This window comes from Xiphophorus hellerii, unplaced genomic scaffold (genome assembly GCF_003331165.1).
Source record: "Xiphophorus hellerii strain 12219 unplaced genomic scaffold, Xiphophorus_hellerii-4.1 PGA_scaffold_62__1_contigs__length_179941, whole genome shotgun sequence".
Classification (NCBI taxonomy): Eukaryota; Metazoa; Chordata; class Actinopteri; order Cyprinodontiformes; family Poeciliidae; genus Xiphophorus; species Xiphophorus hellerii.
This window is the reverse complement of record NW_022587637.1, coordinates 1-144,179: the sequence shown is the minus strand read 5'-3', so window position 1 is coordinate 144,179 and position 144,179 is coordinate 1. Positions and strand designations below refer to the sequence as shown.

General features: G+C 37.6%; 3 protein-coding genes and 5 long non-coding RNA genes across 9 annotated transcripts; 3 read left to right on the top strand and 5 right to left on the bottom strand.

Moving 5' to 3' along the window:
* Nucleotides 1-43,263: 43,263 nt before the first annotated feature.
* Nucleotides 43,264-51,412, top strand: LOC116716519 (CMP-N-acetylneuraminate-beta-galactosamide-alpha-2,3-sialyltransferase 1-like). Its single transcript, XM_032557338.1, is given in 8 exon segments — nt 43,264-43,464; nt 43,466-43,504; nt 43,716-43,953; nt 44,030-44,226; nt 44,313-44,492; nt 47,407-47,452; nt 47,530-47,649; nt 50,677-51,412. Coding segments are annotated over 8 exon segments (1,149 nt in total). The 5' UTR covers nt 43,264-43,303; the 3' UTR covers nt 50,845-51,412.
* Nucleotides 51,413-70,295: 18,883 nt separating this feature from the next.
* On the top strand, nt 70,296-72,192 carry LOC116716521 (uncharacterized). Its single transcript, XR_004338530.1, has 4 exons — nt 70,296-70,333; nt 70,471-70,577; nt 70,679-70,841; nt 71,124-72,192. It is a non-coding gene; the product is annotated as an uncharacterized LOC116716521 (long non-coding RNA).
* Nucleotides 72,193-88,501: 16,309 nt separating this feature from the next.
* On the bottom strand, nt 88,502-98,720 carry LOC116716518 (CMP-N-acetylneuraminate-beta-galactosamide-alpha-2,3-sialyltransferase 1-like). Of its 2 annotated transcripts, none has more exons than XM_032557335.1 (7): nt 98,152-98,720; nt 97,432-97,855; nt 97,139-97,335; nt 96,866-97,045; nt 94,592-94,637; nt 94,389-94,508; nt 88,502-89,402 (listed from the first exon to the last, which is right to left on the bottom strand). In XM_032557335.1, exons 2-7 carry the CDS (start codon nt 97,816-97,818, stop codon nt 89,235-89,237), a joined length of 1,098 nt encoding a protein of 365 aa, XP_032413226.1. In that variant the 5' UTR covers nt 97,819-97,855; nt 98,152-98,720; the 3' UTR covers nt 88,502-89,234. The 2 variants fall into 2 exon arrangements, with proteins under 2 accessions (XP_032413226.1, XP_032413228.1); XM_032557337.1 differs by having other exon boundaries at nt 97,432-97,468; nt 98,152-98,704.
* A 7,332-nt stretch (nt 98,721-106,052) lies between these two features.
* On the top strand, nt 106,053-107,339 carry LOC116716515 (uncharacterized). Its single transcript, XR_004338526.1, has 3 exons — nt 106,053-106,102; nt 106,518-106,644; nt 106,853-107,339. It is a non-coding gene; the product is annotated as an uncharacterized LOC116716515 (long non-coding RNA).
* Nucleotides 107,340-108,375: 1,036 nt separating this feature from the next.
* Nucleotides 108,376-109,707, bottom strand: LOC116716517 (uncharacterized). Its single transcript, XR_004338528.1, has 2 exons — nt 108,816-109,707; nt 108,376-108,719 (listed from the first exon to the last, which is right to left on the bottom strand). It is a non-coding gene; the product is annotated as an uncharacterized LOC116716517 (long non-coding RNA).
* A 477-nt stretch (nt 109,708-110,184) lies between these two features.
* On the bottom strand, nt 110,185-111,464 carry LOC116716516 (uncharacterized). Its single transcript, XR_004338527.1, has 3 exons — nt 111,415-111,464; nt 110,880-111,006; nt 110,185-110,671 (listed from the first exon to the last, which is right to left on the bottom strand). It is a non-coding gene; the product is annotated as an uncharacterized LOC116716516 (long non-coding RNA).
* An 11,329-nt stretch (nt 111,465-122,793) lies between these two features.
* LOC116716522 (CMP-N-acetylneuraminate-beta-galactosamide-alpha-2,3-sialyltransferase 1-like) lies at nt 122,794-128,407 on the bottom strand. Its single transcript, XM_032557339.1, has 8 exons — nt 128,392-128,407; nt 127,679-127,886; nt 127,280-127,505; nt 126,957-127,153; nt 126,681-126,860; nt 125,298-125,343; nt 125,011-125,130; nt 122,794-123,214 (listed from the first exon to the last, which is right to left on the bottom strand). Exons 1-8 carry the CDS (start codon nt 128,405-128,407, stop codon nt 123,047-123,049), a joined length of 1,161 nt encoding a protein of 386 aa, XP_032413230.1. The 3' UTR covers nt 122,794-123,046.
* A 13,713-nt stretch (nt 128,408-142,120) lies between these two features.
* LOC116716523 (uncharacterized) lies at nt 142,121-143,806 on the bottom strand. The gene is made up of 3 exons (XR_004338531.1): nt 143,557-143,806; nt 143,356-143,475; nt 142,121-142,418 (listed from the first exon to the last, which is right to left on the bottom strand). It is a non-coding gene; the product is annotated as an uncharacterized LOC116716523 (long non-coding RNA).
* Nucleotides 143,807-144,179: the final 373 nt, after the last annotated feature.

The following is a 144,179-nucleotide window of genomic DNA, read 5'->3' as shown; positions in this document are numbered from 1 at the left end:
AAAGAAACGGCCGTAAAACAAATGCAAGCGGCTCTAAGGACTGCAAAAACGGTCTTTCCATATGCAGAATTGTGGATCCCTCTGATAAACTTTTCTCCTGAACTTCCGACTAAGCAGCAGGGTACTCTGCAAATTTTGAATGCCCACATCTTAAAAAACATGCCCTTTATCCCACTGCTTGAAAGATCAAAGTTCAGGACTGAAAACGATCACATACACTGGACAAAAGAGACAGCTAAAGAAATGTTACAACATTGGGGAAAGGTGTTAAACTGCATTACCCTGTGAACCTGAATAAGGAGGGGGATGGGGGCATTAAACCCCTTTCTTTCAAGAATGTAATGATCCTGACAAAAAATTTCAGGCCGACTATTTCTCAAATGCGAGTTTTAAATTATGGATTGACTTTTATTCCCACCATGATAAAGGACAAGGAATTCAAAACTAAATTTGAATTAGACATACAAAATTACCATCGAAAAATACAATTAGCTTTTTACTTCAAAAATTCAGATTTTCAGGAAAGAAAACCATTTATAGGTCCCTCAAACTGGTGTCCACCACTAGATAAATTACCAGCTATAGTAAGTGAACTAATTAAAAAGGATAATGAAGAAATTAAAAAACATTTAAAACCATATAAAGAAAAACTTAACTTACCAAAGGAAGAATTAAAAGCAATTGGAGAACTAATTAGAAATAAACACATTATAATAAAACCAGCAGATAAAGGAAGTATGGTTGTAATTTTAAGTAGAGAACAGTATATTAAGGAAGTTTTAAGACAGTTAAATGATAAAACTTATTACAAAAAACTAGAAAAACCCATATATTTAGAAACAGTATCTTTAATTAATGAAATCTTGGAAAAATTACATAAAAACAAGTTCATTACTGCTAAACAAAAAACTACATTAAAAGGGGAAACTACACCAAGACCCAGACGTTTCTATATCCTGCCAAAAATTCATAAAGATCCACAGAAATGGACTATTCCAAATGAATTACCACCAGGACGTCCAATTGTGTCAGACTGTGGGAGTGAATCGTATAAAACAGCAGAATTAATTGATTATTATTTAAATCCTTTATCTATAAAACACCCCTCGTATATAAAAGATACATATCATTTCATTAATTTAATTAAAAACATAAAAATCCCCAAAAATTCATTTTATTTACCATGGACATTGAAAGTCTGTACACGAACATAGATATTGAAGCTGGAATTGATTGTATAAAAGATATTTTTAAAAAATACCCCGACGATAGCAGACCAGATAATGAAATTATAGAATTACTAGAAATAAATCTAAAACGTAATGACTTTGAATTTAATGGAGAATTTTATTTACAAATTAAGGGGACCGCGATGGGTAAAAAGTTCGCTCCGGCATATGCTAACATCTTTATGGCAAATTGGGAAAATGAGGTACTTAAAAAATGTGAGAAAAAACCGTTCTATTATTTAAGATATTTGGATGATATAATAGGAATCTGGACCTTTGATTTGATGGAATTCGAAAACTTCTTAAATATTTTAAACAACCATGATTCTTCAATAAAATTAAAACATGAAATTAATGAAACATCAATTAATTTTTTAGATACGACAATTTATAAAGGGGAGAATTTCATGATAACAAATAAATTAGATATAAAAGTATTTTTTAAAGAGACAGATACTCATGCATTGTTATATAAAACAAGCTTTCATCCACGGCACACTTTTAAAGGACTAGTAAAATCACAATTAATTAGATTTAAAAGGATATGTACTAAAAATGAAGATTTTATGGTGGCAGTAAAAACACTCTTTAATTCATTAAAAACCAGGGGATATTCAAGAACATTTTTAAGAAATTGTCTAAAAACATTTAATGACAAACAAAATGAAATAGAAAAACAAATTATACCAATTATAACAAAATATTCTACAATTGCTATAAAAATAAATAATGTGTTGAAGAATAATTATAAAAACTTGATTGAAGAGAGGGAATTGTTGAAAGACTTCAAAGTAATTTCCGCATATAGAAGAAATAAAACTTTAAAAGATATTTTGGTAAGAGCAAAACTTGGAAAAATACAGGAAAGAACAAAAGATAAGGTATTAAAAAACATCTTTAAAAACATAAGCTTTGCTAAAAATCAGAAAACTGGCAAAATATTTTTAATAAATCAAAGATTTAACGGAAATTCAAAAAATTGTGTATATATTATTACTTGTTCTAAATGTGGGAAACAATATGTGGGTGAAACTAGGAATTCATTGGCAACAAGAATATGGCAGCATAAATATAATATTATAAATAAAAAAGAAACGGAAACAGAATTGGTGAAACATTTCATAGATCACAATTGGAACTCATTAAAAATTTCGGGTCTTCAAAGCAATATTTTATGGAATGATAACGAGAGAAAAAAGTGGGAAAGACGCTGGATCTTTTGGCTAGATACAAAAACTCCACATGGTTTAAACCAAAAATGAGAGATGAAACAGCAAAATAATGAAACAAAAATGTAAAACTAAATGAAAGAATAAAATTCTAATTAAAAAGATTTTTTATCCGTCTTTTGGAATTTGAACATTTTTATTCTTCTTTTCTATCCCTAACCTTGCCTACCCTTAACTTTTCCCCTCTTATTTAATCCTGACCTTTGAACCTTACCCTACCTTAACCTCCTGCTAGCCTTGCCCTTCCTTCCTACATTTAACCCTTACCTAAACCTTAACGTACCCTAACCTGACCCCTAACCTTTCCCTAACCCTAACCTTCCCTACCTTAACCTAACCCTAACCTGACCTTTAACCTTTCCCTAACCCTAACCTTTAACCTTCACCTTTCCTAACCCTAACCTGACCCTTAACCTTTCCCTAACCCTAACCCTCCCTAACCTTTAACCTTACCCTTCACCTTTCCTAACCCTAACCTAACCCTTACCTTTATTTCCTCCCCCCTTCCTTCCTTAATCCTGACCTTTGCCCTTTCCCTAATCCTAACCTTTCCCTTTCTTTCCTTACCCTTACTTTGAACTTCTTCCTGATCCTAACCTTTCCTCTATTTCCCTACCCTTAACTTTTGGCTATTTTTTAATTTTTTAATTTTTATTTTTATTTTTTATTTTTATTTTTATTATCATCTTATTTTTTCTTTCTTTTTCTATTTAAAAGTGATAAACACAGAGAAAACAACAAAGAAAAAAAGAAAAAAAGAAGAGAGTACAAAGAAGAGAAAGAGAACGAAGCTGAACGAAGAGGGAGGAGCCTCGGAAGGAGGAGGTGATAAATAGGAGGGAGCTCTCCTCCTCCTCATTCAGTTGTTGGAGAGCGGAGAGTTGAACACAACACAGAGAGAGAAAAGAGAGAAAAACAAAAGTGCCTGAAGAAGACGAAAAAAAGTCGAAACGTCGCACATTTCATATAATTTCATTAGCTTAAAAATAAAAACAATCTTTTGATTCGGACTTTTTTATTTTTTTATTTTTTGAATTAATTTTTTGGATTTATTTTCATTTATTTTTAAAAAAATATTTCATTTGGCTTTCCATAAAAAATAAAAAATACAAAAACATAATAAAATAAATAAAAAAACAAAAAAATTAAAAAACATACAAAAAAGTACAAAAAATTATAAACATATCTAACTAACATAAATAAATTAAATATAAACACCTATAACTACTAATAACCTAAACTAAATATATGATTATTGTTTAAGAAATAAAGCTGCCTGAGTAAAGAAAATTAAAAAATAATAATAAAAGACAAAAACTGAAACAACCAGATATAACACACAGGGATGTGGCCAGAAGAGGAGTGGAAGGTGGTCCGCTATGGAAGGAGACGGCGAGAGCATCCCCCTGGTCCATCCAACAGATGGGAGGAAGGAACGTGGAGGAGGAAGGAGAGAGCACCTCCTGCTGCCTATAGGGGGCAGGCAAGAGCATTTGGCTCCAACTTACCTCTTCCTAACCAGCCTGTGCCTCCTTCTTCACGTTCCGACTACTTTAAAAGACAACACCAGACAAGGACATATGCGTCAGTGGTTCGGGGGAACTACAATATGAGACCTTCAAGATTCTCTTTGAGAACAGATGGCGTGAGACAACGTCAAACTTACCAGAAACCTGATCAACGATTTGGAAGGACAATCCGTAAATTACATGCCCTGATAAAAACGGTACACCACCTGCAAAGTGTGGCTCCGAGACCAGAAAAAGAGGAACCAGTAATGATCTCCAAGATGGTAGACACGCTGTCCTCCATGATCAGACCAGCTTTCCCGATGGCGGAAACTAGGGAAATGATAACTGGCAATGCAAAAAATTGGGGTTATACAACCTTGATGATTTTGGAAGCACATTATGAAAGAGTCTTGGAAGACATTCTGATGGATTTAAAGGAGGATCTCCCGGAGGATTGGGAAGCAGCATTTGTGGTGGCAACTAGATGGGCAAAGAAAAACCTGACCCGGCTTCACCAAGATACCATTGACTACGCACAAGCGTTGATAACGGCAGGAGATCTCCCAAAGAGACAAACAACTAGTGGGGAAAACATGGAAATCCGAGAAACACGAGACACACAACAGAGGGGAAAGGGAATTAGAGATATTGAGCAAACATCAGGACCACGACGAGGAAATAATGAACGAACTGAGAAGGAAGCACAAACAGAAAACATGAGAGAAATGACAACTAAACAAACACAGATGGGGAAAGAGAAGACCCACAGGGTTTTGGTTGAAAGTACCCCAAACAGGACTGATCAGAGAGTGTCGGTAGGGACGATGACGGAGGGAAGAATAGAGAGAACTGCGTTTTCAGAAATAGAGGGAAGAGATGAGATTGAACACGATGTGACTGTAGAACAATCTCCTAAGGAACAAAGACAGAGCTCTCGGAGAAGGCTCAACAACCCATGTGCGATACAGGAAGATGACCCTCTTCTAAACATTGAAGAAGTTCAAGTATCTCAACAAACGATCGAGAGACTACACCTTCCTCCGATAACCTTTGACTTGGAAATGTCAGAGATGGAGTTTAATGAAACCGAAACACAGGTTGAAAGAACAGTCTCCTCAAGAAGGGAGAGTTCAGAAATGGAATTTTCAACAGAAACAAATGAGGATGGTGAGGAAGGAGATAACGAAAAACAACCTACTTCACAATCAGAAAAGACATTTAGGGTGAACAGAAACAAACACACAGACAGAAAAATGATGGAGTGGGAATTGGAAGTAAAAGAGAAGTGGTTAATTATAGGGGATTCGAATATTGGGAGGATTCCTGACCATTCTGTACAGAACTTACAGATAGAAAGCTATCCAGGAGCAAACTTTAGACATGCACAAGCAATTTTGGAAAAAACTAAAATAAATAACACTGTGGTGGAGAAAGTAGTGCTATCTTTCGGGATTAATAGCAGAGAACAGAGGGCAAAAGAAACGGCCGTAAAACAAATGCAAGCGGCTCTAAGGACTGCAAAAACGGTCTTTCCATATGCAGAATTGTGGATCCCTCTGATAAACTTTTCTCCTGAACTTCCGACTAAGCAGCAGGGTACTCTGCAAATTTTGAATGCCCACATCTTAAAAAACATGCCCTTTATCCCACTGCTTGAAAGATCAAAGTTCAGGACTGAAAACGATCACATACACTGGACAAAAGAGACAGCTAAAGAAATGTTACAACATTGGGGAAAGGTGTTAAACTGCATTACCCTGTGAACCTGAATAAGGAGGGGGATGGGGGCATTAAACCCCTTTCTTTCAAGAATGTAATGATCCTGACAAAAAATTTCAGGCCGACTATTTCTCAAATGCGAGTTTTAAATTATGGATTGACTTTTATTCCCACCATGATAAAGGACAAGGAATTCAAAACTAAATTTGAATTAGACATACAAAATTACCATCGAAAAATACAATTAGCTTTTTACTTCAAAAATTCAGATTTTCAGGAAAGAAAACCATTTATAGGTCCCTCAAACTGGTGTCCACCACTAGATAAATTACCAGCTATAGTAAGTGAACTAATTAAAAAGGATAATGAAGAAATTAAAAAACATTTAAAACCATATAAAGAAAAACTTAACTTACCAAAGGAAGAATTAAAAGCAATTGGAGAACTAATTAGAAATAAACACATTATAATAAAACCAGCAGATAAAGGAAGTATGGTTGTAATTTTAAGTAGAGAACAGTATATTAAGGAAGTTTTAAGACAGTTAAATGATAAAACTTATTACAAAAAACTAGAAAAACCCATATATTTAGAAACAGTATCTTTAATTAATGAAATCTTGGAAAAATTACATAAAAACAAGTTCATTACTGCTAAACAAAAAACTACATTAAAAGGGGAAACTACACCAAGACCCAGACGTTTCTATATCCTGCCAAAAATTCATAAAGATCCACAGAAATGGACTATTCCAAATGAATTACCACCAGGACGTCCAATTGTGTCAGACTGTGGGAGTGAATCGTATAAAACAGCAGAATTAATTGATTATTATTTAAATCCTTTATCTATAAAACACCCCTCGTATATAAAAGATACATATCATTTCATTAATTTAATTAAAAACATAAAATCCCCAAAAATTCATTTTTATTTACCATGGACATTGAAAGTCTGTACACGAACATAGATATTGAAGCTGGAATTGATTGTATAAAAGATATTTTTAAAAAATACCCCGACGATAGCAGACCAGATAATGAAATTATAGAATTACTAGAAATAAATCTAAAACGTAATGACTTTGAATTTAATGGAGAATTTTATTTACAAATTAAGGGGACCGCGATGGGTAAAAAGTTCGCTCCGGCATATGCTAACATCTTTATGGCAAATTGGGAAAATGAGGTACTTAAAAAATGTGAGAAAAAACCGTTCTATTATTTAAGATATTTGGATGATATAATAGGAATCTGGACCTTTGATTTGATGGAATTCGAAAACTTCTTAAATATTTTAAACAACCATGATTCTTCAATAAAATTAAAACATGAAATTAATGAAACATCAATTAATTTTTTAGATACGACAATTTATAAAGGGGAGAATTTCATGATAACAAATAAATTAGATATAAAAGTATTTTTTAAAGAGACAGATACTCATGCATTGTTATATAAAACAAGCTTTCATCCACGGCACACTTTTAAAGGACTAGTAAAATCACAATTAATTAGATTTAAAAGGATATGTACTAAAAATGAAGATTTTATGGTGGCAGTAAAACACTCTTTAATTCATTAAAAACCAGGGGATATTCAAGAACATTTTTAAGAAATTGTCTAAAAACATTTAATGACAAACAAAATGAAATAGAAAAACAAATTATACCAATTATAACAAAATATTCTACAATTGCTATAAAAATAAATAATGTGTTGAAGAATAATTATAAAAACTTGATTGAAGAGAGGGAATTGTTGAAAGACTTCAAAGTAATTTCCGCATATAGAAGAAATAAAACTTTAAAAGATATTTTGGTAAGAGCAAAACTTGGAAAAATACAGGAAAGAACAAAAGATAAGGTATTAAAAAACATCTTTAAAAACATAAGCTTTGCTAAAAATCAGAAAACTGGCAAAATATTTTTAATAAATCAAAGATTTAACGGAAATTCAAAAAATTGTGTATATATTATTACTTGTTCTAAATGTGGGAAACAATATGTGGGTGAAACTAGGAATTCATTGGCAACAAGAATATGGCAGCATAAATATAATATTATAAATAAAAAAGAAACGGAAACAGAATTGGTGAAACATTTCATAGATCACAATTGGAACTCATTAAAAATTTCGGGTCTTCAAAGCAATATTTTATGGAATGATAACGAGAGAAAAAAGTGGGAAAGACGCTGGATCTTTTGGCTAGATACAAAAACTCCACATGGTTTAAACCAAAAATGAGAGATGAAACAGCAAAATAATGAAACAAAAATGTAAAACTAAATGAAAGAATAAAATTCTAATTAAAAAGATTTTTTATCCGTCTTTTGGAATTTGAACATTTTTATTCTTCTTTTCTATCCCTAACCTTGCCTACCCTTAACTTTTCCCCTCTTATTTAATCCTGACCTTTGAACCTTACCCTACCTTAACCTCCTGCTAGCCTTGCCCTTCCTTCCTACATTTAACCCTTACCTAAACCTTAACGTACCCTAACCTGACCCCTAACCTTTCCCTAACCCTAACCTTCCCTACCTTAACCTAACCCTAACCTGACCTTTAACCTTTCCCTAACCCTAACCTTTAACCTTCACCTTTCCTAACCCTAACCTGACCCTTAACCTTTCCCTAACCCTAACCCTCCCTAACCTTTAACCTTACCCTTCACCTTTCCTAACCCTAACCTAACCCTTACCTTTATTTCCTCCCCCCTTCCTTCCTTAATCCTGACCTTTGCCCTTTCCCTAATCCTAACCTTTCCCTTTCTTTCCTTACCCTTACTTTGAACTTCTTCCTGATCCTAACCTTTCCTCTATTTCCCTACCCTTAACTTTTGGCTATTTTTTAATTTTTTAATTTTTATTTTTATTTTTTATTTTTATTTTTATTATCATCTTATTTTTTCTTTCTTTTTCTATTTAAAAGTGATAAACACAGAGAAAACAACAAAGAAAAAAAGAAAAAAAGAAGAGAGTACAAAGAAGAGAAAGAGAACGAAGCTGAACGAAGAGGGAGGAGCCTCGGAAGGAGGAGGTGATAAATAGGAGGGAGCTCTCCTCCTCCTCATTCAGTTGTTGGAGAGCGGAGAGTTGAACACAACACAGAGAGAGAAAAGAGAGAAAAACAAAAGTGCCTGAAGAAGACGAAAAAAAGTCGAAACGTCGCACATTTCATATAATTTCATTAGCTTAAAAATAAAAACAATCTTTTGATTCGGACTTTTTTATTTTTTTATTTTTTGAATTAATTTTTTGGATTTATTTTCATTTATTTTTAAAAAAATATTTCATTTGGCTTTCCATAAAAAATAAAAAATACAAAAACATAATAAAATAAATAAAAAAACAAAAAAATTAAAAAACATACAAAAAAGTACAAAAAATTATAAACATATCTAACTAACATAAATAAATTAAATATAAACACCTATAACTACTAATAACCTAAACTAAATATATGATTATTGTTTAAGAAATAAAGCTGCCTGAGTAAAGAAAATTAAAAAATAATAATAAAAGACAAAAACTGAAACAACCAGATATAACACACAGGGATGTGGCCAGAAGAGGAGTGGAAGGTGGTCCGCTATGGAAGGAGACGGCGAGAGCATCCCCCTGGTCCATCCAACAGATGGGAGGAAGGAACGTGGAGGAGGAAGGAGAGAGCACCTCCTGCTGCCTATAGGGGGCAGGCAAGAGCATTTGGCTCCAACTTACCTCTTCCTAACCAGCCTGTGCCTCCTTCTTCACGTTCCGACTACTTTAAAAGACAACACCAGACAAGGACATATGCGTCAGTGGTTCGGGGGAACTACAATATGAGACCTTCAAGATTCTCTTTGAGAACAGATGGCGTGAGACAACGTCAAACTTACCAGAAACCTGATCAACGATTTGGAAGGACAATCCGTAAATTACATGCCCTGATAAAAACGGTACACCACCTGCAAAGTGTGGCTCCGAGACCAGAAAAAGAGGAACCAGTAATGATCTCCAAGATGGTAGACACGCTGTCCTCCATGATCAGACCAGCTTTCCCGATGGCGGAAACTAGGGAAATGATAACTGGCAATGCAAAAAATTGGGGTTATACAACCTTGATGATTTTGGAAGCACATTATGAAAGAGTCTTGGAAGACATTCTGATGGATTTAAAGGAGGATCTCCCGGAGGATTGGGAAGCAGCATTTGTGGTGGCAACTAGATGGGCAAAGAAAAACCTGACCCGGCTTCACCAAGATACCATTGACTACGCACAAGCGTTGATAACGGCAGGAGATCTCCCAAAGAGACAAACAACTAGTGGGGAAAACATGGAAATCCGAGAAACACGAGACACACAACAGAGGGGAAAGGGAATTAGAGATATTGAGCAAACATCAGGACCACGACGAGGAAATAATGAACGAACTGAGAAGGAAGCACAAACAGAAAACATGAGAGAAATGACAACTAAACAAACACAGATGGGGAAAGAGAAGACCCACAGGGTTTTGGTTGAAAGTACCCCAAACAGGACTGATCAGAGAGTGTCGGTAGGGACGATGACGGAGGGAAGAATAGAGAGAACTGCGTTTTCAGAAATAGAGGGAAGAGATGAGATTGAACACGATGTGACTGTAGAACAATCTCCTAAGGAACAAAGACAGAGCTCTCGGAGAAGGCTCAACAACCCATGTGCGATACAGGAAGATGACCCTCTTCTAAACATTGAAGAAGTTCAAGTATCTCAACAAACGATCGAGAGACTACACCTTCCTCCGATAACCTTTGACTTGGAAATGTCAGAGATGGAGTTTAATGAAACCGAAACACAGGTTGAAAGAACAGTCTCCTCAAGAAGGGAGAGTTCAGAAATGGAATTTTCAACAGAAACAAATGAGGATGGTGAGGAAGGAGATAACGAAAAACAACCTACTTCACAATCAGAAAAGACATTTAGGGTGAACAGAAACAAACACACAGACAGAAAAATGATGGAGTGGGAATTGGAAGTAAAAGAGAAGTGGTTAATTATAGGGGATTCGAATATTGGGAGGATTCCTGACCATTCTGTACAGAACTTACAGATAGAAAGCTATCCAGGAGCAAACTTTAGACATGCACAAGCAATTTTGGAAAAAACTAAAATAAATAACACTGTGGTGGAGAAAGTAGTGCTATCTTTCGGGATTAATAGCAGAGAACAGAGGGCAAAAGAAACGGCCGTAAAACAAATGCAAGCGGCTCTAAGGACTGCAAAAACGGTCTTTCCATATGCAGAATTGTGGATCCCTCTGATAAACTTTTCTCCTGAACTTCCGACTAAGCAGCAGGGTACTCTGCAAATTTTGAATGCCCACATCTTAAAAAACATGCCCTTTATCCCACTGCTTGAAAGATCAAAGTTCAGGACTGAAAACGATCACATACACTGGACAAAAGAGACAGCTAAAGAAATGTTACAACATTGGGGAAAGGTGTTAAACTGCATTACCCTGTGAACCTGAATAAGGAGGGGGATGGGGGCATTAAACCCCTTTCTTTCAAGAATGTAATGATCCTGACAAAAAATTTCAGGCCGACTATTTCTCAAATGCGAGTTTTAAATTATGGATTGACTTTTATTCCCACCATGATAAAGGACAAGGAATTCAAAACTAAATTTGAATTAGACATACAAAATTACCATCGAAAAATACAATTAGCTTTTTACTTCAAAAATTCAGATTTTCAGGAAAGAAAACCATTTATAGGTCCCTCAAACTGGTGTCCACCACTAGATAAATTACCAGCTATAGTAAGTGAACTAATTAAAAAGGATAATGAAGAAATTAAAAAACATTTAAAACCATATAAAGAAAAACTTAACTTACCAAAGGAAGAATTAAAAGCAATTGGAGAACTAATTAGAAATAAACACATTATAATAAAACCAGCAGATAAAGGAAGTATGGTTGTAATTTTAAGTAGAGAACAGTATATTAAGGAAGTTTTAAGACAGTTAAATGATAAAACTTATTACAAAAAACTAGAAAAACCCATATATTTAGAAACAGTATCTTTAATTAATGAAATCTTGGAAAAATTACATAAAAACAAGTTCATTACTGCTAAACAAAAAACTACATTAAAAGGGGAAACTACACCAAGACCCAGACGTTTCTATATCCTGCCAAAAATTCATAAAGATCCACAGAAATGGACTATTCCAAATGAATTACCACCAGGACGTCCAATTGTGTCAGACTGTGGGAGTGAATCGTATAAAACAGCAGAATTAATTGATTATTATTTAAATCCTTTATCTATAAAACACCCCTCGTATATAAAAGATACATATCATTTCATTAATTTAATTAAAAACATAAAAATCCCCAAAAATTCATTTTTATTTACCATGGACATTGAAAGTCTGTACACGAACATAGATATTGAAGCTGGAATTGATTGTATAAAAGATATTTTTAAAAAATACCCCGACGATAGCAGACCAGATAATGAAATTATAGAATTACTAGAAATAAATCTAAAACGTAATGACTTTGAATTTAATGGAGAATTTTATTTACAAATTAAGGGGACCGCGATGGGTAAAAAGTTCGCTCCGGCATATGCTAACATCTTTATGGCAAATTGGGAAAATGAGGTACTTAAAAAATGTGAGAAAAAACCGTTCTATTATTTAAGATATTTGGATGATATAATAGGAATCTGGACCTTTGATTTGATGGAATTCGAAAACTTCTTAAATATTTTAAACAACCATGATTCTTCAATAAAATTAAAACATGAAATTAATGAAACATCAATTAATTTTTTAGATACGACAATTTATAAAGGGGAGAATTTCATGATAACAAATAAATTAGATATAAAAGTATTTTTTAAAGAGACAGATACTCATGCATTGTTATATAAACAAGCTTTCATCCACGGCACACTTTTAAAGGACTAGTAAAATCACAATTAATTAGATTTAAAAGGATATGTACTAAAAATGAAGATTTTATGGTGGCAGTAAAAACACTCTTTAATTCATTAAAAACCAGGGGATATTCAAGAACATTTTTAAGAAAATTGTCTAAAAACATTTAATGACAAACAAAATGAAATAGAAAAACAAATTATACCAATTATAACAAAATATTCTACAATTGCTATAAAAATAAATAATGTGTTGAAGAATAATTATAAAAACTTGATTGAAGAGAGGGAATTGTTGAAAGACTTCAAAGTAATTTCCGCATATAGAAGAAATAAAACTTTAAAAGATATTTTGGTAAGAGCAAAACTTGGAAAAATACAGGAAAGAACAAAAGATAAGGTATTAAAAAACATCTTTAAAAACATAAGCTTTGCTAAAAATCAGAAAACTGGCAAAATATTTTTAATAAATCAAAGATTTAACGGAAATTCAAAAAATTGTGTATATATTATTACTTGTTCTAAATGTGGGAAACAATATGTGGGTGAAACTAGGAATTCATTGGCAACAAGAATATGGCAGCATAAATATAATATTATAAATAAAAAAGAAACGGAAACAGAATTGGTGAAACATTTCATAGATCACAATTGGAACTCATTAAAAATTTCGGGTCTTCAAAGCAATATTTTATGGAATGATAACGAGAGAAAAAAGTGGGAAAGACGCTGGATCTTTTGGCTAGATACAAAAACTCCACATGGTTTAAACCAAAAATGAGAGATGAAACAGCAAAATAATGAAACAAAATGTAAAACTAAATGAAAGAATAAAATTCTAATTAAAAAGATTTTTTATCCGTCTTTTGGAATTTGAACATTTTTATTCTTCTTTTCTATCCCTAACCTTGCCTACCCTTAACTTTTCCCCTCTTATTTAATCCTGACCTTTGAACCTTACCCTACCTTAACCTCCTGCTAGCCTTGCCCTTCCTTCCTACATTTAACCCTTACCTAAACCTTAACGTACCCTAACCTGACCCCTAACCTTTCCCTAACCCTAACCTTCCCTACCTTAACCTAACCCTAACCTGACCTTTAACCTTTCCCTAACCCTAACCTTTAACCTTCACCTTTCCTAACCCTAACCTGACCCTTAACCTTTCCCTAACCCTAACCCTCCCTAACCTTTAACCTTACCCTTCACCTTTCCTAACCCTAACCTAACCCTTACCTTTATTTCCTCCCCCCTTCCTTCCTTAATCCTGACCTTTGCCCTTTCCCTAATCCTAACCTTTCCCTTTCTTTCCTTACCCTTACTTTGAACTTCTTCCTGATCCTAACCTTTCCTCTATTTCCCTACCCTTAACTTTTGGCTATTTTTTAATTTTTTAATTTTTATTTTTATTTTTTATTTTTATTTTTATTATCATCTTATTTTTCTTTCTTTTTCTATTTAAAAGTGATAAACACAGAGAAAACAACAAAGAAAAAAGAAAAAAGAAGAGAGTACAAAGAAGAGAAAGAGAACGAAGCTGAACGAAGAGGGAGGAGCCTCGGAAGGAGGAGGTGATAAATAGGAGGGAGCTCTCCTCCTCCTCATTCAGTTGTTGGAGAGCGGAGAGTTGAACACAACACAGAGAGAGAAAGAGAGAAAAACAAAAGTGCCTGAAGAAGACGAAAAAAAAGTCGAAACGTCGCACATTTCATATAATTTCATTAGCTTAAAAATAAAAACAATCTTTTGATTCGGACTTTTTATTTTTTATTTTTTTATTTTTTGAATTAATTTTTTGGATTTATTTTCATTTTTTTAAAAAAATATTTCATTTGGCTTTCCATAAAAAATACAAAAAAATAATAAAATAAATAAAAAAACACAAAAAAATTAAAAAACATACAAAAAGTACAAAAAATTATAAACATATCTAACTAACATAAATAAATTAAATATAAACACCTATAACTACTAATAACCTAAACTAAATATATGATTATTGTTTAAGAAATAAAGCTGCCTGAGTAAAGAAAATTAAAAATAATAATAAAAGACAAAAACTGAAACAACCAGATATAACACACAGGGATGTGGCCAGAAGAGGAGTGGAAGGTGGTCCGCTATGGAAGGAGACGGCGAGAGCATCCCCCTGGTCCATCCAACAGATGGGAGGAAGGAACGTGGAGGAGGAAGGAGAGAGCACCTCCTGCTGCCTATAGGGGGCAGGCAAGAGCATTTGGCTCCAACTTACCTCTTCCTAACCAGCCTGTGCCTCCTTCTTCACGTTCCGACTACTTTAAAAGACAACACCAGACAAGGACATATGCGTCAGTGGTTCGGGGGAACTACAATATGAGACCTTCAAGATTCTCTTTGAGAACAGATGGCGTGAGACAACGTCAAACTTACCAGAAACCTGATCAACGATTTGGAAGGACAATCCGTAAATTACATGCCCTGATAAAAACGGTACACCACCTGCAAAGTGTGGCTCCGAGACCAGAAAAAGAGGAACCAGTAATGATCTCCAAGATGGTAGACACGCTGTCCTCCATGATCAGACCAGCTTTCCCGATGGCGGAAACTAGGGAAATGATAACTGGCAATGCAAAAATTGGGGTTATACAACCTTGATGATTTTGGAAGCACATTATGAAAGAGTCTTGGAAGACATTCTGATGGATTTAAAGGAGGATCTCCCGGAGGATTGGGAAGCAGCATTTGTGGTGGCAACTAGATGGGCAAAGAAAAACCTGACCCGGCTTCACCAAGATACCATTGACTACGCACAAGCGTTGATAACGGCAGGAGATCTCCCAAAGAGACAAACAACTAGTGGGGAAAACATGGAAATCCGAGAAACACGAGACACACAACAGAGGGGAAAGGGAATTAGAGATATTGAGCAAACATCAGGACCACGACGAGGAAATAATGAACGAACTGAGAAGGAAGCACAAACAGAAAACATGAGAGAAATGACAACTAAACAAACACAGATGGGGAAAGAGAAGACCCACAGGGTTTTGGTTGAAAGTACCCCAAACAGGACTGATCAGAGAGTGTCGGTAGGGACGATGACGGAGGGAAGAATAGAGAGAACTGCGTTTTCAGAAATAGAGGGAAGAGATGAGATTGAACACGATGTGACTGTAGAACAATCTCCTAAGGAACAAAGACAGAGCTCTCGGAGAAGGCTCAACAACCCATGTGCGATACAGGAAGATGACCCTCTTCTAAACATTGAAGAAGTTCAAGTATCTCAACAAACGATCGAGAGACTACACCTTCCTCCGATAACCTTTGACTTGGAAATGTCAGAGATGGAGTTTAATGAAACCGAAACACAGGTTGAAAGAACAGTCTCCTCAAGAAGGGAGAGTTCAGAAATGGAATTTTCAACAGAAACAAATGAGGATGGTGAGGAAGGAGATAACGAAAAACAACCTACTTCACAATCAGAAAAGACATTTAGGGTGAACAGAAACAAACACACAGACAGAAAAATGATGGAGTGGGAATTGGAAGTAAAAGAGAAGTGGTTAATTATAGGGGATTCGAATATTGGGAGGATTCCTGACCATTCTGTACAGAACTTACAGATAGAAAGCTATCCAGGAGCAAACTTTAGACATGCACAAGCAATTTTGGAAAAAACTAAAATAAATAACACTGTGGTGGAGAAAGTAGTGCTATCTTTCGGGATTAATAGCAGAGAACAGAGGGCAAAAGAAACGGCCGTAAAACAAATGCAAGCGGCTCTAAGGACTGCAAAAACGGTCTTTCCATATGCAGAATTGTGGATCCCTCTGATAAACTTTTCTCCTGAACTTCCGACTAAGCAGCAGGGTACTCTGCAAATTTTGAATGCCCACATCTTAAAAAACATGCCCTTTATCCCACTGCTTGAAAGATCAAAGTTCAGGACTGAAAACGATCACATACACTGGACAAAAGAGACAGCTAAAGAAATGTTACAACATTGGGGAAAGGTGTTAAACTGCATTACCCTGTGAACCTGAATAAGGAGGGGGATGGGGGCATTAAACCCCTTTCTTTCAAGAATGTAATGATCCTGACAAAAAATTTCAGGCCGACTATTTCTCAAATGCGAGTTTTAAATTATGGATTGACTTTTATTCCCACCATGATAAAGGACAAGGAATTCAAAACTAAATTTGAATTAGACATACAAAATTACCATCGAAAAATACAATTAGCTTTTTACTTCAAAAATTCAGATTTTCAGGAAAGAAAACCATTTATAGGTCCCTCAAACTGGTGTCCACCACTAGATAAATTACCAGCTATAGTAAGTGAACTAATTAAAAAGGATAATGAAGAAATTAAAAAACATTTAAAACCATATAAAGAAAAACTTAACTTACCAAAGGAAGAATTAAAAGCAATTGGAGAACTAATTAGAAATAAACACATTATAATAAAACCAGCAGATAAAGGAAGTATGGTTGTAATTTTAAGTAGAGAACAGTATATTAAGGAAGTTTTAAGACAGTTAAATGATAAAACTTATTACAAAAAACTAGAAAAACCCATATATTTAGAAACAGTATCTTTAATTAATGAAATCTTGGAAAAATTACATAAAAACAAGTTCATTACTGCTAAACAAAAAACTACATTAAAAGGGGAAACTACACCAAGACCCAGACGTTTCTATATCCTGCCAAAAATTCATAAAGATCCACAGAAATGGACTATTCCAAATGAATTACCACCAGGACGTCCAATTGTGTCAGACTGTGGGAGTGAATCGTATAAAACAGCAGAATTAATTGATTATTATTTAAATCCTTTATCTATAAAACACCCCTCGTATATAAAAGATACATATCATTTCATTAATTTAATTAAAAACATAAAAATCCCCAAAAATTCATTTTTATTTACCATGGACATTGAAAGTCTGTACACGAACATAGATATTGAAGCTGGAATTGATTGTATAAAAGATATTTTTAAAAAATACCCCGACGATAGCAGACCAGATAATGAAATTATAGAATTACTAGAAATAAATCTAAAACGTAATGACTTTGAATTTAATGGAGAATTTTATTTACAAATTAAGGGGACCGCGATGGGTAAAAAGTTCGCTCCGGCATATGCTAACATCTTTATGGCAAATTGGGAAAATGAGGTACTTAAAAAATGTGAGAAAAAACCGTTCTATTATTTAAGATATTTGGATGATATAATAGGAATCTGGACCTTTGATTTGATGGAATTCGAAAACTTCTTAAATATTTTAAACAACCATGATTCTTCAATAAAATTAAAACATGAAATTAATGAAACATCAATTAATTTTTTAGATACGACAATTTATAAAGGGGAGAATTTCATGATAACAAATAAATTAGATATAAAAGTATTTTTTAAAGAGACAGATACTCATGCATTGTTATATAAAACAAGCTTTCATCCACGGCACACTTTTAAAGGACTAGTAAAATCACAATTAATTAGATTTAAAAGGATATGTACTAAAAATGAAGATTTTATGGTGGCAGTAAAAACACTCTTTAATTCATTAAAAACCAGGGGATATTCAAGAACATTTTTAAGAAATTGTCTAAAAACATTTAATGACAAACAAAATGAAATAGAAAAACAAATTATACCAATTATAACAAAATATTCTACAATTGCTATAAAAATAAATAATGTGTTGAAGAATAATTATAAAAACTTGATTGAAGAGAGGGAATTGTTGAAAGACTTCAAAGTAATTTCCGCATATAGAAGAAATAAAACTTTAAAAGATATTTTGGTAAGAGCAAAACTTGGAAAAATACAGGAAAGAACAAAAGATAAGGTATTAAAAAACATCTTTAAAAACATAAGCTTTGCTAAAAATCAGAAAACTGGCAAAATATTTTAATAAATCAAAGATTTAACGGAAATTCAAAAAATTGTGTATATATTATTACTTGTTCTAAATGTGGGAAACAATATGTGGGTGAAACTAGGAATTCATTGGCAACAAGAATATGGCAGCATAAATATAATATTATAAATAAAAAAGAAACGGAAACAGAATTGGTGAAACATTTCATAGATCACAATTGGAACTCATTAAAAATTTCGGGTCTTCAAAGCAATATTTTATGGAATGATAACGAGAGAAAAAAGTGGGAAAGACGCTGGATCTTTTGGCTAGATACAAAAACTCCACATGGTTTAAACCAAAAATGAGAGATGAAACAGCAAAATAATGAAACAAAAATGTAAAACTAAATGAAAGAATAAAATTCTAATTAAAAAGATTTTTTATCCGTCTTTTGGAATTTGAACATTTTTATTCTTCTTTTCTATCCCTAACCTTGCCTACCCTTAACTTTTCCCCTCTTATTTAATCCTGACCTTTGAACCTTACCCTACCTTAACCTCCTGCTAGCCTTGCCCTTCCTTCCTACATTTAACCCTTACCTAAACCTTAACGTACCCTAACCTGACCCCTAACCTTTCCCTAACCCTAACCTTCCCTACCTTAACCTAACCCTAACCTGACCTTTAACCTTTCCCTAACCCTAACCTTTAACCTTCACCTTTCCTAACCCTAACCTGACCCTTAACCTTTCCCTAACCCTAACCCTCCCTAACCTTTAACCTTACCCTTCACCTTTCCTAACCCTAACCTAACCCTTACCTTTATTTCCTCCCCCCTTCCTTCCTTAATCCTGACCTTTGCCCTTTCCCCTAATCCTAACCTTTCCCTTTCTTTCCTTACCCTTACTTTGAACTTCTTCCTGATCCTAACCTTTCCTCTATTTCCCTACCCTTAACTTTTGGCTATTTTTTAATTTTTATTTTTATTATCATCTTATTTTTTCTTTCTTTTTCTATTTAAAAGTGATAAACACAGAGAAAACAACAAAGAAAAAAAGAAAAAAAGAAGAGAGTACAAAGAAGAGAAAGAGAACGAAGCTGAACGAAGAGGGAGGAGCCTCGGAAGGAGGAGGTGATAAATAGGAGGGAGCTCTCCTCCTCCTCATTCAGTTGTTGGAGAGCGGAGAGTTGAACACAACACAGAGAGAGAAAAGAGAGAAAAACAAAAGTGCCTGAAGAAGACGAAAAAAAGTCGAAACGTCGCACATTTCATATAATTTCATTAGCTTAAAAATAAAAACAATCTTTTGATTCGGACTTTTTTATTTTTTATTTTTTTATTTTTTGAATTAATTTTTTGGATTTATTTTCATTTTTTTAAAAAAATATTTCATTTGGCTTTCCATAAAAAATACAAAAAAATAATAAAATAAATAAAAAAACACAAAAAAAATTAAAAAACATACAAAAAAGTACAAAAAATTATAAACATATCTAACTAACATAAATAAATTAAATATAAACACCTATAACTACTAATAACCTAAACTAAATATATGATTATTGTTTAAGAAATAAAGCTGCCTGAGTAAAGAAAATTAAAAAATAATAATAAAAGACAAAAACTGAAACAACCAGATATAACACACAGGGATGTGGCCAGAAGAGGAGTGGAAGGTGGTCCGCTATGGAAGGAGACGGCGAGAGCATCCCCCTGGTCCATCCAACAGATGGGAGGAAGGAACGTGGAGGAGGAAGGAGAGAGCACCTCCTGCTGCCTATAGGGGGCAGGCAAGAGCATTTGGCTCCAACTTACCTCTTCCTAACCAGCCTGTGCCTCCTTCTTCACGTTCCGACTACTTTAAAAGACAACACCAGACAAGGACATATGCGTCAGTGGTTCGGGGGAACTACAATATGAGACCTTCAAGATTCTCTTTGAGAACAGATGGCGTGAGACAACGTCAAACTTACCAGAAACCTGATCAACGATTTGGAAGGACAATCCGTAAATTACATGCCCTGATAAAAACGGTACACCACCTGCAAAGTGTGGCTCCGAGACCAGAAAAAGAGGAACCAGTAATGATCTCCAAGATGGTAGACACGCTGTCCTCCATGATCAGACCAGCTTTCCCGATGGCGGAAACTAGGGAAATGATAACTGGCAATGCAAAAAATTGGGGTTATACAACCTTGATGATTTTGGAAGCACATTATGAAAGAGTCTTGGAAGACATTCTGATGGATTTAAAGGAGGATCTCCCGGAGGATTGGGAAGCAGCATTTGTGGTGGCAACTAGATGGGCAAAGAAAAACCTGACCCGGCTTCACCAAGATACCATTGACTACGCACAAGCGTTGATAACGGCAGGAGATCTCCCAAAGAGACAAACAACTAGTGGGGAAAACATGGAAATCCGAGAAACACGAGACACACAACAGAGGGGAAAGGGAATTAGAGATATTGAGCAAACATCAGGACCACGACGAGGAAATAATGAACGAACTGAGAAGGAAGCACAAACAGAAAACATGAGAGAAATGACAACTAAACAAACACAGATGGGGAAAGAGAAGACCCACAGGGTTTTGGTTGAAAGTACCCCAAACAGGACTGATCAGAGAGTGTCGGTAGGGACGATGACGGAGGGAAGAATAGAGAGAACTGCGTTTTCAGAAATAGAGGGAAGAGATGAGATTGAACACGATGTGACTGTAGAACAATCTCCTAAGGAACAAAGACAGAGCTCTCGGAGAAGGCTCAACAACCCATGTGCGATACAGGAAGATGACCCTCTTCTAAACATTGAAGAAGTTCAAGTATCTCAACAAACGATCGAGAGACTACACCTTCCTCCGATAACCTTTGACTTGGAAATGTCAGAGATGGAGTTTAATGAAACCGAAACACAGGTTGAAAGAACAGTCTCCTCAAGAAGGGAGAGTTCAGAAATGGAATTTTCAACAGAAACAAATGAGGATGGTGAGGAAGGAGATAACGAAAAACAACCTACTTCACAATCAGAAAAGACATTTAGGGTGAACAGAAACAAACACACAGACAGAAAAATGATGGAGTGGGAATTGGAAGTAAAAGAGAAGTGGTTAATTATAGGGGATTCGAATATTGGGAGGATTCCTGACCATTCTGTACAGAACTTACAGATAGAAAGCTATCCAGGAGCAAACTTTAGACATGCACAAGCAATTTTGGAAAAAACTAAAATAAATAACACTGTGGTGGAGAAAGTAGTGCTATCTTTCGGGATTAATAGCAGAGAACAGAGGGCAAAAGAAACGGCCGTAAAACAAATGCAAGCGGCTCTAAGGACTGCAAAAACGGTCTTTCCATATGCAGAATTGTGGATCCCTCTGATAAACTTTTCTCCTGAACTTCCGACTAAGCAGCAGGGTACTCTGCAAATTTTGAATGCCCACATCTTAAAAAACATGCCCTTTATCCCACTGCTTGAAAGATCAAAGTTCAGGACTGAAAACGATCACATACACTGGACAAAAGAGACAGCTAAAGAAATGTTACAACATTGGGGAAAGGTGTTAAACTGCATTACCCTGTGAACCTGAATAAGGAGGGGGATGGGGGCATTAAACCCCTTTCTTTCAAGAATGTAATGATCCTGACAAAAAATTTCAGGCCGACTATTTCTCAAATGCGAGTTTTAAATTATGGATTGACTTTTATTCCCACCATGATAAAGGACAAGGAATTCAAAACTAAATTTGAATTAGACATACAAAATTACCATCGAAAAATACAATTAGCTTTTTACTTCAAAAATTCAGATTTTCAGGAAAGAAAACCATTTATAGGTCCCTCAAACTGGTGTCCACCACTAGATAAATTACCAGCTATAGTAAGTGAACTAATTAAAAAGGATAATGAAGAAATTAAAAAACATTTAAAACCATATAAAGAAAAACTTAACTTACCAAAGGAAGAATTAAAAGCAATTGGAGAACTAATTAGAAATAAACACATTATAATAAAACCAGCAGATAAAGGAAGTATGGTTGTAATTTTAAGTAGAGAACAGTATATTAAGGAAGTTTTAAGACAGTTAAATGATAAAACTTATTACAAAAAACTAGAAAAACCCATATATTTAGAAACAGTATCTTTAATTAATGAAATCTTGGAAAAATTACATAAAAACAAGTTCATTACTGCTAAACAAAAAACTACATTAAAAGGGGAAACTACACCAAGACCCAGACGTTTCTATATCCTGCCAAAAATTCATAAAGATCCACAGAAATGGACTATTCCAAATGAATTACCACCAGGACGTCCAATTGTGTCAGACTGTGGGAGTGAATCGTATAAAACAGCAGAATTAATTGATTATTATTTAAATCCTTTATCTATAAAACACCCCTCGTATATAAAAGATACATATCATTTCATTAATTTAATTAAAAACATAAAAATCCCCAAAAATTCATTTTTATTTACCATGGACATTGAAAGTCTGTACACGAACATAGATATTGAAGCTGGAATTGATTGTATAAAAGATATTTTTAAAAAATACCCCGACGATAGCAGACCAGATAATGAAATTATAGAATTACTAGAAATAAATCTAAAACGTAATGACTTTGAATTTAATGGAGAATTTTATTTACAAATTAAGGGGACCGCGATGGGTAAAAAGTTCGCTCCGGCATATGCTAACATCTTTATGGCAAATTGGGAAAATGAGGGTACTTAAAAAATGTGAGAAAAAACCGTTCTATTATTTAAGATATTTGGATGATATAATAGGAATCTGGACCTTTGATTTGATGGAATTCGAAAACTTCTTAAATATTTTAAACAACCATGATTCTTCAATAAAATTAAAACATGAAATTAATGAAACATCAATTAATTTTTTAGATACGACAATTTATAAAGGGGAGAATTTCATGATAACAAATAAATTAGATATAAAAGTATTTTTTAAAGAGACAGATACTCATGCATTGTTATATAAAACAAGCTTTCATCCACGGCACACTTTTAAAGGACTAGTAAAATCACAATTAATTAGATTTAAAAGGATATGTACTAAAAATGAAGATTTTATGGTGGCAGTAAAAACACTCTTTAATTCATTAAAAACCAGGGGATATTCAAGAACATTTTTAAGAAATTGTCTAAAAACATTTAATGACAAACAAAATGAAATAGAAAAACAAATTATACCAATTATAACAAAATATTCTACAATTGCTATAAAAATAAATAATGTGTTGAAGAATAATTATAAAAACTTGATTGAAGAGAGGGAATTGTTGAAAGACTTCAAAGTAATTTCCGCATATAGAAGAAATAAAACTTTAAAAGATATTTTGGTAAGAGCAAAACTTGGAAAAATACAGGAAAGAACAAAAGATAAGGTATTAAAAAACATCTTTAAAAACATAAGCTTTGCTAAAAATCAGAAAACTGGCAAAATATTTTTAATAAATCAAAGATTTAACGGAAATTCAAAAAATTGTGTATATATTATTACTTGTTCTAAATGTGGGAAACAATATGTGGGTGAAACTAGGAATTCATTGGCAACAAGAATATGGCAGCATAAATATAATATTATAAATAAAAAAGAAACGGAAACAGAATTGGTGAAACATTTCATAGATCACAATTGGAACTCATTAAAAATTTCGGGTCTTCAAAGCAATATTTTATGGAATGATAACGAGAGAAAAAAGTGGGAAAGACGCTGGATCTTTTGGCTAGATACAAAAACTCCACATGGTTTAAACCAAAAATGAGAGATGAAACAGCAAAATAATGAAACAAAAATGTAAAACTAAATGAAAGAATAAAATTCTAATTAAAAAGATTTTTTATCCGTCTTTTGGAATTTGAACATTTTTATTCTTCTTTTCTATCCCTAACCTTGCCTACCCTTAACTTTTCCCCTCTTATTTAATCCTGACCTTTGAACCTTACCCTACCTTAACCTCCTGCTAGCCTTGCCCTTCCTTCCTACATTTAACCCTTACCTAAACCTTAACGTACCCTAACCTGACCCCTAACCTTTCCCTAACCCTAACCTTCCCTACCTTAACCTAACCCTAACCTGACCTTTAACCTTTCCCTAACCCTAACCTTTAACCTTCACCTTTCCTAACCCTAACCTGACCCTTAACCTTTCCCTAACCCTAACCCTCCCTAACCTTTAACCTTACCCTTCACCTTTCCTAACCCTAACCTAACCCTTACCTTTATTTCCTCCCCCCTTCCTTCCTTAATCCTGACCTTTGCCCTTTCCCTAATCCTAACCTTTCCCTTTCTTTCCTTACCCTTACTTTGAACTTCTTCCTGATCCTAACCTTTCCTCTATTTCCCTACCCTTAACTTTTGGCTATTTTTTAATTTTTTAATTTTTATTTTTATTTTTTATTTTTATTTTTATTATCATCTTATTTTTTCTTTCTTTTTCTATTTAAAAGTGATAAACACAGAGAAAACAACAAAGAAAAAAAGAAAAAAAGAAGAGAGTACAAAGAAGAGAAAGAGAACGAAGCTGAACGAAGAGGGAGGAGCCTCGGAAGGAGGAGGTGATAAATAGGAGGGAGCTCTCCTCCTCCTCATTCAGTTGTTGGAGAGCGGAGAGTTGAACACAACACAGAGAGAGAAAAGAGAGAAAAACAAAAGTGCCTGAAGAAGACGAAAAAAAGTCGAAACGTCGCACATTTCATATAATTTCATTAGCTTAAAAATAAAAACAATCTTTTGATTCGGACTTTTTTATTTTTTATTTTTTTATTTTTTGAATTAATTTTTTGGATTTATTTTCATTTTTTTAAAAAAATATTTCATTTGGCTTTCCATAAAAAATACAAAAAAATAATAAAATAAATAAAAAAACACAAAAAAAATTAAAAAACATACAAAAAAGTACAAAAAATTATAAACATATCTAACTAACATAAATAAATTAAATATAAACACCTATAACTACTAATAACCTAAACTAAATATATGATTATTGTTTAAGAAATAAAGCTGCCTGAGTAAAGAAAATTAAAAAATAATAATAAAAGACAAAAACTGAAACAACCAGATATAACACACAGGGATGTGGCCAGAAGAGGAGTGGAAGGTGGTCCGCTATGGAAGGAGACGGCGAGAGCATCCCCCTGGTCCATCCAACAGATGGGAGGAAGGAACGTGGAGGAGGAAGGAGAGAGCACCTCCTGCTGCCTATAGGGGGCAGGCAAGAGCATTTGGCTCCAACTTACCTCTTCCTAACCAGCCTGTGCCTCCTTCTTCACGTTCCGACTACTTTAAAAGACAACACCAGACAAGGACATATGCGTCAGTGGTTCGGGGGAACTACAATATGAGACCTTCAAGATTCTCTTTGAGAACAGATGGCGTGAGACAACGTCAAACTTACCAGAAACCTGATCAACGATTTGGAAGGACAATCCGTAAATTACATGCCCTGATAAAAACGGTACACCACCTGCAAAGTGTGGCTCCGAGACCAGAAAAAGAGGAACCAGTAATGATCTCCAAGATGGTAGACACGCTGTCCTCCATGATCAGACCAGCTTTCCCGATGGCGGAAACTAGGGAAATGATAACTGGCAATGCAAAAAATTGGGGTTATACAACCTTGATGATTTTGGAAGCACATTATGAAAGAGTCTTGGAAGACATTCTGATGGATTTAAAGGAGGATCTCCCGGAGGATTGGGAAGCAGCATTTGTGGTGGCAACTAGATGGGCAAAGAAAAACCTGACCCGGCTTCACCAAGATACCATTGACTACGCACAAGCGTTGATAACGGCAGGAGATCTCCCAAAGAGACAAACAACTAGTGGGGAAAACATGGAAATCCGAGAAACACGAGACACACAACAGAGGGGAAAGGGAATTAGAGATATTGAGCAAACATCAGGACCACGACGAGGAAATAATGAACGAACTGAGAAGGAAGCACAAACAGAAAACATGAGAGAAATGACAACTAAACAAACACAGATGGGGAAAGAGAAGACCCACAGGGTTTTGGTTGAAAGTACCCCAAACAGGACTGATCAGAGAGTGTCGGTAGGGACGATGACGGAGGGAAGAATAGAGAGAACTGCGTTTTCAGAAATAGAGGGAAGAGATGAGATTGAACACGATGTGACTGTAGAACAATCTCCTAAGGAACAAAGACAGAGCTCTCGGAGAAGGCTCAACAACCCATGTGCGATACAGGAAGATGACCCTCTTCTAAACATTGAAGAAGTTCAAGTATCTCAACAAACGATCGAGAGACTACACCTTCCTCCGATAACCTTTGACTTGGAAATGTCAGAGATGGAGTTTAATGAAACCGAAACACAGGTTGAAAGAACAGTCTCCTCAAGAAGGGAGAGTTCAGAAATGGAATTTTCAACAGAAACAAATGAGGATGGTGAGGAAGGAGATAACGAAAAACAACCTACTTCACAATCAGAAAAGACATTTAGGGTGAACAGAAACAAACACACAGACAGAAAAATGATGGAGTGGGAATTGGAAGTAAAAGAGAAGTGGTTAATTATAGGGGATTCGAATATTGGGAGGATTCCTGACCATTCTGTACAGAACTTACAGATAGAAAGCTATCCAGGAGCAAACTTTAGACATGCACAAGCAATTTTGGAAAAAACTAAAATAAATAACACTGTGGTGGAGAAAGTAGTGCTATCTTTCGGGATTAATAGCAGAGAACAGAGGGCAAAAGAAACGGCCGTAAAACAAATGCAAGCGGCTCTAAGGACTGCAAAAACGGTCTTTCCATATGCAGAATTGTGGATCCCTCTGATAAACTTTTCTCCTGAACTTCCGACTAAGCAGCAGGGTACTCTGCAAATTTTGAATGCCCACATCTTAAAAAACATGCCCTTTATCCCACTGCTTGAAAGATCAAAGTTCAGGACTGAAAACGATCACATACACTGGACAAAAGAGACAGCTAAAGAAATGTTACAACATTGGGGAAAGGTGTTAAACTGCATTACCCTGTGAACCTGAATAAGGAGGGGGATGGGGGCATTAAACCCCTTTCTTTCAAGAATGTAATGATCCTGACAAAAAATTTCAGGCCGACTATTTCTCAAATGCGAGTTTTAAATTATGGATTGACTTTTATTCCCACCATGATAAAGGACAAGGAATTCAAAACTAAATTTGAATTAGACATACAAAATTACCATCGAAAAATACAATTAGCTTTTTACTTCAAAAATTCAGATTTTCAGGAAAGAAAACCATTTATAGGTCCCTCAAACTGGTGTCCACCACTAGATAAATTACCAGCTATAGTAAGTGAACTAATTAAAAAGGATAATGAAGAAATTAAAAAACATTTAAAACCATATAAAGAAAAACTTAACTTACCAAAGGAAGAATTAAAAGCAATTGGAGAACTAATTAGAAATAAACACATTATAATAAAACCAGCAGATAAAGGAAGTATGGTTGTAATTTTAAGTAGAGAACAGTATATTAAGGAAGTTTTAAGACAGTTAAATGATAAAACTTATTACAAAAAACTAGAAAAACCCATATATTTAGAAACAGTATCTTTAATTAATGAAATCTTGGAAAAATTACATAAAAACAAGTTCATTACTGCTAAACAAAAAACTACATTAAAAGGGGAAACTACACCAAGACCCAGACGTTTCTATATCCTGCCAAAAATTCATAAAGATCCACAGAAATGGACTATTCCAAATGAATTACCACCAGGACGTCCAATTGTGTCAGACTGTGGGAGTGAATCGTATAAAACAGCAGAATTAATTGATTATTATTTAAATCCTTTATCTATAAAACACCCCTCGTATATAAAAGATACATATCATTTCATTAATTTAATTAAAAACATAAAAATCCCCAAAAATTCATTTTTATTTACCATGGACATTGAAAGTCTGTACACGAACATAGATATTGAAGCTGGAATTGATTGTATAAAAGATATTTTTAAAAAATACCCCGACGATAGCAGACCAGATAATGAAATTATAGAATTACTAGAAATAAATCTAAAACGTAATGACTTTGAATTTAATGGAGAATTTTATTTACAAATTAAGGGGACCGCGATGGGTAAAAAGTTCGCTCCGGCATATGCTAACATCTTTATGGCAAATTGGGAAAATGAGGTACTTAAAAAATGTGAGAAAAAACCGTTCTATTATTTAAGATATTTGGATGATATAATAGGAATCTGGACCTTTGATTTGATGGAATTCGAAAACTTCTTAAATATTTTAAACAACCATGATTCTTCAATAAAATTAAAACATGAAATTAATGAAACATCAATTAATTTTTTAGATACGACAATTTATAAAGGGGAGAATTTCATGATAACAAATAAATTAGATATAAAAGTATTTTTTAAAGAGACAGATACTCATGCATTGTTATATAAAACAAGCTTTCATCCACGGCACACTTTTAAAGGACTAGTAAAATCACAATTAATTAGATTTAAAAGGATATGTACTAAAAATGAAGATTTTATGGTGGCAGTAAAAACACTCTTTAATTCATTAAAAACCAGGGGATATTCAAGAACATTTTTAAGAAATTGTCTAAAAACATTTAATGACAAACAAAATGAAATAGAAAAACAAATTATACCAATTATAACAAAATATTCTACAATTGCTATAAAAATAAATAATGTGTTGAAGAATAATTATAAAAACTTGATTGAAGAGAGGGAATTGTTGAAAGACTTCAAAGTAATTTCCGCATATAGAAGAAATAAAACTTTAAAAGATATTTTGGTAAGAGCAAAACTTGGAAAAATACAGGAAAGAACAAAAGATAAGGTATTAAAAAACATCTTTAAAAACATAAGCTTTGCTAAAAATCAGAAAACTGGCAAAATATTTTTAATAAATCAAAGATTTAACGGAAATTCAAAAAATTGTGTATATATTATTACTTGTTCTAAATGTGGGAAACAATATGTGGGTGAAACTAGGAATTCATTGGCAACAAGAATATGGCAGCATAAATATAATATTATAAATAAAAAAGAAACGGAAACAGAATTGGTGAAACATTTCATAGATCACAATTGGAACTCATTAAAAATTTCGGGTCTTCAAAGCAATATTTTATGGAATGATAACGAGAGAAAAAAGTGGGAAAGACGCTGGATCTTTTGGCTAGATACAAAAACTCCACATGGTTTAAACCAAAAATGAGAGATGAAACAGCAAAATAATGAAACAAAAATGTAAAACTAAATGAAAGAATAAAATTCTAATTAAAAAGATTTTTTATCCGTCTTTTGGAATTTGAACATTTTTATTCTTCTTTTCTATCCCTAACCTTGCCTACCCTTAACTTTTCCCCTCTTATTTAATCCTGACCTTTGAACCTTACCCTACCTTAACCTCCTGCTAGCCTTGCCCTTCCTTCCTACATTTAACCCTTACCTAAACCTTAACGTACCCTAACCTGACCCCTAACCTTTCCCTAACCCTAACCTTCCCTACCTTAACCTAACCCTAACCTGACCTTTAACCTTTCCCTAACCCTAACCTTTAACCTTCACCTTTCCTAACCCTAACCTGACCCTTAACCTTTCCCTAACCCTAACCCTCCCTAACCTTTAACCTTACCCTTCACCTTTCCTAACCCTAACCTAACCCTTACCTTTATTTCCTCCCCCCTTCCTTCCTTAATCCTGACCTTTGCCCTTTCCCTAATCCTAACCTTTCCCTTTCTTTCCTTACCCTTACTTTGAACTTCTTCCTGATCCTAACCTTTCCTCTATTTCCCTACCCTTAACTTTTGGCTATTTTTTAATTTTTTAATTTTTATTTTTATTTTTTATTTTTATTTTTATTATCATCTTATTTTTTCTTTCTTTTTCTATTTAAAAGTGATAAACACAGAGAAAACAACAAAGAAAAAAAGAAAAAAAGAAGAGAGTACAAAGAAGAGAAAGAGAACGAAGCTGAACGAAGAGGGAGGAGCCTCGGAAGGAGGAGGTGATAAATAGGAGGGAGCTCTCCTCCTCCTCATTCAGTTGTTGGAGAGCGGAGAGTTGAACACAACACAGAGAGAGAAAAGAGAGAAAAACAAAAGTGCCTGAAGAAGACGAAAAAAAGTCGAAACGTCGCACATTTCATATAATTTCATTAGCTTAAAAATAAAAACAATCTTTTGATTCGGACTTTTTTATTTTTTATTTTTTTATTTTTTGAATTAATTTTTTGGATTTATTTTCATTTTTTTAAAAAAATATTTCATTTGGCTTTCCATAAAAAATACAAAAAAATAATAAAATAAATAAAAAAACACAAAAAAAATTAAAAAACATACAAAAAAGTACAAAAAATTATAAACATATCTAACTAACATAAATAAATTAAATATAAACACCTATAACTACTAATAACCTAAACTAAATATATGATTATTGTTTAAGAAATAAAGCTGCCTGAGTAAAGAAAATTAAAAAATAATAATAAAAGACAAAAACTGAAACAACCAGATATAACACACAGGGATGTGGCCAGAAGAGGAGTGGAAGGTGGTCCGCTATGGAAGGAGACGGCGAGAGCATCCCCCTGGTCCATCCAACAGATGGGAGGAAGGAACGTGGAGGAGGAAGGAGAGAGCACCTCCTGCTGCCTATAGGGGGCAGGCAAGAGCATTTGGCTCCAACTTACCTCTTCCTAACCAGCCTGTGCCTCCTTCTTCACGTTCCGACTACTTTAAAAGACAACACCAGACAAGGACATATGCGTCAGTGGTTCGGGGGAACTACAATATGAGACCTTCAAGATTCTCTTTGAGAACAGATGGCGTGAGACAACGTCAAACTTACCAGAAACCTGATCAACGATTTGGAAGGACAATCCGTAAATTACATGCCCTGATAAAAACGGTACACCACCTGCAAAGTGTGGCTCCGAGACCAGAAAAAGAGGAACCAGTAATGATCTCCAAGATGGTAGACACGCTGTCCTCCATGATCAGACCAGCTTTCCCGATGGCGGAAACTAGGGAAATGATAACTGGCAATGCAAAAAATTGGGGTTATACAACCTTGATGATTTTGGAAGCACATTATGAAAGAGTCTTGGAAGACATTCTGATGGATTTAAAGGAGGATCTCCCGGAGGATTGGGAAGCAGCATTTGTGGTGGCAACTAGATGGGCAAAGAAAAACCTGACCCGGCTTCACCAAGATACCATTGACTACGCACAAGCGTTGATAACGGCAGGAGATCTCCCAAAGAGACAAACAACTAGTGGGGAAAACATGGAAATCCGAGAAACACGAGACACACAACAGAGGGGAAAGGGAATTAGAGATATTGAGCAAACATCAGGACCACGACGAGGAAATAATGAACGAACTGAGAAGGAAGCACAAACAGAAAACATGAGAGAAATGACAACTAAACAAACACAGATGGGGAAAGAGAAGACCCACAGGGTTTTGGTTGAAAGTACCCCAAACAGGACTGATCAGAGAGTGTCGGTAGGGACGATGACGGAGGGAAGAATAGAGAGAACTGCGTTTTCAGAAATAGAGGGAAGAGATGAGATTGAACACGATGTGACTGTAGAACAATCTCCTAAGGAACAAAGACAGAGCTCTCGGAGAAGGCTCAACAACCCATGTGCGATACAGGAAGATGACCCTCTTCTAAACATTGAAGAAGTTCAAGTATCTCAACAAACGATCGAGAGACTACACCTTCCTCCGATAACCTTTGACTTGGAAATGTCAGAGATGGAGTTTAATGAAACCGAAACACAGGTTGAAAGAACAGTCTCCTCAAGAAGGGAGAGTTCAGAAATGGAATTTTCAACAGAAACAAATGAGGATGGTGAGGAAGGAGATAACGAAAAACAACCTACTTCACAATCAGAAAAGACATTTAGGGTGAACAGAAACAAACACACAGACAGAAAAATGATGGAGTGGGAATTGGAAGTAAAAGAGAAGTGGTTAATTATAGGGGATTCGAATATTGGGAGGATTCCTGACCATTCTGTACAGAACTTACAGATAGAAAGCTATCCAGGAGCAAACTTTAGACATGCACAAGCAATTTTGGAAAAAACTAAAATAAATAACACTGTGGTGGAGAAAGTAGTGCTATCTTTCGGGATTAATAGCAGAGAACAGAGGGCAAAAGAAACGGCCGTAAAACAAATGCAAGCGGCTCTAAGGACTGCAAAAACGGTCTTTCCATATGCAGAATTGTGGATCCCTCTGATAAACTTTTCTCCTGAACTTCCGACTAAGCAGCAGGGTACTCTGCAAATTTTGAATGCCCACATCTTAAAAAACATGCCCTTTATCCCACTGCTTGAAAGATCAAAGTTCAGGACTGAAAACGATCACATACACTGGACAAAAGAGACAGCTAAAGAAATGTTACAACATTGGGGAAAGGTGTTAAACTGCATTACCCTGTGAACCTGAATAAGGAGGGGGATGGGGGCATTAAACCCCTTTCTTTCAAGAATGTAATGATCCTGACAAAAAATTTCAGGCCGACTATTTCTCAAATGCGAGTTTTAAATTATGGATTGACTTTTATTCCCACCATGATAAAGGACAAGGAATTCAAAACTAAATTTGAATTAGACATACAAAATTACCATCGAAAAATACAATTAGCTTTTTACTTCAAAAATTCAGATTTTCAGGAAAGAAAACCATTTATAGGTCCCTCAAACTGGTGTCCACCACTAGATAAATTACCAGCTATAGTAAGTGAACTAATTAAAAAGGATAATGAAGAAATTAAAAAACATTTAAAACCATATAAAGAAAAACTTAACTTACCAAAGGAAGAATTAAAAGCAATTGGAGAACTAATTAGAAATAAACACATTATAATAAAACCAGCAGATAAAGGAAGTATGGTTGTAATTTTAAGTAGAGAACAGTATATTAAGGAAGTTTTAAGACAGTTAAATGATAAAACTTATTACAAAAAACTAGAAAAACCCATATATTTAGAAACAGTATCTTTAATTAATGAAATCTTGGAAAAATTACATAAAAACAAGTTCATTACTGCTAAACAAAAAACTACATTAAAAGGGGAAACTACACCAAGACCCAGACGTTTCTATATCCTGCCAAAAATTCATAAAGATCCACAGAAATGGACTATTCCAAATGAATTACCACCAGGACGTCCAATTGTGTCAGACTGTGGGAGTGAATCGTATAAAACAGCAGAATTAATTGATTATTATTTAAATCCTTTATCTATAAAACACCCCTCGTATATAAAAGATACATATCATTTCATTAATTTAATTAAAAACATAAAAATCCCCAAAAATTCATTTTTATTTACCATGGACATTGAAAGTCTGTACACGAACATAGATATTGAAGCTGGAATTGATTGTATAAAAGATATTTTTAAAAAATACCCCGACGATAGCAGACCAGATAATGAAATTATAGAATTACTAGAAATAAATCTAAAACGTAATGACTTTGAATTTAATGGAGAATTTTATTTACAAATTAAGGGGACCGCGATGGGTAAAAAGTTCGCTCCGGCATATGCTAACATCTTTATGGCAAATTGGGAAAATGAGGTACTTAAAAAATGTGAGAAAAAACCGTTCTATTATTTAAGATATTTGGATGATATAATAGGAATCTGGACCTTTGATTTGATGGAATTCGAAAACTTCTTAAATATTTTAAACAACCATGATTCTTCAATAAAATTAAAACATGAAATTAATGAAACATCAATTAATTTTTTAGATACGACAATTTATAAAGGGGAGAATTTCATGATAACAAATAAATTAGATATAAAAGTATTTTTTAAAGAGACAGATACTCATGCATTGTTATATAAAACAAGCTTTCATCCACGGCACACTTTTAAAGGACTAGTAAAATCACAATTAATTAGATTTAAAAGGATATGTACTAAAAATGAAGATTTTATGGTGGCAGTAAAAACACTCTTTAATTCATTAAAAACCAGGGGATATTCAAGAACATTTTTAAGAAATTGTCTAAAAACATTTAATGACAAACAAAATGAAATAGAAAAACAAATTATACCAATTATAACAAAATATTCTACAATTGCTATAAAAATAAATAATGTGTTGAAGAATAATTATAAAAACTTGATTGAAGAGAGGGAATTGTTGAAAGACTTCAAAGTAATTTCCGCATATAGAAGAAATAAAACTTTAAAAGATATTTTGGTAAGAGCAAAACTTGGAAAAATACAGGAAAGAACAAAAGATAAGGTATTAAAAAACATCTTTAAAAACATAAGCTTTGCTAAAAATCAGAAAACTGGCAAAATATTTTTAATAAATCAAAGATTTAACGGAAATTCAAAAAATTGTGTATATATTATTACTTGTTCTAAATGTGGGAAACAATATGTGGGTGAAACTAGGAATTCATTGGCAACAAGAATATGGCAGCATAAATATAATATTATAAATAAAAAAGAAACGGAAACAGAATTGGTGAAACATTTCATAGATCACAATTGGAACTCATTAAAAATTTCGGGTCTTCAAAGCAATATTTTATGGAATGATAACGAGAGAAAAAAGTGGGAAAGACGCTGGATCTTTTGGCTAGATACAAAAACTCCACATGGTTTAAACCAAAAATGAGAGATGAAACAGCAAAATAATGAAACAAAAATGTAAAACTAAATGAAAGAATAAAATTCTAATTAAAAAGATTTTTTATCCGTCTTTTGGAATTTGAACATTTTTATTCTTCTTTTCTATCCCTAACCTTGCCTACCCTTAACTTTTCCCCTCTTATTTAATCCTGACCTTTGAACCTTACCCTACCTTAACCTCCTGCTAGCCTTGCCCTTCCTTCCTACATTTAACCCTTACCTAAACCTTAACGTACCCTAACCTGACCCCTAACCTTTCCCTAACCCTAACCTTCCCTACCTTAACCTAACCCTAACCTGACCTTTAACCTTTCCCTAACCCTAACCTTTAACCTTCACCTTTCCTAACCCTAACCTGACCCTTAACCTTTCCCTAACCCTAACCCTCCCTAACCTTTAACCTTACCCTTCACCTTTCCTAACCCTAACCTAACCCTTACCTTTATTTCCTCCCCCCTTCCTTCCTTAATCCTGACCTTTGCCCTTTCCCTAATCCTAACCTTTCCCTTTCTTTCCTTACCCTTACTTTGAACTTCTTCCTGATCCTAACCTTTCCTCTATTTCCCTACCCTTAACTTTTGGCTATTTTTTAATTTTTTAATTTTTATTTTTATTTTTTATTTTTATTTTTATTATCATCTTATTTTTTCTTTCTTTTTCTATTTAAAAGTGATAAACACAGAGAAAACAACAAAGAAAAAAAGAAAAAAAGAAGAGAGTACAAAGAAGAGAAAGAGAACGAAGCTGAACGAAGAGGGAGGAGCCTCGGAAGGAGGAGGTGATAAATAGGAGGGAGCTCTCCTCCTCCTCATTCAGTTGTTGGAGAGCGGAGAGTTGAACACAACACAGAGAGAGAAAAGAGAGAAAAACAAAAGTGCCTGAAGAAGACGAAAAAAAGTCGAAACGTCGCACATTTCATATAATTTCATTAGCTTAAAAATAAAAACAATCTTTTGATTCGGACTTTTTTATTTTTTATTTTTTTATTTTTTGAATTAATTTTTTGGATTTATTTTCATTTTTTTAAAAAAATATTTCATTTGGCTTTCCATAAAAAATACAAAAAAATAATAAAATAAATAAAAAAACACAAAAAAAATTAAAAAACATACAAAAAAGTACAAAAAATTATAAACATATCTAACTAACATAAATAAATTAAATATAAACACCTATAACTACTAATAACCTAAACTAAATATATGATTATTGTTTAAGAAATAAAGCTGCCTGAGTAAAGAAAATTAAAAAATAATAATAAAAGACAAAAACTGAAACAACCAGATATAACACACAGGGATGTGGCCAGAAGAGGAGTGGAAGGTGGTCCGCTATGGAAGGAGACGGCGAGAGCATCCCCCTGGTCCATCCAACAGATGGGAGGAAGGAACGTGGAGGAGGAAGGAGAGAGCACCTCCTGCTGCCTATAGGGGGCAGGCAAGAGCATTTGGCTCCAACTTACCTCTTCCTAACCAGCCTGTGCCTCCTTCTTCACGTTCCGACTACTTTAAAAGACAACACCAGACAAGGACATATGCGTCAGTGGTTCGGGGGAACTACAATATGAGACCTTCAAGATTCTCTTTGAGAACAGATGGCGTGAGACAACGTCAAACTTACCAGAAACCTGATCAACGATTTGGAAGGACAATCCGTAAATTACATGCCCTGATAAAAACGGTACACCACCTGCAAAGTGTGGCTCCGAGACCAGAAAAAGAGGAACCAGTAATGATCTCCAAGATGGTAGACACGCTGTCCTCCATGATCAGACCAGCTTTCCCGATGGCGGAAACTAGGGAAATGATAACTGGCAATGCAAAAAATTGGGGTTATACAACCTTGATGATTTTGGAAGCACATTATGAAAGAGTCTTGGAAGACATTCTGATGGATTTAAAGGAGGATCTCCCGGAGGATTGGGAAGCAGCATTTGTGGTGGCAACTAGATGGGCAAAGAAAAACCTGACCCGGCTTCACCAAGATACCATTGACTACGCACAAGCGTTGATAACGGCAGGAGATCTCCCAAAGAGACAAACAACTAGTGGGGAAAACATGGAAATCCGAGAAACACGAGACACACAACAGAGGGGAAAGGGAATTAGAGATATTGAGCAAACATCAGGACCACGACGAGGAAATAATGAACGAACTGAGAAGGAAGCACAAACAGAAAACATGAGAGAAATGACAACTAAACAAACACAGATGGGGAAAGAGAAGACCCACAGGGTTTTGGTTGAAAGTACCCCAAACAGGACTGATCAGAGAGTGTCGGTAGGGACGATGACGGAGGGAAGAATAGAGAGAACTGCGTTTTCAGAAATAGAGGGAAGAGATGAGATTGAACACGATGTGACTGTAGAACAATCTCCTAAGGAACAAAGACAGAGCTCTCGGAGAAGGCTCAACAACCCATGTGCGATACAGGAAGATGACCCTCTTCTAAACATTGAAGAAGTTCAAGTATCTCAACAAACGATCGAGAGACTACACCTTCCTCCGATAACCTTTGACTTGGAAATGTCAGAGATGGAGTTTAATGAAACCGAAACACAGGTTGAAAGAACAGTCTCCTCAAGAAGGGAGAGTTCAGAAATGGAATTTTCAACAGAAACAAATGAGGATGGTGAGGAAGGAGATAACGAAAAACAACCTACTTCACAATCAGAAAAGACATTTAGGGTGAACAGAAACAAACACACAGACAGAAAAATGATGGAGTGGGAATTGGAAGTAAAAGAGAAGTGGTTAATTATAGGGGATTCGAATATTGGGAGGATTCCTGACCATTCTGTACAGAACTTACAGATAGAAAGCTATCCAGGAGCAAACTTTAGACATGCACAAGCAATTTTGGAAAAAACTAAAATAAATAACACTGTGGTGGAGAAAGTAGTGCTATCTTTCGGGATTAATAGCAGAGAACAGAGGGCAAAAGAAACGGCCGTAAAACAAATGCAAGCGGCTCTAAGGACTGCAAAAACGGTCTTTCCATATGCAGAATTGTGGATCCCTCTGATAAACTTTTCTCCTGAACTTCCGACTAAGCAGCAGGGTACTCTGCAAATTTTGAATGCCCACATCTTAAAAAACATGCCCTTTATCCCACTGCTTGAAAGATCAAAGTTCAGGACTGAAAACGATCACATACACTGGACAAAAGAGACAGCTAAAGAAATGTTACAACATTGGGGAAAGGTGTTAAACTGCATTACCCTGTGAACCTGAATAAGGAGGGGGATGGGGGCATTAAACCCCTTTCTTTCAAGAATGTAATGATCCTGACAAAAAATTTCAGGCCGACTATTTCTCAAATGCGAGTTTTAAATTATGGATTGACTTTTATTCCCACCATGATAAAGGACAAGGAATTCAAAACTAAATTTGAATTAGACATACAAAATTACCATCGAAAAATACAATTAGCTTTTTACTTCAAAAATTCAGATTTTCAGGAAAGAAAACCATTTATAGGTCCCTCAAACTGGTGTCCACCACTAGATAAATTACCAGCTATAGTAAGTGAACTAATTAAAAAGGATAATGAAGAAATTAAAAAACATTTAAAACCATATAAAGAAAAACTTAACTTACCAAAGGAAGAATTAAAAGCAATTGGAGAACTAATTAGAAATAAACACATTATAATAAAACCAGCAGATAAAGGAAGTATGGTTGTAATTTTAAGTAGAGAACAGTATATTAAGGAAGTTTTAAGACAGTTAAATGATAAAACTTATTACAAAAAACTAGAAAAACCCATATATTTAGAAACAGTATCTTTAATTAATGAAATCTTGGAAAAATTACATAAAAACAAGTTCATTACTGCTAAACAAAAAACTACATTAAAAGGGGAAACTACACCAAGACCCAGACGTTTCTATATCCTGCCAAAAATTCATAAAGATCCACAGAAATGGACTATTCCAAATGAATTACCACCAGGACGTCCAATTGTGTCAGACTGTGGGAGTGAATCGTATAAAACAGCAGAATTAATTGATTATTATTTAAATCCTTTATCTATAAAACACCCCTCGTATATAAAAGATACATATCATTTCATTAATTTAATTAAAAACATAAAAATCCCCAAAAATTCATTTTTATTTACCATGGACATTGAAAGTCTGTACACGAACATAGATATTGAAGCTGGAATTGATTGTATAAAAGATATTTTTAAAAAATACCCCGACGATAGCAGACCAGATAATGAAATTATAGAATTACTAGAAATAAATCTAAAACGTAATGACTTTGAATTTAATGGAGAATTTTATTTACAAATTAAGGGGACCGCGATGGGTAAAAAGTTCGCTCCGGCATATGCTAACATCTTTATGGCAAATTGGGAAAATGAGGTACTTAAAAAATGTGAGAAAAAACCGTTCTATTATTTAAGATATTTGGATGATATAATAGGAATCTGGACCTTTGATTTGATGGAATTCGAAAACTTCTTAAATATTTTAAACAACCATGATTCTTCAATAAAATTAAAACATGAAATTAATGAAACATCAATTAATTTTTTAGATACGACAATTTATAAAGGGGAGAATTTCATGATAACAAATAAATTAGATATAAAAGTATTTTTTAAAGAGACAGATACTCATGCATTGTTATATAAAACAAGCTTTCATCCACGGCACACTTTTAAAGGACTAGTAAAATCACAATTAATTAGATTTAAAAGGATATGTACTAAAAATGAAGATTTTATGGTGGCAGTAAAAACACTCTTTAATTCATTAAAAACCAGGGGATATTCAAGAACATTTTTAAGAAATTGTCTAAAAACATTTAATGACAAACAAAATGAAATAGAAAAACAAATTATACCAATTATAACAAAATATTCTACAATTGCTATAAAAATAAATAATGTGTTGAAGAATAATTATAAAAACTTGATTGAAGAGAGGGAATTGTTGAAAGACTTCAAAGTAATTTCCGCATATAGAAGAAATAAAACTTTAAAAGATATTTTGGTAAGAGCAAAACTTGGAAAAATACAGGAAAGAACAAAAGATAAGGTATTAAAAAACATCTTTAAAAACATAAGCTTTGCTAAAAATCAGAAAACTGGCAAAATATTTTTAATAAATCAAAGATTTAACGGAAATTCAAAAAATTGTGTATATATTATTACTTGTTCTAAATGTGGGAAACAATATGTGGGTGAAACTAGGAATTCATTGGCAACAAGAATATGGCAGCATAAATATAATATTATAAATAAAAAAGAAACGGAAACAGAATTGGTGAAACATTTCATAGATCACAATTGGAACTCATTAAAAATTTCGGGTCTTCAAAGCAATATTTTATGGAATGATAACGAGAGAAAAAAGTGGGAAAGACGCTGGATCTTTTGGCTAGATACAAAAACTCCACATGGTTTAAACCAAAAATGAGAGATGAAACAGCAAAATAATGAAACAAAAATGTAAAACTAAATGAAAGAATAAAATTCTAATTAAAAAGATTTTTTATCCGTCTTTTGGAATTTGAACATTTTTATTCTTCTTTTCTATCCCTAACCTTGCCTACCCTTAACTTTTCCCCTCTTATTTAATCCTGACCTTTGAACCTTACCCTACCTTAACCTCCTGCTAGCCTTGCCCTTCCTTCCTACATTTAACCCTTACCTAAACCTTAACGTACCCTAACCTGACCCCTAACCTTTCCCTAACCCTAACCTTCCCTACCTTAACCTAACCCTAACCTGACCTTTAACCTTTCCCTAACCCTAACCTTTAACCTTCACCTTTCCTAACCCTAACCTGACCCTTAACCTTTCCCTAACCCTAACCCTCCCTAACCTTTAACCTTACCCTTCACCTTTCCTAACCCTAACCTAACCCTTACCTTTATTTCCTCCCCCCTTCCTTCCTTAATCCTGACCTTTGCCCTTTCCCTAATCCTAACCTTTCCCTTTCTTTCCTTACCCTTACTTTGAACTTCTTCCTGATCCTAACCTTTCCTCTATTTCCCTACCCTTAACTTTTGGCTATTTTTTAATTTTTTAATTTTTATTTTTATTTTTTATTTTTATTTTTATTATCATCTTATTTTTTCTTTCTTTTTCTATTTAAAAGTGATAAACACAGAGAAAACAACAAAGAAAAAAAGAAAAAAAGAAGAGAGTACAAAGAAGAGAAAGAGAACGAAGCTGAACGAAGAGGGAGGAGCCTCGGAAGGAGGAGGTGATAAATAGGAGGGAGCTCTCCTCCTCCTCATTCAGTTGTTGGAGAGCGGAGAGTTGAACACAACACAGAGAGAGAAAAGAGAGAAAAACAAAAGTGCCTGAAGAAGACGAAAAAAAGTCGAAACGTCGCACATTTCATATAATTTCATTAGCTTAAAAATAAAAACAATCTTTTGATTCGGACTTTTTTATTTTTTATTTTTTTATTTTTTGAATTAATTTTTTGGATTTATTTTCATTTTTTTAAAAAAATATTTCATTTGGCTTTCCATAAAAAATACAAAAAAATAATAAAATAAATAAAAAAACACAAAAAAAATTAAAAAACATACAAAAAAGTACAAAAAATTATAAACATATCTAACTAACATAAATAAATTAAATATAAACACCTATAACTACTAATAACCTAAACTAAATATATGATTATTGTTTAAGAAATAAAGCTGCCTGAGTAAAGAAAATTAAAAAATAATAATAAAAGACAAAAACTGAAACAACCAGATATAACACACAGGGATGTGGCCAGAAGAGGAGTGGAAGGTGGTCCGCTATGGAAGGAGACGGCGAGAGCATCCCCCTGGTCCATCCAACAGATGGGAGGAAGGAACGTGGAGGAGGAAGGAGAGAGCACCTCCTGCTGCCTATAGGGGGCAGGCAAGAGCATTTGGCTCCAACTTACCTCTTCCTAACCCTTACCCTAACCCTAACCCTTTTTTTTTTTTTAAATTAATATGGCAAAAATTGGTCGGGACTATTTTATATCCCTTGAATATTGGTCGTGACATGTCACGACCGTCCATACCCAAACCTACGCCCATGCTGGGAACCCTCAGGCAGAGTTCAGCTTTGTTTCACTTTCCAGTTTACCAGAAGAACAGGTAGATCCTCTCACATGACAATCTGTGCTGACAGACTTTAGTCAACATCACAGTTTAATCAAAAAAAATTTCTTCCTTGAAGTGTTTCATCATCAAACCAGTCCAGTTACTAAACCTGTGCTGTACAGGACAATCGGCACGTCGTTCTTACCATTTCCGGTGCCAAAACTAAGATTTTTTTTTATCACCATTTGCAAGATGAGCAAACAGTTTTTGTCTGGGGCTGACAAAGGGTTCATGAAATCTTGACATAAAAAAAAATTAAAGGAAGATATTGAAAATTTTGTGTCCATTTCACAATAGTTTTGCATAACTGCTGACAAAAAAAACAAGAAAAAACACTTTGATCCTGCTTGAAACGGCTTGTATAACTTTCATTTGTCACAGATCTTGTTTGTGGCAGTAGTGGTTGATGATGTTGTCCTGTTGACGTCTTTAAGCTTCTTACAAATGTTGCCCAAATCTTGTAACGATGAAGAAATATTTAAAGACAACAGTGGAGCGGGTGGAGCTCCAGTGAAGCATCACAGGTAAGATCAATAACATGTATCCAGTATGTATTCACATATTAAAGTAAAAAACACAAATTTAAATGAGATGCAGTTATTGGACTTAAAACTAACTTCTATAGTTTGCAGCCCTGTTAGTGCTAGCATTACTAGCATTAGAAGATGGGTTGTGTTGTGATTTAAACTCGACAGACCAAAAGCGTGTGAGCACACGAACAGGAAATCAGTCACACAGAATAATCAGAGTTTACTTTTTTATTCTTTTTTAGCGCTAGAAAAGAGACGCTTACCCTCACAGGCTAATTTATTGTGAAGTGAATATAACTGAAATTATACAGCATCTGATCAAAAACGGACGATCCATTCCCTATATGTAAGACACGCCTATTAGTCGCCTGATGCGTTACGTCAGCTTAAGTTTCCATTTTTACAAAGGCCTTTGTGTGAAAGTGAAACATGCTAATCTAATCCTATCAATGGCTTCTATTTCTGCTGTTCACCTTCCTCGCTACTGTTGTCCTATTGTAAACTTTGAGCAAATCTGCATGTCTTTGATGTATTCCCAGAGCTCCCGCCCACTGCAAACCACGCCCCTTCATACTTGCTCACCACAGGAACTCATCCTGTTCTCTGTCAGAAACCATAACATCAGCAGGCAGTTTGCCTTAATTTCCAGCATCAGCCTACGAAGCGTTCCCAAACACAAGAGTGTTTGCAAATAACAGGTGGAGCTCAGCAGGAGGAAGGTAAGTTAATACAATTCCATTTGAGCTTGCCGTATTTGATAAAACGAAGGAATTATGAAATAGAACTGCTGCTCATGTCTCTAAAAATCGATTTGTGTTCTGATGATTTAAAAAGAAAATCTTTCAATTTTAATAAGGTGAATAAGTTAAATCTAAATGGAATTCTAGGAGCTAGAAAAGGGTAAACTCAACTTCTCATTTCTCTTTGCAGGTCAAGGATGTCATTCATACTGAAGCTTCTGGCTTTTCAGCTATCTGTGGCTACAGCTGGTTTGATTTTGGTGTTACAATTCAGCGAATTGTCTCAACTTCAGTTCCAAGACTGGTCTGCATGTGACAGTTGCATGTCTGAAAACAGCGGCTTGCTTAGCGGTCGTCTGAACCGTTCTGTTGAACCGGTTTTGTCTTCGAAAACAAACCTGTCAGAGGAAGCTTTCAGGTGGTGGAAGGTAAGCTGTCTCTTCCAAACGGGGCTCCAGCAAATTTAGATCACTGGCCTGACAGCGATGCTTTTCCACGTTGCAGCATTTGCAGAATGAACGCCGGGACTTCAGGTTCTTCAAAAAAATGGTCCACAAGCTCTTCCAGATCTTCCCCCGCAGACCCAAGCTTAGAAAGCAGAGCCCTGACACCTGCAGGACTTGTGCAGTTGTTGGAAATTCTGCAAATTTGAAAAGATCACATTATGGACCTCTGATAGATTACCAAGACGTTGTTATAAGGTAAGGGTTCAGCTCCTAGTAAAAGGAAAAATATAGAAAACATAATGTACTAAAGATAAATTAATGTGTCATGTCATCCTGCTTAGAATGAACTTTGCTAAAATAAAAGGCTATGAGGAACACGTCGGGACCAAAACAACCTATCATGTCATGTACCCAGAGAGCGCCATGGATTTGCACAACTCCACTCATCTGGTCTTCTTTCCATTCAAGATTATGGATCTTGAATGGCTCATCAAGGCTTTTACGACAGGATTCTATGGAACGTGAGTCTCTTCTTGTTAATAATATTTTCGTGCACCTTGATTTTGACCCTTTGCAACTACTTCACTGAATCACTCAAGGCACCTTGGCAGATGCCGTAAGTGAGGGACCGGGAAATTGAACAGAACGACTGAAGTTGTTTTCTCAAGTTGTTTTTGTCCATTTATTCTTGGCTTCCACTTGTTCGAGTCGAATTAATTTGTCTCTGAACGTAACACACCTGGGTGAGGCTCATGGACAGCATATTTACAAAAGTTTGAAATAGTTACCTTAGAAACCGACCCGTACCTCCTCCCTCCTGATGTGTTCAGCAAATTACTGACTTTGCCTAAATTAGCACCTCATGATTCTTGTCACTATATCATAAACAGCATTTCCCCTTACACCGGCGCAGCATTAAAAAAACGTACAAAAGACGATAACCAGATTTTTCCCCATACATGTTAGGCTACATTATAGTGGGGCATTGTCTCCAAGGTAACTAAGGGTTAGACAAGTACCTTCTCCCTAACGTGATATTTGATATCTTTATAATCACACTTACATGGGTGTAAGTGATGTACATGATGGGTACATCATGGGTATCCATTATGTACTCATAAAGTGTGACACATTAGACACTTTCTAGTGTGTGATTAGAAAGTGTCTAATCACACATTTTGCTGCAAATCCACGATTACGCCGGGGTCTGACAGTCATTCTGGTTAATGGTTGCTATCCATAGTTACTGTATCTTGCCTCACTAAAAGTTATACAATAAAATGAAAAGTTTGGTTTGTATCCTTGTCTGTTTGTGCAGTCATCTGCTCAGGACCCTATGACTATTTCTAAAGTAAAAAGTGACATTAGGCTACAGATGTCTTTTTTTGACAGAATTTAAAGGAGCACAACCAATGCGCTCCTTTGTTTTGACGCCCACCATGGCAGAGCGGGGGGAGATATAAAGAGCGTGAAGTCTCGTGCAAAGGGTCAATATTATTTAGCCAACAGGACAATGTGTAGTCAAAATCATCGTGATGTGTAGAATGTTGTAGAGGACCACAAGGAACAGCTGACTGGTTAGAAACAGGGTGCAGATGTGAGAGGAGAGAGCAGAAGGAAGGCTAAGGACAGATTAACAGGAGAGAGTTTTAACAAACACGTGAAACACCATGTGGTTTGTAAAAGTTACAAACTTTTCTTGTTTCAGCTTAATTAGAATTACCAAAATTATTTCTATTTGCTAAATCCAGAACATTTTTTAAGAAACCCAAAAGGTTTGACCCAAATCATACAGTTCAAAAGACAGCTATTCCGAGATATTGACCAAATGTTATTCACTCAGTATCTTAATGAAGATTTTGTTTTATGATTTATGAGGGATGTCAATATACACTGGGACTATATGATTTCAGCTATTTGGAAAGTCCCAGATGATGATGTAATGCTTTGTCTTCATATGACGGGTTATTTCAGAACACCATAGTTAATGGGGGGAAAAAAAACACCTATGAAGAAATGTTTATTTCCTCTGTGTGACATCATTGGAAACCTGGAAGGATGTTGGTGGAATTACTCAGCTAACTGGAATGATGGAGTACAATCGTGTTTATTTATAAAATATGACTCAGGAGAAATTGGTTAACTGATGACAGGAATAAAACATAAGAATAGTTTTAAAAATCAGGGTTAAGTGATGTTAACACATGAAAAATAAAACATTTCCCATTAAGTACTAATAAGATTTTTAAAGGTCCTTCAACCAACTAAAAAAACTAAACATGAGAAACAATTTTTGTATTAATGTTCAAGCAACTCAAGTATAAGGGGGCAATTTCACCAATCCTCTTTAATCAAACTTTAGTTCGTTTGCGGAGGTGTGAACACAGAATCAAATTGATGTAGACCAAGAAAGCAAACTTTGGTCTGCTTAAAAACCTCAGTCTTTGTTCGGTTGAAGGGAATTCTTGCACAGTTTCAATGAATATTTAGATGCCAAGTGGACCGGAGACCACTTCCAAAGCAGGAAGTGGAATATAGCGCATGGCATTCTGGGTAAATACAACCAAAGCAAATGCGCCAGTCTAACGCTAGCGGGAGAAATGTCTTGTGGTCTTTAACCAAAGACAAAAGAGAAATCCTACAACAACTAAAATCTGATGCCACTTTATTTTTGGTTACATTTTGTTTCATTCATGTATTCTTCAGAGGTTTTCATGTCATTTCTTTAAGGTGAGGAGGGGAACAGGATTTTCAAATTCTCTGGTTCATTTTACACAGTGCAGTGTGAAAGCGAAAAGCACTAAGTGAAAATGTAACAAATGTTGTCATCAAATGGTGGTGTATGGTGGTGAGGAAAACACAGCAGGCTCAGGATGAGATGAGATATGGTGGTTTAATAATAGTCCAGGAAATAAACACATCCCAAAAACGGTCCCAAAGCCGGGCAGCACGGCCGAGCTGAAGCCAGGGCTCGACGCCGGTAGCAACCGGTAAACGAGGGACGAGAAAACAGACTGGGCACATGGAACGTACTAACGCGAAGAGCGGCAAATACCGACAAGGACCCGACAAAGACACAGAGACACAGGTGACACTAAATACACAAGAGGTAATCAGGGAACGAGAAACACCTGGGGACTAATCAAAGGGAGACAGGACAACATGGAGACACAGATACACAGGAAACTCAAAATAAACACATAGAAAAACACAGATCCTGACAAATGTAGCCATTTTGGTTAATTAAAGTACCTTAAATGTGCCACACAATCATTCATAAAAAGATAAAACTAGTCATGAATTCATAGCTTAGATGTGTTAGTGTCTCTGTTCTGGGCACAACTTTTATGTTTGTGTTTTGGGGTGTTCATATTTTCTCTGTGAACCTACTTTCTTTTGGGAGTAAATGTTTTTCAATCACGTTGTCTTTGATAGGTCCTACGCGCCCGTAAAGACCAAAATCAGAGCCAACAAAGATTTGGTGAGTATGCTTTGAAAGTTTTCTCCAGCTTGCACTGGAGAAGGTTCGGTACTCATTAGTTTGTCTCTTTGTAACAGGTGATGGTGATCAACCCAGAGTTCATGAAGTATTCTCATGAGAAGTGGCTGGAGAAGGAAGGAGCATATCCATCCACCGGCTTCATGACTTTAATTTTCGCCCTACACATTTGTGATGAGGTAAATACTGTATGTCTCACTAGCCAAATTAGAAAACACTCCTTGTGGCTTTTCAGTATGACCAAATCTGTATGTCATTTTTTAAATATTGGGGTAAATAAAATATCCAAAGAACAGTGATTTTTGTTATGTAATATACCACCTTGTTAAATATACACTTTTACAACTACGGTCATACTAAGAGATTTTGAAACAATTTTGACTTTTTCAGTCCGTTTTGTAATGGTATGAAAAATTTAAATGAAAGGAAATGAGTGTTTCTCACTAATCCCGACTTGAAATTCTGATGTGACCGCCCTGATTATAACACTTAGCAATTAGTTGCAGTCAAAACGTTTGTTCTTGAATTTTTTCAGACCATGACATGACATGTTTTGTTTTTTTGTAGATGTTGTTGTCACACCGGTTCTGTTTCGGTAATATCTTGTTGCACAGGTCTGGTGGTTAGCATACCTGGGCGTGGCTACTGAAGTTGAACTCAGCTATCTAAGAAAAAAAAACCTGACTAATTGAAGCTTATGGTGCAACAAGTGGTGGTTTGTAATTATTTAGATTAACATGACATTAGAATTTACCAAACCACATTTTGTATTTGCTTTCATCTAAACATCATTGTCCAGCTCATGAGTATGAACAGTATATAAACTCCAATAATGATGATGTAATGCTTTGTCTCCATATGACGGGTTATTTCAGAACACCATAGTTAATGGGGGAAAAAAAAACACCTATGAAGAAATGTTTATTTCCTCTGTGTGACATCATTGGAAACCTGGAAGGATGTTGGTGGAATTACTCAGCTAACTGGAATGATGGCGTACAATCGTGTTTATTTATAAAATATGACTCAGGAGAAATTGGTTAACTGATAAGGACAGGAATAAAACATAAGAATAGTTTTAAAAATCAGGGTTAAGTGATGTTAACACATGAAAAATAAAACATTTCCCATTAAGTACTAATAAGATTTTTAAAGGTCCTTCAACCAACTAAAAAACTAAACATGAGAAACAATTTTTGTATTAATGTTCAAGCAACTCAAGTATAAGGGGGCAATTTCACCAATCCTCTTTAATCAAACTTTAGTTCGTTTGCGGAGGTGTGAACACAGAATCAAATTGATGTAGACCAAGAAAGCAAACTTTGGTCTGCTTAAAAACCTCAGTCTTTGTTCGGTTGAAGGGAATTCTTGCACAGTTTCAATGAATATTTAGATGCCAAGTGGACCGGAGACCACTTCCAAAGCAGGAAGTGGAATATAGCGCATGGCATTCTGGGTAAATACAACCAAAGCAAATGCGCCAGTCTAACGCTAGCGGGAGAAATGTCTTGTGGTCTTTAACCAAAGACAAAAGAGAAATCCTACAACAACTAAAATCTGATGCCACTTTATTTTTGGTTACATTTTGTTTCATTCATGTATTCTTCAGAGGTTTTCATGTCATTTCTTTAAGGTGAGGAGGGGAACAGGATTTTCAAATTCTCTGGTTCATTTTACACAGTGCAGTGTGAAAGCGAAAAGCACTAAGTGAAAATGTAACAAATGTTGTCATCAAATGGTGGTGTATGGTGGTGAGGAAAACACAGCAGGCTCAGGATGAGATGAGATATGGTGGTTTAATAATAGTCCAGGAAATAAACACATCCCAAAAACGGTCCCAAAGCCGGGCAGCACGGCCGATGCCAAGTGGACCGGAGACCACTTCCAAAGCAGGAAGTGGAATACTATCAGGCTGACATCCTCGAGGCTTTTGCTTTATGCAAAATGAATCCAGTTCTTTTTTTAACATCCCTGCTAAGAGCTGGCTACAAACTGCTGCACAAACATTTACAGCTGCTATAACCTATTTGCATACACTGTTTGAAAAGACAACTGGTTTTTCCCACACTACCTGATGTTAAAATAGATTAAACATGCCGTATTTGAGTAGGTGAGGATTATATAGGTTATTTCTATTAGCTCAATCACAGAGTAATTATTTGCTTGATACTTTAATTTGATTATTTGATTTGATACTTTTTTTCCAAGTCAGGTTGATGAGTGTGTCTATGACGTTTTACTTATCAGACTCAAAAAGGGAGAAATACACTTCAACTTAATTTATCTATAAAAAACATGGAAACTAATAATTCTCCTTCCACTTCACATTTCATCTACCAACTTAAAATCTGTGAAATGCTCCAAAGGCTGTGTTTCTACTGCCAATTGTTTTATGAATTTTAGCAAGTATGCAAGGCTCAGTAAAACATAAAATCACAAAGAGGTTGTATTGGTTCTCGCTATTTATGTGGCCCCTCAATAGAACCTTCATGATTAGCTTATTACTTTTTAAATTGGTCAGATAGAATCAGTGTTTATTTAAATAGTGAAGAACTGCATCAATTAGAAAATGGTACTTTTAAATATTTAATTTCAAGAAGTACTCAGCAAATGCGAAGAAAGCCACAATATTGTAACAGTTTATTAATATGTAGTTTTATCTTTCATTTATGGTCTTGATGTGGCTTGAAATGAAAATGAGTTTGACAAACCTGGGTAAAGGCATGTTTAAAAAAAAAGCTTACTGTTGGAAAACTGAAGTTGCTTCTGAGGATTTTTACAACAACTGAACAAAATTTCAAAAAAATTCATGTTATCAAAGCAAACATGTAGAGTTTTCCTACTACATCTGCAGCTTGTAGTGAATTTGTGTGCTGTGATCATATAGGCTGTTTAGTAACAATCATCAGACAGGTTGGATCTCTCTGTCTGTATGGTCCAACATGATGAAATTATGTAAAAATACTTTACTGTAATAAACGGTTGGGGTTTTTTTCATTTTTCAGTTTAAGTATGTACATTACTCGTAAATAAACTGACACAAATAATAGGTCTCCTTTAAAAACCTTAACCCTCTAACAGCAGCCACGCTCTGTAACAGAGAGGTTGATGATCGTTTTCCAACCGAATTCCCTTTTCTTTTGAGGCAACACTGTCTGCTTGGCTTGCATGATTTTCACTTGGTTCTTTTATATTCACGTTCCTAGATCCATGTCTTTGGCTTTGGAGCAGACAGCGATGGAAACTGGAGCCATTACTTTGAAGAGTTGACCGACAAAACACTGAAAACTGGATCGCACCCTGGAATTCGTGAATATGACATCATACAGGAACTAGCTAAAGAGAAAACGGTGAAATTTTACAAAGGGTCATGATAGTGCCCTTATTTATTATGCTTTTATTAATCCTGTGTTATTTTGATTTTTACTGAACAAAAGTCCAGCTAAGTCACAAAGACTTTTGGAATATTTTAACTTTCCAAATGTCACATATCTGTAGAATGTATTTTTTGGTTTAACACAAATATTTGTATTATTTAATCATTTTTGTGGTAATGTGTGACATATTGCTTATCCTAGTCTGCTTTCTGTTTTGTCATGACATTTTATTGTATATTTAATTTTTTTTCTTTGTAATTTATTTAATTTATGTTTTAAACACTCTAGAAACTGGATGATCATATCTGGAGTTATTGTATTATTATTATTATTATTATTATTATTATTTATTTATTTATTTATTTTACCAAATGTTAGATCTGTTTTATTATCCAGTTTGTTGGATTGAGAAATTGAGTATTAGGAGTAGCTTTGAGCTACACAGCAGCTATATAATAATATTAGACTTTATGTATTATGTCAGACTTTAAATGAAGCACTACAGTAATTTCAGCAACAAGGCAGTTCAAAGTGTTTTACATCATAAGAACACACACAAAAATACAGTCATAGAAAACAGTCAATCATTTAAACATAACGTTTTATCTTGTAGCAGTATTATGTACCATTTATACACCATCCTGCTGTCTCATCCTAGCACTGCCTGCTAAAAGATATTCCATATCCAGTTTTTAGAATTTTATAACTTTTATAATTCAGGTCTTAATAATTTTTATAACTACTTCTACATAACTGATAACAGTTCCCTCACATCACTCAGTTCCCCCGCAATATTCTCTGTTCACACTGCTGCCTTCAGGCAGAAGATACAGAGCAATCAGAACAAGAACCAACCGTCTCAGAGACAGTTTCTACCCGATAGCAATAACAAAACTAAATGCAATCAAAAACAACCATTAATCATCATGAATGATGTATGTGAGAATGTGGCTGTTCTTATTTAGTGTTTTTTTTTTTTTTTTTGCCAGTTGTTGTTGATTCTTGCATTGTGTGTAAATTGTGAGACAGTTATTTTTTGTTTTTGGGCATGTGCACTGACTGATGGCACCTTTTGAATTTCGTTGTTCTTGTGACAATGACAATAAAGATTTATCTTATCTTATCTTAATAGGCAGTTCATGTTGCGAAGTAATTTTATTTTTAGTATTTCTCTTAACAATTTTATTTAATTCTTTTACTCATTTAACCACATTAGTTTTGTTCAACCTGTTAGAGTATGAAGGCTAGAGAACCAGTTAGATAGGTTTCCTGTTGACCTCTCTCTGCAGCAATTGCAGCAGGCTGATAGCGACAGCAAGGCACCAGAATTTGCTAACAGAAAAGAATTGATGAGTGTGTCTATGTATAAACCTGTCAGGACTTTGTAAGCTTCTGACAGGTAAATTCCAAAATTTAAGTCAAACACATGTGCACTTATGGATGTATTTCAAAGCAACTGTTACTTCCTCATCCAGCACAATTACAAAGAAAGAAATCCATCCATGTCAGTGTCTCACAATGGATTAGTGTGTTCAAGCTGATATGTGTAGTTAGGTTTCCTCCACACAGAGTTTTGTATGTCGCCCAAAACTTTTGTTTTTCTCTGCCATGTTTGCTATGGGACCTCTCATGGTTAACTGCCAATTAGCCTGTTATTCTGACGTTTTACTTATCAGACTCAAAAAGGGAAAAATACACTTCAACTTAATTTATCTATAAAAAAAAATCTGTGAAATGCTCCAAAGGCTGTGTTTCTACTGTCAATTGTTTTATGAATTTTAGCGAGTATGCAAGGCTCAGTAAAATATGAAACCACAAAGAAGTTGTGTTGGTTCTCACTATTTATGTGGCCCCTCAATAGAACCTTCATGATAAGCGTAATACTTTTTAAATCGGTCAGATATTTTAAATATTTAATTTCAAGAAGTACTCAACTAATGCGAAGTTCCAATTTAGGACTCATTTTCAATGTAGAAATGCAATCCAGGACTGTCAGCAGCAGAAACAGAAACTTTATACCTGTTGGGGAAAATATAGACTAGATTTGCTTTGCATTGTCCCTGCATGATGGCAATGAAATAGTAGGATCCAATTAAATTATTGATCAATATGGGTTGTTGCTATGTTGTTTATGGGTTTTTTAAGATCTTGTTCAATGTGCCCCTTTTCTAACTTTGAGCCCCTGCCCCTCCAAAGGTCTCTGCACGTCCCTGTCACGTATAACATTTGAGCTATTCATTATTATTGTAGTGAAAACTGTCGGGTCCGTGTTCTGGTTGCAGTGCGTGCTCCTGACACAGAGAGGACAATTTTCCACAGGGGGAAAAAATCTCGCATGACAAATTTCAAAATAAAATGAGTTTGTGGGGTGTTTTTCGAAAATACTTTTTAAAATTATTTTTAAAAAACAGAGGTCCTGTTGACTGGACCTCTGTTGTTTATTTTGTTTATTCAATGTAAAATATTTTTAGTGTCATTATTTTTTGCAGACATCAGTTTTCACTTTGACAATGAAATGTTTTTCTCTTGTCATTTTTTTTTTGTCAAAAAAAAAAAATGTATTGATTGATTTGTAAAAGGAAAAACAGGTCAAACATCCAAGGGAGTGAATGTGTTTTATTGGCACCTTATGCACACACATGCTCAAATGTTTCCACGAGGAATTTTAAAATCAATTCTTTGTTGCAATGGCGGCCAATGAAGGGATAACAAAACGTGTGAGACATGTTCACGTTTGCATGTCCCGGTTGAATAACCTGCAGCTGCTTTCTGAACGAGCTGAAGACGTGTAAGACAGGCCTGACTGGTCGCAGAATAAAGGGAAGAACATGAATTACTATCTCCAAATTGTATTTTGACAAAAACTGGTTTTAGATTGGCAACCCGACGTAGCTGAAAAGAACTTTCCTGCAAAACACTGCCGACCTGTTTGTCCACCTGAAAACCCAAATCCAGGATTACACCGAGGTTTGTAACCGGCTGCTTGAGATGAGGTTCCAGATCTCCAAGGTTTTGTAACGAGGGCTGGGCGGGTGAATTCCTGTTAGGAATGAATAAAATCACTTTTGTTTATTCTATTTGTAACCTTTTTATTGTGTAATGTTCAATGTGCCCCTGCCCCTCCCAAGGTCTCTGTAAGGCCCTGAGTTCAACCAGTTCATTGCAACAAGTATTTTTTAATTATGAATCGCATTTCTGGTTTATGATCCACTTGTGACTGACAGCGTGGTGTCCTCAAAGATAACCTGTCGGAGGAATTCTGCTACGTGGTTCTGGGGAAGGCCGCAGTAAGCTTCCTCAGAGGAGTCCATGTCGGTTTCAAGGTTTAGAAGTGGAATCAGGAAGTGGAAGACCGCATGCGGGCGTGTGGCTGAAACCCAGATTGAGAACAAAAACAGAAGTGGTATGTGGTAAAATAAAATAAAATAAATGGCTGCAGATAACCACAGATCACCTCAAAATAGCAGGGAGGGCATCAACCTGCAGGGGGCGCAGCTGGACATTTATCTGCAATCACAACAATTCACACACACACACACACACACACATACACAACCCCATTTGTACAGAGTGATTAATTTTAAAAAGCCTTTCTGCAATTCTGCCACAAACACTTGTTACTTTTTGGATGCAAAAGCCTAATTAGACAAGATTAAATGATCATTAAGATAAGACAAAAATCTAATGATTTGGTCATAAGTTGTTTTTTTTTTTTTGCATCCCAGAAAGAGAACAAATTTATAAAAAAAAATAAATAAATTAAAAAAAAACTCCTGCTACCCACTGTCAGATGTGGTGAAGAAACTATTTCCACATCAAATTGTCCAATAAAAAATAACCTAAGAACACAATACTGACAGTAGGTAAAGTTTAACAGAACTGACATTGTAGGAATTGTTTTTCACTATTTTTTTGTGTTATTTTTGCTATTTCAATTATCTATTTATTTGCCTATTTATTTCCATCCATCCATCATTCTGCACTTCTATTGGTTGTGCAGACATCATCACATCACCAAAGTTGGAGGTAGGAGTGACATTATATTTTACAATAAACTTCAAACATTAACTTTGGTTTAGTGAATTATATTTACTGCAGCCTGTACCATTTCTGCACCTGGATGATAACTGTGCTGTTTGCACAGTTATCATCTGTACATAATGTCATTTCAATCTTGAGATGACACATATCACACAGTAAATGATAATAAACAGTTTCCATATTTTTCCTAAGTTGTACCACTAACATAATATGCATAGTTATGCCAATCAGTTGGGTGTTAGCTAAACGGCGAGGGGGGGTTCCCACGGCAACAGCGGATTGGTGGCAGTTTACCCGGTCATGCGTTTTCCCGGTTGTTATACATAAATGTGTATGTCGCCTTAATTTCATAAACGTTTCGCTGAACTGAAAGTTATTGACACACCAATCATATTGGCAGCTATATCTGTAATATAGCCTCAGCTTCAATTCCTCGGAAAATATTCAAATAGACGAACAATAAAATAAAACGCAACAACCTCATCAGGGATAATTCCAGCAGTCAACAACCAGTTGGACCCTTTATTAATCCCGTGTGATGTAACATTGTGTGACACGTATGTGAGCTAAAAACATGCTAACAGCTAGCTGTAGCCGTTCCGCTCCATAGCCGCGCTGCCGCCGTAGAATAATTCTGTTAACTCAATCAAACCTGGACATGTAGATGTTATTAATTTCGTGCTGTGCTCCACAGCAAAGGGAAAAACCGTTAAAGTACAACTCAAAACCACTTCTGTTTTTCTCTGTATCAGGACTGCTACGCGTAGACTCGTTGCCATAGCAACTGACAACAACGCAACAACAAAAAAACACTCAAATATTTCGCAGACAAAGAGCAGGACATTCAGTCTGTTGCAGTAGTATGGTTTTAGACACTAACATATCCATCTTGTTTAACTCACATCTTGCTCTTTTATTAATGAGATGGCGTCTTCGGAGACCCTTCGACCACAGAAAAGCTGACTTAAATCCAACATGTTCCTCCAGATAATTGCACAATTAGCATGTTGGTCAGTGAAAGCCTGTTCCCCTCTGGTGCCCACATGCTATACAGTACGAATTCTGAGAAAAGGTGGATTAAGTGGCCCTAATCCTCTTCCATACATTTTAGATAAACGTACAATGAAAATTCCCCAAAAGGAGAAGAATTTAAAAAAAAAAAATTGAATAAAGATTTATTCAATTATTCAATTTCCAGATCAAAGTGAACTGAGCGTAAAACGTTAACCCGTCCAGTGAAACACTGCACTCAATCGCGACTTTCCGGCCAACGTTGCAGACCAACAGATCACAAAACAACACAGAAATGTCTGATTATGTCACAAACGTAGATCACTACAATTGGGTTAAATGTTGATTTAACTTTCAAGTTCATTTGTTCAGCACTTTCTAGACAATCTTAATTGATTTGTGTTTAAAATAGCAAAACATGTCAAGAATTGAAAGTAACACCTTCCAAACTTCACACCGAGCTCCTACCCAACAAACTAAAACCTAAAGGCTGTTGCCTCATGAATCTGAAATAAAATTAAAAAATAGACTTAATTTCATCAAAATACAGCAAACTGTATCACATGCCGCCCCATGTAACACAAAAACAATATTTATAGAACATAAATATGGTGAGAAGAAAAAATACCTAATTTCACATTTCAAATCTCATAAGTAAAGCAAAATGCGCAAACGTAACAGAGGTTAAACTATGAGACATAATTATGCAAAATATATAATTTATTATATCGGTGAGAAAGTGATGCGTCTGTGGGTATTTATTATATAGCTGGTAACTTTTGTCAAAGTAATAATACTACAGTCATGCTGTTCACAGTTGTGTGCTTGATTCGCAGCTAGTAACAGCTAACTTTGACTGTCCTTCCCTCAGTGAGAGCGTCCACTATGTGGCGCTGTAAAGTTGTTGCATGCTACTTACGTGCTTTTAAAAACGGATCAGAAGTTTTAGTGTTTGATTCTAGTCACCAGCCAAAGTCTCACTGCACATCTAAACACTAAAAACAAAGGCCAAACGATTACAGTTGGCTATCAGAATTTGAATATGCTAGCAAAATCTTTAAAATAAAAATGTAAAAAAAGAAGAAAAAAAATAAAAATCATAATCTGGTTTTTCCCTCATTTTTTAAAGAGACAGAAATTGTTCTGTGCGTAAACTTTGGTATTCGAAGAAAATTAAAACAAAATCTCTAAAAACTGTTTCTGCCAAGCTTTTTTTTTTTTAGCATTAAGCAAATAAAAATAATATTGGTTATTCATCCTAACCTAAAACAGGAGAATTTTGGCATAATTTAACTTCACACAGCGAGGGGGAAAAAAGGTGAATGTGTTGTTTTAGTTTATGGATGTACAAATCTAGTTTGTACAAATATACACATTTTGTACTTTAAAAAATTATATATCTTACTCAGTTGTACATCTTCTTTGAATGTGAGTATGCTCTTTTGCTAATAATGGTGCAGTATTATTTTTTTTTTTTCTGGTCCTGTAAATGTTCCCTTATTGTACAGTATCTAATTCTTATGTTTTGTTTTTATATTTTTACCTTTGCGTTCATCTAAATCATAGGTGTCAAACTCTGGCCCGCGGGCCAAATTTGGCCCGCAGTGTAATTATATTTGGCCCGCGAGGCAATTTCAAATTAATATTAGAGCCGGCCCACCGGTATTATACGGTGGCAACGCTGTGATGCCCCATTCACCGCTTATACTACAAATCCCATAATGCTCTGCTGTTTTTTTGGTGCGTCAATCAGGACAGAGGCAGACACGCCTCCTCCTCTGTATCAGTAGCACTTATGGTAGCGGACATGGATGTATTAGGAAGGTGATGATCCGTCTTCTTGTTCACTCCTCCGGTGAAAGCCCCGGCGCACCCCGGATCCCCGTGCCTCTCCCCCAAACCACACTGTGACCTCAAACTACAGCTGTCACTGTGTTACCCTACCAAAAAATGGCAAAAGGAAAGACAGATAATAGAACTTTTCTGGACAGGTGGGAGACAGAACATCTGTTTACATATGTAAAAGACAGACCTGTTTGTCTTGTTTGTGGAGCCGTGTCAGTAACTAAGGAGTACGATATTAGACGACACTATGAAACGAAACACCTGGACAAATATAAGGACTTGGACACGGCTCAAAGGAGCCAGAAAGTAAAGGAGATGAAAAGAGGTTTGGTTTCACAACAGAAAATGTTCACAAAAGACACAACACAAAGTGAAGCTGCCGTAAAGGCAAGTTATATCGTGGCAGAAGAAATCGCCGAATCAGCCCGACCCTTTAAATGTGTTCATTGAACCAAGACCTGGATGTTGGATGCAGGGTCACATGTTTGAGTTTGAGTGTTTCTAATTGGTAATGATTTTTCTTGGCAATACATATTGGAATATTACTATAAAATAAAGGCCACAAGAGCTATAAATAATAAATATTTTTGTTCATTCTTATGTAATATTCTAAACTTAAATGTGATGCTTTCATTAGGTGGAAGCAGGAAATCATCACAATTAACAAAAATGTCATCCATCCATCCATCCATGTTTAATTAATCTATATAATCTGTTTCACTTCATGGTAAAGTTCATAAAATGAAAGGACTTAAATAATATTCTGGTCTATTGAATGGGACTGTATATCAAAACCATTTTCAGAGGGATTTGACTTTGCATCATAGCCATATCTGTTCCTTTGAAATTGGTCTTTGTCTCTTTAAGAACCAACTAACCTTTTTTGACACGCCCCCTTCAGTATATAGTCACAACAGGGCTTCTCCATGATGCTGTTTACAACCATTCTTAGGAACATTGTATGATGAGCTCAGAATACACACAGTTCAACCAGGTGCTTTCTAATTGCTGCTACCACTAGTCTGAAGGAGCTGAGAGGGCGGGGTTGCTCTGTGGGGGCGGAGCTCAGGTGGGGACTGAAGCTCTGGGGAAGTAGGCGGTGCATCACATGAACAACTTCTTAGGCATGCCCAAATGGTTGCCACGGGAGATTCAAGAATTTTTTTCAAACATGCATGAATGAGTCAAAGCAACCCTCCAGGTATGTTTCTGCTGAGGGAATGATGTAGAGATCAACAAGGTTGATTTTGTATAATAGCCCCCTTTAAGCAAATCCAGGACTGAATCGGCCTAATGTTGGCAAAATAAACCAAATGAATGTGGGTTATCTCCCCCATCAGGTTTTAAAGTGAATAAAACTTTGTTTGTTTCTATATATTTCTTCATGTAAAAAAGAAAAAGCTAAATAAGTTATCAGTGTCCATTAGACGTTAAAAGGAGCTGATTTGACTCTAGCTTGCTGTATAATTGGGCTAAATGTCTTGATTAGGCCCCATGCAGTGGCTCCTTGGGTCTCTGTTTGAGCTTGTCTGTGCATGTTTTGCTGAACTGGACTGACACCAAGTGTTCATGTGTCATGTTTGTAGAAATTTCACACCATCAGACTCTTTTATGTAAGCAGCTCTTAGTAGAGGTGTTTCCACTGGGTTACAGACTGTAGACTGGGTTAAAGAGTGTGTGAGTGTGAGTGGGCAGGCATGCGTGTGTGTGTGTGTGTGTCAGATCACAGAGCAGAAACTGGAGGCATCGTGTGCCGTGACAAGCCTCATTAAGAGGGAATCTCTCCACTGCTCTGGCTGTCGACATCACCGCCAGACTTCTCTAATTACATTCTCTAAGTACCGTTTCGTGCAAGCAATCAGCCCACTGCTCTTTGCATATGCAAATATGACAGACCTGATCATTAGCTTTTATATCTCTCACACTCTAATTGTTATTGTAAAAACTGCCGCATGCAGCCAAGGGCAAATTCAACCGGTCCTCGCGCTGTCTTTCCCACTCTCCGCTCTATCTATCACCAACTGTTGACTTTAATTCCTGCTACATGTTTTATGAGGTATTGTTGCTTTACACAGAGTCGTGTGGTTGAATGTCACAGTGGTATAATCAGCCAGCAAAGGCCTCTGTCTGACATTGTTTCATCAGGGAGGAGGGGAGAATAATAGGACCACTTCCTAGAGAGGGCTAATTGGCCAAATGGAGTCACTTATGCAGAACAACAGCCCCATCACGGCTATGATGATGATGGTGATGGTCCCAGAGAGAGGATTTGGAAGCGCAGACTCCAGAATAGGTCTGTTGTGAAATAAATTGTGAATTGCTCAGATTTGTTAAAAGTAAAAACAAAAAAGGTTGGTGAGGAAGAAAAACAAAAAAAGATACAAAAAAGTTTCAAGTTACTGACCTCAGAGAGATTTACATGGATTAACTTGTGGCGGTTCCAAACTTCCCAAGTAAAAGTGTTGTAGAGTAACAGAAGTAAAGGACATTTGTACTGTACAGTGTTTCTGGAAAGTATTCACATTAGTTGACACTTTATGTTCCAGCCATACTTCAAATTGTATTAAACGAATTTCTTTTCTCAAAGTTCCACATAAATACCTTTTGTGGCAATATGGACTTCTTCTGTGTTTTGCAAATGCATGAAAATAGAAAACCAATAAATCACATTTCCATAAGTATTCACAGCCTTTGCTTGGTACTCTGTTGATCCAGCTTTGGCCTCCAGTCTCATTGAATCTGGAGTCTCCAGCTCAGCTCATCCGTCTTCAGACAGTTTGGTTCGTTCTTCTCTGCAGTTCTTCTGCATCAGGCTGGATGTCGATGTCTGGCAGCCATTTTCACATCTCTCCACAGATCTTCAGTCAGATTCCAGTCTGGACTCTCTGGGATGTTCACAGTGCGATTCTGAAGCTATTCCTTAGAGATCTTGTCCATGAGCTTTGGGTCGTTGTCCTGCTGAGAAAAGAACCGTCTGAGGTCAGGATGCTCTGCAGCAGGTTTTCATCCAGGATGTTTCTGTTCATCGCTGAATTCTTCATTCTTTAGAGTCCATTAGTGTCGCTATAACAGAGCGACCTTCGGGTTCTTGATCTTCTCTACCAATTGCTCAGTTCAGACAGCTGGCCAGATACAGGACGAGTCCTGCTGGTTCCAGATTTCCTCCACTGACCAACGATGGAGGTCACTGAGCTCACTGGAACCTTAAAGCAGCAGAATTGATTCTGGATCTTTCTCCAGATTGGGGCCTCAAGTCAACCCTGTCTCAGCAGTCTACAGACAATTCCTTTGAGTTCATGCTTGGTGTTTGACCTCTGACCTGCTGTCAACTGTGGACAAGTGTGTCTTTCCAAATGAAGTCCATTCAACTGAATTCACCAAAGGTTGATTATATTTATGTTTAAGAAACAATGTTGAGCTGCATGGAAAAGGTTGTGAACACAAATGTAAATCTGATAGTCTTGGTTTTCTATTTTAATGAATTCGAAAAACACACACACACACACACACACACAACAAATTCCACATTGTCATAATTTTGTGTTTGTGTGTAGAATTTTGAGGAAATTTAATACAATTTGGAATAAGGCTGAAACATGACAAAATGTGGAAGGCGTGAAGCGCTGCGAATACTTTCCGGATTGAACGGTTGTTGATGTGTTGATTGCAAATAATCCGTACTGCCTACCATCACGGACCTCTACATGATCATATCACTGTCACTAACTGCCATCATTAATGTTACTCTGTGTTATTGCGTGTGTATTATTCAATCACAAACGGGTTGCATCGAAACAGCTTTCACTGCCACTGAGCTCTGCGGCAACATCTGGAAAGCAAGAAAACATCTGAAAAGATATTTTGTCACCTTAATGCTTTCAGTACTTTTACACACCACCATTTTTATGACAAGCATAAAGAAAATTGCTGACAGCTATCCAGGATCAATCAACAAAATACATTTGTTTTGGCAGCTCTATCACTTTAATGATACCCTACCAACACATGAAAGCAGCTAAAGCAGGTGGCCTGGTCATTTGTTATTATTCCCTAGGATTTTCTTTTGGGGGGGGGTTAAGAACTGTGCTCATTATTGTTGCAAATTATTGTGATTTTTTTTTTTTTTTGCTGTTGTCCACATGGCATCAGAATTATACACATGTTGAAATATGTACTGTACATCCCCAGCCAATATTTGGATAACTGTTCCATCACCAGACTGGTGGCACATTTCTGCCTGACTATTTACCAACACAATTAATGTCGCGGTTTTAGAAAAGTTATCTTAGGAAGGTCATGAGTAACTTAGATGTCTCTTTTAGGGCAGTTGTGCTATTGGGACATCAAATGGTGTTTAGATTCTAACAATTTGACCCAAACTGTCACCCTTAGGTATGAAATAACTGAATTCAGACCTTTAAACCTCTAGATCACCTATAAGCATGACTGATCGTGTTTAAAAGTTTTCGGTGCCCACAGAGAAAAGCCTAATCCCAGAACCTCTGAAAAGGTTTTATGGTCGACAAAAACAATTGGACACAAAGACTAGAGGCATGGTCATCATTCCTGTCATGTATATTTTTTCTCCAAACTTGAGGACTGCACTTAAAAATGAAAGCAGAACTATAATATCGCACCAGTAATGTGAGTTTTAAAGATTTCATTGTGGACTCAAACTGGTTGGCCAGTAGGTGGCAGCATAGACACCTCGATACTTGTATTATATCTCTCACGCAGCAGCGCGTGCGTTCGTCACTGATAGTCATGGAAACGACGTTAGCGTTAGCAACCCTATAAATCGCCGTGACCGTCGGAATTCTTCCCCTTTGCGACTGGACTTTTGAAGGAGACGCCTGAAAGAGCCTTAACAGCCCCGGAAGGTTTGAACTTGTTGAGAAAGTCTGCTTAGCAAAACTCGCTGAAGAAGCACTTGCTGAAAACGCACTTGCTGACGAAGCCTGCGGTTGAAAAACCTGCGAAAGATGGATCCTGGTCAGGACAAGCACCAGCAGGGTGACCACCCGGAAGGTTAATGTCGTTCTTCTACTATTTTTAATAAACGAAAGCAAGTTATTACTAAGATATTAGTGAGTTGTTTAGTTTATTTTGTGTTTGTGTGTGTTTTTAAAGAAATTCCGACTGCTATATAGAAAAAAAGATAATTACTTTGCTAGCATAAATCCTTCTTATCTAATGAGCCTTTTTCTTGACTGAAATTCGCTGTAAATGTCAGGAATGTTCAACTGTGATGTAGTGATTTAGGATTTATATGTTTTTAGTTAATTATGGTCAAATTAGTTGAATTAATGTTAAGCTTATAATTTGACCGTTATTTTTTGAAAAATGCGTGATAAACAATCAGTTTCCATGGAAACGTTAAATGAAATATATTAAATATTTAATTCCATTTTTTAAATTTTCTGTGTTAGATTACTGAAATTTGTGGATAAATGTCTGTGATGTTAACACACTAGTGTTTGAAAAAAATGCTATGCTGGTTTGAAAAAACAGTTAAATGTCCAATTCTTGGAAAAATAGATGGTTCTTGGTCGTTACTATGTTATTTTTTGAAAAATGCCCTCATAAACATATTTGGTTTCCATGGAAATAACCGGTTTATTAGGACACTGGAAGAGGCTTTACATAATATCAGTAATTTGCATTCATGCACACGTTCATGGTGATACGCTAATGGATTGTAGCCACAGCTGTTATATCAGGCCATTGGCCCGTCTGACCAAACCCAGCAGGAAAGATGGGAGAAGTGTCTTGACCAAGGACTCAAGGACAGAGATGGGCCATTGCAGGGCAAACTCCTACCACTACGTTGTGTGTGTGTGTGTGTGTGTGTGTGTGTGTGTGTGTGCATTAGGCAATGAATCATGTTTAGTCGTAGTGATCATTAATGAAAGCTGATTTGCACAAACAAAATAATGATTTCTTTGTGAAAATCAGCTTTGATGACTTTGGTGTCCAGTTCTTGGATGACTGGCTGGTTCTTTGTCCATTTTTTGAAAAATGCCCAAAAAATGTATTTAGTCTCCAAGGATACATTGATTAAATAACAACACACAACTTCGTTCTTATGAAAAATCTTTAAAGAACAATCAATGTGTGCCTGTTGATTTCACAAAGTAACTAAATTATTGGAATTACTCAAGGCCATTGCATCATTGCATTTAATGTTGTATCATTTTCAGAAGTCTATCAAATGTCAACAATGAATGTTAAAATTCATTAGAAAAACAATTGTCCCGGTTTCAGGTAGTCCAGTTGTGATTCATTTATTAGTTAATTTTTTTTAATTGCAGGGGGTTAAACTGCTTATGTGGTTTAAAAAGTTTTTCTTGTTTTGTTCAGAAATTTGGAATAAAAAGTCAGTCGGTGCCTGGTAGAAGTTTTCAAAAAATGCCTCAAAAACATATTTGGTCTCCTTCGATACGTTGCTTGATATAAAATGTTAATACTTGAAGATTAGAAAAATTTTAAGATATACATTTCTCTACTATTATTACTAACTTACTAAATTGTTTAATTTGTATTTAAATTTATTATTGTTCAGTTTTATTTTTCTAAGAAAGAGGAGTTTTGAATAATTTGTTATTTACAAAATGCTGTCTTGGTCCATTGGATATTTGGAGCTGTAATATATTTACAAGCCGATTAGATTTTCAGGAAAAGTCAGCAATACTAATAGTTGTGTGGTGATTGGAAAACTTATTGTAGTTTGAGAGAATTATTTCAAGAGTATCCATTTTGTTGACATTCTTTGTCGCCATGGAAATGGTAATATTGAAAGAAGCCTTTGAAGCAAATATGATTGTGTGAACATTCATCTGAGTTTATTGCTGAATTGTGTGCAGGTCTGATCTTCAGACTGATGTAATGAATTTATAGCAATACCTTTAGCCATAACTGACACATTTGAAGTGATATTAACATGTGATAATTAAACTTTGGGGCATGTACATCATGCACACATAGAGGATGCAGAGTAATATTTGTGTTATTTTTGTGTGGATTATCTCTAGACAAAATATAGTGGCCATTTTAAGATTGAATATAGATTTCTAAAGCAGATAAACAGTTTTATTTTTGTAGGAGCCCCTTGTTACTGGAAACTCGGGAAAGGCTGTTTATTTAGGTCCCCAGTCCTTAAACTCTGAGTTTTATAGACATACATTTCTGCTGTTGGCAATATGTGGAAGTATGACGGAATTTATTCATACCGTAGGATTTACTGACTGGTTGTCCGAGTAGCTTTTACTGAGAGTCTGAGAAGTTGTTGAGGTCAAAGGGATTTAATTTGATTAACCACTATTAACATTTTAGTCATTTAAAAATGCTAATGAAGACATATTTTTGAAACCTTTGTAATACTTATAAAATATATATAAAATATTAAAGTTATGTAAGTAACAGTTTAAGTTTAATAGTAATGAATGCATCGTGTATCTTATTTTGGTTATTAAGAAAGATAAAACATATCTGTTCAGCAGCATCAAAGATTTGTGAGTATGGGTTGTTACAGAAGGGTAAACTGAGTAACTTGTTGAAGTGTTTTATTTTATTCACACTAATGGTACAATCTAAGATTAAAGGTGTTTTATTAGCTATTAAAAAGTCCTCAACACAGTCTACAGCTCTTCAGTTTATGTTGAGTTTATGATTAGAGATGAACTATCAACAAGTCCAAATTTGATTAGCTGTTGTTAATGATTGATTGGTACCAAAGTCTGTTTCTCAGAGTGGAAGTTGTCCATACAATGTTTGATCATTAGTTTTAATGTGTTCTTGTTTTTATGTAAAAATATGTTGTTGTTGTTGATTTTTTTTGTTGCTGTTTTGTTGTTACTAAAGATTAGTTTATTTATTCTATTTCACATTTCACTCCCCATCAGTTTCTGAAGACAAGGGAGAGGAGTCACACAGGACTTCACCTCCAATCACAGTGAGTAGTACTACCAGCTCCAGTGAAGACAAGGTTGGTAATAAAAGTACTAGCAGCTCCAGTACTAGCAGCTCCAGTACTAGTAGCTCCAGTACTAGCAGGTCCAGTACTAGCAGGTCCAGTGGCAGCCGTACTAGCAGCTCCAGTGGCAGCCGTACTAGCAGGTCCAGTGGCAGCCGTACTAGCAGGTCCAGTGGCAGCTGTACTAGCAGCTCCAGTGGCAGCCGTACTAGCAGGTCCAGTGGCAGCTGTACTAGCAGCTCCAGTGGCAGCCGTACTAGCAGGTCCAGTGGCAGCCGTACTAGCAGGTCCAGTGGCAGCCGTACTAGCAGCTCTAGTGGCAGCAGTACTAGTAGCAGCAGCTCTAGTTATAGTTGTTCTAGCAGCTCCAGTGAAGACGAGGTTGGTAATGATTGTACTACCAGCTCCAGTCCGACAGTGGACCGTTCTTACGCTGTGTTAGAGCTGCTTGAGGTTCTCCCTCCAAAATTTAAATACACATGGGACATCGGGATGGCTCAGCAGCCTCAAGAGCCCATTTTGCGTGTACAGGACTCCAGACAAATTGGGACCTCTCAACCTTACCAGGTAGGTTTGGAAGAGGACGCGGGTCATGTGATGACTGGCATGAACAGAAAGAGAACAAAAGCCAGTGATGCTGAAGAGGAGTCCCCCACCAAGAAGACTAGGCACAGTGTTGGTGAAGAGGATCCCGTTTTGTCATCCCCTGTCACCAGTCCCTCACAATACATGGCGCATGAGGATCCCGTTTTGTCATCCCCTGTCACCAGTCCCTCACAATACATGGCGCATGAGGATTCCGTTTGGTCACATCCTTTCCTCAGTCCCTTATGTATATTGGCACATGAGGATCTTGATTGGTCATCCCCTGAGATCAGCCCCTCACAGTACATAATGCATGAGGAGCCTTTTCTGTCCTCCACTGTCTTATGTCCCTCACCATTGGATCTAATTTTGGAGGATCCAATTTTGCCACCCTCTGTCTTCAGTTCTTCACCAATTCCATATGAAGAACACCTTCTGTTATTCCCTGCCATCAGTCCTCCACAAAGGCTAGGTTTGGAAGAGGAACCGGGTCATGTGACATCTGTGACCTGCAGAAAGAGGACAAAGGGCAGTGATGCTGAAGAGGAGCCCCCTGGCAAGAAGACTAGGCACAGTGTTGCTGAAGAGTATCCCATTCTGTCATCCCCTGTCATTGGTCCCTCACAGTACATTTTGCCCGAGGATCCTTTTCTGTCACCCACTGTCTTTAGTCCCTCACTATTGGAACCAATTTTTGAGGATCTAATTTTGCCAGCCTGTGTCTTCAGTCCTTCACCTACATTGGCATTTGAGGATCCCATTCTGTCTTTCCCTGTTCTTGGTCTCTCACCATCAGCACATGGCAATGATTCAAGTTTGTCATCCCCTGAAGACTGTATCTGGGTGGAGTCTGAAGAGGACATAGAAGAGGAACCAATACCATCAACAGCTGGGATTGGACCAGACGGAATTAGAGTAAGAGAGAGTTTCAGACAAGCGTGGTTTAGACCTCACTACGACTTGTCAAGTGACTCTGATTAGATTGGGATCTTGAAAAACTGAAGACCTACCTGAGAAGTCCCATTGGGATATCATCATTTCTCTGTTGTTTTTGTTAAAGCCAATGGCTTTCTAGCAGGACCGAGGATGCCTTAGGTAGCGACTTGCGCCCAGGCTTTTCTTTATCCCGCTGCTAGATTTTTTTATTTTAGATGTTAAGGATACTAGCAGGACCGAGGATGCCTTAGGTAGCGACTTGCGCCGGGGCTTTTCTTTATCCCGCTGCTAGATTTTAGATGTTAAGGATACTAGCAGGACCGAGGATGCCTTAGGTAGCGACTTGCGCCGGGGCTTTTCTTTATCCCGCTGCTAGATTTTAGATGTTAAGGATTCTAGCAGGACCGAGGATGCCTTAGGTAGCGACTTGCGCCGGGGCTTTTCTTTATCCCGCTGCTAGATTTTTTTATGTTAGATGTTAAGGATTCTAGCAGGACAGGCAATGCTGACTTTTTTGCTGTTAATAAAATTAATGACTAAATGCTGGAGGAGGCTAATTTAAATTTATGACAAACAAGACCATATTGCTGAACAAAAAACACTAAAGGTAGTCGGACATGGCTGGTGTGTAAAAGATAAATCCTAAAAGGAATGAGACAATGATTAATACTAAATCTAAAACAATCTTGCTGGGTAAAAATCAAACCTCAAAACGATTAAGACAACGCGGCTCGGGACACTAGAATCAATACAATTGAGACATCACTGCTGCAAATTAAACTCTTTAAAATTTAAATAAAGTTTCTGACACTTCTAATTTTTAAGACATGAAAAAACACAAATGGAGACACAATATAATCGGTTATAATCTGTATTAACGGATTGAAACAGCAGTTTAAAAGTTATAACCATTCTGGTCTGGACATTATAAAATCCACACGAAATGACGCGAATTTACGTATGAAATAACAACGGCAGCGACAGTAAAAACAGAAGTTAATTCAAATGTTCAAAGATGTCAAGAGGAAGAGAGAAATAGGCAGGACCTTTGGATCCCGGATATGAACCGTTGATCCACGGATCAATCATTTGGTGGCTGGATTCCTAAACCTTCAAGTCCACATGTTAAAATGTCGTTGAGCAAAACATTTAAACTCGGTGATAATGGTTTTAAAGGTTGGTAATGCTGCTGGGTGTCAAACCTAAAATCTCTTAGGACCGAGAAGAGACAACGCTTTGCGGGACAAATTCATCTCTCTAAGGACGAAGACAACGCTTCTGTGGACAAATGAAATCTTTCAAGTAATGAGGAATTTTAATCTTTTAGGACTAATATGATGTCATGGTGGACAAATTAAAATGTAGAGGAATTAAAACAACACGCGGAGTACAAATTAAAATCTTTAAGGATAAAAGAAAAAGACAGAGATAAATATTTGGTTAAGGCTTGGTCCAGTGACTTGGACCACCATAGACATATTCTGAGGACCACCAGGAGCTGCAGTCACCTTTCAGGTTAAGGCAAAAGTAAGTATCAGTCCCAGACAGAGCAGCTGGCAGTGAGACTGCTTCTTCCAAGATTCTCTCTGTGCTTCTGTCTCTGTTTTCCTCTCTACTCTCCCATGTTTCAGGGTGTAGTAGCGGTGCTTCCCCACACGGTGCTCTCTAATATAGTAAATTGTTCTCACCTGTTCCTCCACTAATCCACTCTCCCAGTTCTACTTGTTCAGGTTTTAGCTGCTCATCGCTGGATTCTTTCATCGTTGTCCATGTGGTTCCTGCTTGTAAGTTTTTGCATTCAACAACACATAATACTGCTGGCCTCCTGTTGGCATTGGCGACCGTCAGCTTTAATAAATAAATATAGAAAGAAATTCACTATTAGTAGAAAGTGTTCCTCCATATAGAGTTAAAATTTACATTAAGTGAGGAAAGTTTGCCTGATAATATTTTGTATTAGAGACCAAATTAAAGCAGCAAGTCAATAAAAATTTGGAAAACAGAATTTATGATTGAGGGATTTAATTAAGAGCTTTTATCCAGAGGGAAAGTAGAGAACAGGATCGGAGGGAAGGAAATAGAGAGGATGTGGAGTAAAGATAAACTATTAATCTCATAAAACAAATAGTTTATGTGGCCATATTCATGTGTTACAACACAGAAAGATCCCAAAAAGAGAATAGACTTTAAAAAATACTGACACTAGTTTCTGATCCCAGGTCCAGACTGCTCAGATCTCTGATGTTCTGATCATCCCAGGTTGGATCTCCTGAGCCTGGAATCCTCCACCTTCAACACCACCAGTCAGGTGGAGGAAGATAAGAGAACCCAGTTGGTCGAAAAAAGTAAGAACATTTCTATCTACAAAACATAACGAAACATTTCAGATGGAGCTGCACAGAGTTGAGCTGAAAGTTAGAAACTGGTTCTGTTTGCTGTCTGTGATTATTTTCCTTTTTAACTCTTTTGTCTTTTCTTTTTTTTTCATTTCTCCGTCAACTCATGTCACATGACTTGAGTTGACCAACAATTAAAGCGAAGACCTGCTCCACCTGCTGTTCTACTGGTTGGAAGAGATTGTGGAAAAGGTGAGGACATGATGATGACTTGATCAGAAAGTCTCCTTCAGTCATCTGTTATTTAGACTGAATGTGTGTCTGATTATGTGTTGATTCTCCAGCATCAGCGAGACAAGACAAGACTGGACCAATCAGGAGAGAGAAGACACAGAGGACTGAGGAGACGCAGAAAATCCTGCTGGAAATCCAGAGAAGATGTTTCCTGATGCATCAGGGGGACAGCTGAGGACGGGACACAGCATAAAGAGACAGAGATCATGTGAAGCAGGTCCTTCAATAACAAACCAAGCATTGCCACAGAATCTTATGTTGAAAATTCACCTGTTTATGAGTCAGACACTGAATAATAAAGAATTTTAGAAACATTATAGCCAGCGCTGGTTTCTGATCCTGGATTCAGATTGTGCAGATCAATAATGTCTCTGATCATCCCAGGTTGGATCTCCTGAACCTGGAATCCTCCACCTTCAACACCACCAGTCAGGAGGAAGATAAGAGAACCCAGTGGACAACAAAAGTAAGAACATTTACTTTTACACAACCAAAAGTTTTCAATATGCATGAAGTATAGGTTGATGCTCAAATCTGATTCCTACTTTCTGCTGTACTTTCTCCTCACTGACCCTTTTGTCTTGTCTGATTTTTTTCATTGAGTCCTTTCATAACAGCAGAGCTTTGATGAGCTTTGTGCTGATGGAAGGAGGATCAGGAATAGAGCAGAGGACCTGCTGATCTACTGGTTCTAGTAGATTTTATAAATGGTGAGGTCATGATTATGACTTGATCAGAAAGTCTGATTCAGTCATCTGTTATTTCGACAGAAATTAAGGAATGCGTGTCTGATCATGTGTTGGTTCACTAGCATGACTGAGACAAGTCAACATCACTGGACCAATGAGGAGAGAGAAGACACAGAGGACTGAGGAGACGCAGGAAATCCTGCTGGGAATCCAGAGAAGTTTCCTGTTGCATCACGGGGACAGCTGAGGACGAGACGCAGAATAAAGAGACAGAGATCATGTGAAGTAGGTCCTTCAATAACAAACTAACATTTGCCAACTATGTTAATTTAGTTACTGTTTTGTTGCAGTTAAAACAAGCGAATGTAGGGTAAGAATCGACAGTAGCCAGCAGACAAATAATTATCCAGTTAGTGAATCTCCAGTTAGTGGATTTGCAATATTACCTGTGCTAAACAAGAAACAAGATTAGAGATATTAATGTTTATGTGTGACTGTTAAACATCAATTTAATATCATGCTCTTTTTAGCATCATTAAAGTGATGGTTATTCTGAATGTTTTCTAGATTCAAGGATGGCCTTTCAACCCTGGATGTCATTTATGCTTCGGAGCTTCATGCTTCTGTGTTCAGGCCCTTTATGTGCACAAGGGTGGAAAAGCTGACATCAGAAATGTTAGAGGAAATCTTTGAAGTTCAGCTCAGCGAAAAGGACAGCACCAGATGACAAGAAGAAACCAGACTGCTAGGATTCTCCTTGAGACAGACCAAACCTCGCTTTCCTGTTCAAACACTGTCAAGATACCAAAGCCCAAAACAAATGATCAATTCCAAAAAAACATGGACTTTGGGATAAAAACTCTTTGGACTTTATTAAGTTCAAATACAGAATCACAAAACATAAATGTGGATGTTGGCCTGTGAAGGCAGATGTTAACTTGTGAAACCTGCTCTGTTCAACTGTCACTACCAACTGTTATAACTATTGTTGAAAACTGTTGTAATGCTTCATTGTATTTACATGTAAATATTAGAAATGAACATTTTTATGTCATCAAAAATTGTTGCAATAAAAAGTGACATACTATTAACACATGGTTGATTTTTGTTTTTGTTTTATTTTGACAAATTATTTTTGAAAGCTGCCAAACAGGCAACAAATTAACCAGATGTTAATGAAATAAATAAGAAAAACAACAACAAAAAAACCTTGTTAGGTAGGTGGTACATGACATCCGGTTTACCAGTGAGACTGTTGAACAGGTCTGATGGTATTTGTAGTCCATCTTTCCTTTCATCAATGTCACATTGCAGCAAACCCATGAACACAAACCGCACTAGACACATCTGCTCATAACTGCCACTAAAGACGTGTCTTTGCTTCAGATCATCCAGAACTGGGACTAACAACAAAGCAAAATTATAACAAATGAAGGAAAATTTCAGCAGGAAAGACAGTCTAGAATGGCATCATTGGTTTCCATAAAATTGATACTTTCTTTCATTTGCTCTTCACCTTGTGCCAAGAACTGCACATTTTACCCACATGAAAAACAGAACACTTGAACTGTCCTGGATGTTGATCACAGAAGTCACAAAACATGGAACATGGCCACCTTAAAAAAAAAAAAAAAAAGATACAGTTGAAACAGATATTTATACACCAAGAGAAAGATACAAACATCTCTCTCTGTGTCTGTATAGACAGATTCACATCCATCTATATGCCTGGTACGGCATGACCTTAGGTCATCTCCTCGCTCGACCAGAGTCAGAGAGCGTTAGGGCGGTGGTCAAGACGAGATGAGAGGAGTAGAGCTTGTGAGTTTTAGGTCTGGTTCACACGGCACGATTTAAGGATTGTCGGACGATTTTCCAAACTTCTGTGACCACAGAGCCGATAAAAGTCCAACAGGTTCGATCGGTTCGTGTGTCCAGCCACACGGCAGGAGCAACACACCACCACACGAACCGATTCCAGTCACCAACATCCTGATTCAAGGAAAAAATCCAGTAAAACTCCCAACATATCATACATGAATTTAGAATAATCAAACACGGATGACGATGTAGAAGCAGCAGTGTTAGTTTGTGACCTCATTTTAAGGATAAAAGACATAACAAAAAGAAAAGGCGTTTGATAAAAGATGGCGGGAGCAGCCGCTCTATTTGCTGCACTATAACTTGGAGGTGAGTTATGTTTTTTTGTAGTTAACATTTTTAACTGAATAAACATAACCACATATAATAAACATATATAAAATGACCTTTACATATAGTAATAAACATTTCCACATATCACCTCCGATGTCGACCGGACTCTCAGTTGCCATGTCAACTGTTTTTGATTCCCCTCCGTTCTTACGTCATCGCGCTTTCTGATTGGCTACCTGTCACATTTAACTGCCTGCGTTCTCGCTCCCAGTCAGTGAAAACCCTACAGGCCGCTAAAATCAAGCCAAAACAATGTTGAATATGCCCGATTTTAGATCGGGCATATACTCTGCTTCACGGCAGAGAGAAGTTTTCCAATTTGAAGGACCGAAACTGACATAGTTAAAACTGAATAATAAAGACTAAAGACTACCTCTAAATTCTTCAAGTCTCACCTTGAACCAACTTGAAATAATTGTGTTTGAGACAATTATCTCAAACACACATCAAAACTGGCCTTGGAATGCAACACCAAGTTAAAATGAGGCGTCTAACGAAGGAATTTATTGATATTTATGGACTACTTCTTAAAAGTTGGCCGTGTTGCAGAAAGTCCAACAATTGCTATTATTGCTTAATTGCTATCAAGTAACTGTTACTTAATAGTAACTGTTACTTAATAGCAACAATTGCTTAATAGCAAAACTTACTGAAATTAAGTATGCAATTTATTTATTTTTATATATGTCAAATCTAATCCTCAGATAAAATTCTTCAATCAGAAGTTGCTGTAAACGACGTTTTCAGTGCTGAGTTAGTCAAATCAAAAGTTTCTGTACATTCCAGGTTTTCAGACTGCTTGATTTTTTTTTTAAACAGACAGCAGCAAAGTCATTGCTATAATAATCTATCATAATGAAAAAAAAACTGACCCAAAAAAATCTTTTTTGACAAGAAACAGTTTTTTTCTGTCAATTCGATATTTGAAGCAACAAGCTGCCGATAGTAACATTCATGCAGTAAATCAGAGATACATGCAAAGACTGATTAGGACGCAAAATAACAACAAAACAGTGACTAATCAAGAAGCAGATTATCATAAAAAAAACAACCCTGTTAACTGTATGCATCATTGCTTTGTTAATACACTGTCTGGCAGCAGTGCTGTGCCTTTTCATTTTCAATAAATCATTTCTAATTGCAATACGATTTCATCAAGCAGAGCTGCATCTGTAATGGGTTGAGTCTGTTTGATAACACAAAGCAGAAACATTTTTTCCACAAGTGTATGTAAAACAAAAATCACAACAAAAAAACTGTAGCATGAACAAGACTGCCATGAAGAGTAGAGTGGTCTGTAAATGTTAAACTCTTTAAATTCAGATTGAAATAGATTTCTGCTACATGTGTGAGTCACTCAACCCGATTGGATCCAGTACAATTAATTAGGAAAATTAAATCAAGATAATTAGACACTTGTCTTGCTCTCATTCGTTGTGCTGTTAAGCTCAAAAATAATTTCATTCAACTAAGAAATGTTAAGTCTGACAGGGAATAAGATACGTATTGCTCAAAAGGCAGTAAAACAATGTAAAACGGTGATAGGTTCTGAAAAAATGTATTTTTTCTTAATAATCAATAGTCAAAGAAATCTTTATTGCCATTTCAGCAATCAAACATATTTGAGTGTTTTTGATCATTTATCTTTGGTGATAAGCTTCAGGTCTTTGAGGATGTTTTTGCTGTTATCCTACTCTTTAGAATCTAATATCTACTAGTTAGCTGAGATTTGATAAAAATTCAAAATCTGACAAGTACTTAAATAATTTCGGGGTTAATTATCTGAAAAAATATATGATTACATTACCTCAGAAAGAGCATGTCCAGGTTTCAAAACCTAAAATACATAGAGCAACATTTTTTCAACTTTTACTTTATTTACTAGCTGTGTCACAATAGTTTTAACTAGAAAATTTCGGAAGAAATTTAGCCGGGGCCTGCCAAGGCGTGCCCGTCGGTTTGGGCCCGGCGTTGTCACGCTACAAATTGGCATCGATGCTAAAGAACGCTGCAACGTAATCAATAGCATGCTGAGAATCACAAGAACGTTAAGTAAGGTGGACGTGCACCATTCAGTATGATTTAAAATGTTGTCAAGGCTTTTATTTTGGAAGTTTTGTTAAACTTCATTTCAAAGGGCCAAACTAATCCCATGCGTAATAGTCCTTGGGTTAAAATAGTCATATAATGCTCAAAACACAAGTAGTTGATGTAAAAATATTCAAGGCTTTTATTTTGAAATTTTCAGTATGCTTCATTTCAAAGGGCCAAACTAATACCATGTGTAACAGTGCTTTGGATGAAAAAGTCAAATAAAGCCAAAAAGAGCAATTACATCATGTAAAAATATTCAAGGCTTTTATTTTGAAATTTGCAGGATGCTTCATTTCAAAGGGCCAAACTAATACCATGTGTAACAGTGCTTTGGATGAAAAAGTCAAATAAAGATAAAAAGAGCAATTACGTCATGTAAAAATATTCAAGGCTTTTATTTTGAAATTTTCAGTATACTTCATTTTAAAGTTCCGAACTAATACCATGTGTAACAGTGCTTTGGATGAAAAAGTCAAATAAAGCCAAAAAGAGCAATTACATGATGTAAAAATATTCAAGGCTTTTATTTTGGAATTTTTGTTAAACTTCATTTCAAAGGGCCAACCTAATCCCATGAATAACAGTCATTGGATAAAATCAGTTATATAATGCTCAAAACACAAGTAGTTGATGTAAAAATATTCAAGGCTTTTATTTTGGAATTTTTGTTAAACTTCATTTCAAAGGGCCAAACTAATCCCATGTATAACAGTCATTGGGTTAAATCAGTTATATATTGCCCAACAGAGCAAATATCTGATTTAAAAATATTCAAGGCTTTTATTTTGAAATTATTATTATGCTTAATTTTAAAGTTCCAAACTAATCCCATGTGTAACAGTTACTGAGTTATAGCCCATAGCAGCAAGTAGTTCTAAAGGCCAGTTCAGTCCTGATCTGTTTCAACTGAGGGTTCCACTATAGATAGAACTACAGTAATGCGTATTTGTAGTCCTAACCAGCAGCCAATAGCCTCTTGAGTTCCGTTGCTATGTTAAATAAGTTTCTCACCAAGGTGTGAACTGTTAGTGAAAGAGCCTGAGACAGCCTAGAAAATCCTGTCGCATGACTTTGCTCTGAAGCACCGTGACAGAAAACCGTAAGGTCTAGATAAATTTCGAAAACATTTCACCGGAGCAGACATGCGTATCAATGTCAGGACCGATTTTGATACCAATCGTGCGATATTTGTGGGCGTGATGGCGATTTCAAAATTATTTTGGGCTCAAAAAATCTCTTCATTTCTCACTCTAGCCGAGATCTAAAGGGCTTGGCTCTCACTCTAATTTTCGGAAAAATGAGAAACTTTGGGTCGCTTAGAGACAAATTGTGGACAAACCGTAACTGGTATCGACGAGCCGTCTTCACTTTCGAAGAGATCACAGACGTATCTACAAAATGAAATTTGAATGGCATTTCTACGTGAATTCGTGACGACACAGAAAATCCTCAAAAATAGGGTATTTCTAGGATTTTTCCCATTGACTTATAATGGGGTTTTTTTCGTAGTTTTTTGCGAATTATGTCGCCACGTTAAGCCCAAATCCCACCAAAAGTAGTAGCTCCAATGGCGTGAATTTTCTGCACGTTTTGATACCTCATTTGTAGGTGTGCACCCAGCGGTATGAGCCGCATTAACGGTTACGCATGAAAAATAAAGAATTGGGAGAATAGCAATAGGTTCCTGCCATTGCTTTGCATGGCAGGCCCCAATTAATTTCAGTGTCCAAAATAGAGAATTATGTATGTAAAAGTGAGAAGAAAATAACTTGGCACAAAACAGCTGAAAATGTAGCCAAACGCTGCAGTACACAATGGCCAAGCTATACAAAGGTAAGAACAGCAAGGCTCAGCTTCCAGTTCAATTCATAAGGTGAAACTTTGTTGTTTTGAAATATGAATACAGAACAAATGTCTGAGAGTTTGGGAACCTAACAAACTGGCACCGTGCCCATTAATTTAAAAGGGCTCACAGTCTTGACTGCATGTCATCACATTGGGGAAAGAGCACTTGTAATAAATACTACTCACAAGACAAAAAAAATTGTCAAATTTCTGCTTTAACTAGCTGCAAAAAAGTTATTCTGGACTGAGTTTATTTGTATTTTCTTTCTATTATTATTTTACTGTTTAGCTTCAGTAAGTTCAGTAGCACAAAAACAAAACTTATTTTAGTCAGCAGTTAAGAATGAAAGTCAACATTTTGTTGATAATGTGATTTTGTCAAAAATATTGCCTTTTAAAAAGTGATCAGCATAGAACTGACTGGATATTTGATTTGACTCAGTCAGTTAGTAAAGGGTAAGTAGATATGGACAATAGATTATGCAACAATGAAACCATTTGAAAACAGTTCATGTTTTTAATTCAATCTGGAGAGACTCAGACGGAGATGAGAAGACAATTAGAAGAGTTTATTGACAAACAGAATTTAAAGTCTTTGGCGCTCGGGCCCCGGCTGGGGATAACGGTTATCGCAGCGTTAGCGATAGGCTTCAGATGAGCATCCCCGATGCTGTTAGGAACGTCATCCCCCGGGGCCCGGCACTGGTGGTGGAGGTTGAAGAAGGGTGCGGGCCTCAGGACCGGGCGAATGGAGGAGAAGGGGTGGTGGTGGGTTGAGCTCGGCTGGAGAGCGAAGGACACCATGGATGAAGGTCCTTATCAGCTGGGACTTGGTCGGTGATTGGACGTGACGTGGCTTGGTCCGGCGTTGATAGGTCGACGATTGTGGGCAGGTCGCTTCAATTAACGGGTCCCGGTGGGGATAAAAGAGTCTTCCAGTTTGAATTTGCGCCTAGGCTTCATTTCAATCTGGAGAGACTCAGACGGAGATGAGAAGACAATTAGAAGAGTTTATTGACAAACAGAATTTAAAGTCTTTGGCGCTCGGGCCCCGGCTGGGGATAACGGTTATCGCAGCGTTAGCGATAGGCTTCAGATGAGCATCCCCGATGCTGTTAGGAACGTCATCCCCCAAAAAGAGGCCGAGGCCGGGGCCGAGGCCGTGAATATAAGGCAGAAAGTAAAAGGGGGAAAGAAGTTGCGCTGACTTTGGCTACCGAGTTAATAACGTAAAGGACGTGACATGACAGTTAAAGGAGAGGGAGAGTAGGACGGGAAGTGAAGACCAGCTGGGAATGCTGCAGGGCAAGAGGCGGTAGAATACACAAAACACAGGGCATAGGGACGTGGTGTGAGAGCCGGCTGGGGATACGGCAGGACAAGGGAGGAAGGGATGTTGGGAGGTGACGGCCGGCTGAGGACACAGCGGGGCATGGGGTAGCAGAACGCAGGGCATTGGGATGCTGGAGGATGAGCCGGCTGGAAATGCTGCGGGACTAGTGGGATGGACGTGGGCTGGCGATAGTTGGCAGAGGACACGGCAGGGCATGATGATAGGAAAGCCGGCGGGGAATGCGTGGGGTGAGAATGAAGGGATAGAAGCAGGGCTTAGAAGAGGGGATGCTGGTTTAAAAAACGCCAGCATTAACTAAAGAGGGTTGTAGGATGAGGGGAGCAGGGCATAAGACAGGGGATGCTGGTTGAAAAACGCCAGCATTAACTAAAGGAGGGTGTAGGATGAGGGGAGCAGGGCATAAGACAGGGGATGCTGGTTGAAAAACGCCAGCATTAACTAAAGGAGGGTGTAGGATGAGGGGAGCAGGGCATAAGACAGGGGATGCTGGTTGAAAAACGCCAGCATTAACTAAAGGAGGGTGTAGGATGAGGGGAGCAGGGCATAAGACAGGGGATGCTGGTTGAAAAACGCCAGCATTAACTAAAGAGGGGTGTAGGATGAGGGGAGCAGGGCATAAGACAGGGGATGCTGGTTGAAAAACGCCAGCATTAACTAAAGAGGGGTGTAGGATAGAGGGAGCAGGGCATATGATGGGGGGATGCTGGTTAAAAAACGCCAGCATTAACTAAAGCAGGGTATAGGATAGAGGGAGCAGGGCTTAAGATAAAGGGACGCATTGAATAGAGGAGATGGAGCGGGGAAAAGGATACGGGGCAGCTGGCTAGAAAAAGAAGCCAGCTGGTAGCGGCAGGGCTTAGGAGGTAACGAAGACATGGAAGGGACCAGCAGAGGAAGGAACAGGACAAGGGATGAGGGGCAGCTGGTTAGAAAAAGAAGCAAGCTGGAAGCGCAGCGAGGCATTAGAGGAGAGAGGCAGATGGCTGAAGGACAGCTGGGAATGGTTCGAGGCATAGGGAGAAGTGCCGCTGGGAGATGAGTGATCACTATGGGTGAGCGGGGACACAGCGGGGCAAGAGAAGGTGGAATGCTGATGGGTGAAGGCCAGTAGAGGTGAAATAATGATACTATGGAGTGATATTACTGATAGAGAATGAGATCCCCCCAAAAAGAGCTGAGGCCGGAGGCCGAAGCTCAGAATTAGAGGCAGGAGGAGCTAGGCTAACTAGGGGCTTACGGGCTATGTCTCGAGGAGTAATTAGAAGATGATTGCAGAGATAGAGGTAAGAGACGAGAAGATGGTAGATGAAGGTGAACAAAGGTAAAGTGGATGCTATGAAAAAATATGTTAGCTGGTGGAAGGAAGCTAGCTGTGAGATAGCAAAAGAGGATGGGAGAATGAATAGACTAGAGTGAGAAAATAACTGCCTGCTACTGAAGGTGGGATGCTGATGCTAGGATCAGACTCAGAGGGTGACGTTAGAGGAAACGAGCGAAAGACAAGATCATTCTAGAATGAACCTGAAAATAAAAGTGTGAAGGACGATGAGGGGAAGGACATGCATCACGTTTGCTGCATAAGAGTGTGCACTTTTGCCTGAGGTTGACCAACCACCACCAGTGGATCGTGCAGTGCTCGTCTGGCACTGAGGGAAGCTGCGAACACGGAGGAGAGATACTCATTACGTGAAAAGAATACTGAAGATGAACTGGGGATTTTTATATATATATGCCCATATATAAATTATGTAAAATTTTTTGCACTTATTGGAATAAAGAACAACGACTCGCCAGATCTAGATCATCATCCATGTGTTTATCTTCAGTTACATTGGTTACTGCCACGCGACTTCGCGGGTCTTTCCGACAAATCAATCGAACGCTGCAGCTGATCAGAAATGCTACTGATCGCGTTCTCGCTAAAAACCAGGAAGATGGAGCACGAAACGCCAGTTTTAAGATCCCGACGCTGGCTCCCTGTTGCCCAAAGAATTGACTTTGAAATACCGTTGTTAGTTAGCAAATCACTGAACGACTTGGCACCACGAAACAATGAGGATCTGCCGTAAAGCATCAACCTCCCAGGCTCATGAGGTCTTTCGGTTTGAGCCGCTCTACGACCCCGGGACCAGGCCAGAAAGAGAAGGAGCATTCAGCATCTAAACCCCGCGGATTGGAGCAACTCCCGGGAGACCTTAAAACAGCTGAAACACGACTTTGATTAATCTCGACTAAAACCCGCCTGTTTAGAATGTATTGGAAACATGCTCAATTACAAAGTTAATGATGGAACTTGACTTGATATCATATTTTGTTTGTTGCTTCCCTATGCATGACTTTGGTTCTTGAGCTGTTATGATATAAAAGCACTTGCGCTGAAGACACCTTGCTGCTAAAAGCTTTGTTGAGTGAGATCTTTAAATACTACAGCAGCCACAAGCATCCGGTAAGGGATGAGAGGAGAGATTTCTGGTTCGAAATTTATTAAATAGAGCTGAGAGTGGTCTACGAGAAATACAGAAGATGAGACAAATGAAGCTATTATTTTCACTCGCTATGGAGTTAATTTTATTTATTTTTTGTACCAGCAGATGGCAGCGAGACGACAAATAAACCGCAAAAACGTTATCGTGATGATAACTCTTTAGATTGTCATACCTGAATTTAAGTTGCTCGGATATACGAATCCTGCTTGAACGCGGAGAAAACTTACTTTTATTCGTTGACCCGCTCCCGGTCTCTTGAACAAACAGCTCTGAACGGCCTCTAACGATTACTTCATAACGCTGAACGTGAGCTCTTACAACAACGGCTGATGCAGCTTGAGAGTACAAGGAACCAATCAAGGTAAATGTGAATCGGACGGTTTCCTGAGCTCTTAAAGCGCAGTTATGTTAATCCATTTACGACATGCTATACGATAGGAATTTGATTGATTGATTTGGCTGGCTAGTTGAAAAGTGCCGTGCGACTACCTGACTTGGACCCAGGCGATGATGAGGGGGTTTGGTTCCTTTATAAAAAGCCGTGGCTTCAGGGCGGCTTGTAAGTGCTGATGGCCGTGTTAACGAATCCGTAAGGGAAACCGGAGGGTGCTTTATGATGATTAGTTCAGAAGCGAGATGGAACGAACGCATCTGAGCCTGGAACCTGAGTGAGCTAGAGAACAAGCTGAGTGAACCAGGAAGTGGCAGGATAATCTGAGAAAAAATGGTATGCAGATTTCAGATGAGAGATGAAGCGTAAAAGCACTGGACGGGACATGAGCTTGAAATATGAGAAAATGGGACAGCTTGCTTATTAGCGGAGAACCGCCCTGGCTCAGGATAAAATTTAACGGGTAGGGCGAAATGAATCTACGAGGCTGAACATGTACCACAACATCGGTAGCCTGCAGGCTACTTGTCAACGAGCTTAAGGTATTACTAGAGTCGACTTTCAGCTATCTGTATTACTAGAGTCGACTTTCAGCTATCTGTATTACTAGAGTCGACTTTCAGCTATCTGTATTACTAGAGTCGACTTTCAGCTAACTGAATTACTAGAGTCACCTTTTAGTTAACTGAATTACTAGAGTCACCTTTTAGTTAACTGAATTACTAGAGTCACCTTTTAGCTAACTGAATTACTAGAGTCACCTTTTAGTTAACTGAATTACTAGAGTCACCTTTTAGCTAACTGAATTACTAGAGTCACCTTTTAGCTAACTGAATTACTAGAGTCACCTTTTAGCTAACTGAATTACTAGAGTCACCTTTTAGCTAACTGAATTGCTAGTCATGTTTCGGCCATCTGTAGTACTAGAGTCGCCTTTTAGCTAACTGAAGTGCTAGAGTCGCCTTTTAGCTATCTGTATTTATGAGAGTGAACTTTTAGCTATGATTGCCTGTATCAAACGGCCCTATTCGCCTCAGTCGGTTGGTTTGGGGAAACATTTGCACGGTTCTTTGCGTTTGCTGATTGTTGCCGAGGTTCTAACGCGCCTGCGCTCTCCTTCGCTGCCCTCTGGGTAACCCAGCGCGAGCGTCTCAGCACTCATGATGCGTTTAAAGGCGGCTTGGAGAAAAAGGCCACGACATGAAAACATCAGATAAGCAGTTTTAACTGCGAAAAAGAGCGAGAACACATGCATGGGAAGTACGGAAGCCCCCAATGTAACTAATTGATGTAAGAATGATGAAGTTTGGAACGCAGCCTGAAAGGCGCATGCGAGTAGGGCCTGCGAGTTCAGGAAGGGGATAAACTAATAAAGTTCCTACGTTTTGTCGCGTTGTAAAGAGTGAATGAGGCACGTGAAGGCTACATCTTACCCCCGAAGCCCGAGGCGGGCGTGGCGTGGGAAGTCCGATGGGAGGTGCTGACGGGCGGGCTGACAGCGGCCATGCGGATTTGAGCCAAAGCGGGGAACCAGTGGGAAGGCGGTGCGATGAACGCTGGCGGTGGAAAGGAAGATGGTGGACGATGAGCTGGGAGGAAACGGCAGCGTAGATCGAAGCAGCGAGACGTTGCGGCCCGGCCGGGGCGGAGAAAGGCTGCCAGGGGATGAATGCAACGTAGACGGTGGGATTATGTGTCCACTTGCCAGAGACAGATCGTGAAGCGGGTGGCATAGGAGCGAGGGCCGGTAGATCCCAGATCGGCGAGAGAAGCTGTCTGGAATGAATGAGGCCTGGACCGTAAGGAACTCTTCTTCCATCTGAGGAGCGTCTGAAGGAAAAGAAGGCGCCGAGCCCGCGGCTAAGCGGCTTTTGTGACTGACATTAGAGGTGGAAGGACGAGCAATGACGACGAAAAGGATCTGGTGAGATGGCTGACTGAGAGCTGAGGCGTGCAGCTGAACAGGTTGAGCTCGGCTGGAGAGCGAAGGACACCATGGATGAAGGTCCTTATCAGCTGGGACTTGGTCGGTGATTGGACGTGACGTGGCTTGGTCCGGCGTTGATAGGTCGACGATTGTGGGCAGGTCGCTTCAATTAACGGGTCCCGGTGGGGATAAAAGAGTCTTCCAGTTTGAATTTGCGCCTAGGCTTCATTACATAAACCGTATTAAACTGTTTGAACTGTCTGCCTACATTTGCCAATAAAAATGTTTAAATTACCAGACATGATTTAAAGACAATCCTCTATAGAATCCCCTTGTTAAGTGACTCATTACCAGTCACTTATATCTAATTAAAAGCAGAAAAACTTTTTAAAAATCTTTGATTACGGTCACCTTTATTATTCCCGCAAAAACCTGGTATATTAAAAGGTTTATGTGGAGAGTTTTTCACCAACTGTTGCTGCAATTTGCATTAAAGAGGATTCCAGGTTTCCTGCTTTTGGATGGAGATTGGGCTTTATTCAGAACGTCCAGGAGATGATGGACTCTTCCGATCAACCAAAATTGAGCCCAAGACCCACGGTTGGTTGTTGTGTTCTGTGTCAGGCTTCTCTGTCATTTTTTAGTTTTGGGGGGCGTACACTGTTGATGACATGTTATAAAATGTCCAGGGGTATTTTGATGTGAAAACGTTTTTCATCCAACTGCAGTGGTTCATTTATTTCATCTCTAAAAAATGTCTGATAATCCTGTAAATGTGTATGCAAATGTATTTTGACAACTTCATAACCTCAGTGCAGTCAAAGCTTTGCATACCATCTGTGATATCTGGCACCCAAATTCAAGGGGAACAGATGCCAGGTTTGAAACCCTGGCAGTAGATGAATGTTAGAAGAATCAGTTTCACAGCAGAAAACTCCACAGTAACAGCATACACACTTCACCTGTAAGTAGCTTGAATATTTCAGTTTGTTCGGGCTATATATGAAAAATATTATTAATAAAGTTTCTTAAATTAAATAAAAACCAATTAATATATTCACTAAAAACTTTGCTAGTTGTTTGAGAAGGCACAACATGTGATCTCGAGTAGGAAAACAGAGGAAAGTATTGACCATGGAGACCTGGAGAGATCCAGACCCAGCGCCAAAAAGATTCATGGCTTATTTTGGTGGGGCCCAGTAGTAAGACTTTTTTTTAAAGGGCCAGTATTACATATTTTTCAGGCACATAGTGTCACTTCATAGCACAATCAAGCAACTGGCTTACCTTCACTTATAACAATTCTGTATCAAATATGCATTAAAAAAAAATTTACTTTGCAATTTAACGCCATAGAATTGCGCCACCATCTTTAAAAACTCCTGCTCTTTCTGAAACTCCGCCTTCAGGAAGTCATCACAACATGGCTCCTCTATTAACCCTTTAGCAACATTTTTACCAGCGTTTTGCCGAGAAGTAGCTCCTACAATGAGCTCAGCCGATGCACAGCTCCACCAGATGTTTGCTAATTGCTGCTGGCTAGTCTGAAGGAGCTGAGTGGAGGAGTGGTGTGGGAGGGCTGCTCTGTGAAGCGGAAACTCGGAAGATTGGAATCTGCAACTCTGAGCAGGAGCTGCACCTCATTCTCCAGTAATTCAGTATAGGAAGATTATCCACTGGCCTTTTATACTGGATATATGCTTTTCACCATCCAAGACAATCAGTACAATATACTCACTTGTTCAGACAGCAAAACAGGGAATTCAAAAAATTTTTATTTAAATTTTTTTTTTGGAAACTTACCAAAGAGACACTCAATTCATCCATGGTGTCATAGTTTATAATGCCTGTGGGAGCGTTCATTTTCTAAGGATCACTGATATCTTGTTGAATTCAGATACTGAACAGAGGGAAACAATCTATTCACTTCCATGTATTATTAAAATGAAGCAAGAACAAGACTGTATCTACTATTTTTGATCTTGTAAAGGAAGCAGATAAAAAAAATGGATTTGGACAGTCAGCTTGCCAACTTAATGTTTGCTGTCAAGTGCAAGTTGCGTAAAATGAAAAAGCAACATTTATTCATCTGAACTGTTTTTCACTTGCCCAAGATTAGGTCCCTGAGGTATGGCCTCCTCCAAGTGGGGTGAACCTGGAACACCTCCAAAAGGGAGGAGCATAGGAGCTGAAGGACTAGTGGTCTACTGTGACCTCCACCCAGGTGAACAAGGTCTTCTTCCAGCCCCCTGGACAAGGGAAACAATTCAGCCAAGATCTTTAATCAGCGATGATCCATTTCTTCTGACAGGCAGTGTGGGCTGGAACATAGATGGATTGGTTGGGAAAAAAAAGGAGAGTTTTGCTTTTTGCTGCTCAGACTTTTGCTTTCATCCTGACAGACTGGATAGGCACCTGCATTAGTCCCCAATCTGTTCTGAATTTCTTAATGGATGAAATGGGAGTCCCCTGTGCTGCATTATTAAAGACTTGAAAATCGGAAGTCTGCCAACTCCTGGAACATCACAACATTCAAGGTTGTCTTGGTTATCCATTCTTTGTATAGCTTTTCATCCACACTACAGTAACCTTATCTAAAATAGTTTATTATATCATAAAGTCGCTTTGATGTTGTATAATGCTTGTGATATACTGAGTTGGATTTATGATGCCATCAATTACAACATCCTCTAAGGGAATTAGAGTAAATGTATTTTTATGTTGGTCCATTTCAATCTGGATAGACTCACACAGAGAAAAATAGCAGTTAGAAGATTTATTAAGTTCTTTGGCGCTCGAACCCGGCAGAAGACCAGTGAGCTGAGGATCACCAAGGGCAGGTGATCAGATCGGGCGAAGCTCAGGGTAGTCTTCCCCCCGGGTCCGAATACTGGTGGTGGAGCGGAGCCTAGAGATGAAGGAGTGCAGAGGGAGCCAGGACGATGTCCGTCGGGATGAAGGTGGAGATGGGGAGGAGGTGGGTCGAAGCGCGGCTGATGAGCAGGTAGACCCAAGGTAGCTTGTCCTATTGAAGGGATCCGTGAACGACGATTGGCTGGAGTGGCACGGCGCACCAGTCCTGATTGGCTGCGGCGGGGGCGTGGTGAGTGGATGATGTGGATAAGCTGTGTGTTGTCTCCCAGCTTGAATTTTCGCCTAGGCTCCATTCCAGAGTAGGACCAACATGGAAGAAGCAATAAAAATGGTTGCCAAGGTTTTGGTTTTTAGCTTTTTGACTCCCAGAGAGCTAAGAGCTGAAACCTTGACATCTCCACACATGAGCAATGGACTTTTAAAAACATCAGAAGAAGTTGAGAAGTAGGGGACAAAAAAGAGAGATGCCTAAAATCCATCTGCATCAGGCAGAAGTAATTTCTTAAAAAAAAAAAAAAGAGTCATATTTTTTGACATGTCTAAACATGTAGAGGCACCGTAGTTATGTGCTCTGTACAACATGGAATTTTGCTCTGTATTCAACAAGTCATCATAACAAAACCCAATTGAACAGTAAAGTATCTCCAGCGATGACTTTTGATAGCAAAAATACCTGATCAGGCTTGTCAAATTAATATTACCTTTCGAAAATAACCCTTTAGCAGGTATTAAATATAATTAAATATATATATTTAATACCTGCGTATATATATGTAACTAACTTAGATATATATGTAAGTTAGTTATTCTTTTTCCCTCATCTTTGTTTTTTTATTTAGGTCAGCCTTTCCTTTGCTGTTTATTGTTTTCTGTTTTACTCTTGTGGATCATCTCTATGTCTAGTTTATTCTTTGCGGTTAGAATTGCGTTTTTACTAATTATTATTGAAAAAAATTGTTTTGCATTTGCTCTGTATTATGACTGTGTCCAGCTTGACTTTAAATAATTGAGCCATGTTTCCGTTAGTAAAATTACAACATGGCTCAATTCAGTTAATTGATCCATGTTTTAATTATTTACATTAATTCATTGTTTTTGTTTAATGAGGGAGAGTTTGTAAAAAAATACATGATGAAGGTTTGTGACCAAGTGTGCACAGAGAAAAAGCAAACTTTTGCAAACGCAAGCCTGAGCAGAAACACAATAGCTGAGCGCACATGTGAGCTTGCCACCAATCTACATGTCCAGTTGATGGGGAAGGGAAAAGATTTTGTTTCTTTTCCCTTGCTGTGGATGAGAGAACCGACGCGTCTGATACTGCGCAGCTGTCAGTCTTCGTCTGCGGCGTGGACTCAAATCTGTGTGTTACAGAGGAGCTTTTGGGATTTAAAGACATGCATGGCACAACCACAGGGAAAGAAATCTTTGAGGAGGTTTGCAAATGTGTAGCTGAAATAAACCTGCCGTGGGATAAACTTGTGGGATTAACCACTGATGGTGCGCCAGCGATGAGTGGTAAAAAGAATGGACTGGTGGGCAGGATTCGTGAAAAGATGCGAGAAGAGAACTGTGCAGGTGAACTATCTGTTTATCACTGCATCTTACATCAGGAATCCCTGTGTGGTAAAGCACTAAAGATGGAGAATGTTATGACCACAGTAACACAAGTTGTTAACTTCATAAGAGCCAAAGGTCTCAATCACCGCCAGTTTAAGTCTTTTCTGGAAGAGTGTGGTTCAGAATACACAGATGTGCCGTATGACACAGAGGTGAGATTGCTAAGCCGCGGAAAAGTGCTCAACAGATTTTTCGAACTGCATGAAGAAATATGTCAGTTTCTGGAAAGCAAAGGGAAGGACACAGCAGAGCTCCGGGAGCAAAAGTTTCTGTGTGACATCTCAAGCCACCTCGATGCGCTGAACCTGCAGCTGCAACGGCGGGGACGCATCATCACAGATATGTATGCGTCAGTGAGAGCTTTTAAAACTAAGATGTGCCTGTGGGAGAATCAGATGCTACAAGCAAACTTTGGCCATTTCCCCTGCTGCCAAACCATAAAAACGCAGATCTCTACCGCCGTGTGTGCACAGTTTGCTGAAAAACTCAGTGTGCTCGGCGCTGAGTTTAGCCGGCGATTTGGCGACTTTGATGTCCAGAAACTTAGATTTGAACTGCTCAGTAATCCCTTCCCAGTTGATGTGGAAAAAGCACCAAACAACCTCCAAATGGAGCTGATTGAACTCCAGTGTGATGAAACGCTGAAGTCAAAGTTTGATGCTGTTGGGGCCGCACAGTTTCCACAGTTCATCCCTGACACGATGCTTCAGCTCCGCACCGAAGTTGCTCAATTGCTCTCCATGTTTGGTAGCACTGAGCAAATTTTCTCCTCAATGAAGATGACGAAAACGTCTCACAGGAGACATCTGACTGACAAACAACTTTGTTCGATAATGAAGATTTCCTGAGTCCCGACATTGATGAACTGGCATCCAAGAAAAGATGCCAGGTATCTGGCTTGGCCGCATCAGAGTAGATCAGTGTGTCGCAAAATGAGCAATAAATAAGTTTTCTATGCACCTTTTCTTGTTACTCCAAGGCCTGAATGGTTTATTCATAGTTTATTTAATGATTTATTCATAGTTGTTATGTTATTTTATTTTCAAATTTATTAGCCTGTGTACGAAGCTAATTTTGACATTTACCTCAGAAAGGAGGCATTAAATTTTTATTTAAATTTTATTTAATATGCAATTTATATGTTTTATTATTATTTTTAGCAACTCAATTTTGCACGCCTGCACTTTTAAGTTATATAAGCCTTGCTTGTTCAATATTTATTGTTAAATCAAAACTTGTTTGGGTCCATATTAAAAGATTCATTTGTCCAACCTTGGCCCGTGGCTTTGTTCAATTTAAAATTTTGGCCCACTGTGTATTTGAGTTTGACACCCCTGATCTAAATGCTCTCATTTGGTCACTGTGCTGCTGCTGGTACACCTGAATTTCCCCACTGAGGGATAATAAAGACGATTTCTGCTCTACTCTATTCTGCTCTACTCTATCGAACAAACATGTTTCACTGTTTGTTCGATTATTACTTTAACTTTTAGAGTTTTTTTTTTTTAAAGCCCATCTAGGGACAAGTGCTGCGAATTAGCTGTTGCTATTGCACTATGACGTAAACATGGGACTGCTGTTTTGTTCAGTTTGTCTATGTCGCTGTATGTCTGTCCCTACCAAATAAACCAATTAAATTAAATTATTAGATCTAAAATGTTGCTGGGTTTTAAATTTGAAAAAGGCTTTGGCAAGTCTGTCAGTAGAAATCAGGTAGGTGGGATTTGCTTCTGCCTCAATAAATATCAAAATTGGCATTCGTAATCAGTGGTGCAGCATTCTAAAATTTCAAGACGAAAAATAACTTTTTCTTGCTCAACATTCTTAATTGCACTGTTCATTCCGAATCGGGGAACTTCCTGTTGGGACGCAGAGGTCACGACCCTTTATAAAGCGTGACTGTTTGTTCGCTGGCCAGCCGTTTCAGGATGGCGTATTCGTTAGTTCCAGAATGGGGCCCAGTTCTGTAGTTTTTTTTCTTTAAAACTTCAAAGTAGTGACTCCAGTTTCCGTTGCTGTCGGCTCCAAATCCGAACACGTGAACCTGGGAACACCAAACACAAACAAACGAACAAAAAAAGGTTTGTAAATTTAGAAAGAAGATTTTCTTTGGCTGTACTTCTATGGTGTGTCAACTGCGCCGCTTTGTTCTTTAGTTTTAGATTCCCTGACTCTTGTTCTCGCTCACACTCTGGAACTATATTCACTTTCACCTGCTTCAATGTTGCAGCTCATTGTTCTGATTTTAACCTCCCATGACCTAGACTCCCTGAATTCCTTTATGTCCTCAACTATTATTTTTCGTTTGATGTAACATTTAAAATATACCACGAAATGAACTCGATGACAAGATAATTTATTTTAATGAATATAAGAGATACCAATTTTTTCATTGCATACAATAGTTCAGCTGAGGCGTAAATTTGGACAAACCAAAACCTTTGACTCAGCAAAGCTAAAAACTGCACTGTAATGATGGTAATACCAGTAAAAGAAAAAAAAATAAAAATAAAAAAATATTGGTTTTAAACTTTTCTTGCTATCAGAATTTTTATATGGAGCAAAATAAGGACAAAGATGTAATTTTTCTCATTTGCAAAATTAGAAGAGACATACATATATGACTAGACAAGCATAACATTAGAGAACCATAGAGAACATAAAGACGACTAACAGCAAAACAAAAAAGACTAAACACAATAACTAACTAAAGGTAAAAAGCTGAATATGAATTGTACCTCTTTTTCATGTGCAGTCCATACTCTGTGCCACAAACTATCAGCAATATGGAGAAGTTTAATTTTCCTGTCCCAGTAAACAATTAATTTTATCTTTACTTTAATAATTATTATTATAAATTTTGTGCCATATTATTCAAGACGCCGAGATAGAACCCTGGCAATCTTAATGACCTTAATAATTCAAAACCAGTGTGTGATCTTTCTGTCATAAGCAAAATCTTGGACAGGGAACTTTCCACCCAACTTCACTATCATTGCTGCTAAATTGACCTCTTGAATGTAGTTTGAAATATAAATATACCACACAGAACCAAGTTTAATTTTATTAAAATAACCAACAATGTTCTGATTCCTACTCCCTTTCTGCAGTGTTTCAGATCATTTGACCTCCGTGGCACAGCTGTCATCTAGAACTCTCCAATCCACCATGGAAGGTTCTTGTTCTACTTCTACTTAATTTAACCACAATGTACCTCAAGGTTCTGTTCTCGGGCCTTTCTATTCATCGTCTAAATGCTTCAGATTCTCTGCCTCTTTGGTCTCTGCTAACATTTCCCTGCCAAAAAATATACAACGGAAGACAATTTCAGGTCCCAAACCAAAACCCCCAGATTGTTGCAGACTTAGGCACCGTTTACAGTGAAACCGTGACATTTACCTGGCGATCCAGTCGCTTGTTTACACAACCACAGTCAGCGTAGTTTTTCAAAAAGGCGATTTTGAAACTAGGTTTCAGACCTGAAGTACTCCGCTGATATAAAAGAGCACATGCGCAGAACACACGACTGTAGGGTTTAATCTGCACATGTACGGACAGAGGACAACAAAAACAACAGCATTGTGCTGCGTTGTGCTGCTCAACCTGTTCCGTTTAGCACAACTTCTGATAAGGAATATCTGTGTTACAGCAGCACTTTGTTCATAGGAGACAGGCTACAGTTTACAAAGAGGTGGAAGCTGAGGGTAAAAAGCCCAAGCGCTTTAGACCAGCGGTCCCCAACCACCGGGCCGCGGCCCGATACCGGTCCGTGGACCAATTGGTACCGGGCCGCACAAGAAATAATGAACTACTTCCAGATCTTTTATTTTGAAAAATCCTAAACCGGATTTTACTGGTTACGTCTTGCGCATCAAAATTGAGCCAACTTGCAGCAGAATGAGTAACAAAACAACTTCGGAGTGCTGCGGCGCACCACTTCCCCTCCCCCCACCCGAACAACAGTATCGGACTCGATACTTACCACGCGCACCCCCCCCGGTCCGCAAAATTGCGAAGGAATGACCGGTCTGCACGACTAAAAAGGTTGGGGACCGCTGCTTTAGACGACATGCTCAAAATCACAGCGCCCTATAGAGGTCTGGCAGGACAACTACAACTGACTCAAGGTGTCTTGTCTAAATCTAGAAACTTTTCCTCAATCAATCTCTGAAAATACAAGCAGTTTCCAGGCAATGGTCTCGTGTAAACGTAGCCTTAGTCATGGTTTACAGTGAAACAGTAATATTTTTGTTGCGGTCCAACCGTTTGGTTACACATTTGGTGTGATCCGAGTCCTTCGCACTTTTTGAAACCGGGTCTCAGAGTGAAACTTTTCTGTGCAAAGTATTATAAAGGTGTGAAGGTGAACATGTGGGTTTGTTTGATCTGAACGCCGTCTGTGGTGTGTTGTATCACTCAACCTGTTCCGTTTAGCACAACTTCTAATAAGGAATACACACGTTATAGTTTGTTCATCAGAGATGGAGACAAGTTACTACTTTCTAAAATAGGTGAAAGTTAGCAACACGGAAGCGAACGGATAACAGTGAATGCGAGTTTTGACGACATGCTAAATTCAAAGTGGCAACTAGTGCGTTGGCATGACAACTGCAGCAGATTCAATATTCTACTTTATGTGTATCTCTAACTCTACCTCAACATGAGATCCTTCACCCAGAAAGTCGTCTGGCTTACTCCGGCTCAATGGCAGCAAAACTCCTGACAGCTACATCATTCCTCCATCAAAATGTATTCACAACTTGTGTGTGTGACTATTTTATGGACTTAACACCTTCTTTTCAGCCTCATATCAAATGTGAAACCAGGAAAGGATTTTTTTTCCCCACCTAAAGAACTAATAAAAGATTCAGTGATCCCCAATGTCTCCACACATTCATCTCTGTCTTTGCATGTAAAGCGGCTGAGAGTCTGCAACTGGATCCTGTTTGCTCCAGCTAACAATGTTTACGAGTAAGTTTCCCTCAGGCGTGTTGCTAGGTGATTGTTTCCATTTATCGGCTTGTTGTAATTTTTGCCATGCTTCGTCTCAATATCAAAAACTCCCGATCCAGAACAAGAAAACCCTTAGACAGAGCCTGTCCATTATGGGAATTTCATACTTGACACTTGATCTTGATATTTTTTGTGCAAACTGTCCTACTGTCATTGTAACAAGACCCTGGTGATTTTAGATAATTGGTCATCAGATATGGGTTAAAGATTGAGTGAATACGAAAGAGAACCACTGACCCGAGACATTTTGGATGAAGTTGGTCATATTGTCCATAGAGATATTGTCAATATACATAGGAGGGTTTTTTTTATTTACATTTTGAATATATTTTGTTAGCTTGAGGCACCAGATGGACGTTTTTGTCTGTTTTGTTTAAGGTTTATCGTCATTAAATCTCATGGTAAACACGAGTATGGAGAAAAAGGGATGTGGCTCCCGATGCATAAAACTGTTTAACTGGTGCAAACACAATTTTATCCATAGGGCATTGTGCAGTGTGTTTGCTTTATTTGCCCTTTATTATCCTTCCTGGAGCTATCTAAAAGATGGAAGGATGTGACGACAAGTCCTAAAAACAAATGGCTGATGATAGAAGTAATGTGATATGGATTACAGTAATCCCTCACTTTAACACGGTTCACCTTTCACGGCCTCGCTGCTTCAGAGGCTTTTTTTTCACAGTGCATTGTGTTCTGCGTCCCGTTTGGCTAAACAGTCTCCGCGCTTCTTCTATACCTGTGTGCCAATAACGTTACTGTATTTAAATATACAGCTTGGCAAATTTTAGCAAATGTTTTTGCCCAGAAGAAAAAAGAGCGACAACAACTACCGATAACTATGTTCTTCTCTCGAAAAACACACCTGCACCACAGACTTCAGAAGAAAAAGCCACCAGAGAGCGGAGTCAGGCCGCAGCGTCACAGTCAGAGGAACAGTGAAATACACGAGTCACAATTTGTCCTACTGTACTTCGAATTGATGATTAAAATGATTATTTTACTGTAGTTATTTGTAAGAAAGCGTTCTATTTGTAAAAAAAAAAAAAAAGCTTACGCCTGAAAACAGGTTTTGTTCTTTGGTTTCAATGTAGAGTATTTAATTATGCTGTATAATAATTGTAAAAAAATAAAGGTAACTACTTCACGGATTTCGCCGATCACGGGTTCTTTTCAGAACGCAACCCCCGCGAAAAACGAGTGTTCACTGTATTCACTGTTTTTTTTTAAATGATTAATTTAAAATAGTTGTACCAACTGTAAACATTTTCAAAGAACATACAAAAAAAAGCCTAATTACACCTTGCTACTTTTTAACTGTTATTTTGTAAGTGTTAGATGGGTTTTGTCTTAAGAATGAAATAATATTTCTGCACTCTGGTGTCCCAGCTGGACCTGAATGAAGCAGGCCAGCTGTTGGGTTAAAATCCCTTTTCCTCCATCTTCCCTTTCACATCACTTTCTGGTGATTCAGTTACCAGAAAGGTAACAGGACTTTAAACATAGCTGAAAGTCCTGCCTGGTTTGTTTTGATGTCTCTGTTTTCTTTAGTTTGTTTTTTTTTTTTTTTTGTTTTTTTTACTTGTGCTGCAGAACATTACATTGTGACACCAAAACCTTTCTGCATGTGTTAACCTCTGTCACGCTACCCCTATGCATCAGTGTGTCAATGTGTGTGTGAACGGGTGAATGACTGACTGTGGTGTGAGGCTCTTTGGAGTCCTCTGGACTTGATAAAGCAGTTAATGGCAAACACTTATGAGTGTTTCATGAGTGGCCACTCATCATGCCACTCATGATGAGAGGCAGTGAGACGGAGATGGTGAGTAGTTTTACAGTTTTAATAATAAATTTTTTTTTAAAATGAACAAAAAAAAGCATGGAAAAATCGCAGGGAGCACTGGGAGCCAGAGCAGAACAAAGAAAGAAGAAAAAAAAACATAAGACCTTGACCTCATTTTGCATCAGAAACAACTTCAGAAGCTACTTTATCGTTTTCAGAAGAGTTGGGTGGGCTTACCTCGTCACATATGTGAAGAGAAAGAATCAACGTCATGAAGCCGGTGGATGGATACTTTCCCCTCCTTTTCATCCAAATCTCATGGACATACTTCATAAAAGCGGGGTTGACCACCATCACCTGTGAAAAATGACCAGCCTTCAAATTTATGACATGGTTACCTTTGAGGTCAAAAGTAAATTACTATCAATCGGCATACTTACCAAATCTTTGTTGCCGTTTATTTTGGGTTTTACTTTCCTATGTGACCTGTTAAGAACAGTTCGACATACATTGATATTAGATCAACTCTTTGCGGTTGATGTGAATGAGATAAATGTCAGAAGGAACTTGATTTATTCATGCGTACACAACATCATTTGAATTGCAGGATTTTCTTCACAGACTTTGTGTATAGCAGTTGGAGTGTCGGCCATTAAGGGACCAAGACTGGCAGATATTTATTTTGGATAGGCCAGCACCATCTGGTAGGCAACTCTTCCTATACTGTAATATTTTTCTTAAAGCCCTTCAGTGGTTGACCAGAACTGAGGACTGGAAAATAAATAAATGAATTTAGGAATCTCTGGTTGGAATTTAAAACTGAAGTTGGAAACCTTCAATGCACCGAACAGTTTAATAAGGCATGACCTTTTTTACCTTCTTGTCATATGCAGGGTACTGTAGTTGGACAAACAGGGAACATTTAAGATACTTAAGCCAAACTTTAATGCAGCAGTGTGGAATTTTAGTAAAAAGTTGTTTTGTTTTTTTCTTACATATTTGTTAAAACGGTCATTATGTTGTGACAGTATAATATAAGACAGATAATCTGTGACAAGATCGATATCCTCTATCTATTCAAAGTGTTCCCAGTGCTAACTAGAAACAACCAATCAGAGCCAGGAGGAGGGTCTTAGCGCTGTCAATTATCCTCATGTATGCACTGCTTCATCCACCACCCCCTCCTCCCACTTGCTTTCTGCTACACTACAGCTTTTCCCTGTCAACAGAGCCTGCCACATATGCTAAGGCTAGTTAGCATGGTCACCGATGACAGCGCATAAACAGTTTTGCTGTAACGGTGAGTTGTTTCTCCGCCATTAGCACATTGAGCAGCAAGTACATGAGCATGACTCATAGCTAAGGCCCTCCTCCTGGCTCTGATTGGTTGTTTTTGGTGCATTTCGTCAGACAACAGAAGTAGCACTGGGATGAAGTGGAGCCGACTATCTCAAATTATACCGTCATGACATAGTGAGAGCAACTATGTGAAAAACACATTTTTTAAGTAAAAGTTACACACTGCAGCGTTAAAGTCAATGTCAAATTCATGTATATAGCACATTTACAACAACTTCAACCGCACACAGTTCATTTCAAGGTAAATTTAGTGATTTTTGCAGGAAATGTATTGGTTAGTTATGGGGTCACACAGTTTTAATTAAAGATGTAGTTAGACTGTCCCCCTGGTCTGGGATACTTTATCAAATTAAAACAACTCAAACGGACATTTTGATCAGCATCGTTTTCCCAGGAACTTTGTCGTGGATGCCATTTGCATCTTGTATCTTTGTTATTGCTGAATCATGAACACAGGACTTAATATAAATAACAGATATCAGCAGAGTTATAGATTATCCTTGGGATTCTTTTGTGCCTTTTTATTTCATTGTTTCATGTGTCCTTGGACTAATTTTGGCAGGTTGACCACTATGGAGAAGGATTTCTTGTGGAAAGTGTCCCTAGTATGATTCACTAGATTCCCAAAGCATAAGAAATGGCTTTAAGCCTCTCTTCAGACTGAGAGTCAACCACTGTTTTTCAGCTGTTGCTTTCAGAGATCTTTTCCTGACATTATGTTGTCAAACCGGTTATACTAAGTTCCTTCTTCGATGTACATATATGACAGCTCTTGTGAAATTAATCTCTTCCTCAAAAAAAAAAAGAAGCTCATCGCAGTTAATTCATGGTTTACATTTACTTAGAAATTAAAATGTGCTTGATTTGAAACACTTTAGTGTAACAAAAACACAAAAACTAAAGCAATCTGTGAAATACTTTCCACATCCCTGCACACGGGGGCTTGTGGAACACTTCCACAACACTTACAGAGAACTTCATGTTTCTGCTTCTGACAGGGTACAGAACGGACTAGTAATGGTTCACATTCCAGCACAAACAACAGGAAATAACTCATAATATATCACAGCACATAAATATCCCTCCCGCGGTCCTAGCATGATGCTCAGGAGGAGCGGGAAAGTGGGACGTTGTCCCGTCAGACCGTCGGTTCCTGAAACCACACACACACAGAAAAAAACCTGGTATAGGCGCATGCAGGGTCAGTGCGACCCCACTGACCCTGCATAGGGTATAAAGCTGACTGGGTCCAGTCTTTTAAGACCTGCTTGAGGTCTGTGTGTTTTACAGAAACAGAAGACACGAATTAAAGGTAGCAGAAAAACACGTGGAAGATACAGAGCAGAATGACTCACGTTGTGTAAAATCCCGTCGTCAAGGCCTTGGTGGGCCACTCCAGATCTTGTATTTTAAAAGCAAAAACTACGAGATGAGTAGAATTATCTAAATCCACGGCGCTTTCCGGATACAAGACTCGATGGGTCGTTTTGGTGCCGACGTCTTTCTCATAGCCTGTGGTCGGACCGCCGTTCATTCTGAGTAGCACAGCAGGACAATGAGTTATTTTCTTATTTCAATTTATTTATTTATTTTTTTACCTTTTTGAAAGTGAGGGAGTGAACATTTACCTTATAACGATATCATGACTGTCTATCAGGGATCCGTAGCCCGATCCTCTCAGATTAACCGAATTCCCCACCACAGCACAAGTCCGGCATTTTCCCGGGCTGGGCTTCCCAAGGTCCGGAACGGGCGGGAATACCGCAAACAGGTTGGCCACTGCTGTTTTGTAGTAATTAAAGTTGCGTCTTTCATACTGTAAGCGCTGTTACACACATCAAACACATCATTTTTGTTAGATCAGTTTAAAGCAACCGCTTGGGACAAAAAAAAAGTAGAACAATTGAGGGAAACGGCTTGCCTTCCACCACATGAAAACATCCAGAGACAGCCTGGAGCTTGCAGACAGAAATGGTTCAATGGAAGGATTGAAACAACTCATGAGAAACTTGTCATCTTTGGAAAAACATTTCTGACAACCACATGGGCTCTTTTCCTGCACGTTGTTGTCCTGTGCATTTTGGTCTTGTGGAAAAATGTTTTTGCCCCCTACGCTTTTCTCCTGAAGAGTTTGGTCTTTCAATTTTTCATCTAGTGAGTTTCTATTCTGCATCCTGCGGGCCTGTGCGATCTTGTACAGTAGCTGTTCATTGTCCGGCGGCCGCCGTTTACTGAGATCTAACTTAAAGAACATTCCTACAGCAGTCAGGGTGAACAGGAAAATCAACATTTTCCATGTCAGTGTCATATTTCAATTTGTGATTCTTAAGTGGCAGAGAGATTCTCTGTAAAAAAAAAAAAAGTAGAAATAAAGCAAATATGAAAAATAAAGCAACTGAAAAAAATGAAAAATAAAGCAAATGATTTTACATTTTTAACAACTGTACAAATGGAACAGCTTAGTCAGCTAAAATGTAGCAACAACAAAAAAAGATTTGCTAGCTCATGAAGTGTTTTTCTTTTATTCAATCTATTTATGGAAGAATAAACCATTCTATTAAAGCATCAGTGTCATAATCCTAAAGTACAAATGACTCCCGTTACTGTAAGCAAAGTTATTTCTAACAGAAATGAGCCTTACCTGATGAAGGAGTCTATTTCTCTGCTCCCGTCACACTTTGAAACGTTACCTGTAAATCCAGTCAGAATATTTGACTTCCAGGAAGTAGATATGATTTTAGGATCTGGCTGGTGTCATATGTGAAGAGGTGTGGCCTGTTTTTACAAAAAGGTGCCCAGGGGCGAAACAAACTCAACTCCGAACTTTGCTGTAGCTGAAAACGGTCCGTAGAGAAGCCGAGAAAACACGAGCCGTGGCAACTTAGACGTGGGAGCGTTGAAGAAGAGGTAAAAGCCGGAAGACGACAGGATGAAACCGACGCCCTTTTGTTGTAGACGGCAGGACACGCAGCTGCACGCGGACGCTGCGTCAGGCTGACGCAGGCTGCTGATAAACGCTCGAGAGGAGCAAATCCTGGAAGACAACCTGCACAAATCTCCACACTACGGAAGACGTTTGCCTTCCAGCAGAACAATAGCAAACAGAACTAGAGTGGAACGGCTCAGACGGAGGCTTGTCCATTTATTAGGTTGTTCTAGTCAAAAATTTAGACCTAACTGAGAAGCTTTGGCAGGATTTGAAAACACACATTCTCTCCATGCAGTCTGAGTTTGAGCTGTTTTGGAGCAAACAATTCAGAAAATTAATGCAAAGGTGGTGGAGGTGATACAATGGTTTAGTAGGGGGAATTGTAGATAATAAAAAAAAAAGAAGAGGAGTACATTTGTAGATTTAGCTGAGAAATTCTCTAGAAAAAAATTGGAAATGTCTGAGTTCCAAAAGTCAAAAACTGACAAATTATGAGATTAATTTCAGAAATTTTATAGAAAAAACGTGGAAATTTCTGAGCTCCAACAGTCAAAATCGTTCTAGGTATGAAACTCGCAAAATTTCCACAAGTCAAAGATCCTCAAATTTACGAGCTTAAAAACTGTCCACGTTTTTTATGGGAAATTTCAGATGTTAATCTCAAAATATAACTTTTTTTTCTAGCAAACTTTCAACTTTTAAAGCTCAGAAATATCCTTGATTTTTTTCTCTTTTTTTGCAGAAAAATTCTGAAATAGATATCAAAATCTGAGGGGTTTATTTCTTGTAAAAGTTTTACTTTTAGAGCTCAGGATTTTTTTTTTCTAGAAAAATTCTGAAATGAAACAATCTGAGTTTCGCCCCCACCCCACAAATGTTCACAAACTTTTGGATCTAGGAAACTTTCTTGATTTTTGTAGAAAATTTCTGAAATGACTCAAAATTTCAGAGTTTTTTTTTTTTTGGCAGTACTCCTCCATTTTTTATTATTATTTTCTATCTACAATGGCCCTAATTCGCTGTCATATGGATGCAGTCATATTGTCTCGATGCTGTAATTCCAGTGGAGCATTCCTGGAATTCCACAGCAGAGGAGGCTAAATGCTTCACCATGAAACACTTTACAGAGTTTTACTTTTTTTAAAGAGACAACAAAACATGTAGGATTTTCCTCAAATTTACACAATATTTTTATGTTAATATTCGTCCTGAGAATACAACAGAAACACATAATTAAATATACAAATCTAAAACAAACTTCCATAAAACTGCAAGACTGCTGAAACACCGACTCCCTTTGAATCAAAGCTAAAAAGATAAACATCAAGGACTTTATCAGATAATTAATTCCTGAGTATATGAAGGACAATAAAACAAAAAGTGCGCTTTGTTTTCAACTTCATTTTGATCAGAGAAGACATAAGAGAATATTTTCTGTCCTCCTCATGGACTGAGTGAAATCGTCCAGTTTCTCACACTAGAGCAAATTAAAACAAACTTTCCTGGTGATATCCGGTACCAAGACGCTGTTGTGTCAGAATGTCATATGCTCCGTTTCTAAAAAGGCCACCTGTGAGAATCAATAGCAGGAATTTGAAACTGTTGACCATTTATTTCACTACACCACTGAACCATTTCCTGCTGCAGTGACCAGGTCTGCTTGCTGAAAGTGAGAAAGATTAATGTCCTGCCTCACCTCTTCTCTTTGTGGTTGCATGGGGCCACAAGAGGGCGCCCATCAGCAAATATTAAGGTTGAGGTTGCAGGTGAGTCAAGTTGCAGACTGGTGTGAACAGGGAACTCGTTGTCTAATGGTGAAGGACATTTCATGTTGGGCATCTGAGGAGATTTATGAATATATGCAACTCTTCTATATTGGTCTCAGGTCCAGTAGGTTGACTTCAACACAGACACATTCAGGTTCATTGTGTTTATTCTAAGAAAAGAGAAAATCTAGTTGGTGGTTATATCAGTCCGGCAGCTTCTGCCTCTAAACATTAAATAAACTACAATAAATAACCCGAAACAAACTACAAATCAGTAGCTCCCAATGAGCGGTTAGCAGCAGCTAATAGCAGTTAGCAGCAGCTAATTATTTGTACAATTGAACATAGCTAAAATGGGCAACATTATTATTAACATTTAAAAATGTGTACAAAGTTAGATAGCAAAGTTACTCATAAAACACTGGATATTATGATATTTGTCCAAAATATATATTTAAAATATAATACTTGTAAAGAAAACACAGAGCTGATTCTAATACAGGCCACAGTTACAGAAAGCAACAGAAAAAGGTAACAATCAGTTATCAAGAGCAACATAACACCAAAAAATGTCTGAAGAAACAACTTGTTGACTAAACAAAATAAATTTATAATATTGTTAAAATAAAACCTTGTTACATACATGCATACATACATACATACACACACACACGCATACATACTTACATACATACATACATACATACATACATACATATATATTATAGTTATTACACAGATAGTTGGATGTTTTCAACCCTTTATAACTTAACATTTTGATGATTTTTCTACTTATAAAAATGAAATAATAAAAATATGACATTTAAGATTAGAATAATACATGGAACCAATAAAAAAGTAGAAATGTCAGGGCTTAATGTATGTTTAATACAACGTTGTATTAGGGGCCACTGCATAGAGAAAAAATAATAACAAAAGGTACATTTTGGCCAAAAAAATTCAGAATTTTCTAGAAAAAAAAACCATGAAAATTTCTGAGCTTAAAAAGTCAAAATAAATTGAGAGAGAGAAAAAAATGCAGAAGTTTCTTCTAGATTAATCTCAAATTTTCTGTTTTTTGGCTGAAATGCACTTCTTTTTTCCCCATCTACAATGGCTCTAATATGCTGTGGTAGTTTAATATCTGCTTAAAAATATTTTCAAAGGCTACTTTTAATCTAACAAATGAAAACTGCAAAACAGACGAAACACTGAGTTCCTTTCAAATTAAGTAAGTGGAACATTGACCAACATATTCAATGTGTATTTGCTTGATGATTTTAATAATGGCTTTTGGCAAAATGTAGCATGTGTTGCTTGTTTCAAAATTGATGTTTTTAGGAGCAACTTGACTGAATTAAGAGCAAACATGGTGTTACGGCCCGGCTTGGATGGCCGCAACAAAAAGTAGGGAGGACACGGCAAACCCAACGGTTTTTAACCCCTTGCGAGGCATTTATTAAAAAAACACAAGGTGTCAGCGCCGCCTCTGAGTCCGGATCTCGTCTGCTTCTGTTGTCAGCCAGCCACACACACCGATTAATGGAACGGCGCTCCTTATATACCATCCAGGTCTGGGAGGCACCTCCCACAATCAAGGACAGAGAGACTCTATAGGCACCCTTCTGTCAAAATTTAATCGGGGTTTGATTGATGAGTGATTTATGACCCTAATCATTAATTGCTATTAATATCCACCCCCCCCCCCCCCCCCCCCCCCCCCCGCCCCCACCCTTTCCCACACACACCTGTTACGCCAACTGTTATTCCCACTATGTGTTTTAAAAATAGTACAATTAAAGTATGAAAAAACATTATGAGTTTTAAGAATAATACAATGAAAGTATGAAAAACAATAAGTGTTAGATAATTGAGAATAATATACAATATAGTATATTTAAATAGAATGTTGTAGTTACCTCCGGTTTTTCTCACTAAGCCATTTGGTGTTTGTGTGTGTGTGTGTGTCCGGCTCTCTCGTGCTGACTATGAGTTTGTGACATAATACCGGACAGGCCTCACCTGTCATCTGTGTGTGGCGGGCTAAAAAAAAAAACCCTAGGTAGGCGATTCTCTTGACCTGAGGGTCATCACAGAGGGCCTGTAAGGAAACTCTATGTCTCCAGAAAACAGATTTTCAAACCGTCATCGATTATCAGCTCGGGATCTGCGCGGGAAAAGGCAGGAGCCAGCTGTCCGTGTCTTTCAGGGTGATTCTCATCAATTATCAGGTATTAGACAATCTTCCTGAATGCTGTGTATCAGGAACGGGAGAGGGCATAAGGGTGGACAGAGGCGTGTGTGTGTGTGTGTGTGTGTGTGTGTGTGTGTGTGGGTGCACCCGTAAGACTGAACACATACCTCTAGAGAAAGCCTAGAGTTTTAACTGTTTTACCGCTTTATTTTATGGTAGCACGACTAGTCAGTGCTGACTATGAGTTTGTGATTTCCTTCATCACTTAAATTTTAAACTCTTATAGATTTTGTTTTCTGTAACACTTGCTAGTGTGATACGTTTCAGTAAATGTTCCTCATCTGTACACGTACTTCTTAAGAATATGTGACAGACAGTAAACAGGCCTACTCAAATTTAACTTTTATCTTTCCGCAGTTAAAGAATTTGTCCAGACTTTTCCAGAATTTGGCCCGGTATCACTGTGAATAATTTTGTTCAGTTTTTTTCTTGCTGTTGAATCAACGCTGATCTTCCCACTGCTTCATGTTTTCTCCAAAATAGTAAATCCTGGTTTAAATACATTTGAAACTCATAGATTTTTTTTCTGTAACACTTGCTAGTGTGAAACATGTTAGTAAATGTTCCTCATTTGTACTCGTACTTCTGAACAATATCTGACAGGGGCTAAACAGGCCACGGTGAGGTTACTCATATGTATCTTTCAGCTTTCCCTCCACCCATTATCTTACACACTTTAGTGTGTTCACTAGCAAAATATAGTACACCTCTAATTTTTTTAATTTTTCATTATTAAAACTTTGAAATGATCAATGTGAACCATCAGTCTGTATTAAAATAGTTAATATAATTCATATTATTTATTTAGATTTGATGTTTTAATGTGTGCCCTTGGATTTATATTGATTTATTCAATATAATATATTGATTTATTTATCAAACTGAATAGCCATTCCGTTTTTTTTTATATAGTATTTTTTTCTTTTGGTGTTTGTTGCACAAATTCAAATATATGCCGGCTATCAACCAACAATTAAATCAGTGAATTTGCGTTTTTTTTTCTTAAATACTCCCTCTCACCGAGACTTACTTACATCTTCTGACAGCTAGCCCAACTTATAATAACATTGACTAAATTTGCTATTGGTACACTTTACCTAAAAATAAAAATTAAACATACTCACTACACAACCATGCTCCAAGAGTTGCTCACAACATGGTGAATTGTTTTGTTACCTTAAAAATGATCTGCAGCTTTTGTTTCTTGGTCCTAATGATGATGTTCACTAATGTTCACTAACAGACAGTTCAACACCTCTTGTGATTGATAAGCTTATAAATGATCAATGCAAAGCATCAGTATGCGCTAAAGAAGATCATATCAGTCAGATTAAGTAAAATATCATTAAACTCAAAGCAATCAAAATTATATTTCTCTGAAAGGTCTTTTTTTTCAGGGAGTTTAGACTGTATGAAAGGAATCAGTGAAATATACTATGAAATATTTTATCTGCTGCATCCCCATAATAAAACTTCAATTGTGAATTGAATGATTACATTGCATCTAGACACAAAAGAATCAACCGTTAATTAGTAATCATACTGACTAACAAGATCTGATCAAACAAGAAACTTGACAACCTCAAGGGATTTCTCACATTGGAGAACGAACCGTCTGACTTTCTTTAGCCACTAAATTTAACCTTACCAAAGTTCTGCCTTGGAGCAAACAGGTACTGAGTTTGAAGCGGATCAGACGCCTTCAGCCATCTGCTAAAGCTAGACTCCGGCCTTCCTCACTGTAAAATAAAACATTAGACTTAAAAAAAAGTTCAAGCGAACATCACTTAATTATCATCGACTTGTTGTTTGTACTCATCTTAAACAAGTGGCAGGAACATTTGGATATATATATATAAAAAAAAAAGCTTTATAACTTAATCTATTTAAGTTGAGTCCATGCAACAAGTAAAATAAAAAGTGAACTATTTGAAAGTAGTGAGGATTTAGGGTGGTAAAAGTTGAACATTTTAACATGCCCAGACACTTTCTGCTCAAGCAAACCAAAAGGTTTTGAACAGAACAACCATGTCAAATAATGAGACCGTGAATCTTTAATCTATGTAGCAAATATATTGCTGCTGCTGCTGTAAGCAGAAAATAAAAGAAGTTTTACGGAGAATAATATTTTGGATGAGTTTAAGAATATTGTTTGCCAAAATCACACGGTGTAACTACACTTGTTTTTTATAAGTTGCAGTATTTGAATCTTTTTGAGGCAATTGGTTGCATAAATTAAAGTAAATACGACCTATTTTCCTGCTCCACATACTTAGTTAGCAATGTGCCAGTTAGCTTCCCAGTCTGAACTTCTGGGCAATGTCTTGATTCAGTCAAATTTTCTATCTTGTATCTCCTGAACTCTGATATTTTGCTTGCTGGTCTTCATCGTGCTCTGAATGCAGTATCGGGTTTCTCTTACTTTAACCCGCCCAACTTACACCTGATTGGCATGTTAGCGATTTGATTCCCTCCCAGTGAGGCGGTGCTTCACAAAGCAAACTGTTTGTCAAACTGTTGATCTGCCTCATGGCTGTTTTAGAAGATATGGTGACTGAGTTTTAGAGAGTACTAGCCAGCTCATGCAGCTTGTTTTTATTAGATGCCAGTCCTAAAAGTACATATCTTTAAAATATGAATAAATACGTACAATTCCATAATTATTCGATCCAACGGTTGTAGAAGTTTTGTAATAATGCAATTCAGGTATTTTACATTTTCTGGACTAAAGGAGGATTTCAGTTCAACACCTGTGGTTTCTTAATGTAAGTGTTTCTGCTACTGGACAAGAAACAGGGTTAAAAGAGGATTTAGAAAGCAAAATACAAAGATGATAGTTGTTTTTACCGAGAGCAAGGCTGTGACTAGTTATCAGGACAGCATGAGACCTGTGCAATTTCTTAATCTTTAGGAAATATTTTTGGACACAGCCATCCGCAGGAGCAAGATGAAGCAAGAACATCACAACATCGGATGTATTTTTTCATCCTTCTATCCGTGATTTAAAACTATTTTTAATTTTGTGTCATCTTAAAGATGGAAAGAGTCAATTATGTTTTCACCCATGGAAAAGTGTAATGTGTTTATTATGAGTAGGATTAACCAAGCTGAAGGAAAATAAAGAAAAAGGATAAATAAATATTCATTGATACAGAACCGAATCAGCAAATATGAACTTATGAAACTACTGAAACCTTCAAGAATTTTATGTTGTGTAAGATATTTAAGAAAATAATAATGAATCTGCGTTCATGAATTTCTTTATTTGGTCATTGTCTGTAAAATACGTTTACCTTTTGTTTTGTTGAACACCAGACATCTCATCTCTTTCCCACAGTTTCTTTTCACTTAGTTCCACTACTGCTGTGGATTTTATAGTCAATGTTTAAAGTCAGCACAGAGTCTGAAGCGATGGAGGAAATTTACGTCAATATGGAACCTGTTGGACAAACTGCATCTAATCACACAGGTAAGAACAAAGTTACAGAGAAATTTAGTATGTATTGAATTCAATTTTGCTAAGGTTGAGGTTTTTGTTAAGGTTGGAGCAGCTCCAAAGAGAGGCTCTGCCTCCGTGCGGCTGTCTGTTTGGGAATCCTGAATGTTTTACTTTTGGCTGAACTCATCGCCCTCAGTGTTCACAGTGAGTCTTGTTCTAGTCATCTTAAAGATGTAAAAAGAGTAGATTTTACGTTTCTGTTATATAAAAAATGTCATTGTTCCCCTTCTAAAATCAAACTGACCAAATAGCAAGGGTTTAAAAAAGAATAAAGCTTCGTGACTCAAAAGTTTTGCAGAGAGGTGAAACATTACACTAAGTTACATGAGTCTGATTCATTTTCAGCAATGGTTGCATTTGCAGCCATTTAGGTTAGCGTGTCTTTAATATCTTCTCTTTTTCAAACTATTTACCCAACGATTCATTGTTCAGTGTTACCTCAGTTTAAATTCTACAGGCATAACCAAAATCATGAAACTATTTTGTAAGTCTTAAGTGAAAATACGGTGTTGCCACTTCTTTTTGCAAACATGTTTGTTAATTTTATTTTTTTTTTCAGCTCATGACATGACAGCAGATTTTTCTGACATCAGCAACATTCTGACCGACCAGAACAGCAACAGCGAGTTTCCCTCCATGAACGCCAACTTCACTGAAACGGCTCCACGAGCTGAAGACACTTTAAGGTTGGTCAAAACTTTAAAAAATGTGGATCTCGTTAAAAATTGAATTCTACTCTGAATTGTAGAGTATAACTAATAACTTTCCTTTTTGGTCTAAATGAATATAATGTAAATGAACAACTTTTATTTTAATTTATTAAGTGCTCTATCATTTGCGTGTGCTGAAAAACAATGTAAAACAAACTAAACTTTGTTTGTTTTCTCCTTAAAGGGAAATTGTGTCCTACAGAACGAACAAACATCAGTTGTTCCTGTTCATCCAGGGGCTGCGGAAGAAGAGAAGAGCAGATCCACTAGTGATGGATGATTAGGATCTGTGTTCACTGTGATATTATTCACCAACAATAATGTAGCTTATGGTGTTACATAAAATCCTAAAGATGAAATGTACACTTCCAACTGTTGTGACCTGCATCTAATAACACAACTATTTTATCGCTTGTACTCTGTGTTTTTCTTTCTTGTTAAAACTCTGACGTGATAAACAAACGTTTTTCTTTTTGTTTGTTGTTTTTTTTTTTTGTATTTTTGCGGAGAATCGGTTGATGCGTTCTGATTGTGTATTAATGTGACTTTTACTACGAAACTTTATGGAGTTCCAGTTGTGTCCGGTAATAGTGGATTAAGTTCTATCTTGGTAAAATTATATTTCCAATTATTTACTATCATTTGTAATAAAGTGATGCCAACACCACGGATTCAACAGTGAGGAGTTTGTTCTAGTCATCTTAAAGATGGAAAGAGTCAATGTTGTGCTGATTCTGAGTAACTGAATGACTTTTTATTCATTTCAGAGTTCAATCAGCGAGGTTATTCGTTTTGTGATGGTCCTAGTCTAAGAAAGAAAGAAACAAAGAAAGAAAGCAGCAAATGTACATGTTGGTTCCCCTGAAAATATGGATAAATTCAGTCATTGTAGGGTTAAAGTAATTTGAAGAGGGAGAAGCGTATAAACAAGTCAAGTCAATGACGAGTCAATGACTTGATGCATTCTGCATTTTTAACTCGGTTAACTTAACTTTTTGTTTTTTTTACTGACTTTAATACATTTAAATCGCTACGTTGTTTGATAAGTAGAATGGAAATGACTTTTTTTGTAAATGGTCTTGTAAATTAGCGTTTTAAAAATCAACTGAATTGAATTAAGAAATTTGACCATCGGATTGGACTGAAGAGAAATGATGAGCAATGTTTTATGGGTTTGGGTTTAATAAAGCAAAGATTGGTATTTTTGTAACATCAAAAGTTCATTTTTGAGGCAAAACTAAAAAATTTTTTAAAAATTTCAAATTGCATTTTCCTACATACCGTTGCCTGTTGTCTGAGCAGGTAAAGGTTGTCAAAAACCATGATCTTAAATTTTATTTACAAAGATATAAGTCCTAATATTCTGTACAACATCATTCACAGGTTACAAATACTAAAAAGTCAAGCATTAGAATCACTAAAAACTCATGACAAAAAAAAAACTTGTGACAGCAATCTTGCTCCTGAATTTGGGTCAGGAAAATAAAGCTAGAGTAGCAAACTCTTTCACAATTTAGATTTACAGATTCACAGGAAAAGCTACGTTTTCAACAACTATATAGATTTAGAAAAACAAAAAAAACAAATTTTAGGCATAACTATTGTATTTTACCTGCCTCAGGGGTTTTGTTGGATCATTTTGTGTAGCATGATTTAGTAGTAGCATCATGTAGTGCGATAGTGACAGTGCAACATCAGTGTTTACAATAAGTTTCGTATCTTTAATGGCAGGAAACATCATTTTTTTACATCAGTGGGATGTTAAAAGTCTTGTATGTAAACATCTTATGGGGAGGTTTTTATTGTTTATTTATTGTTTCCTTAAAACCGTTTAAAGAGTGTTGATTTCATCCAAAATTTTAAGAGATTATAAAGGACTTAAAGTTAAAAACAAAACTCAAATGAAAATGTACTACATGGCATGCATTTGAAGCTTTGACCCAACACAGGGCAGGCTGTACACTGTGATGGAGATATTTGTCTCTTTAAAGATCTGTTCCAGGATCTTTGACACCTTTGACCACTGCAGCTGGTCCAGGCCACAGCCAATTCTGAGGGAGGAGATACGAGACAAGCAAATTGATTAATTATCCCCAATAAAGAAGAAGATTTATTATAGTCATTTATTCACAGTAGTTCCTACAAACCGGGGTATTGATATCTTATTGACACCATTTTCTAAGCAGTGAGATTTCATGTCTTCCAGACTCTGTCTTAGGCTGACATACGTGGGTTTCTGGCTGGCTTTTTTCTTTGTGATCTGAGACACATAATAGGAAAGATACAGTTACCAGATTAAATAATGAAACAACTTTTGGTCCAATGCAGTATAATTGTGGTATGTTTACCAGATAGTAGATGAAACGTTGATCATGTGTCAGGACAGCACACTGCCCCGGAAGCTTCTCTATTAGGACATACAAAAAAATACAAAACAGGATATGATTTAGCACTTGCTGTTGAAATCATACATTTGAATGAACTGGAAAAACATAAAACATTTTTTTCCAAAACAAAGACTTTAGTAACTAGTCTGACTCACTCTGCTCCTTTAACTCTGAGACTCGACCAAACTTCTTCTTGAACATCGCCGCTATGCCTGCTCCCATGCGACAGTCTTCACTGATGCAGTGGGCCAAGGATTCATCGCGTGGACAGGAGAACAAATCTCCGGTGACATACTTTAATGTCCACTTGGTTGATTGATAGAGTTTCTCAGTTTTGCCCATGTTCATACTTTCTTCAAGCGCAATTTGGAGAAAACTATAACCACAAAGTACCAAGTTGGTAACGGCGCTTACTACAGCCTTGCTTATCCCCTCACCATCTATCCCCACACTAGGCTGTGTCTCATTGTTCCTTAAAGCACCACCCATTTTAGCTGAATTTTTTTCCAAATTTGTCCGGGGGGTTGTTAGTCCCAGTAAACTATAATAAGCAGGATTTTCTGTTTGCCTCAAAAATGAACTTTTGATGTTACAAAAATACCAATCTTTGCTTTATTAAACCCAAACCCATAAATCATTGCTCATCATTTCTCTTCAGTCCAATCCGATGGTCAAATTTCTTAATTCAATTCAGTTGATTTTTAAAACGCTAATTTACAAGACCATTTACAAAAAAAGTCATTTCCATTCTACTTATCAAACAACGTAGCGATTTAAATGTATTAAAGTCAGTAAAAAAAAACAAAAAGTTAAGTTAACCGAGTTAAAAATGCAGAATGCATCAAGTCATTGACTCGTCATTGACTTGACTTGTTTATACGCTTCTCCCTCTTCAAATTACTTTAACCCTACAATGACTGAATTTATCCATATTTTCAGGGGAACCAACATGTACATTTGCTGCTTTCTTTCTTTGTTTCTTTCTTTCTTAGACTAGGACCATCACAAAACGAATAACCTCGCTGATTGAACTCTGAAATGAATAAAAAGTCATTCAGTTACTCAGAATCAGCACAACATTGACTCTTTCCATCTTTAAGATGACTAGAACAAACTCCTCACTGTTGAATCCGTGGTGTTGGCATCACTTTATTACAAATGATAGTAAATAATTGGAAATATAATTTTACCAAGATAGAACTTAATCCACTATTACCGGACACAACTGGAACTCCATAAAGTTTCGTAGTAAAAGTCACATTAATACACAATCAGAACGCATCAACCGATTCTCCGCAAAAATACAAAAAAAAAAAACAACAAACAAAAAGAAAAACGTTTGTTTATCACGTCAGAGTTTTAACAAGAAAGAAAAACACAGAGTACAAGCGATAAAATAGTTGTGTTATTAGATGCAGGTCACAACAGTTGGAAGTGTACATTTCATCTTTAGGATTTTATGTAACACCATAAGCTACATTATTGTTGGTGAATAATATCACAGTGAACACAGATCCTAATCATCCATCACTAGTGGATCTGCTCTTCTCTTCTTCCGCAGCCCCTGGATGAACAGGAACAACTGATGTTTGTTCGTTCTGTAGGACACAATTTCCCTTTAAGGAGAAAACAAACAAAGTTTAGTTTGTTTTACATTGTTTTTCAGCACACGCAAATGATAGAGCACTTAATAAATTAAAATAAAAGTTGTTCATTTACATTATATTCATTTAGACCAAAAAGGAAAGTTATTAGTTATACTCTACAATTCAGAGTAGAATTCAATTTTTAACGAGATCCACATTTTTTAAAGTTTTGACCAACCTTAAAGTGTCTTCAGCTCGTGGAGCCGTTTCAGTGAAGTTGGCGTTCATGGAGGGAAACTCGCTGTTGCTGTTCTGGTCGGTCAGAATGTTGCTGATGTCAGAAAAATCTGCTGTCATGTCATGAGCTGAAAAAAAAAATAAAATTAACAAACATGTTTGCAAAAAGAAGTGGCAACACCGTATTTTCACTTAAGACTTACAAAATAGTTTCATGATTTTGGTTATGCCTGTAGAATTTAAACTGAGGTAACACTGAACAATGAATCGTTGGGTAAATAGTTTGAAAAAAGAAAAGATATTAAAGACACGCTAACCTAAATGGCTACAAATGCAACCATTGCTGAAAATGAATCAAACTCATGTGTAATGTTTCACCTCTCTGCAAAACTTTTGAGTCACGAAGCTTTATTCTGTTTTAAACCCTTGCTATTTGATCAGTTTGATTTTAGAAGGGGAACAATGACATTTTTTATATAACAGAAACGTAAAATCTACTCTTTTTACATCTTTAAGATGACTAGAACAAGACTCACTGTGAACACTGAGGGCGATGAGTTCAGCCAAAAGTAAAACATTCAGGATTCCCAAACAGACAGCCGCACGGAGGCAGAGCCTCTCTTTGGAGCTGCTCCAACCTTAACAAAAACCTCAACCTTAGCAAAATTGAATTCAATACATACTAAATTTCTCTGTAACTTTGTTCTTACCTGTGTGATTAGATGCAGTTTGTCCAACAGGTTCCATATTGACGTAAATTTCCTCCATCGCTTCAGACTCTGTGCTGACTTTAAACATTGACTATAAAATCCACAGCAGTAGTGGAACTAAGTGAAAAGAAACTGTGGGAAAGAGATGAGATGTCTGGTGTTCAACAAAACAAAAGGTAAACGTATTTTACAGACAATGACCAAATAAAGAAATTCATGAACGCAGATTCATTATTATTTTCTTAAATATCTTACACAACATAAAATTCTTGAAGGTTTCAGTAGTTTCATAAGTTCATATTTGCTGATTCGGTTCTGTATCAATGAATATTTATTTATCCTTTTTCTTTATTTTCCTTCAGCTTGGTTAATCCTACTCATAATAAACACATTACACTTTTCCATGGGTGAAAACATAATTGACTCTTTCCATCTTTAAGATGACACAAAATTAAAAATAGTTTTAAATCACGGATAGAAGGATGAAAAAATACATCCGATGTTGTGATGTTCTTGCTTCATCTTGCTCCTGCGGATGGCTGTGTCCAAAAATATTTCCTAAAGATTAAGAAATTGCACAGGTCTCATGCTGTCCTGATAACTAGTCACAGCCTTGCTCTCGGTAAAAACAACTATCATCTTTGTATTTTGCTTTCTAAATCCTCTTTTAACCCTGTTTCTTGTCCAGTAGCAGAAACACTTACATTAAGAAACCACAGGTGTTGAACTGAAATCCTCCTTTAGTCCAGAAAATGTAAAATACCTGAATTGCATTATTACAAAACTTCTACAACCGTTGGATCGAATAATTATGGAATTGTACGTATTTATTCATATTTTAAAGATATGTACTTTTAGGACTGGCATCTAATAAAAACAAGCTGCATGAGCTGGCTAGTACTCTCTAAAACTCAGTCACCATATCTTCTAAAACAGCCATGAGGCAGATCAACAGTTTGACAAACAGTTTGCTTTGTGAAGCACCGCCTCACTGGGAGGGAATCAAATCGCTAACATGCCAATCAGGTGTAAGTTGGGCGGGTTAAAGTAAGAGAAACCCGATACTGCATTCAGAGCACGATGAAGACCAGCAAGCAAAATATCAGAGTTCAGGAGATACAAGATAGAAAATTTGACTGAATCAAGACATTGCCCAGAAGTTCAGACTGGGAAGCTAACTGGCACATTGCTAACTAAGTATGTGGAGCAGGAAAATAGGTCGTATTTACTTTAATTTATGCAACCAATTGCCTCAAAAAGATTCAAATACTGCAACTTATAAAAAACAAGTGTAGTTACACCGTGTGATTTTGGCAAACAATATTCTTAAACTCATCCAAAATATTATTCTCCGTAAAACTTCTTTTATTTTCTGCTTACAGCAGCAGCAGCAATATATTTGCTACATAGATTAAAGATTCACGGTCTCATTATTTGACATGGTTGTTCTGTTCAAAACCTTTTGGTTTGCTTGAGCAGAAAGTGTCTGGGCATGTTAAAATGTTCAACTTTTACCACCCTAAATCCTCACTACTTTCAAATAGTTCACTTTTTATTTTACTTGTTGCATGGACTCAACTTAAATAGATTAAGTTATAAAGCTTTTTTTTTTATATATATATATCCAAATGTTCCTGCCACTTGTTTAAGATGAGTACAAACAACAAGTCGATGATAATTAAGTGATGTTCGCTTGAACTTTTTTTTAAGTCTAATGTTTTATTTTACAGTGAGGAAGGCCGGAGTCTAGCTTTAGCAGATGGCTGAAGGCGTCTGATCCGCTTCAAACTCAGTACCTGTTTGCTCCAAGGCAGAACTTTGGTAAGGTTAAATTTAGTGGCTAAAGAAAGTCAGACGGTTCGTTCTCCAATGTGAGAAATCCCTTGAGGTTGTCAAGTTTCTTGTTTGATCAGATCTTGTTAGTCAGTATGATTACTAATTAACGGTTGATTCTTTTGTGTCTAGATGCAATGTAATCATTCAATTCACAATTGAAGTTTTATTATGGGGATGCAGCAGATAAAATATTTCATAGTATATTTCACTGATTCCTTTCATACAGTCTAAACTCCCTGAAAAAAAAGACCTTTCAGAGAAATATAATTTTGATTGCTTTGAGTTTAATGATATTTTACTTAATCTGACTGATATGATCTTCTTTAGCGCATACTGATGCTTTGCATTGATCATTTATAAGCTTATCAATCACAAGAGGTGTTGAACTGTCTGTTAGTGAACATTAGTGAACATCATCATTAGGACCAAGAAACAAAAGCTGCAGATCATTTTTAAGGTAACAAAACAATTCACCATGTTGTGAGCAACTCTTGGAGCATGGTTGTGTAGTGAGTATGTTTAATTTTTATTTTTAGGTAAAGTGTACCAATAGCAAATTTAGTCAATGTTATTATAAGTTGGGCTAGCTGTCAGAAGATGTAAGTAAGTCTCGGTGAGAGGGAGTATTTAAGAAAAAAAACGCAAATTCACTGATTTAATTGTTGGTTGATAGCCGGCATATATTTGAATTTGTGCAACAAACACCAAAAGAAAAAAATACTATATAAAAAAAAACGGAATGGCTATTCAGTTTGATAAATAAATCAATATATTATATTGAATAAATCAATATAAATCCAAGGGCACACATTAAAACATCAAATCTAAATAAATAATATGAATTATATTAACTATTTTAATACAGACTGATGGTTCACATTGATCATTTCAAAGTTTTAATAATGAAAAATTAAAAAAATTAGAGGTGTACTATATTTTGCTAGTGAACACACTAAAGTGTGTAAGATAATGGGTGGAGGGAAAGCTGAAAGATACATATGAGTAACCTCACCGTGGCCTGTTTAGCCCCTGTCAGATATTGTTCAGAAGTACGAGTACAAATGAGGAACATTTACTAACATGTTTCACACTAGCAAGTGTTACAGAAAAAAAAATCTATGAGTTTCAAATGTATTTAAACCAGGATTTACTATTTTGGAGAAAACATGAAGCAGTGGGAAGATCAGCGTTGATTCAACAGCAAGAAAAAAACTGAACAAAATTATTCACAGTGATACCGGGCCAAATTCTGGAAAAGTCTGGACAAATTCTTTAACTGCGGAAAGATAAAAGTTAAATTTGAGTAGGCCTGTTTACTGTCTGTCACATATTCTTAAGAAGTACGTGTACAGATGAGGAACATTTACTGAAACGTATCACACTAGCAAGTGTTACAGAAAACAAAATCTATAAGAGTTTAAAATTTAAGTGATGAAGGAAATCACAAACTCATAGTCAGCACTGACTAGTCGTGCTACCATAAAATAAAGCAGTAAAACAGTTAAAACTCTAGGCTTTCTCTAGAGGTATGTGTTCAGTCTTACGGGTGCACCCACACACACACACACACACACACACACACACACACGCCTCTGTCCACCCTTATGCCCTCTCCCGTTCCTGATACACAGCATTCAGGAAGATTGTCTAATACCTGATAATTGATGAGAATCACCCTGAAAGACACGGACAGCTGGCTCCCGCCTTTTCCCGCGCAGATCCCGAGCTGATAATCGATGACGGTTTGAAAATCTGTTTTCTGGAGACATAGAGTTTCCTTACAGGCCCTCTGTGATGACCCTCAGGTCAAGAGAATCGCCTACCTAGGGTTTTTTTTTTTAGCCCGCCACACACAGATGACAGGTGAGGCCTGTCCGGTATTATGTCACAAACTCATAGTCAGCACGAGAGAGCCGGACACACACACACACACAAACACCAAATGGCTTAGTGAGAAAAACCGGAGGTAACTACAACATTCTATTTAAATATACTATATTGTATATTATTCTCAATTATCTAACACTTATTGTTTTTCATACTTTCATTGTATTATTCTTAAAACTCATAATGTTTTTTCATACTTTAATTGTACTATTTTTAAAACACATAGTGGGAATAACAGTTGGCGTAACAGGTGTGTGTGGGAAAGGGTGGGGGCGGGGGGGGGGGGGGGGGGGGGGGGGGGTGGATATTAATAGCAATTAATGATTAGGGTCATAAATCACTCATCAATCAAACCCCGATTAAATTTTGACAGAAGGGTGCCTATAGAGTCTCTCTAAGGACCTAATGGAAAAGCAGCCTGCACTATACAGCACACACATAGGACAGCACCGCAGGGCCGTCACACCCCCACCCATAAAAAAAGCAGGTTCCTATATGGAACCCTGCGCCAACCTAAATTCACCACAAGTGCAACGCAAACCCAGCCACCATTAACATGTTGCTCTTTCCCACATATTATACTTAGCCAAGTTGATGTTTAATGTACAGGTTCTTTCCTCAGTTCACTCTCCAGACCAGCAACTGGTGCACTCAGAAGCTCTTTAACAAAAAAAGGGAACAGGAAGAAAAACAGGCACAAAAAGCAAACATGCTACAAAAGTGGAGCGCGCGATAACGCATCGGCCATGACATTGTCTTTTCCTTTAATGTAATGAATATCCAGGTTGTAGGACTGCAGGAACAATGACCAGCGAATCAAACGCTGATTTGGACATTTCAATGATGACAGGAACGTCAGCGGTTTGTGATCTGTAAACACCACGATGTTAGCGCCACCACTTAAATAAACATCAAAATGTTTCAGGGCTAAGATCAAAGCAAACGTCTCCTTCTCAATCACAGAGTAGTTCAACTGATGCTTATTGAACTTTTTTGAAAAATAACTCACCGGCCTGCCAATACCCAGGTCATCAGTCTGTGTAAGGACAGCTCCAGCACCCACGTGACTGGCGTCCACGTAGAGCTGGAAAGGATGTTTAAGACGAGGTGCAGCCAATACAGGAGCAGCACAGAGGAGCCTTTTCACCTGCTCAAAAGCCTGTTGACAAAGGGCAGACCACTCAAACTTTACGTCTTTGCGCAGCAAATTTGTCAGCGGCACCACCACAGATGAGAAGTTCCGACAAAAACATCTGTAATATCCCACCAGCCCAAGAAAACGCATTAGCTCCGTCTTTGTAGCAGGAACAGGAAACTGCTCTACCGCTTGAACCTTTGCTGCAACAGGGCGGACCTCACCTTGGCCAACCACACGACCTAAATAGGTAACAGTCGCCCTTCCAAACTCGCATTTGGCCAGGTTGACCGTTAACCTCGCCCCCGCCAAACGAGTGAAAAGCTCCCGGATGCGGTCCACGTGCTCTTCCCACGTGTTGGAGTACACCACCACGTCATCCAAGTAAACCGCACAACCAGTCATGTCACCAACCACTCTGTTCATTAGTCTTTGAAACGTCGCTGGCGCATTTCTCAGACCAAACGGCATTACAGTATAAGAATACAAGCCTGTAGGTGTAACAAACGCCGACACTTCACGTGCGCGCCTTGTCAATGGCACCTGCCAGTAACCTTTTAAGAGATCAAATTTACTGACAAAGTTAGCAGAACCCACCTGGTCGACACAATCATCCATTCTCGGTAACGGGAAACAATCTGGTTTTGTAACAGCGTTAAGCTTGCGAAAATCCGAGCAGAAACGCGGAGTGTTATCAGACACATGGTCTGGCCAAAACATCCTAAATAACGCACACCCACAGTTTACATTAAAGTGAGACTTCTTTTTCTCTTTCACACACCGTTTCGTCCTCCATCACACACACACACACACACACACACACCCACCCACGCCCACACACAGTTTGTTAGTGATATGACTTTCACTTGTTAAAGTCATATTGATTTGTCTCAAGGAACACACATAGAATTGGAAATAATAATAATAATATTAATGGGAATTAATATTAAGCGGGGCTGGAAGATACGGCTGAAAAACGTATCACGATTCAAGCATTTCATATCAGTTGATACCAATAGTTATTGATTAGTATTTTGTTTATAATGTCTGCCATAGTGGTGGTGTGACCTTTCCTCTTTCATGTGCACATTTCATGCCACATCATTGTTCATTTTTAAGCAGTTATGAAGAACTGTGTGTGTGTGTGGGGGGGGGTCTCAAACTGCCGCTACACACGTTATGCAACAGGTTGTTGCTAGGTAACCAACGAACGAGACAGATGATGCCACCAATCTTGCTTGGTTCGCAGTGAGAGGTTGAGCAGCTTTCCTCTGCCCACATCTCCCAGAAGGCTGTGCGGTTCTGTATCGGAGTTTAGCCAACACAGAACATATTTTGGATGTTCTATCTCAGATGCGTTAACTATCGGTATTGATCACGTGTCTATCGCAGTGCGGATTCTTATTGATGTATCGCCCAGCCCTGAAGTGTAAATCAAGGAGTGGACAGTTTAACCTGTTGAGGAAGCAAAGAAAGATTATAACAAGCGCAGCTCACCGCATGCGCACGCGTCTCCACAGTTGATCCCGTCAATCTCACATCCCAGAAAATTTGCACTTGACTCACCCTGCACCCTACAACAAGCGACAAGATGGAGCCTGAAGACCCTAAGCAAAGGCTACTTAAATGGTGGTCTAAAAATGAAAGCAGTAAAGTCTTAATAGAAAAAAAAAATGTTGGACTTACTTTGAACTTTGGTCTATAATCAAAGTGAATTATAGACACAATGCCAATAGGTTTGATCTAAACTCTAACCTGACCTGGTTCTGAGCCCCTCCTGGATGGCCGAGCTTCCCATCGTATCTATAAAGAAGAGCCCAGACTCCCTGCAGAGGAAACTCATTCTGCCGCTTGTATCTGTGATCTACCCAACAGCCCGTGATCAGAGATGAGGGCAGGAATGCAGATTGACTGATAAATTGAGAGTTTTACTTCTCAGCTCTGCTCGCTCTTCACCTCAACAATGAGGACTTTATAACTTTCAATCATGGAGTGTATGAAAGATTTTAATCTGTGTGTGAACCTTCCGATAACAAGTTGACCCTTTTCTCACATGTCCACACCAGAAGGAAAAAAGTCAACTTCTCTTTGCCTGCCAACAGAAAGGGTCAGTGTTTCATCCATCCAGAATGTCCTACATGAGATTTGTACATATTCAAAAGCTGAATGCACATCCAAGTCACATAAACGCCTGTGCGTGCCAGGCTTACATAAGATACGCCAAGACAAACACAAAAACATCAAACACAGATATCAGTCCAATCATCTGCACTGGCAGACCAAGCTGTAGCTCAGTGAGCATGAGGAGCTGATAATCTTTTCCCTCAGTGTCTCTGAAATACGTTTTGGACAGAAGGAAGTGACGCCTTGGAGAGCTGTGTTATTTAGGACACGTGTCAAACTCAAGGCCCGTGGGCCAAATCCGGCCCACCATGGCTTTTTATGTAGCCCTCTAGATTCTAAACACTGTGTGCTTAGTTATCAATCAAATCAATGCGGTTTTTATCTGTTTGCTGCCAAATTCTATCAATCAGTCCCTCCAGTTTCTTGTGAATTATCGTGGAAATTCATGCAAAAATCAACAAATCCCTGTCCAATTGGGAGTTTATTGCAGATTTTTCTCAAAAGTTGTCAAAAGCTTTTTTTTATTTTTTTACTTGTACTAAGCAGCTGCCATAGCCTTAATGGATGTGAGATTATGGTCCATGATTTAAACAGCGAGTAATAAAAAGTCGCATTTACCGTCATAAATAAGAGCAAATATTGCAAATATTTCCAAATTAGAATTTTATTGCAAAATAAATAAATAAATAAATCAAACAATCAGGAAATCCTGGAGGGACTGAAAAGATGTTCAATATTATTTAATTTGAATAATTTATTGATATTTTATCAGTTTGAGAGCAGGCTTTATCAATACATTCTGGCACAACCGGCCCTTTAAGAGCATTCATGAGCTTGATTTGGCCCAAAACGAAAATGAGTTTTGGACCAAGGGGTGAGCTGACCCCCCTGGTCTAGGATGACCAAACCATGCACAACGTGGACCTGATTTTAAGCTACACATTGGCATAAAAGTTATTTTCTCTGGTATATCTGAAGGATCATGCAGCATGTGCAACAGACAACACACTCTCTAAATAAACTCCTTCTGCACACCCAGCTCAAACCTGTTTTGTTGTGCATTTTTGCCAGTTTATCTGTATTTCTATTTTTGTCTCCTGATCTTTACATAACTTCCAAGTTTCAGCAAGCTGTAAGAGCTTGTTTTATGTCAATAATTCTAATTCTAATATAGATGAAAAAGTAGTTCCTTTTGGCAGATTATTTTACTTTTAACGTGGGGAAAAACGTCTTGTTATAAGTGAAATAATGTGCCAGGGGAACAAACTATATAGAAACATGGCTGCAACATGTTTTATGTGCAGCCCAAGCTTTTTCTTTTTTCTTTTAGAATTTAGTTTTACTGGTGTTTTGTCCTGGATTTGGTTTCTTTCTGACTTTAAACATAAAATAAGGCAATGAAAATTTATCAGGATATCACATTTTCAGCAACAAGGTAATTCAAAGTGCTTCACATGATCAGAAGGAAAATAAACAAGCAAAAAAAATTAAAATAAATAAAACATTACACAGCAGTGGCAAAGTAAGGAAAAATGATGAAGAGACTATAGTTTATGATGTCCCAAGGACACATGTTACAGATCTGGAATGCTAACTTTCAGCTATGCAGGGTTAAAGGTCATTTAGCTGTCATGGATTGGATGGGAAAATGCTCCTTTCAGCCGTTACAGACCTGACACTTTACTCCAACTTGCTCCTCGATGACTTTAAAAATAAGAATACAATCAGTTCTCTTTTATCAGTTTGTCTCCACTTATTTATTGTTTTTGCTGGCTATCTTTTAGCTAAGCTTGAATATCCAGTTTTCACCAGACTAGACTCGGCTTTAGAACACCACCAAGCAGCATAACTGGTTTAGTCAGTGTAGTCGTATCCTTTTGTCCTTTGCTAGACCAGAATGTCGACATGCAATGAACACATTAACTGCTCCTAGAGCGGCATGGTTTTAAAGGTGCCCTATTGTGCTTCCTAGAACAGGTGAGAATAGGTCTACGGGCTGCACAAAACATGTCCAGTACATGTTTTGTTTTTGTTTTTATTTTTGCACAAAATTATTATAATAAGAACGTAGTCTGCTCAGTTCTGTCTATTTTGAGTTGCTCCAGGACCTCCTGTCACTTTAAATCCAAATAAGTTGCTGTTGGCCACGCTCCTCCAATTCAACGCTCACACCCGCATGTGAGAATGGCTGCGAACAGATGCGCAATTATACAACCATGCATCTTTCAAAAGCAGAAGTGGAGCCTCCTGCACAGCCAACAAGAATGCAGCAAGTGGTTTCTGGACAGTAAGTCCACAATAAAACACTTCTATTTTCCAGCAGCCATTGTACAGCTGACCAAACATCCTGGAACTCGGCTGGGTTTGCTGGGGAACAGTGAAGTGGGACTCAGCAGTCAGAAAGTTTTAGTAACGACTCATTTTCCAGATACATATTAATGTATTCCCAAAAACAAACAGCTAGGTGTTTTTTGTTGTTCAAGTGTTTGGGCAGCTTCAGAAGCAATTAAGACCCAGAAGGTCAAATCTTTTCTCCTTTTTTTGCAGCAAAACGTTTTGTTCACATTTGTAGATATTTGTTTTAATCCCTTCTTTCTTAATTTATGTAATTATTTTCATTCATTATAATTGCCTGTTAATTTTCATTTTTTTTAAACCTTTGTAGCCGTCAAGATGTAAAGGGCATTATTAATAAGATCTATTATTTATCATTATTATAAATAAACGTACAAATTATATTTTATTTTCTATGTTTCCACTTTGGTCAACAAGCCAGGATAACTGCAATTTATTTGTGTCAAGGATGACCCCTTGAGATGTGCCGTCTTATTTTAGAGGTGGACCTTAAAACAAACGTGTAAAAAGTGAAGTTTGAATCATATGTCCCCTTTAAGCAAAGTGTTTGCTTTGACTTTGTTATGTCAAACTTTGTTTTATTTCAATCAATCAATCAATCAATTTTAGCTATAAAGCGCCCTTCATGTTGGAGGCAACTCGCTCCAACATGAAGCGATGGTGGTTCACCTGGATGGTTCAAACGTGGGTTTGAAACTGGTGCCAGACTCCCTTCTTTACCCATCTTTGTAAGAGGGCTGGTGGATATTAAAAGCGATGTACTTTAATCTTTTCTTTCCCCTGACTAGTCCAGGGTAGCCATTGCTCATATTCTTTGCTTTATTTCTTAATAAAATAATAATAAAAATGCATTTTGATTCATTGATTGAGAACAAAAATACAAACAGCTGTGGCTCATGATAGCTTATAAACATTTATCTAGAATACAATTCCGCACGAGTTTTTTTCTAAATTGCCATGTTTACTTATCTTCGTAATATCAATTTGAACTTTTTAATTGGTTAATAAAAACCCAGCTAGTATTTTCAAGTTAAACATACAAGTCATATATCCAAATGAAAAACATTCTAGTTCATTATAACCAAAGTTAAAAAAAGCTAATCAGAAAATATTGAGTGTAATAGATGTTTTAGTAGTGAAATTGCTTTGTACAATTTTGGAGCAGTCAGGAGAGTTCTGCTGTGGACTCGGGAACCAGTTCGAAGCAGTTTGAAGGGATGAAAAAACATGGATAGCCGATAAACTTCGGTCCCGCGTTCTAAATGTTTCCGTATGAAATGAGCACATCTATCGTTCATACCCTGTGAAAGTATGCGGGGAAGGATGGCTTGGACAGCGGATACAGATTCGCCCCTTGACCTTGGTAATGGCTGCAGGGTCTCTGGCCGATGAACAGCAACACGTCATTATGGGCTGTTGAGACCACCTCTGAACGGTACGTCAGAACGCACCAGACAGCAAAGAACCCGCCTTGAGGTACTTTCATATAAAAATAATTGTTAAATTAAAAATAATTTGATATAAAAATAATTGAGCTAAAACAGCTATAGTCAAATCACTGGGGTGTGACTTTTTTTTCTGTTCACAACGGCGCTCTCCGAAGACGCGTCTTCTTGCATTTTTATTCATTTCTTCTTCGTGGCTTTGGGTTCTGATGAACATGTTGAGATGAGATCGTGAACTTGAACAGAGACTGTTGTCTTGGTTTCACTTTTACACCCGACATGTGGAGACGAGCTCTGAAGAGCTTCAGATTTGTGTATGCTCTGAGCCAACGTGAAAATAAGTTTTATTAAAACAGATTTTTTTTAAAAAGAACATAAGTAAATTGTTTAAGTAGACTTTTTTCAAATGAGGATAACCTGCAGAGTTAAAAAAAAACACAACAAAAACCATAAATCTAAGGCGAATATTACAATATTAGCTTAATCTTCAATCAAAAATAATGTAAATGTTTTTGAAAAAGCTTAAAAGTTTGCTTGTTTAAAGTGAGAAGTGATCTAGCAGGCCAAAATATATTGACAAAATATATTACTGTATTATTATACATTAACAACCACCAGAGAATAAAAATTCACCAACACTAAACTAATCCTGACCTCTAAAGTCCAAAACAAAATCTCATGAGCCTTTATAGAGTTTGATTGTTTTCCCATCAGCCAACCGTTGGATGATTTTATACTCGTGTGGTCCAGGGTGAGGTCCGGTTTTGAAGTTTTTGTTTTGAAGCGTTTCCCAGTAATGCTTCCAGCTTCCCTTATTGTCGGCTCCAAAACCAAACACATGGACCTACAGGAGTAGGAACAAAACAAAGTCCACTTACCAGAAGCCCATTAAAATGTTGTCTACATCGTTTTTAAACTGTGTGATTGTGAGCGTGAGTGGGAATAAAAATAGCAACAGGTATTTTGTTCCATATAACACAGTAGGAGTGTAACAGGTAAACCTTTATGGATGCAAACGCGACTAAAAACCCACCTGTTTAGGATTGTATTTGAAACGTAATCAATTACAAATTTATTGATGGAACCTGACTTAATGTCGTGTTTTGATTGTTGATTCTATGTTGCATTGTGTTTCTGTGTTTGATATGATGTAAAGCACTTTGAAATGCCTTGCTGCTGAAATGTGCTATACAAATAAAATTTGATTTGATTTGATTTGAACAAAGACTTAGAATCGAGACAAAAAAATATATCCCTTCTTTGACAGATTTAGATTTAAAATCACTGAACCAAACATGCACGTCTGACAACAAATGAGGCAGTGATGTCACTTCCTTCTCAATAAGAAATTGAACAATCTTTATTGGTGATACAGAAATCAAACCCTCTTACTATTAACCAGCTTTTTGTTTGTTGCCACGGTTTCATCATGTCATTTAATAACTTGTAAGATTCTGCTTCAGGGTTTAAATCTCTCTTTTTTTGTTGTTGCAGTTTAATAACTTAAAGCTCAGGGTTTTAGTGACGACTGCAGGAGAAGAAACAAACCCAGAAACTCGTCCTTTTGCACTCATTGACCCACAAGTTCAATTGCTCAACACAAACAGTGACTCAGCCATTTTTTTCTGTCCTGTCTCTCAGTGTTGGGCTCAGTGCCAACGTGAGGCCAGACAAATTTATTTTCACAAGTGGAGCGTTACGGCTTTTGCTACGATTAGCAAAAGCCGTAACGCCACTTTTTCAGAAATTGCTTTGGGTTCATTTCAAAAGCAATGGCAACAGAGACAAGAAAGGTAGAAAGAAGGCACAAGACAAACATCCAACAGTTCGACCCTACATCTGCAGAAAGAGAAAAAAAAAAGAACAGAAAAATATATGTACAGTATATATATATACAGTATATATATATATGAATATATGATACTGCCTGTGCACAAGTTATTACAAAAATAACTTCCCTTCAAAGCAGGTTGGTCTGAGGAAGCCAGAAGAAACTTTCATTTTTGCTAATCTCTGACCTTGTAGCGGTTTCTAAATGCGTTAGAGAACGCTGTGCTTTTGAGAAGTGCCATCATTTATTATAAAATGAAGCATATTGAAAAAGGCTTTCTCCAGGGAAGCCTTCTGAGCAAGCTGTGCTTTTTCAGTCTTCTTACAATTATATGTTCATCAACTGTAACACTGAACATGCTAACTGGGATGTGTCGAAATTGAGCTGCTGGGTTTTTTCTCTATTCTACAGAATATTGACTTTTTGGAAAGACCGTTTAGCCATTTGTGAATGATCCGTCGAATAGAAATCGACTTAAAACCCTTGTGAGGTTAAAATACCCTCTTTATGCTGATGTCTCTCTCCTTGGTCATTATAATGAAACACACTGGTATTCTTCAGGCAAGAAAACTGACAAAACGTTTCTATCTGAAGAGGGGTTCACACTTGCTGGTGCAGTGAACCACTAGGACCTGTCAATTTCTGCTCTCACACACTGCAGAACCACGAAGGAAGTACATTTTTATACACATCCAATGATGTGTATAAAATGATGTTCAGTAGTTGTAACACAACTACTGAAAAGGTTGTTGCCTCTTACTCTTTCAAGAGAAAAGGCTTCAGTCCTTTTAGGAGAAAGACTAACTCACCTCATCACAAACGTGAAGTGTAAGAAGAAAAGTCATGAAGCCAGTGGATGGATACGATCCCATCTTTTCCAGCCAGATTTCATGAGCATACTTCATAAAAGCTGGATTGACCACCAGCACCTGTTATCAAGAGTTTGCGCAAATAGTCTTAAATTTTTGCAAGTCAATTTTTTTTTCATTACACTCCATACATATATTTGAGTTGTGTGTTGTTGTTTTTTTGTGCAACATTTAATGTTAATATGTTCAAACTAACACCTTCTTCCATTCATTTGTGCAGTACTCACCAAGTTCTTGTTGGCTTTTATTTTGGATTTTATTGGTGCGTAAGATCTGTTAAAAGCAGTGAGACGTGTCACTAAAAACACTCAGCAAAAATAGAAACACACTAAATGAAAATGAAGTCGCACTTTAGATTCAGCAACACATATGAAGCATATTTCATGGTGGGAGTTAGTTAACTGTATATATGATATATTTTGCTGGATGAAATTGTCCTAGAAGCTTTTGCGATAAACGATAATATTGTTTTGAGATCATTTTCGAGTAATAAAACGGTAATGGCATGGTAATGCAAGAACACGTTCTGAAAGAGTCTAATGAACATTTAACACTGAAAGAACTGAAAGATATTTTAACCCCCCCCCAAATAAACAAAACAGAAAGAACACATCATAAAATTAATTTAATAAATTTGTCCTTCAGAAAAAGGTGCGAGGCAAATGATCCAGACGGAAGACTTTTGCCAACCAGTTTTGAGTAAACAGAGAAAAGAGAAAAAATGATAAATCATTCAAATGGAAATTATTCAGTTTTAATTTATCGTGCGATTTATTGATTTACTGCAACAGGCCTGGCTAACCTTATCCCAAACTAACCTTCTAGCTGGTTGAAAATATCTTATTTGGTGTGGATTAATATTACAGTGCAGATATATCATCTAATCTGGCAAAGAAATATGGAGTCACTACTTCAGGACAAGATGGCAGAAACTAAAAGCCACAGCTACTCGGTTGTAGCTCTGGATGTGTTTTCAGTGTCGCTGCTGGAACAGCAACCATACCAGCAAGTTGCTGGTATGCAACCAATCCATACCAATGCATACCAGCAGGTTGCTGGTATGCATTGGTATGCGGCATGCATTAGTATGCGTGCCACATAACCACTTCAACAAATCACTAAACACAACTACAATTTAAGAAAACATTAACAAATTCTCAACGGGAAACCTGAGGCATTGTTGATTGGACGATTCCACTTTTGACTTCAAGATTAGAAATTATTCTGTCATTTGCTCTCTCAAAATATTCATGGATAGTGGTAGCTATATTAGCTACCACTAAAATAGCATTCATATTTTCAACAAACGCGCTAAAGCCAGAATAATTTCCGGTTCTAAAGACAAATGTGGTTTTGTCCAATCAATGTCTAAGTTTTCTCACTTGGATCTACCTCTTCTGTTTTGTTAAAGTCGTTGTGTTTTCTTAATTTGCAGCTGAACTTAGTTAAATGTCGTCGTGTTTTTGAATACGTTGTGTTTTCAAATTTGTAGTTGTCTTTAGTGATGTGTTGATGTAGTTTGCACTTCAGGGCCATCGTATGATAAGATAGAAAGAAAAAAAAACAACAATGAGTAGTGTTAATGGTTTACCTTTTGAACCATTTCTCACCTTCCATAGAATCCTGTTGTAAAGGCCTTGATGATCCACTCAATATCATTTATCTTAAATGGAAACAGTACAAGATGAGTGCAGTTATCCAAATCCATGGCGCTCTCTGGGTACATGGCACGATGTGTTGTTTTGGTACCCACATCTTCTTCGTAGCCTTTGACTGGACCAAAATTCATTCTGAACAGCAGGGAGGAAATGCATTTGTAAATGAATGTGTGCTTTCCAGGAAGAAAAAAAAGAAGACATAAAGAGATAGAGAGATAAGACACTTGCCTTATAATGACTTCATGGGAATCTATTAGGCGCCCATAGCCGGAACCTTTTAAGTTCACAGAATTTCCCACCACAGCACAGCTTCTGATTCTGTCCGCCGTGGGTTTTTCAAATATGGGAAAAGATGGGAATATTTCAAAAAGCCTCTTCTGCGTTAACTTAAAGTAGCCGAGGTCACGTGGCTCAAACTGAATGTGCTGTCAAACCCAAAACAATCCAAACACAAATCTGGTTGGACAAGTTCATTTCCAGGCGTAAAACAAAATGATACAATCCATCACCTCCATTGCTAGAAAAGATACTTTTAAAAAGTCACAACTTACTCTCCACCAGGTGAAGCTTTCCACAGACAGGTCGGTCTTTGCAGACAAAAATGGCTCAACGTGACGCATGAACAGCAGATTGTCTTTGCTTAAAGAGGGCGCTGAGGTTTGGGTCGCTGGAGAACTTCTGACGTTGAACTTTAACATTCCAACCACAGCCACGGTCAGCAGGAAGACAACCAGCTTCACTTTTCTAGTCATGCTGCATGTGTGATTTTTGCTCAGCCTGGAAAGAGTGTGCGAGTAAAAAAAAATTTTAATTAAAAAATTTAAACTTGCACTTAAGTCCTACGCCTCTGAAATTTTCCTAATAAGAGGCAAATAACTTTACTCAATTTTACCCAAAGTAAAAGAAACAACATGCATATCAATATGTATGACACATTCGTATAAACTTACAGGAGTCTGGAAAGTATAGTTTTTGTCAAGTTGATGGATTCCCCCAACATATCACATGAGGAGGTAGGAGACGAGTAGAATATAAATCTTTGCAGATTTCTAAGTATTTCCAGAACACGGCAGGCGCTGGAGTTCAGTAGGCTAATCCAAATTAAGAGTAAAGAATGAATGGACAACAAAACGAACAAAAAGCAGATGATCAGGTAGTCTGCATACAGAGATGTCAAAGAGATGAGCAAAGAGGAATGTCTGACAAAGTCATTGAGCCTGATCATATAAGGGTGAAGCCAAAAAAAAACAACCATGAGAGGGCATAGACCAGCAGAACGAGAAAGACGAGCAATAAGCATAGTCTAATCAACACACCTACAAACATCAAGACGAAATATATAGCAATAAGTAAAAAGGAACGGTAGGTTAAAAAAATGGTGTCATGTCATTAAGCAAAACCTACATGTATGTCAAGTAACAATCATCCAAAAATAATGACGAATCACAGCAGCCAAATTTTTTTTTTTCACCCGTTACGACCTCACCGCTGCTAATGCTGTGGAGTGCAGCTTGTTAAATTGGTCAGTATTCACTCTTCAAAATCATTAAACACAAACTAATAACATCTCTCTACCTACTTACAGTGAATCAGCTGATCTGGAGTTGTTGCAGTTTTTAACTTGTTTTGAAAGAACCCACATCAACAGATGAGCACGTCACACCTGAATGAGTGGTCATGTTCCTCAACAAACACACACACGCATATACACACCGTCATGGGAAAAAAAACTATTTCCAAGACTGCTCAGGTAAAATCACTCAATCAGGTTTATTCATGAATTGTGCACAACTCAGAGAGCTCATAGGACAATCAATAATGAAGCAGGTCTGAACGGAAAGCTCTGCCAGGCAGAGACAACACATGAGTTTTAAACAAAGCTTAAGGGATTCGAAGCCTGGGAATCAGACTGGTTCCCATGCAGCTGTGAAAAAACAACGTCCAACCTTGTACATGTAACCCAAATAGTCAAAACTTGGTGGGAATATACAGAACTTAGAATAAACATATAGCAATACAACCAGCAGGTGTAACCTAATTGTCATTTTTCCACATCATTTCCCCCCTTTTGATTATAAGTAAATATGTAATATTTAACATTATTCATCATTTCCCTCCGAGGTTAAAAGATACAACATAACAGCATCCTGGAAGATGTAACAAAAAGAGAAAAAGAAAAAACAACAAAACACATATAAGCAAGATACGAAAAACCTACCGGCATTCACTTATTCAACCCTGTAACAATATGACTGTGTTAGGTAGGAAAAGTTATCTTGCAACCCCTCCTTGCCAGGGAGACGGTCCTGTATATGTTTGTCCAGGATAATCGCAGAGGTATGACACCAATAATTGAAGACATGATAAAAATCAAGAACAATAGTAATAAAAAAAGGTAATATAAAACTAAAACCAAAAGTTTAAAAAAAATTCTTCCCCTCAGCAGGGGACAGTTCAATAAAGTCCATCATCAAATAGTTAAAAGGTCTGTCAGGCGGAGGCTGTGCAGCCTGAGATGCGCTCGCACATCTCCCCATGTTGTATGTAGCACAAATCATGCTTGTGTGACAGTGTCTCTGTGCAAAAGAACTGAATCCCTTTGTAAACCAGTGTGCTGCAAGTGCAGCAATCATTCCAGACTTCGAAACATGGTCAAAACCATGAGTTAGTTTTGTGAAGTGTGGAAAAAAATGTTTTGGAAGGCATGGCTTGCCATTTGGACCCATCCATATTCCATTTTCATAAACAGCCCCTGAGGATTTCCAAACACGCCTCTTTTTTCCTGAAGCAAAAGACTGTAGTGCTTCAATATCAGAGAGGGGAGGGGGAGAAGGTGGAGAAGTGTGGAAGGAGGGGCAGCTCATCATCGAAGGCCGCTGTGCAGCCTGTTTTGCTGCCATATCAGCTCTTGCATTGCCACGGGCAACGGTATCATCAGAGTTTGTGTGTGCCTGACATTTAGTCACAGAGATGGCAGTAGGTAACATGATAGCATCCAACAAATCTGCAACTTGAGTAGAGTTTAGAATAGGTTTACCATCTGCTTTAAGGAATTTTCTGTTTCCAAATAACTCCAAAAAACTATGCACAATTTTGAATGCATAGTTCGAATCAGTAAATATCGAGGCAGACTTACCAGCTGCCAGTTTACATGCCTCTGTTAGTGCTACAAGCTCAACAATCTGAGCAGAAAAGCGTTTTGGCAAGGAGCCAGAAACTAGCATTTCATGCAAAGAGCAAACAGCAAAGCCCACATGGTTAGTACCAGTAACAGGATCACGTGATGCAGAGCCATCAGCAAACAGCACTAAGTAAGGGTTAGTTAGAGGTCAGGGTTAAATCAGGTCTGGGTGTGCAAACTTGTTCCAAGACCCCCTCACAATGATGAGGTTCACCATCATCAGGAGTCAGCAAAAGAGTTGCTGGATTAAGAACAGTGCAACGTTTCACAGTGACATTCAGCATATCCAGAAGAACAGATGTGTACCTTAGCCAACGCGCAGCAGAAAGATGAGAAGTTTTCTGTTCCAAAAGTATGATAGAAACAGAGTGTGGAACCAGTAAGGTGAGGTTGGTATGACCCACAATGTCACGTGATGCAAGAACAGCTTTTTCTGCAGCCGCCACAGCACGTAAACAACCAATTAGCCCTTCAGCAACTAGCTTAGCTGAAAAATATGCAACAGGTCTCAATTTTCCTCCATGTGAAAGCAGCAGGATGGATGTCATGCAGCCTTTTTTTTCATCCACTGTTTGAACAAACGGTTTGTTTGGATCAGGAATGCCAAGTGTAGGAGCAGTCTGTAGTGCCAGCTTTAGCTGAGTAAAAGCAGCTTCAGCCTCTGGAGTCCATTGGACAGTGTCTGAAGCCTGGAGACCACTACTGAGGGCTCTCAAAGGACTCTCCAGAATCGAATAGTTCAGAATGAAGTTTCTGCAGTAAGATGTAATACCCAGAAAAGACAGAAGCTGTTTCTTTGTAACAGGCCTGGGTATGTTTTGAACAGCAGAAACACACTTAGGTGAAAGGGAACGACCCTTTTTTGAAACAACATGACCTAAAAAGGTGATGACTTCTTTGACAAACTGAAGTTTAGAAAGACTGGCTTTGTGACCCCCAGCATGAAGATGCTTTAGCAAGGTAACTGTTGCTTTTTCTCATTGCTATTTAGAGCAGAACCAGGAGGAAGTTGGAGCGAATCCAAGCTAGCCTTCAGCGCAGCATTATAGATAGTGGGGCTGTCACAAAAGCCTTGACACAACCGGGTAAAAGTTCATAATTTCCGGTGGAGTAAGTCGTGTCTTGGCGTGCTCCTGCGGGTTAGCTGTTTTTTTTTTCGGTTATTACCTGGCACATTTTCTCGACTTCGACTTCAAACGATAACTAATCAATACATTGAACACTATCCTTTTTTTTGGACACTAAAATGCCACCAAAGCCGGTTAAAGGAGGAAATTCGATTCAGTCCCACTTGCGGCCTGTCCCTCGTGGTGAGTCCTCGGCCTGTGCTGAGTCAACTCTTGTGTCGGAGGCGGCGGCCCGAGCCGCTGCAATTAGCGATGCCAGCAGTCTTAAACAGGAGCTGCTTGCGGCTCTCCGGGATGACTTTACTGCTATACTTAAAGCAGAGTTTCATGCTGTTCTTGGTGAAAGTCTTTCTTCGATTAAGTCCGAGCTGCTATCCTTCAAGAAGGAATTGTCCTCTGGCCTCACTGCGGTGCAGGAGAGTTTTACGGGGCTAAACGTAACGGTTGCTGAGATGGAGAAATCCCTATCCACCTGCACTGATGACATCGTTGGCCTCCGGAAGACAGTGGACAGCCTTACTAAAACTGTGGCACAGTTGGAGGACAAATGTGATGACTTGGAGTCCCGGTCCCGGCGTCAGAACATCCGCATCATTGGTGTCCCGGAGGACGACCCTTTATCGGCTTCGACGGCTGCGGTCTCTCGGTTGCTAAAGGAAGCCTTCGGTTTCGCGGAGGAACCGTTGCTCGACCGCGCTCACCGTATCCCGATCCCGAAACCCAAGGCAGGTGAGCGCCCTCGCCCCATCGTAGCTAAGCTACATTACTACTCTGACTGTGTGAAAATCCTGTCGAAGGCAAGGGAGCTGCAGCGGATTAAGATGAACAGTACGACCATCTTCGTTTTCCCCGATTATACTGTTAGGACGGCCCGAGCAAGGGCTGCCTTTACAGATTGCCGTCGCCGACTCCGTGGCATTGAGGGGGTCCGGTTCGGCTTGCTCCATCCGGCCCGGTTGCGGATTACCCATGGTGGAACTAGGCGAGTTTTCACCTCTCCTGAGGAGGCTAATATCTACATCGAGTCCATTACCAAGTGAGAGCTATAATCACAAGGATTTGTTTCACATTCTGGGGACTTTGTTTTGTCTGGTTAAGTAATATTTTCACATTAAGGAGAAATGGGAAGAAAGGAAAAAGGAAAAAACGGACTGTTTCGAAATAGTTGGGGCTTACTTGTGTAATTCAAATGATGGATGTTTTCTGCAGGTGTTGTTGATTTCCTAGAATAGTGCCTATTGTATATTTTAATTTTCTCTCTATTCTGCTGATTCTGCAGGAGTCGCCTAGTATTAAAGGGAGCTTTTTTGTTGTTGTTGCGCTGTTTGGCTGTAAGGATAAGTTTAAAGTGGCTCCTGTTGGAGTCTGCACGGTCCCTTCATTTGGGGAAGGGCAGAGTGCAAGCAAGGGGTGGGGGGGAAATGTTTGTATATGTTTTCTTTTGTTTTTTGTGATTTTTTTTTTTTGTCCCTTCTTGGGGATGGAGGGGGTGGCAATATCTTTCAACTTCTGTTATAAACAACTGGTCACATGTCTGTTGATTTGAAAGCGTCTGTTAGATTCCTAAGTTGGAATGTTAAAGGTCTTAATAGTCCAGTGAAGAGATCTAAAATAAACTCTCATCTGAAGCGCCTAAACCCTGATATAGTATTTCTACAGGAAACACATCTGCAGAATGCAAATTGGTCCAGGCTCAAATATTCATGGGTTGGAGAGATTTACCACTCGGGCTTCAACTCGAAAGCTAGAGGAGTAGCCATATTATTTAATAAGAAGGTTCATTTCACAGCATCAAAAATAATGCGAGACACAAATGGCAGATTTCTTATAATTGCAGGTAGTCTGTTCCATACCCCTGTCTTATTAGTGAACATTTATGCACCAAACTTTGATAATCCTGATTTTATAAATAATCTATTTAGCACACTTCCTTTTCTTGACACTCATTTGTTGATTCTAGCTGGGGACTTGAACTGTGTAATCAACCCAGTATTAGATCGCTCCTCATCTCGGGCCTCTACGCAGTCAAATATGTCTAAATCAATTTCGGACTTTATGACCCAAAATGGGTATGTAGATCCATGGAGGGCACGTAATCCGCTAACTAAGACGTATTCTTTTTTCTCTCAGGTACACCAGTCCTATTCCCGTATAGATTATTTTTTTATTGATGGCTCTTTAATGCATAGAGTCACATCTTCTGAATACTATCCGATTATTATTTCTGATCATTCCCCTTTAAGCCTTGATATAAACTTCATGAATAAACCCCGTTCTTGCCCTTGTTGGAGATTTAATAGTCTCCTGTTATCAGATGAAGCATTCAATAAATTTATCCTATCAACAATTGATGATTTCCTTACGTTTAACAAGAGCGACACAGTTTCTTTCTCATTATTATGGGAAACATTAAAAGCCTATCTTCGGGGTCAGATTATTTCTTTTTCAGCTAATGCTAATAAAAATATCCGTACTAAAATATCAGAAATATCAACAAAAATTCAGGAAATCGACAGGCAAAATGCCACCAATCCGTCATTCGCTTTTCTGAAGCAACGACTGGATCTTCAAACTGAACTTGATCTCCTAACAACTTCTGATGCGGAGCATCTCTTGATTCGATCTCGAGCCTCTTATTATGAGCATGGAGAAAAACCAAGTAGGCTCCTGGCACACCAACTGAAACGCAAAGCTAGCTCTCGCACAATATCACAAATCAAGGATCAGTTAGGCAATCTCGTTTCCGATCCTGTTTCTATCAGTGACATTTTTAAGAAATTTTATTGTAATCTGTATAAATCTGAACTGCAATCGGGCTCAGATGAGTTATTTGCCTTTCTTCAGAATATTGACGTCCCTAGGTTAAATAAATTGGTTTCTGATCAACTTGATGCTCCCATTAAATTGGAAGAAATTTTTACATCAATCAATAATATGCAGAGTGGTAAGGCCCCCGGCTCGGACGGTTTTCCTGCCCAATTTTTAAAGAAATTTAAAGACAAGATGGCCCCTCTTCTTCTCGAGGTCTATAATGAGTCCCTGGGGCGTGGCCTGTTGCCCCCCACGTTGGCTCAGGCTTCAATTTCTCTCCTGTTGAAGAGGGGTAAAGATCCTACTGCTTGCGAGTCTTATAGGCCCCTGTCGCTCTTGAATGTGGATTTTAAAATTTTAGCTAAAATACTTGCAACTCGGCTTGAGATGGTGCTTCCTCAGATTATTTCGCATGAACAGAATGGATTCATCAAAGGTTGTCATTTGTTCTTTAATATTCGTACACTATTGAATGCAATTTTTTCAGCTCATTCCCCCACGTCTCCGGAGGTGATCATTTCTCTTGACACCGAGAAAGCCTCTGATCGAGTAGAATGGGAGTACCTCTTTGCCGTTCTCAATAGGTTTGGTTTTGGGGGGAGGTTTTTGGCCTGGATCAAGCTACTTTATTCATCTCCTCAGGCTTGTATTGTCACCAACTCCGTCCAATCTGATTATTTTCCGTTGGGACGCGGTACGAGACAGGGTTGTCCTCTTTCTCCTCTCTTGTTTGCGTTAGCCATTGAACCTCTTTCTGCTGCGCTAAGATCCCTCTCTTCTTTTCATGGAATTATCCGCTCTGGTGTTGAACTTAAACTGTCCTTATATGCAGACGACCTTCTCTTGTATGTTTCGGATCCTTTACATAGTCTTCCTCCAATTTTGGATATTCTTGAAAAATTTGGATCTTTCTCTGGCTACAAAATTAACTTGCTTAAAAGTGAATGCTACCCAGTAAACTCATTGGCATTGGAACTTGGGCTTCCTGACATTCCTTTTAGACTCAGCCCCTCAGGGTTTAGGTACTTGGGAATTTCAGAATTTTGCCCCCCTAGTCTCTCAAATTGCATCAGATTTTCAGAGATGGAACTCTCTCCCTCTTTCACTAATTGGCAGGATTAATGTTATTAAAATGAATGTTCTACCTAGACTTCTTTTTTTATTTCAATGTATCCCTCTATTCTTGCCTAGACAGTTCTTCAAGTCCCTCGATCAGATGGTTTCTTCATTTTTGTGGAACAATAAGGCCCCCAGATTGAGGCTTTCTCTATTGCAGCAGTTCACCACGAGTGGTGGTCTTTCCTTACCCAATTTTGCAATGTATTACTGGTCTTCACATATTCATAAATTGATTTATTGGCTAAATTCACCTAATCTGATCTGGTGTAAACTTGAAATTCAATCGATTTCTACATCTTTTTCGCCTGCCTCAATTATCTATTCATCACTACCAATTAAACTATCCTCTGTTATTACAAATCCTATAGTGCTCTCTACACTTAAGATCTGGTCACAATTTAGGTCCCATTTTAAATTTATGTCTCCCTCTATTAAAATGCCGTTATTAAAAATCCTTTATTTTCTCTTGCGACCACTAATGTTGGCTACAGAGTTTGGCATGAGAGAGGCATTTGTACAATGAGAGATCTCTACAAAGATGGCCTATTTTTTAGTTTTTTGGAGTTGTCCTCGAAATTTAACCTACCTACTTCTCATCTGTTTCTCTATTTCCAAATTAGACATTGTGTTTCTTCGTTGTTCCCAAATTTTCCAACTCTTCCTGTTGATCCACCATGGGTCGACCTTCTAGTTTTGACACCCAATCTGAAATCACCCCTTTCCAATATATATGGAAAGCTTATGGGAATTGAGCCCGATTCATCGGGTAAAACCAGAACTCTATGGGAACGTGAATTGGGTGTTGAACTGTCTCATTCATGGTGGGATAAAGTTATTCTCAGTATACGTCAAAGCACACCATGTGCCAGATTACAGCTTGTACAGTTTAAAGTGATAAACAGAGTCCACTTCTCAAAATCCCGTCTATCTATAATTTTTCCTTCGATTTTGGACCAGTGTGACAGATTTCAGACCTCTCCCTGCAACTTAAGTCATATGTTTTTCTTTTGCCCGAGCTTACAAAAATTTTGGAACTATGTCTTTTCCATACTCTCAGGGGTTTTTGGAATCCAGATCCGAAGCGATCCACTAATTGCCATTTTTGGAGTTCCAGGGACCTCACTTAATCTGTCGCCCCTGCAGGGGGAGGTCTTGGCTTTCTGTTCTCTCCTTGCCAGACGCTGCATTTTACTCTGCTGGAAATCTCCTATATCTCCGTCTACTTCACAATGGCTTAATACTGTAAGATCATGCTTAAGGATAGAAAAGATTTTATTAACAGTGAAAGGTAGTTCAGCAAAATTTACTCACAAGTGGGCACCTTTTGTGACATACTTAAAATCTCTGCCTTTATAATGCATATCTTGATGTGACTGACCCATCATGTCATGGGACTAAAATTTACAGAACAATTGAGTAAAGTGTTGTTGCCTTTTAGGCTCTCAATGCCGCCCAACCCCCTCATCCCCCCCCCGCCCCCCTCTTTTTTTTTTTATTTTTTTTTTTTTAATGTAATTTTACTTATTTGGTCTCGTTTTTGTTATGTCAGTACGGGGATTTATGTTCGTTGTGTGTTAAAAAAAAAAAAAAAATCGGAGAAGTCATGTAAGCTTTGCAAAATGTATGTAATATCAATGTATGTATGTTCTCCTGATAAACAAATGAACAAAAAAAAAAAACAAAAAAAAAAAAGTTCATAATTTCCCTTCGAATTCAAAAGCAAACTAGAACTGACTTTTCGGATCCACAGGGACAGAAAAAAATCCATTTGAAAGGTCCACCACTGAAAAGAACTGTGCATCTGAGGGAATCTGAGACAGAATGGTGTGAGGATTTGGCATTACTGTTGCACGTGGTAAAACCGACTTATTGACTAATTTTACTGTAAATCCTGCACAAATCTCCATTCCTGACGTTCCCCAGGGCTCTTTGCTTTTTTTACTGGAAATATTGATGAGCGAACCGGAGAATTATTACAGGGAACAATGTATGCACCTTTACCTTTTAGTAAAGCTTCAAAAACTGGTTTTATGCCCTCAACAGCTTTAGGTTTTAGGGGATACTGTTTTTGACATGGACGAAAGTCACATTTCGGAGTAATAATAACTGGTTCACACCCTTTAATTAGACCTACATCATATTTGCTTTTAGCCCAAAAGTCATCGGGAACTCTAGATAGCCCTTGTGGTAGTGAAGACAGATCTGTGTGAGATAAAAAGCATGCTTCAAAATTTGGATCTGTGGTAGGAACCAATTCCACAGCTTTCTTACAGTGCACTGTACAATGAAACACCCTTTTGAATGCTGACATGCGCTCAGAAAACATTACTTTTGGGTCAGCAGGTGAAATAATCCAATTAGTCTCATTGTTACAAGCATGAATAAATGATCCCACATCACTTCACTCCAAATTTTGCGATTTTGCCAAAGGAATGTGTGGATAAGAGTCAGGAACACAAAAAAACTGTCTCTGCTCAGCTGAGAGAGAGACAGCCAGACCCGCTGTGTGTGTGTTCCTAAACCCGCTGTGTGTGTGTTCCAAAACAAAGCAGATGTTGACAGTTTCTAAGAAGGAGCTCGGAACCATCGCTTCTCATAATCACAATCAGCTCCCAATGAAAGATTTGAAATGCAGCTTAATTCATCGCGTTGTTTGAAATCGGAAAAAGGAGAAATTAAAGTTTTCACTTCTGCAAGAAGTTTTTGTGAAAGAGTTGAATTTGGAAGCTTCCATTCATATACATAGTTAAGAGCAGATGAGTCAAATTGCACAGTTGTGTGAGTCCAATCAGAATGTGATGCAACTTTTACACCCTCCGGTGTTGAGACAAGATCAATCCCTAAGCGGCACATCAGATCTCGCCCAATAAGATTTACTGGGCACAAATATGACAACAAAAATGAATGTTTGAAAGAAAATCCTTGAGGAGTTTTACATGCAATAGGGGTAGTAATTCTCTCCTTTACTACCTGACCTGAGGCAGACACTGAATAGACATACTGTAGTTACCACTAAGTTTTGGTGGAATATTAAATTCTTTTTTCCTCACAATTGAAGATGTTGCTCCGGAGTCAACCATAAAGGACACTTTTTTCCCTGAAATAGTCAGATCAAAAGTAGGGAAGGCCTTGTATGCGTCAGATGCAAAATGAGCATAAGTTTACTTTTACGAGCCAAATTTCTCCTCCAAGTCAGAAATTGCATTTAGAATTTTGTCAAGTGTGTCACTGTCAGCAAGCAGCTCTTCTTTGCCAGAAACAGGAAAAACAGGAAAACTGGAGCCTCATTCAAATTCTCACACTCAGCAAGCAGCTCTTCATTGCAAGGAGCAGGATCACTGACATTCACACAATTGGGGTGTAGAGATGTGTGTGTGTGCGTTATGTTACCCTCGGTTGAGTGCACCCTCTGAGCCACTCCGTCCTCGCACGCCCCCTCTAGTCAATCTGTCATGTTCCTGTAATTCCTGGGACAGTGCCGGTGGTAATGACCATGGTCTCTGTAATTGTGACAAACATCAGCATCTCTGTTGTGAGGAGCGTAGCCTCGTCCTCGCCGGCCACGGCCTCGTCCTCTAGGTTGTCCTCTTCCTCTCCTTGATTGATCATAGTACATTGTAACAGCAGACAAATGAAGTTCTTTTTCCACCTTGTCCTTTTGCTCCCTGGTGCGGTTGTCCACCTGCTGCTGTGCATGTCTGGCGTAACGTCTAACATCTTCTAAACGAGGTTGCTCAGCCCAACCCACATAGCTCTGTTTCAGTTCCTTTGAGATGTCTGGGAGCAATCCTTTAATTATGGCGTCACAGGTAATACTTTCCCAAGGGCCAGGTGGAGCTTGATTGTTGAAGGTGTCCAGCCTGGAATGACCTCCGTATGCTGTAACGGTGTCCATAAGGCGATGAATAAAGTCATCAGTTGTCTCAGCTGGTCATTGTTTGCATGTATAGATGGAGGTCATGTTTATTCGGACTGGAAACGTAGTCCCTATGGCATTTAGAATAGAATAGAATAGAATAGAATTCAACTTTATCGTCATTGCACTGTCACAAGTACAAGCATCTATCCAGAAGTGCTCTACCAGATATAAATATTTATTTACAGATGTACAAGACTATGTATGTATGGACTATAAGGGGTTATAGCAAAGAGATATAGATATTGTGTATAAATATAAATAGTAATATAAATTTGTAAGTCCAGTGAGCATTGTTTTATAATTGTCATTGTCTGTGTTATTCCAGTCAATGTTCTTTAATCGGTCCTCAGGTTTTGGCAAAGAGGAGTGATTTTTTTGCCAAATCAGTGGGTTTAAATTTTCTGGCCAGAAGTCTCCGCAGTTCTGCTCCAGTAGGCCGAAATTCATGGCAGAATTCACCGAGCTGATCAGCAAAGACAGAATGAAGGGGATCAGTTAGATTTTTTCCAGCGTCCTCAATGTCTTGGCTGGTCCAAGATCGGAAGACGAGATCTGGTCCATCAGCTCCCATAACCTCAACCATGGGTACATTCAATTCAGGATCAATGCTTAGCTTCGAAGATTGTCCTTTGTTCTTGTCTCTAGATCTGAGATCATGTCGACCTGGTAGGAGATCATCCTCTCTCCTATCCTTTTTCCCACGTCTTTTGTGGAAACTTGTATTGGACGTGCCATCTTTTCATCCTCTTCATCACTGAACAGTTCTTCATCCTCAGGCACAAGAATGTCTGTCTCCTCCTTAGAAGGAGCAGCAGCTGCTGCCGCTGCAGCCGTTGTTGTTGTTGATGCAGGCTGTGCTGAAGGTTGAGGGACCCCAGCAGTGGGTGCAGGTACCGCTTGTCGTGGTTGTGGAATCGGTTAGGCGTCGAGGTCCGGATCCAACACAGAGAGAGCACTCAAGTCCGGGTACAGATGTGTGGGAAGAGAAGAAGAAGAATTGTGGGGGTTTAACTCCCTTTGTTTTAGATGCAGTCACAGAAGCAGAAACCTTTCCAGATTTAATCATAGAAATAGAAGCATTGTCATGTCGCCCCGTTATTTTCCCAGAATCATCCTTGCATCCAGCCATTTGTTAAGCATTTTTCTGTCTTTCCCTACGGTCATTTTCTTTAATCCAAACTCTCTTTATGTTTCTCAAGGTCAATAAGACTCCTAGTTTCTATCCGTTTTTTGTCTCTTAAAGTACTTTTCTCTCAGTCTGTAACCCAAACAATTCCAGAGGGACTCTATTCCAACCGCTTGTTTTTTTAATTATTTTTTTATTTATTTATTTTATTTTATTCCCGTGGGACTTTAACCCTACTTTTCCTCTTAACACCGTCAATCTCTATTCCCCAGGGTGAAAGGTTCGTCGGATCCTTTACCATTTCAGATTTAATAATTTAGAATTTGTAAAATTAATTTATTAGCCTGAGTGAGTATCCCACCTGATAGCAGTGGTTTTGAGATAGTTGAACCCAACAGCTCTCTTCTCTCTTAAATCCTAATCGAGGTTTGAAGCTGGAGTTTAGTCCAGGTCGCGCGCTTAACGCTGTTCGTCGACGTCCTCGGATGTCCAGTCGAGGGATCCGGGTCACGGCACCAAACTGTCGTGGAAAAAAAAATATTTCCACGCACTGCTCAGGTAAAATCACTCAATCAGGTTTATTCATGAATTGTGCACAACTCAGAGAGCTCATAGGACAATCAATAATGAAGCAGGTCTGAATGGAAAGCTCTGCCAGGCAGAGACAACACATGAGTTTTAAACAAAGCTTAAGGGATTCGAAGCCTGGGAATCAGACTGGTTCCCATGCAGCTGTGAAAAAACAACGTCCAACCTTGTACATGTAACCCAAATAGTCAAAAAAAACTTGGTGGGAATATACAGGACTTAGAATAAACATATAGCAATACAACTAGCAGGTGTAACCTAATTGTCATTTTTCCACATCAACACACAAATCCAACAGCGAATTAAGCTTAATTGTTCCACATCCCATGAGGAATGATAAACTTTATTTCTTACTGAATCATTTGATAAGGTCTCATTATTGTTTGAAAATGTTTGATCCATATGCACACATTGTCCTTCTTGCTAAGCAGTCTGCAAAAAAATATAATTTTATAAAATACTGTCTGTCTATGTTGACTGAGAGTTCGGTAAAAGGTAGAAAATGTTATTCAGTGCCTTCCTTGTGTTCCATGATTTGAGGCGATAGCGATAACCAGCTGCTAACATACGCCTGCCAGCTAGCCAGCTACCTCTTATGCATCTATCATGGGTAAGTATAATTATATCGCCATTTTGCCGGATGACGTTCTTCTTCGGCACTCGCTCACTTCTGTGCCACCCCTTACATTCATTCTGTGCAAAAAAAGCAAAGCACTTCTACTATATAAAATATGCACTTTTCTTTTTACATTTGTGTTGTAATACTGGTCTTAAATACTGGTCATAAAAGTCTTTAAACATCTTAAGTTTGAGTTGGTGGAATCAGCAGAAACCCCGTGTTAGTGTTTTCAGAAGTACAGAAGTATTGAATCCTGATTAACAAAACATGAATAAAATTACTAAACTGACATTCAAGACAATTTGCTTTGTCGTTCAGACTCTGTATTGCAATTTTCATGCAGTCTGAATGCAGGACAAAATGGCCTAAACACAACAGAGTCAACAGCGAGAGCACTAAAAACACAAAGAAAAACTACATTCTGCTGTTTAGTTTTACCTCAATAACATTCAGTACGATGACACCCATGTCGCAGTCATGCATTTGTCATTGCATATTTGGCTATTAAGCATATTTCAATCATTTCTGCCAATAAATAAAGTACACAAATCTAGCATAATTTACCTGCAGCATAAGTATATGCATAAAAGAGTTTCTACCACCTTCTGACTTCATGTAGTGTTGTTCTGATCCTGTTTGGGTCAGTTGCTAAAATCTGTGAATGCGACTTTCTATTCAAGGAACGTTATTCTTGTGAGACTTCAGTCGGTTCCATCTTCACACGAACTGTTCACCTTTAAATAATGTCATCAAATGGTCTCAAGTGGGGACGTGCTGTGGTGGCGCAGGGGGTTAGCACGCCCCACGTTTGGAGGCCTTCGTCCTCGACGCGGACGTCGCGGGTTCGACTCCCGGTCCCGACGACCTTTGCCGCATGTCTTCCCCCCTCTCCTCACCCTCCTTCCTGTCTGCCTACTGTCAAAAAAATACGAGCCACTAGCGCCGCAAAAACTCTTCAAGAGAAAAAAAAAAGGAAAAAAAAAAAATGGTCTCAAGTGACCAAGGCAAGTTTTCTTCAAGTTCTGAGAGAAGTTAAAGGCCTTTGTACAGCTTTAGCTTTCGTCCGTTAGCCAGGTGCTGGATAAGTGCATACTCATGTTGTCCAGGATGCAGTCCAGTTTTTAACTTTTTGTCTTTAAGTGTTTCCCAGTAGTGGCTCCAGTTTCCATTGCTGTCCGCTCCATACCCAAAAACGTGGACCTAGGTAAGCAAAATAAATTAGTTTGACAGCGATTCGATCAATGTTTTTAAAAACCCAACAAGTAAAAACTGTTACACTGATTAAATCTCACGGTTCTTTTGGGGAAGTGTGAATGCGCAATTGAACTCTGATGCGGACCAAAAAAAAGCAAAAACCTAGCTCTGGGATCGGTTGAAGTGAACTGGTGCGGTTTGATTGCATGGGTGAGTGGCAAGTGGACCGGAGACACGGGAATCGGACTATAACGCAGGGAATTATGGGTAAATGCACTCAAAACGAATGTGTGCTAGCAAGAAAAATGGCTAGTGGCCTTTTACGAAACACAAAAGAGAAATCCTCCAACCGCTAAAATCAAACGCCACTCCATGTTTGTTTACGTTTTGTGAAGAAGGAAGTTGCAGTCAGATCTTCTTCAGGTTTCAGAGTTTCTGTGTCATTTTCTTCAGTAGTTCCTGGTGCAGCGACCCCACAGGCGAGGAGGAGAATAAGTTTTTCAACGGATTTGGATCATTTGACACACTAGCGCGAGAAAGCAAACCACACCAGCTTAAGATGCAGCAAATGTTGCAATTCTGGTCCCCACTCCATATCTACTGGACTATCAGGTTTAAAAACACCCTTAATCAATATCTGCCCCTGTTAGTGGGTATGACAACACTAACACTTCTCTATTCTATTATAGAGAATATCACCATTATAAAGTTTTGGTTCAAATTTTTTTCTGAATCTTCACCAACAGATTTACGGTGTTGGTAAATCTGTTCCAGAAGACTTAGGAACAAAAATAATGATGTTTACAACCAACTTATAAAAAATTATAATCTATTTGTAGAACATGATAGAAAAAACATAAGAAATTAATTCTGAACAATGTGCATCATAATACTGATGATCACAATCAAAATCTTTTCAAGTCAAAGACTCGTATCTACTTACGTCATCACAAATGTGAAGAGCAAGAACCAAAGCCATAAAGCCAGTGGATGGATATGATCCTTTCTTCTTCAACCAGACCTCATGGACATACTTCATGAAAGTTGGATTTATCACCTTCACCTTTTAAGAAAAAATCCCTTTTTAAACTTGTGGAAAACATGACTTGTCACTAAAAACATATATGCCATGTTTAATACTCACCAAATCTTTGTTGGCTTTTATTTTAGATTTTACTTTAACATAAGACCTGGTGACAAAAAAAATCAAAAGAAATATCTTAGTCTTTTTAAAAAGGCATGCATATGTGGGGTATCTCCTTTACAGGATGTGACGTGTGAGACAAGATCGATCATGTTGAAAATTCCTTACATGATTCATGAACCTTACCAGAGGGGCCGCGTTTCATTGGCTGATGCCCATTCTACGTGGTCACGTGCGTGGCCATCTCACAAACACACTTAGCTTCCCGTTAGCTAAGTACAGCATAATGGCAGAACTGATACAACTTCTTCACCTTGAAGCCTGTCTGCTACACAGTCTTACGTTAGCTAAACAGATCAATATCCAATGTGTCTGTATCTGACATACACTAAAGGTTTTATTTTAGCAGAAAAGGCTTTGGACTAAACTGTTACTCGTGTTAGCCACTCTAGCACCAAGTACAGCTAGTCAATCAACCATCGCTGTGTTCAGGGAAGCGCTGATTAATAATCGAGAAATAAATAACAAGCCTGGAAACTTGATATCGTAACGGACTGAATGTTATGTTTTTAACGTAATCTTTGCTCGTCTTGCGGGGGAGCAGGCGGTTGCCACGGTAACAG

Coding starts and splice junctions, on each gene's coding strand:
- LOC116716518 (XM_032557335.1), bottom strand. CDS start 97,818: ATGACACTGACATGGAAAATGTTGATTTTCCTGTTCACCCTGACTGCT. Junction 97,046..97,138: donor AGTCATGATATCGTTATAAG/GTAAATGTTCAC, acceptor TGTGCTACTCAG/AATGAACGGCGGTCCGACCA. Junction 89,403..94,388: donor CTCTTCACATATGTGACGAG/GTAAGCCCACCC, acceptor TGGTGTTCCCAG/GTTCACGTGTTCGGATTTGG.
- LOC116716522 (XM_032557339.1), bottom strand. Junction 126,861..126,956: donor TCCCATGAAGTCATTATAAG/GCAAGTGTCTTA, acceptor CCTGCTGTTCAG/AATGAATTTTGGTCCAGTCA. Junction 125,344..126,680: donor ACAACAGGATTCTATGGAAG/GTGAGAAATGGT, acceptor TGCTTTTAACAG/ATCTTACGCACCAATAAAAT.